The 133,789-nt window shown below is 38.9% G+C and overlaps 1 protein-coding gene across 3 annotated transcripts; it reads left to right on the plus strand.

Moving 5' to 3' along the window:
- Positions 1–23,774: 23,774 nt before the first annotated feature.
- Positions 23,775–118,869, plus strand: RASA2 (RAS p21 protein activator 2). 3 transcript variants are annotated; one of them, XM_023749592.1, is made up of 23 exons: positions 23,776–24,567; positions 28,489–28,592; positions 39,418–39,512; positions 50,758–50,834; positions 67,132–67,215; positions 68,868–68,940; positions 73,407–73,483; positions 74,450–74,551; positions 83,887–84,043; positions 86,267–86,415; positions 87,275–87,389; positions 87,821–87,895; positions 88,599–88,722; positions 91,204–91,310; positions 94,396–94,479; positions 94,902–94,979; positions 103,083–103,156; positions 103,608–103,717; positions 112,378–112,460; positions 113,108–113,316; positions 114,238–114,341; positions 114,697–114,886; positions 116,570–118,869. In XM_023749592.1, exons 1-23 carry the CDS (start codon positions 24,440–24,442, stop codon positions 116,598–116,600), a joined length of 2,430 nt encoding a protein of 809 aa, XP_023605360.1. In that variant the 5' UTR covers positions 23,776–24,439; the 3' UTR covers positions 116,601–118,869. The 3 variants fall into 3 exon arrangements, with proteins under 3 accessions (XP_023605362.1, XP_023605360.1, XP_023605361.1); XM_023749593.1 differs by having other exon boundaries at positions 103,608–103,714; XM_023749594.1 differs by lacking the exon at positions 114,697–114,886 and having other exon boundaries at positions 23,775–24,567.
- Positions 118,870–133,789: the final 14,920 nt, after the last annotated feature.

Raw genomic sequence — 133,789 nt, forward strand, 5'->3', positions numbered from 1 at the left:
AACACGACCGGTGAGGGGGAACACACGGGCGCTCCTGACTTCAAACGATCCGCCCAGAGTAGAAGGAGCTGGGCGGGGGGACCCCGAAGAACTAGGATTTTAAAGAGAATAAAATCGGGTGCCTGAAGGCCTTTTCGGCCCTTTGGAAACCAAGGCTACGGCGGTGCCCGGCCGGGAGGAAGCCACCCCGAGGTGGCAGCGACCGTAATTACCAGGCGCGGCCGGAGGGGAGGAGGAGGGCGGGGGAGCGGGGCCGGCCCGAGGGGAGGGGGCTGCCCGTTTCCTGGGCTCCCGAAAAGGGCGCCCCGACCTGGAGGAGACGGGCCGCCGCGGGGCTCCGGGGGCCGCCGCCCCGGGGGTCGGGGAGGGGCGCGGCCGGACACCTGTGCTCGCCCGGCTCGCGGCGGCGGGACTTGCACCGAGAGACGGCGTGACTGGCGGTGACTCGGGCAGGATGTAGTGGCTTCCTGTGAGCAGGTCTCAAAACACACTCCTCCAGCCGCCACTTAACCCACTTAATTCATTTCCTCCTCGTGCATTTAATTACTTCTGTGAACGAGCCGTGCGAGCTGACTTCATACACATTTTTTGCTTAGAGGCTCTGAGCACTACCATGGACAGACTATTTGAGTCCAGTTATTTGGATTTTTTTGGGGGGGGGAATAAAACGACCCTTTGGCGTCAGATTGCCTTTTTTCCCCCCACAGTATTGTATGCAGAGGAAACACTTTTATTTTTCTATTTGTAATCTATAGCAATAAAACTTACTTTTGCCTTTGTCAAATGTTACATTTTCTTTATTCCGTATCCTCAGACGCAACGTGCTTCGTGGAAATAACTCCGAGTTATGCAGCGTACTTGTGACTTTGTATGAAGGAAATCCAATTACATTAACCTGGCAAACAATGTTAATTTTTCCTCTTTCTGAATGAGTAGTAGTATTGATTGAGCTTGGATTCTCCCGCTTTCCTCTTTTCAAGTTGCTCTCCCGTTCAAGTATTTCTGACTTTATTAAACCTCAGAGGCAGATGTGTTAAACTTTTCCACCTTTTTATTCTCAGAAGTAATCCTCAGGGCCTTAAGAGAGTACAGTTTTTAAAACCTGGGAAATGACGCCAGAAAAGTAGATCTTGTCTGTATCTAACTTCTCCAAATTGAAGTTACCTTCTAGGGTATAAACTCTTATAATTTAATATTTGGGGAAACTATAAGTGGGCCAGGGTTTCCCCCTTGATCTAATTTTCCCAGTTTTTTTACTCCTTTACATTTTATGTATTTACTTATTTTTATATTTTTATTGATTTCAGAGAGGAAGGAAGAGGGAGAGATAGGTAGAAACATCCATAATGAGACAGAATCATGGTGGATCGGCTGCCTCCTGCAAGTCCCCCACTGGGGATCGAGCCCACAACCCGGGCATGTGCCCTTGACTGGAATTGAACCTGGAACCTTTCAGTTCGCAGGCCGACGCTCTACCCACTGAGCCAAACCGGCTAGGGCACTCCTTTACATTTTAGTGTCACTTGGTGCTAGGCATTCTCCATTGGAGCCTCACTGATTTACATGGCTGCAGGTTCCATGGAATTGTGGGTTGGGCTCTTTGCAGAACTTACCTGCCCTGTACTTTCACCTGCTCCATGGCAAAGATATCACAGTAAGAGATACCACTGTAAGTGTACTTGGGCCAACAAATTAAAAAGACACACAAATTTGTTTCTATGGTTTAGACTCGCAGTGGTTCTCAACCTTCCTAATGCCTTGACCCTTTAATACAGTTCCTCATGTTGTGGTGACCCCCAACCATAAAATCATTTTCGTTGCTACTTCATAACTGTAATTTTGCTACTGTTATGAATCGTAATGTAACTATCTGATATGCAGGATGTATTTTCAGGGGTCGCGACCCACAGGTTGAGAACCGCTGGTTTAGAGCAACCCCACTACCCAGATGTGAAGATTGATCATCCAATTGCTAGGAATATTACCGCTTTAACCATAGTCAAAGTATTCTGTTAGCTCAGTCAGTTTCTTGCTTTTTTAATTGCTCAGATCATAGAGTGTCTGCTTCATAGAAAAAAAAAATGTATCAGGACACATACATGAAGTTTCTCCCCACCTCCCTCGCCATTTCTTTGCCCTCCTTTTAGCTGGTGTGATCCAGAGTTGGTCGACCTTCAGAGCACTGTGAAGAGATGCTGTTTTCTGTTTCCCTGAAACTGACATGTGGGTTTTGCATGGTGGGGGGTTGGGGATGGAAGAGTCACTAGCAGGTGCTAAAGTCACAGAAATGGGTCGAGGGTGGTGGTGGCGCTGAAGATATTAAGCAGCTTGGGGAATCATGTCAGCTTCCCTTTTCATCATACTGGGAGCTTGGAGGATAGTGCCCACTAGCCTGGAGATTGCTGGCAGATGCCAAACTGCTGATTGAGAGTCTCTGATCTGGAGAATTAGAGGCCCATAAGGCTGAAAGGGGAGTCTGAGAGGAAATGTCCTTTTTCCTCAATAGGACCCTTCAACTCCAAATCATATCAGCAAAAAAGTGAGGATGGGTTGATGTGTGTATATACCAGTATATATTTGAAGTTCTAGAGCTAACAGTCCATAGCCTTTTCTAGGGGTTTCATTCCATATTTATTAATTTTCCCATATACTTTACAAGGTGAAATACCCAGTTGACAGAAGGAAAAACCATTTTGTGGTGTCAGTTTCAAATAATCAGTCGACATTAGCAAATCCATTGTTGCTGACAATATTTTGATCCCAAATTCCCTGAGGTCCTTTGAGTGCCCTAGGAAACCATGGCTGTTCCAAATGGTCTGCTTGGTTAATATTCAAGAGGCAGGTTTGGTTGCTGGATGTCCTACAGTTGTCATGTGAACCCTTGAAGGAAATTAAGGGTTATTTCAGACTCCATGCTTTGGTCTGAAGTCCTGTGCAGTGAGTGGCAGGTATACTAGTGCAGAGGAAGCAATTTTGCATTGCTCCCAAAAATAACACAAACCCACACACGAGCAAAAGAAGGGAATTGGGGCTTTCTCCTTTATACTGTCAGGCTTCGTGCTGTTATTTTATGTTGTCCTTCTTGTTTGCTGCTTTTTGTTAAGTTTGTTTTTGTCTAATGAAATCGAATTGTAAAACTTTCCTGAAAGAGCCCATGTCACCTCATTCATGGGTTTACCTACTCAAGAGGGACCAGATTTGTAAGGGAGCCAAATTTGAGGATTTGTGTGAACATTGAGACCTGTTGTATGGTATCAAATTTGGGAACATGATGTGTCCCAGAACTTACTTGGTTTCCCTGACATCATCTTTAGAGAAGAATGGCCTAGGCCAGTGGTTCTCAACCTGTAGGTCTCGACCCCTTTGGGGGTTGAACGACCCTTTCACAGGGGTCGCCTAAGACCATCGGAAAACACATATATAATTACATATTGTTTTTGTGATTAATCACTATGCTTTAATTATGTTCCATTTGTAACAATGAAATTAGGGGTCACCACAACATGAGGAACTGTATTAAAGGGTCGTGGCATTAGGAAGGTTGAGAACCACTGGCCTAGGCTATTTGGCCAAGAAGGATCTGTAGGGTATGCTGGAGTATAGACGGATTCTTGGTCAGGTTAGTCACTTAATTTCCAACTTTCGTTAACCTCTGTGTGCCTCTGTATTCTCATGTGTAAAATGGGAACAGTGAAAACATCTCTATCTCACAGGATTGATTTGAGGATTAAATAAATCCTGTCCCTCCAGAATCTGAGACAGACATGAACCATCTCTCAAGAAGGAGTAAAGTAGGAGATAAAAATTAATCTTTATTTGATGTTTTTATCCAACATGCACTGGCATTACTGGTGTGCAAAGCTGATTAAAATCAGAAGAGACCTGTATTCTGTTTCTACATTGTTAATTATTATTCATGTGACGACTTTAGGCAGCTCACTTACGTTTGAGCTTATCTTCCTCATCTTTAAAATGGGAATAATGCTTCATCATGTACATGTTGTTCCCTCTGCCTGGGAGTGCCTTTCTCCTTTTTTCCACCCCATATATTTATGTCAGAGAACTCCTGCTCATCCTTCAAAAACCTGCTCCATGTCATGTCTCTTCTCTGGGGTACTGTCACACCCCTGTCCCTGGAGAGAAGGTCTTAAGACTGTATTGCAGAGGAATCACAATTCCTTGTCCATTTCCTTATTATTTAGCACATTTCTTAAAAATTATTTTCTTTGTTAGACTGTGAGCTCTTCCAAGGTAGAATTTATTCTTACTCGTTAAAAAAAAAAACAAAAAAAAACTATCCCAGTGTCAGCATGGTGCCTAGAACAGAAGAGGCCTTTAGAAAACGCCCTGCCTCTCACTATGTTTTCCTGAGGAGGATTTGAAACACAAGATAGGAAAGTGTTTTGTAAATTTTATAACTAAACAAAAAAAGAAGAGATGGTATTATTAAGAGAAAACTGCATGATCTGTGGCAGAAAGTTCATCCCTTTCAAAATCACAGTGCCAGCTGAGCTTAGGTTTGAACTGTTGCCAAAGTTGCCTCATTAGGAAAAGGATTAAATTTTTCTAAATGCTTTGATTGCTCATTATTAGTGGATTTGAATATTGTTACCTGACTGTATTCCATGATTATTGTTACTCATTGGCCCTGAGTCTGGTAAAGAAAAATCTCATACTCACACCTTACCCATTAAATATTTTTATTTGTCATGGCAGGTTTGAGGGTTTTTTGGTAATAAAATATAAATCGAAACATTTTATTGACCATACAATACAATTGAGAGGGAGAGATTAAAAAGAGTTTTATTCATGCTAAGAATTCATTATTATCAGATATTTGAAACGAGATAAGTTATTTAATAAATTAATAGAGGAAAAGATTTTAAAAGGGTTGGTTCATGCTAAGAATTCATTATTGTCAGAAATTTGAAATGAGATGAGTTATTTAGAATGAAGGAAGAATCCTTCTTTCAGAGGGATAGAAATGAGAGAAAAGGGTTCTTTGTAAAAGTTCACAGAGCAGTCTGCTAATCATTTGCTCTGAGGAAGACAGGAGGTAAACCTCAATGAGTTCATAGATTTTTCTTTGTGTTTTGTTTTGTTTTTTAACTTAGAACTCTGAGTAGACTCTAGGAGACTGTGGAACTAACCTAGCTGAATTAAACTATCGTTTTATCCTTTAATCATAGATGCTAATCTTATTTCCTTGTTAATGTTCTTTATGAAGTTATTTGACAATAATATCAAATTACATATTTTATGTATTAAGTTTTACGCTCTAACAGTTTTATTGTATAGCCATTGATTAATGTAATTTAAGAAACTTTTTATGTATAGTAAGAAATTCCTATCATATATCTTTAATTTTAGATATCAAAAATCTCTAAATACCTTATAAGGTTACACCAGTACACATCAGTGAATAATTGACAAATTTTTATTAAGAGCATGTTTCTAAGAATATCATTAATGACAGAATGACTTTGGAAAAATTCTTTAACTTTGCTGAGTCCCTGTTTTCTTGTAAAATGTGAGGTTTGGATATGGTATTTCAGATCCCTTTTAGCACCTAGTCTTTGATTATTTCTTTTAAACTTGACCTATTTACTTTGAGTGCATCAGATGCTTTTTAATGCTTAAATGTATTTAGTATGCCTTTTTGGCAGAAGATACACTATTTAAAAAATGTTTATCTAAGATTTATTAGATCAGATTGTTTGAATCCTAAAATATTTTTTTCTGTGAGTGTTAATTACTTTATTCAGCAGTACATAGTACATATCTGAGTTGTAGGGCACTAGCTCATTGGACCGTGAATTGGACCTAGGCTGTGAATGGAATGCAAAAGTTCCTTACTAGTTTATCCTAAAGTGTAACTAAGCAATCGTCGTTTTTTAGACCCCTGTATTAGAGGATTATAGAAGTTTAGGGCTGGAAGATAGAGAATGTCTCTTGTTTTTTCCCCTCATTTTACAAATAAAGTCGACAATCAGAGAGTTCAGACAGTTAATGACCTGTGGACACTAGTTCACTAGTATTATCGAAGTTCTTTCTAAAATGCTACGTAGGATGAATTCATTAGTACTAATGTTGCAAATGTACTGCATTTAATATATGAAGATTACACTGCCTATCTAGTGATATATTCAATGGTAATAGATTTTTGTTGTGCTATCAACACACTCTCGTCTGTTCCTTTTTAAGAATTTTGTGAAGTGGTTAGGATTACTGATGAGACGGACTATGATTGTGACTTGAGTGGAGATTGAGCCTGGATGCTTCCCTATTTGTGTCATACTCTAACAGCTGTTTTTAGTCCTGACTGCCCATCAGCATCACCTGTGAATTTAAATTCTGATACCCATGCTCTACTCCAGACGTACTGAATCAGAATTTCTGGGGTGGTACCTGGACATCTGTAGGTTTAAAACCTTCCACAGAGGGAGCTAATGGGCAGCTAGGATGGCAACTCTCTGCTTTTGTCAGTTGAACAGACTAGCCACAAATTACCTGAGTGGCAGCAACCTGCTGTGTGCATGACCATTTAAAGGGGACCAATAGAAAGTTTGGTGTGATCACAAGGAGGTTTTAATTTGTTTATTTTAAAAAAGATTTATTTATTTGATTGATTAGGTAATACAAATACTTGTTATAAGATACAAAAGGGTATACACTGAAAAGTAAGTTTTCTTATTTCTGTTGTCCCCCTAACCATTCCCTCTTCAGAAACAAGCATTACCAGTTTTTTGTGTGATCTTTACAGAGATTATTTAATATTTACACGCATAAATGTATGAGTATCGCACCATACAAGTAATAGCAAAATATACACATTATTTGCATCTTGCTTCTTTTCTTTTTCGTTCTTCCTTTGGTTAATCCTCATCTGAGGATATTTTCTCCATTGCTTTTCAGAGAGTGTGGCATGAGAGAGAGACATCGACTGGCTGCCTCCCACATGTGCCCCGATGGGGCAGGGAGTGAACTGGCAACCCAGGCATGTGCTCTTGACCAGGAATTGAACCCGTGGGCCAATGCTCTAAACACTGAGCATACTGGCAAGGACTTGCTTTTTTATACTTAACAATAGTAGTTTGATGATTTTTCATCTATCTATCTAGGGAGCTGCCTCATTTTTAATAGCTGCATAATATTCCATCATCTGGATATACCCCAGTTGATTTAACCAGTCCCCTATGATGTTCATTTAGGTTGTTTCTATTCTTTGCTATTACAAACATTACTACAATAAATAACCTCATATGTATGTCATTTTTAATATGAGTGTATGTGCCTGTCAGTAGAATAAATTCCTAGATTTTATGAATTTAATTGATGAATTGAATGGTATGTGCATTTTTATTTGGAAGGACAATGCCAAGCTGCTTTTCTTGGAAACTATAGCAATTTATGCTCCTACCAGCAATGTATGAATGCCTATTTCTTTACACCCGCATAATGTGTATTTTCAAACTTCTTGATCTTTACTAGTCTGTAAGATGAAAAGAAATGTCTAGTTTGTAGTTTTAATTTGCACTTCTTCTAAATGAGGTTAAGGATCGATTCTTTTTTTTTTTTGGCTTCATATTTTTAAGAACCATTATTCCATTTTTGTGTGTGTGTGTGAACTTGTCTGTCTATTTCTTTTGTCCTTTTTTCTACTGGCTTATTATTTTTACTGGTTGTGGGAAAGCTTTATGCAACAAGGAAGCTATATATATATATTTTTTTTTTTTTTTTTTAAAGGAAAGCTCTGACTGATGCCTGCATTTATTCTTGAGAACTTGATTGTGAGACCAAGTGAGGGCAATCAGTTGTTGATTTCATCTTTTTATGTAATTTCTGATATTAGAATAGAGATGGAGAAAGAACTGTTTAGGAAAGGTAAGTGAAGACTTATAAACTGGAGTTAAAAGATAAACAATAGCTTGGGAGAAAATACTTGCAGCAAATCCTACAGACAAAAAGAAAACATATAGCACTTATTCTGTGCCAGCCACTTTTAAAACACTTTAAGCATATTAACGTATTTAATCCTCACAGTAATTATAAGTACAGTCATTGTCCACATTTTGCAGATGAAGAAACTGAGGCTCAGAATAGCTAAACTAAGTAACTTGACCAAGATCAGTTAGTGAGTGTTGGAACTGTTATTCAAACTGGGCAGGCTGGCTCTATAGTCCATCCTGTTACTCTGAACATACTGTGCTATACTGCATCTGTCTTTATTAGTGTCTATGATATATAAAAAGTTCTTGCAAACTTTAAAAAGGAAAAGGCCATTAGAAGAATAAAGGATCTGACTAGGCATTTCACAGAAAAGGAGATACAAAGGGTTAGGAAACAAAGGAAAATACTGGTAAGATTTAACAGAATTTAACCAGGGAAATACAAATTTTAAAAAGTCGCAGAATTTGTTAATTTCAGTTTGTGAAAACAGAATTTGTTAATTTCAGTTTTTGGTGAGGATTTATGGACAAGGTACTTTCCTCACTGTTGCTGTAAATTTAAATGGTAAAGCAGTGTTGGAGAGCATTTTTTTAAAAATATATTTTATTGATTTTTTACAGAGAGGAAGGGAGAGAAATAGAGAGTTAGAAATACCGATGAGAGAAACATTGAGCAGCTGCCTCCTGCACACCCCCTACTGGGATTGTGCCCGCAACCAAGGTACATGCCCTTGACCGGAATTGAACCCGGGACCCTTGAGTCTGCAGGCCGACGCTCTATCCACTGAGCCAAACCAGTTAGGGCTGGAGAGCATTTTGACAGTATCTGTTAAAAATTTAAATGTATATACCCTATGCATTTTTATGTCTACATATCTACCTTACAGAAACACTTGTACATTTGCAGAAGAGACATATACAGAGATGTTTAATGTTGCCTTGGTAAAACAAAGCAATTAGAGACAACTTAAGTGTCCATCAGTAGAAAATAGCTAAATAATCTATATAATAAAAGTCTAAGCGACCGTTATGGCAGAACGACCAGACCAACCAGTCGCTATGATGAGCACTGACCACCAGGGGGCAGATGCTCAACGCAGGAGCTGCCCCTTGTCAGTGTGCTCCCACGGGGAGCTCTGCTCAGCCAGAAGCCGGGTTTATGGCTGGTGAGCGCAGCAGCAGTGGCGGGAGCCTCTCCCGCCTCCGTGGCAGTGCTAAGGAGCAGCGAGTCAAGCGGTACAGAGCAGGGAGCAGGCGGGCAGTAAGGAGCAAGGGATCCTGGATTGCGAGGGTGGACATCCCCCAAGGAACCCTGGACTGCAAGAGTGTGCAGGCCGGGCTGAGGGACATCTCCCCCCCCCCACCACACACACACACACACACACACACACACACACACACACAGTGCACAAATTTTGTGCACTGGGCCTCTAGTATATTCATAAGTATCTTTTATAGTAGCTAAAAAAAAATGAGGTGTATCTATAGTATGCAAAGAAACAACTTTGACATATTGTTGAGTTAAAAAAAGCAATTTGTCAGAGTCATATGTATAGTATCATGTGTTTTGTTTTTTCTATATGTATATGAGAAATGCACAGAAAGAGGTTTTAAAAGATGTATGACATTGGTTACCTCAGGGGTGGACAAAGGAAAATTAGCCTTACTTACATGGTTTAATTTTCTATAGTGTATATTTGTGTATTAGCTGTGTTATAAAAAATGACCATTTGTATAAATGAATTTGATAAAATATTAAGCTGTGAGAGCCTCTCGCTCTACTGTTGAAGAATATCCTATCTGCAAAAATAGGGGTAACCAAGTGTTAAGCTTCCTAACATTTTAAGTGCACATAGAAATAAAGTCAACTTCTCTGTCAAGATTTGGGGTAACTTTATTTCCTATATTTTGCCTATTTTCACCATTTGTGTTCAAAAAGTTGACTAAAAAGCCAATGTTTTGTTTCAGAGAAATGAAGTAAAAAGAATAATCTTGATCCTTTAAAATATTAAAACATTTGTGTGAATGTTTTGAATTTGGACAATCTTATTTTAGATAACATTTTCTTAGGATGAGGAAATGAACTAACATTTATTGGGTATTTACTCTTTTCTAGGTACTTGTTAGGCTACTTTTGCAAATTGTTTCTTTAATCCAATTTTGTAAAGAAGAGTGTTATTTTCCTCTTTTAGTGAAGAAGAAGCAGACAGAAAGGTTGTTTGTTCAGGATGTACAGCTGCAGAGCCAGGTTTTCAGAAGGTCTTTAAGTTGCCTATCAGAAGGTATATTGGAAAGAACTGATGAGTACATTTCTCTTGTCAAGAAGTTGACAATTATCCCTAAATTGGTTATGATCTAATGTAATGGATAGTCAATAAAATTAGAATGTTGAAATGCTTTATCTTTAGTCCTGTTTTGGGGATTGACATGCACACAAAAATGTTACTCTTCTTTCTGCCTATTTTCATGTGGGTTTGTCATGCTAGAACACATATACACACAGAGACACGCATTCACCTATACACATTTTTTATATCTAGGTACCACTTTTTTTTTTTTGAAAAGCAGTAGGTCATAATGAGTCCCCATTTGGCTCCCTGGATGCTGTTACCAGGAATAGTGGCCATATTCCATATATGGCCTGTCCATGGAGCCCTTAGTTCTGGCTTTTGTTTGCTTGCCCTATGAGGCCCTCTTGGTCAGCTTAGGAGCCTTGCTAAACTTCATGTAGCTGCAGGAACCTTTGGCCTATCCTAGGAGAGAGTCTTACCATTTGTGCTTCAGAGTTTGGTTTGCTATTTGAGAAGGGGGCTGTAGGAAGCTTAGGGATCAACACACGTTCAAAACCGAAACAGGAAGTGGGCAAGGCAAACCACAGGAAGATCCTGCCTGCATCTTGGTGACGTATCTGTATAACCCATGGACGCTTCCTGGCAATACCTTGTGAAACTTGCCTTTTTATGTACAGTGGTTTCCTAACTTCTTGTTCTGCACTAAGCTTCAGTCAAAGGTGATTAATACAATAGCAATATAGATAACTGTGTAATTATTGTGCACATGACATGTACTAAAGAACTGGCCCCTAACTATGCTCTGTAGACTTTCCCACTGAGGAGTTGCATCTTACCTAGTAGGACATTTTTAAGGAGTTGCTGTAACTTATGCTCTAACTTTGACTTCATGTATTGTCAAGAATTGTACGTATTGTTCAGGTTTTATAGCTATAAAACAGTTCTTTGTTCGCTGAGTTTAGGCCAACCACCTACATTATGCTGGATTCCTAGAGTCCTTTGCCCACTCAGGTGCTTGCTCTGTGGTGTTACCTTGATTTTAGGCACCTTGATGATTGCATGGTACCTATTTCCATGATGGAATAGGGATTGTTATGATTTAGTAAGGGGTGCTTATCTGCAGTTTCTCTCAGAACCATGTTGCCAGGTCTTTGATTATTAAAGAGAAACCAGAAATACTGTATATATATTATTAACTCTCCCAATTTCTAGATGTTGGCTGCATTTTTTTTTTAATACTAAGCAGGCCAAGCAAATCTCTGGCTACCTAACCCCCAATTTGTGTCCTCTAAAATAGTTCAAATCCCTCATTTTAGAGATGTGGAGCCTGAGCTATAGAAAGGCCAGGTGTTTTTCCACATATTTCTTAAAATAGAAATGTATTACTTCTGAAATAAGAATCTAATTTTTTACAAATAAATGAGCTCCTCTGGTGTATCCAGTTGTTAAATAACGGATTATCTTTGGTTAGGACTAAATGGCTTGGGTAAAGGGAATTGTGTGCAGATGCTAACTTTTAGGAATCTCTAACCAAGGAAGGGTACTACTACTACTATTCACTGAGTGCTCACTCTGTTCTAGGCATTGTGGTAAGTGCTTTACCTCAGTTAATGCTCACAGCAACCCTGTAACATAGTTACCCCTTTTTATAGAAGAGTTTGAGATTAAAGACATAAGATGAAGTACAAAGATTATATTGAAACTCAAATCTCTGTCTCCAAAATGAATTCATGTAACTTGCTATACTTTACCAATACTGATATGTTTTCAGAATCATGTGCCCCTTTTATTGCAAACATTTCAATTAAACTTTATAAGAAAATTTGAAAGACCTTATGATGTGTTAACGTTACATAGGATTGTCTTGTTTATGTATAATAAGAGAGCATAACAGCTATTAATTTAATTTAGAATTAAATTTTAATTTTACTCTAAACTTGTCAACACCAAGACTGTATTATATTTTAAGTGTACATTTACTTCATATTTCACTACTTTTGTGTGTGTGAATTTAAATAATAAAGTTTGCATGTTTTTGTATCTTTTCCCCATCTAAAGTTCCATTCCTCCATTTAAGTTGATATTCCTGTTATTAGAACATCATCTCCTGAGTCACTTAAGCCAAGTTATTCTATCTCTGTAGTATCTCTTCCATTTTTCTTTTCCGCCCATTGCCTGTTCATTACTTTAGTTTAGGCCATTTGACTGTCAGAGTGATTTCTCTGAAGCATAGTCCTAACCACACAAACTTTCAGTGTGACCTTTCTTGCTTACTGAATACTGTTAAAACTCTTTAGATTAGCATTTCAGGACCTGTTTGATTCCACCCTTCCTTTACAATCTTATTCCTTCTTAGTCCCCTTTCAGCTCCCTTTATGCTTTAACCCAGTGGTCGGCAAACTGCGGCTCGAGAGCCACATGTGGCTCTTTGGCCCCTTGAGTGTGGCTCTTCCTAAGCCTTAGGAGTACCCTAATTAAGTTCATAACAATGTACCTACCTATATAGTTTAAGTTTAAAAAATTTGGCTCTCAAAAGAAATTTCAATCGTTGTACTGTTGATATTTGGCTCTGTTGACTAATGAGTTTGCCAACCACTGCTTTAACCAATTTGTACTATTCACTGCCTCTTTGAAGGTGCTCCTGCTGTTTCCAACTCCAGACTGTGTCCTCTTACTTCTGGAATATTATCCCTCCATCCTCAGTTTCTATACTTTGGGGGGGAAAACCAGTTGGAAGAAGTTATTGTGAAGATTAAGTGAAGTAACATATATGAAGTCCCTAAAAAAAAAAAATCTATGTGTAGTGTATGTATTAACTTATTCAGTAAAGGGTAGCTATTTTTTACGATTTAGCTTTCCTCCCACGTCAATCTTTGTGTTTACGGTTATCTTGTCCAGGATCCTGGCCTTTTGCAATTTCTCTTGGGGTTTAATCTAATCCTACTGAGATCTGTCTTGGCTCTTATCCCTGTTCTTAAGTTATCCTTTGAATAGACTTGGGCCTACAGGATCTCTTAGGATAATTTCAGAAAGGAATAGCTGTCTGTGCCTCTCAGCACTTCTCTATTCAGAAAGACTAAGCTTTGATTTTTGTCAAATCACCTTACCAGATATGTAAATGAATTTTTAAAATTTTATAAAAAGAAACGGTAATACCTCACAAGATTGTTGTATAGATCTAATGAGATATTTGAGAAAATGTTTAGCATTAATCTTGGAGTATCCAGCTACTTGATAAATATTTATTTTCCTTTCTTACTTATCCCAGTAGTGTCTTTCTCTAGGACACACAGAAACATACATACAAACCTACAGATATAAATGCATGCGTATATTTCCCCCCAAACATACACAAAAGCACATATGTGCATACTAGCACACATGTCCAGAAGCATATATACCAGATCTGTACCCAGTAGCCTAACACTTGAAATTCTAGTCCTAGGTAAAATTTATATGTATTTACTATCTGGCGACCTTTATATACTAGTAGAATCATTGATCTTGTACACAGAAAGTTGGCCATTTTTCAGTTTCTGTTCATCTGTTATCAGTTTTGATTCCCAGTGGTGTTTATCTTCTTAGTTTAAATTGTTTACTTTTTGACAATGACCAAAACCTACTATTTTCTAGAAAATATGTACTTGTCTCCCCTCTTTCTTCAGGTACTTATGCAGAAGTTTCCTTTTCAATGGAGTCTTCCTTGGTTCCCCCTTCCTCTGCCTTTCATGTGGTGTCCATTCCTGCTTAACCCTTAGTAGTAACATACCATTCTTATTTATTTATCTTATTTGTTGTCTGTCTGTCCACTTATGTTAGCTCAATAAAGATACAATTTTGTCTTTTTTTCTCACTGTTGTATCTCTAGCATATTAATAGACCTAACTCAGTAAGTATTTGGATGTGTGGATTTCTGGATTTGCTTGTTTGTTTTCAATATAATAACTCTGTGTTAACATTATGAAGATTATTATAGTTAGTGCTTTAGGTAACTGTATATAGGAAACATTTTTTTTAACCTTTGGAGCAGTGACATAGACCAACTTACATCAACTGGAAAAAAGAAGCTTATATGCAATTTTGTAATTTGTGATATGATAGTAGAACTCTTTTTTTGCCCATGTTAAAGTTCTAAACACATACTCTTATACTTATTCAGTAGATATTTCAATATCTGTTATTAGCTAAGCATGGTTCTAAGAATTGATCCTTTCCCTTAAGAAGTTTATTATTTAGTGAAGAGACACATAGCAGTTCCTTCTCATCTCTACTAACTCAAAATGATGGAAACCTCTGAGAGGCTCCATCTTCAAATCTCTTTACTTTTCTGTCCATATTTACTCTCCTTGTGATCTTGTATAGTCTTATGGTTTTACAAATATTATGTACTTCCTGATGATTTTCAAATTTTATCTCCATCCAGGACTTTTTTGCCCTATTTTTTAATTGCTTGATTTGAGAGAGAGAGAGAGAGAGAGAGAGAGAGAGTGAGCAGATGGGGGGGGGGAGAGAGAGAGAGAGAGAGAGAGAGAGAGAGAAAGAGAGAGAGAAACATTGATTTGTTGTTCCACTTATATATTCATTGGTTGATTTTTGGATGTGACCACAACCTTGGCACATCGGGATAATGCTCCAACCAACTTTGCCCTCTTGACATCTGCACTTGGATAGCTAATAGACATCTCAGATTTAATGTGCAAACTCTTTATAATTTTTTTTTTATTGATTTCAGAGAGGGTGAGGAAGAGAGAGACATAGAAACATCAGTGATGAGAGAGAATCATTGATTGGCTGACTCCTGCACGCCCCGTAATGGGAATCGAGCCTACCACCCAGGCATGTGCCCTGACCTGGACTTCCTGGTTCATAGGTCGATGCTCAACCACTGAGCTATACCAGCCGGGCCCCAGTACAAACTCTTGGTCCCTCTCCTCCAACAGGAGGCTCCTCCCTCTGGAAATGGCATCTCTGTTCATCCAGCTGCTCAGGCTGAAACTCTAGGAAGTCATCCTTGACCCCTCTTTCTCTCACACCTACATCCAAAATAACAAAAATCCTGTTGGCTCTATCTTCAATATGTATACTCAGTTGACCACCTCTCTCCATGTCAGGACTGCCTTCCACCCCAGCTTATATCTAATCATGATTATTACAATAGCCTATCTAGTCTTCTGCCTCCACCTTTTCCCTTCTGCAATGAGTCTTCTAAAACAAAAGTTAGCCCTAACCGGTTTGGCTCAGTGGATAGAGCGTCGGCCTGCGGACTGAAGGGTCCCGGGTTCGATTCCGGTCAAGGGCATGTACCTTAGTTGTGGGCACATCCCCAGTGGGAGGTGTGCAGTAGGCAGCTGATCGATGTTTCTCTCTCATCAATGTTTCTAACTCTATCCCTCTCCCTTCCTCTCTGTAAAAAATCAATAAAATATATTTAAAAAACAAAACAAAAGCAAAAGTTAGATGGTGCCATTCTTCTGTTCAAAATCTTTCAATAGCTTTCCATCTCACTCAAAGGCTTTCTATTGGCCTATAAGACCTATTTAACTTACTTCTTTCCCCACCCCTACCTCATCTCTTACCATTTCCTCCCTCTTTCCACTTGGCTTATTGTTTTAGTCATACTGGCTATTCCTTCAGTGTGCCAAATTATCCTGTCTCAGAGCCTTTACATATTTTATTCTTTTTGCCTATTCATCCCTTTCCTCAGATATCCACGTGGTTCATTAACTTCCTTCAGGTATATGCTCAAATGCCTTAATAGAAAGGCCTTCCCCGATTCCCTGTATAAAATAACAGTGCTCTCCTCCCATTCTCTACCCTCTGGGCCTGGCACTCTCTAACCCTCTTACCCTACTGTATTTCTTCCATGGCAATAAATATTATTTATTTACTTGTTTAAGAGTTTATGATGTTTGTTTCCCCTGCCTAGATTATACAACAGTTCTGTGTGGGCAGAGATCTATTTTTATTCATTGTTATATGCCCAGCATTTAGAAAAGTTCCTGGCATGTTGTAGGCACTTAATAAATATTTGCTGAATGAAATATAACAAGTGCAATACAATATGATTATTATAGTAGAAGTACATATGAGGAAATAACGAAAGAGTGACATGACTACCTAGGAATTGAGGGAAGACTTTATGAGGATGCCCTTAAACATCTTTTTTGGGGGGGAAGCAGGTAACAGCATTCCATGCAATGAAAATAACATTGCAGATGTACGGAGGCATGGGAGAATATAGTTGAGTACTGCTAGAGCATAACTTGTGGAGGTAAAGATTAAGTAAGTAGAAGAGGCCAAATGTGTAGTAGATGGTGTCAGATTATGAAGGGTTCTTATGCCAGACTAAGGAATTTTAGATTTCATTCTGCAAAGTGGGTAGTGTGGCACCATTAAAGATTTTTGAGCAAGGGGTGATACATATGTTTACATATTAAAATGGTAACTGGCAACAGTTCGACAGATGGGGAGCCAAGCTAAACAGGGCATTTTATTTAAGCTATATATGATGTTGCAAGCTATGTATGGTGCAGAGAAACAATTACTATCACATGAGTAGGCAAGAGGCTGTTTCATTTTATGGTTGGACAAAAACCACTGATGTGTAGTGTGAAGGTGTACTTGGTATACTTGCAGTACATCTATGAGGGAGAAGAAATGCCCTGTGGAGATTAGTTTGCTCATCTCTCAAAATCCATGCTTTAGGAATTTTTTAAAAAATTTAGTTAACAATTATATAAGTCATAATGTAGACTAGAAAAGATCTTAAGGAGTACCATTTATGAATTCAACAAGAAAGGATGTTGTTACACAATAAAAGGTATTGAGCTTGAAAGCCAGCTTCCTTTCTTCATAGAGGAACAGTTGTTTTGTCAATAATATACCTCCTGATCTTGATTCACTGTTGAAGGAAATAGTGACATTTGAAAATATAATCAGGTCTATACTATTTGGTGTAGGGCCAATACATCTGCTTTTGTAGACAAATAGCTTCCTTTGCATATTGCAGTACTCTGGCATGTGCAGAATTTTTTAAATGAGGGATAAGCTAAAAACATTTCTTTCATTCAAATGCAATTAAAAACCACTTCCATTATTTCATTTGTCTTGCTTAAGTGTCCTATCTCAGCAATATATTGAATGTCTGGAATACTTTAATCTTATTACTTTAAAACATGATGTGTATAAATTTAAGGATAAGATAGAGGTACCCAGGCCAGATAGCTCATTTGGTCTGATATGCCAAGGTTGTGGTTCGATCTCCAGTCAGGGCACATACAGGAATAAACTAATGAATGCATAAATAAGTGGAACAATAAATCTCTCTCTGTCTCTCTGTCCTTTCCTCTTTCTCTCTCTAAAATCAATCAATGAAAACTTTTATGTTAGAAAAAATAATATTTTTTTAAAAGATGGAGGTACCAAAATGGTGCATATGGTTTGAATGTTGAAAAGTTGATACTCCCAGATTCATGGAAACATGACACTATATTATTGAGCCTATTTTAAAAACCACATCCAAATGCTGCAGTAGGAAATGAAGAAATGTTTGTCAGAGACAGATACAACAGTACAGAGAATTAAGATCCATCTGTCTCCGTTTCCCAGGTTGAAGCATTTACCATTGGATCATGCTGTGCTATTCAACTCACTATCTACTGGAACAATAAAAGTCGTTTTTAGTAAGATATTGCTCTGTCATTTCTGAGTCCAAGTTTGATCCAGATAGCCACATCTAGCTGAAAGATTTCCCAAACTCTGATGACTAGGAATGTAGGATGGAATTTTCTAATTTGTTTAGAAATAAAGGGCAAGAATAGAAACTAGTCTAGGGTTAAGTTTATAGAATCAGCTCTAGCTAGTTTAAGCAGAAAGAGATTTAGTAAAATATTTTAAGTGGCTTATAGAATTGTTGGAAAGACTGTGGAAACGGATTCGATGTTGAATTTTCAGCAATGACATTCAGAAGTCACAATGCAACTGGACCACCAACAGAGTTACTATCTCTTTTAGGATTAGAAAGGTGCCTGCAGAATTGGGAAGCTGTAATTTTTAGCTGTTTGTCTTACAACCTTGCTGCCTCTGCATGATCAGGAATCTGCCACTCTTAGGAAATAACCATCAGCAAGCAGCCATCTTCATCAGTAATCTGTTGTCACTACAGTTGGCTCTAGAACCAAGCTACACCTACTACAACCTGTATGATAGAATGGATGCCTTGTGCCTTTCTTCTTGATACCTATGAAACCTGTAACTAGACACAAGGACTTCTGCAAATGTCACTGCAGAAAATCTGGACATCTTCATGACAGTGCTTGTCAGTAGAAGCAGCCTAAATGCAACTTCCCTTCTCTTCTGTCCTCCAAATTTCTAATGAGTGCATCTGATTGGTAGAATTTAAGTCACATCCACAATCCTAACTGCAAGAGAGGCTGGGAAATGTAGTTTTTAGCTTTCTAGTTTCTGCAGTGCATAAAGTCATACACCAAAGGACATTGGAATGGATGAAGAATACTGATCCACCATATGTACCACAGATATAGATCCTGATTCTCTTTAAGGATAGCCACCATTGAATGGGCTATGGATAAATTGAGATAATACCGTCAAATGTTGAGAAATGTATAAGTATTTGTTTTTGTTTATGTATATATATGTATATGTATGTGTGTGTGTGTGTGTATATGTGTGTGTATATATATATATATATACATAGAGAGAGAGAGAGAGAGAGAGAGAGAGAGAGAGAGACTGACTTAAAAGAGGAAGGGAAAGGGAGAAAAAGATAGAAACATCAATGATGAGAATCATTGATTGGCTGCCTCATGCGTGCCCCACACTGAGGACTGAGCCCGCAACTCGGGCATGTGCCTTGACCAGAAATCGAACCATGACCTTCTGGTTCATAGGTCGATGCTCAACCACTTAGCCACACTGGCTGGGCTATTTGTTTTTTTAGTGTGTGTGTGTGTGTGTGTGTGTGTGTGTGTTATATCTCCTATATAATGAAAGCCAAATATGCAAATCGACCAAACAGTAGAACAACCAGTTGGCGGGGGGGGGGGGGGGAGGGGGGGCAGCGAGCAGGTGGTGCCAGGCCAGCCAAGACGGGTGCCAGGGGGCAGAGGGAGGGGGCGGCGGGGCGGAATGGGGCGGGGCCACTGGCCGGTGCCATTCTCCGATCGCCCCACCGGTTGCTTCCCGCAGAGGGAGGCCACCGGGCGGTGGTGGTGGCAGGGTGATGGTGGGTGGGGCTGGCCAGTGAGCAGGTCACTTCTCACAGAGAGAGACTAGACTGGGGAGTGGGCCTAAGCTGTCAGTCAGACATCCCATGAGGGCTCCCGGTCTGCAAGAGGGTACAGGCTGGGCTGAGAAATTTTCGTGCACTCGGGCCTCTACAATTTGCATAATAGGCTTTTACATACATATATTTTTTTTTAAATTTAATTATAGAGAGGCAGGGAGAGGGGGAGAGAGAGATAGAAACATCAATGATGAGAGAGAATCATTGATTGGCTGCCTGCTGCACACCTCCACTGCATCCCAGGCATGTGCCCTTGACCAGAATTGAACCCCGGACCCTTCAGTCTGAGGCCAATTCTCTACCACTGAGCAAAACTAGATAGGGCTGTTTTTTAGGATATTTTTGTCTTTTTATGGTGAAAAAAATTTTAATATACCTAAAATTGGTGTTCCACCTATATTTAGTGGCTTATGGATGCCAAAAGTTTTCTCACATTTAAGGTGTGGGTAATAGATGAAAAGCCTGAACGAGGGAGTAAGAGAAAATCAGGAGTGGGTTCCCTAACCTGAGGCTAGATCAGTGCTATCAAATACTGAAGCATGGTTAAATAAGGTAGGAACTGAAAAGCAATCATTTGATTTGGTAGTACTTAGTATTATTGTTCTTGAAGGATCTAGTTAAGAAATACCACAAATTGCAGGTTTAGGCTATGAGTAGGAGCAGAGTTTATAGAATAAGTTTTCAAGAAGCTTGCCTTTTAAGGAGCAGTAGTTTTGTTTTGTTGTTTTTTGGTTTAATGCACTTGCTTATTTATATACCATAATTAACTAGAACTAGTGAGGCTCAAAGCAAATGCACATGCAAGACTAGTACAATCTTCCAAATTTCCTTAGTTTTCTCTTTTTGTGTAGCTTGATGTAAAGTGTGTGCTATGAAGATAATCTCCTTTTGCTTAGAGATATAATGGGTACAATATTATTTTTCTAACCTTCACTTTTGATTTTTTTTTTTACAAAGTGGCAGTTAATTATTTCGATTTATGTCTTTTATAAAATGCCAATTAAATACTATATTTTGGAGTTGCAGTTTAAAGTCTTGATAGCTGGCTTAATCAACATATTTGTACTAGAGGCCCAGTGCACAAATTCGTGCATGGCTGGGGTTCCTCAGGGTGGCCTGCAGAGATCAGGCCCCAGCTTGCGCCCCCTAGCCCCGCAGCCCCACCTGGCACCCCACCTTGGCCTGGCGCTGTCCCCTCACCTGCTCCACCATCCCACCTGCGGAGCGATCAGTCGGGGTCAGGCCCCCTGCCTGGCTCCCTCAGCACCTGGGAGCCAGGCGGCCCTGCTCCCGCTGCTGGTCGCTGTCTGCAGGGTGATTGGCAAGACGATCAGGCCCCTGCTTGCACCCGCTTTGGCCTGGCGCCGCTTGCTCACCTGCTTCACCATCCCGCTGGGGTCACGCTCTTGTCAGGGCCCATTGGGGCCAGCAGCGCCTCCACTGCTGCCTGCTGCCAGTGCCACGTCACTGATGCCCGCCATGTTCTGCGGTGCCCCCTGGTGGTCAGCGGACGTCATAGTGAGTGGTCGAATGACCGCCCAAGGGGACAATTTGCATATTAGGCTTTTATTATACAGGATGATTGATTGGTGAGTTGGGCACTGATTAGGTGAATTCACTGTCAGTGTAATTTATTTGGACATTAGTGATAGATACTCAAAGAGTACAGATTATATAACTGCTTTTATAGGAAGTGATATGAGTGCATTTTATATATTATATAGAACTTAAGTTTTTATTCTAAGTAAATATGTGATAATATCAAGGTCATTGGATGCTGCAGACAACATAATCTCCATTGTCTCTCTCTTTAAAAGGTGGGCAGTGGAAATGTGTACATTTAGTATTATAGTTTTCTTAAACTTCACTTTTATGTGAATGAAACAGGAACATATTCAAGGCCAGTGATTTAGTGTTCCAAGTTTTCTCATTAGATATGGAGCATGCCTATTATGATTTAATTCCAAATTTCTTTACATTCCAGGCCCTATAGAGTGACCTAGTTGGATTTTTGGTTAAAAATAAAACAGATTATACAGAGGGGAGATATCAAAGAAGGAGAGACTTAAAGGAGCAGAAGGTTGAAAATAATGAAAACAGAATTGCTGAGTGCTCTGGAGTGAAAGGGAGGAGATGAGGTAGAGAGAGCACAGGTAGATAGATGGATGACTCCAGATGAGCCTTGTTTAAGAGGAGGGACATCTAGGGGAAGAGAATGGATGGATACAAAATCAAATATATATTCTTTTTCCTGTTAAGAAACAGCCCAACCCATGTGAAGCAATTTTAGGGTTATTTAAAAGATTAGATTCCTTGATTCTTACTTGAGATGAACATAAGTATTTTTACATACTCCATTTAAGTGGTAAATTGAATTTTTTCTAGTTTCCCAATGACAAGTTTAGTAACAATGAGTATCTAACTGGTACCTTTTCATTGATTTTTCTCATTTTAATTTTTTAAAAGTATTTGTTTATTGAGTTTTATTCATAGGTGCTTCTTAACTTTCTGATAAACTTCTTTAAAATATATTGGTTTAAGTGGCCTTTAATTTTAAAGTTGATAAATAATAAGAGACTTAAGTTTATCTATTCCAAAATTTCACCGGGAAAGCTGTGCTTCAGTTATTTGTCTGAAGTCATTTAGCCACTTGGTAGCAGAGGTAAGACAGGAACATTGATTTCATGATTGTTAGGGCAAAGCTCTTTTCCTTATGCCAACTGTCTTGCTTTTCTAATTTAGTACTTTGGTGTCTGATTTCAGCACCCACACTTTTGTGTGTCCTTGTGGCCCAAGCACATCTTACAAGAACTTCAAACTAGACTTATTGGTTTTCTTAATATGCATTCAACAAATTCTCTCAAGTGTCTTCCTTACTGTGTGGCAGTCACTATTTTAGACTTGGGGGATCAACAAATTCTCAGGCCTTAAGAGGGAACCAGAAAATAGATACTTAAGTAATATTAACAGAGTTTCAGATAGTTATAAACACTATCATGAAAAGAAACAGAGAAATAAAATGTGGTAACAATAGTCAGAGAAGGTTTCACTGAGGAAGGGACCTTTGAGCTGAGACCTGAGTGATAAGAGCCAGCTATGGGTTAGAGCACTCCAGGCAGAGGCCCTAAGCTTGAGCAAGCTTGACATGGTTCCTGAATGGAAAGAAGGTGAACACAGGGGAAAGTGGGAGGAGAAAAGGTCAGAGAGGAGAAGACAGTTCAGTAGGGCTGTCTAACTCTAGACCATGACAGTGGGAATTTAGAAATGGGATTGTATTAAGTGAAATTAAGTGAAATGGAATGGTATTGGAGCAGGGGAGTGGCTGACCTGAATGATGTATTTAAAAGATCACACTGTGATGCTGAGTAGAGTATAGGGTGCAACCAGTGAAGGTGATTGAGGAGTGGTTGGATTTAGGATTTATTTTGGAGGGTCTGTTGGACTTGTTGATGGACTTGATGTGTGGGTGGGAGGTTTGGGGAGGATGGTGAGAAAAAGAGGAAGGTGGTAGTAGACTGGGGGAAGAGCCTGTTTTAAGATAGGAAGTCAGATGATTTGTCTGGGACTTGTTAAATTTGAGATTTCTACAGATTCCAAGGAGGCACTTGGGTATTCATAGCTAGTGTTGACAAGAGGTATCAGACCTGGAAATGTAGATTTGGGAAGCATCAGCATTAACATCATATACTGAAGGAGTTTGCTTGGGAAAGGAAGAGAAGGTGGTTCACAACAGAGCCCTGAAGCATTGTAAGATTTAGAGGTGAGGAGGAAGAGAAGTCAGGAGAGAGGGCCAGTGATGTAGGAGGAAAGCCAGAGTTGTGGAAGCCAAGAAAAGAGGACAATTTAAGGATGGATGTTAGTATTACTTTTTTTAACTTATTTTAAATTAGAGGCCCGGTGCACGATATTCGTGCACTCGGGGCGAGGGGTGGGGTCCCTCAGCCTGGCCTGCGCCCTCTCGAAGTCCGGGAGCCCTCGGGGGATGTCTGACTGACAGCTTAGGCCTGCTCCCCGCAAAGCCCTCAGTTGGACATCCTTAGCACTACCACACAGGCGGGAGAGGCTCCTGCCACCGCCAATGTGCTCTCCAGCCATGAGCTGTGAGCCTATCTTCTGGCTGAGCGGTGCTCTCCCTGTGGGAGCACACTGACCACCAGGGGGCAGCTCCTGCGTTGAGCGTCTGCCCCCAGGTGGTCAGTGCATGTCAACCAGTCATTTCCGCTGTTCAGTCTATTTGCATATTACCCTTTTATTTATAGGATAGTGCTGCCAGATCAGGTAGGAGGACAGAGAAATGACTGTTGGTCTTGGCAATAGGCGAGACAGTTTCAGTGTCATCATGGAGTTAGAAGCTGATTGGAAAGAGTTGAAGAATGAATGGAAGATGAGAAATTAGAGAATGCCTGGAGATAATTGCTTTCAAGAAGTTTTGCTGTGAAAGGGACTCTAAAGATGGAATGATACCACAAGGGAGGAGGTGGAGTCAAAGGAGATTTTCTTTTTGTGCTTTTTTAAAATTGGGAAATACCAAAGCTTGTTCATGTGCTGATGGGAACGATTTACTAGAAAGGAAAATTACTGATAATATAAGAAAGAAGGATTAATTGTAGAGTCAAGTTCTTGAGCTGGTGCTGGTGGGATGGGATGGACAGCACACGTTGGAGGATTGCCCCTTTCTAATAACAGGGATACAGTGATGTAATATGACCTCACACGCCCCTTTAAACACAGCTCCTCCCTCAGTATCACCAAACCCCTTTACAAGTTAATCTTTTTTTTCTAATCACTAATTTTTTTTTCCTGTGCCACATCTTTTATGTTCTTTTGGATGAATTAATCCTGTATAAGGTTTAGCATGAAGCAGCTGGTGATATTTAACACCAGTTTCAATTTTTATGCCAACAGGTGAAGCAAAAAATTTATTGCCTTATCTTGGACCCAACAAAATGAGAGATTGTTTCTGCACCATAAATTTGGATCAGGAAGAAGTTTATCGTACTCAAGTTGTTGAAAAATCTTTAAGGTTTGTATAAAATTGGTAAATTATAGTTCATATGATATATTTATTAATAAATTGTATACACTTTTCAGACTTCATCAAAAAGACTTTCTTCATATGAAACTTTTATTTTTCTTTTACCTTCTGAATTTAATTTTGGAATTACAGAGTCTCAGAGTTTGAAGGAGCCTTAATAGGCATTGAGCTCGACTGCCTTATGCTTGCTTTCTTCTGACAGTTATCTTTGACAGGTGGTCCCTGGCATTTGCTTGATGATGTACCAGTACCCAAGGAGTTCACTGCCTCCTAATCAGCCTGTCTGGTCTTGGAAATATTTTGACTCTTAGAAAGCTATTATTTTTAGTCAATTAATGTCTAATAAAAGAATTTAATATGTGCTAAAAAAGTGCTGGGAGCTATGTATTAATATATCCATGAGAACAAGTTAGACACAGTGCTTACTTGCTTTCGTGTGGCTTTTCATTGCCTCAAAGTATATCTTCCTCTTAATTGTTCTTAATTATGTCCCTTGGATTACAGGAAAACAAGTTTCACATGACACTCTCAAGTTTTTTAAAACAACTGTCATATACCTCAGTTTACTCTCTAGGCTGAATTTTGTCCATTCATTTGAACTTTTCTCAAACAACGTCATTATTGTATTTCTCTTAAAAATAAATAAATTCTTACAGTTTATACAAGCCACTTATCTTTGAAAATGCAATAGCACTTTGAGAGTATCGTAGTAAATTCTAACTCATAAAATTGAAGTTGCCACCTCTGCCCTGTGGCAGTGTTTGTGGACAGTGCAGTGCAGAGCAGAGCAGAGCTGGAAGGGTGCAGCCTTGTTCAGACAGCAGAGTCAAAACAAGGGCCCTGTGGGAGTTGTTGGAATGAACATGTGGTGGATGAAATATTGAGTATCATGACAGGTAAATTGTATGTCACGTATATATTATTCAGTTTTATATATTTTTCCTTTATACTTGACCTTTTTTTCCTCTGAAGTTTTCCCCATTATGTCTTTATTGTCAATATTTATAATTTTGAATGTCTATTAAATTCTTCATAAGAAAGACATTGTATAAAGCTGAAAATACTTTAGTAACTCAAAAAGATTTGAAATAATACACTTCATATCTTTAGTTATAGATCACCTGTCTGTTATATTAGAATTGTTGTTATTTATATGTTATAAATGATGAAACTAAGTCACCAAAAGGCTTAATAATTTGTGCATATAATAAAGGAAGTTAGAAGCAAAACTAAGATTGGGACCTGAAACTATTAAAATCTCAATTTGTTACTTAATGTATACTGATTCCATATCACACAAAAAATCAGTGATATACAAAACTAGTAATTATTCATAAATTGAATATTTGTGGTAATTTCTAATATGAAACCTTGTAAATGAGCAACTAAAATTAGCTTACTTTTTTTAAACCTGGCCTTTCCATATATTTGTGTAGAGGAAAATGAAATGAGAAAACAATTATTTTTGTCCATCTTCAATTATTTTTCTAGGTCAACTTGGAAGATATTTTAAAGTTAGCAGTGGTTATCTTAGGTCATTCAATACAGATTATGTACTAGTTAGACTAAGTACTTTTTCAATTCTAGGTGTCCCCTAGCATTTTTGCTTGTGGAATAGTGTGAAAGAATCTAAACACTTGTTCACATGGTGCTCATTTCAGTGTTTTTTTTTTCCTTTTGCATATTGTGATAAGCTGTTAAGTTAAAAATCAGTAGATACCACTTAGATCTTTTGTGGATTCTGGATATTACAGTTTTTATAGGTAGTCTGTGTATAGCGTTTTCATGACAGGTAAGTGGGAATTACATATGGAATCTATAGCTCCTAAATCTTTACCTCACTCAAATCCATATATATCAGAGAGGAAGGGAGAGGGAGAGAGAGATAGAAACATCAATGATGACAGAGATCGGCTATCTCCTGCATGCCCCCTACTGGGGATCGAACCTGAAACCTAGGCATGTATCCCTGACCGGAATCAAACCTGGGACCTTTCAGTCCGCAGGCTGACGCTCTATCCACTGGGCCAAACCAGCTAGGGCCAAATCCTTTTTAAAAGTAGGTGATATATAAACAAGCTGAGGGCTGGCAGTACTACTTGTGCCTGGGGCTCCTCTTCTCCACACCAGGAATTTCCTTAGGAGTCATATCCATGATCTAGTCATTGCTTCTTACGAACCTTGTTGAAAAGTTTTCTTCAACTGGATTGATTGATTATTTATTTATAAAATAAAGGTGTGGCCAACCAAATATAGGTATTGTTGAGATTGGGATGATACAGTGACACAGATTACTTGGTAAATAAGTCTCATGTTATTCTTATTCGGCTTTAGAATGTGTTTTAAAAATAATATTCAAGTGTGGATGTATGATATATAAAAGGAAGTCTACATTTTATAATTGTTTGTAAAATGATACAAAGGAGACAATATCTGAACATGCCATGCCTTTGCCTAATAGTTGTTATTATATCAATTTCTATGTGGAGACTAATTAGAAGACAATTATTTTGACAGACCAACTTTTAAGAATTTGGTTACAGTTGATGTGAAACAAGTATTGACAAAAGTTGATGAGGCATTATAACAACTGAAAAGCTGAGTCAACTGTTTTCTGGACAAATTTGGAAATGACTTCTCAAAGAGCATTTTACTTTGCATTTTAGCTTCTCTTTAAGTTGTGACATCCTAAAGAAATTGCATTTAATGGTGACATTTTCAAAGTATCTTTGAACTAAACATTCTCAGGAAAGAGGAATGCTTGACAAGATGTCCACTAGCATTTCAGAGATTTCTGTCTTCACAGAATAATTTAAATATCAAAATAGCATTCTTCAAATGCACTTGTAAAAATAAACTATTGCATAGGAAAAACTCTTAGAAACTTGGGGGTAGGCAAAGATATTTACTTAGGATGCAAAAAATACTCATCATAGAAGAGAAAAATTGATAAACTGGATTTCATAAAAAACTCAGCCTTTTGCTCTTCAACAGACACTATCAAGAAAATGAAATTGCAAGCCTCAAAGGGGTCGCGACCCACAGGTTGAGAACCACTGGTCTATAGTGATAGAAATCAGATCACTTGTTGCCTGTAGCAGGTATGGTAGGGTAACTGCAGAAGAGCATAAGGAAACTGGGGATATAGTTACCATATCCTAATTGAGAAGGAGGCTACACTTTATAAACTTATCAAAAATAATTAATCTTTATACTTTGAATTTTATTATATGTAATTTATATCTCAGTAAAGTTGATTAAAAAATAACTTTGCCCTAACCGGTTTGGCTCAGTGGATAGAGCGTTGGCCTGCGGACTCGAGTCCCAGGTTCGATTCCGGTCAAGGGCATGTACCTTGGTTGCGGGCACATCCCCAGTAGGGAGTGTGTAGGAGGCAGCTGATCAATGTTTCTCTCTCATCGGTGTTTCTAACTCTCTATCCCTTTCCCTTCCTCTCTGTAAAAAAATCAATAAAATATATTTTTTAAAAAATAACTTTTATATTTTAAAATATATTTTAAAGTAGCGTGTTACGTGACATTACCCATTTTAGGTGTTACGTATTATTGTAATTAATATAGCTTTACATATTTCTGAGATGATGATGACACTGTCCTCCGCTCTCATTTGTGTCCACTTTAGGTGAGCGTGACCCTAGACAATTACTGGGTCTTCTGTTCACATGACTCCTGAAAAGCTGTGTGTTCAGAGCTCAACCTCGCAATTGAGGTCCTTTCAGAGTTCAACTTGGTTTGTACAGTATTTGGTTGAAATTTAGCATAGAGAATTATTTTGGAGCTTTTGAAACTTTTCTTACAGTTTTTTAGTGTGTAATTTAATTTTATTGAAAATATTATTTGAGGACACTGTTAAATTTATAATAATGAACTTTCCCCTTTTTCTCTCTAGCCCATTTTTCAGTGAAGAATTTTACTTTGAGATTCCAAGAACTTTCCAGTATTTGTCTTTCTATGTTTATGATAAGAATGTTTTACAAAGAGACCTTCGTATAGGTAAGTAAAGATAATTACTACTCATAATTATCTTTAATCACAACAGTGGTTTTTATGTTCATTCTTTCTCTAAGTATAAAGTGTTGTAAACAACAATAATATATGCTCAGCATTTCTAATCCTTTTCTCTAGTCTTCATGTTCATTTGTTCATCTGATTTTTAATTTGATCCCTCCTGGTCATGGTGTCCTATGTTTCCTTATACTTGATGGGTCCCTCTCCAAAGTACTCATTATGCTTGTTCATCAGTTTGTTGTTTAATATCTTGTTCATCAGTTTGTTGTTTAATATCTAGTTGAATATGATATTTATGGAGCAGAGGCTATTGCTCACAGAGTGTCTTACATTTAGTAAATGTTCAGTACGTATTATGTTAAATGGTTCAAGAATGTTTTTTTTTTTAAAATATATATTTTATTGATTCTTTACAGAGAGAAAGGGAAAGAGATAGAGAGCCAGAAACATCGATGAGAGAGAAACATCGATCAGCTGCCTCCTGCACATCTCCTACTGGGGATGTGCCCGCAACCCATGTACATGCCCTTGACCGGAATCGAACCTGGGACCCCTCAGTCCGCAGGCCGACGCTCTATCCACTGAGCCAAACCGGTTTCGGCTCAAGAATGTTTTATACTAAGATCACAGTATTTGATACCCCAAAGAACTTCTGTTTTTGAAGTTTTTCTAATAGAACTAATTAATTCACTCTAATATGATAATATGTTTTATGTCTGTTTATATTGGTGACCAATAACTCTACTTCTTAAATAATTGTCTGAGCCTCAGTGGACTACATATGTGTCACATTCATGATCTTTGTACCAGTATCTTTGTATTTTAATAACAGGTAGAGGTCTATAATTTACATGTATTATTCTCTTCCCTTTTAGTATCCTGAATTTCATCATTAGCATCTCTCCTTTCTGATTTGAAATATGTTCAAGTCTCCTACAGTTTAAATGATTAAGCTTATTCGACTTAGTTCTCTTAACCACCATTTGTTTCTGCTTTGCTATTGAACTCTTTTTAACAAATGGTCTATATTCTTCCTTTAAGTTTGCAAAAATCATTTAGGGAAAATCAAGTAACCTTAAAAACAACATAGTTTTTCTTAATTTTAAAACTATTACATAATCTTAGTGACTAATAATGACTCTGCACAGGAATAACTATACATAGTTAAGAATTTGTATATTTCTTCCCATTTTGTATTCCATTCTATGTTCAGTTTTTTTCTTTTTCATTTAATAGCAAGGTATGATCTTTTTCCTGTGTTAGTAAATATGTTTTAAAAATATTTGTTATATAATATCTTTTGCATAGGAATGTATTATTTTAACTGCTTCTTTGTTGGTAAACATCTATGATTCCAGATTTTTGGTGCTCTAAATGGTGCTGCTGTGAACATCCTTGTGCATATATTTTTGTATGTCCATTTTTTTAGTATAAATTTTTAGAAGTGAAAATACTGAGGCAAAGGGTATGAATATTTTTAGGATTTCCTCTATATATGTTTTTACATTGGTCCCAGAAATATTGTACTAATTTACATTACCCCCGGACATGCATGGGCATAACCATTTCATATCCTCATCCTTCTGGATATTGTCATTGAAAACATTTTACAATTTGATAGGTGAAAAATTAATATTTAATTTTTTAACTTGTATTTTTCTGATTATTAGTGAATTTGGGGAATTTTTTTGTCTTTCATTTTTCTTTTATGAGTTAGTTGCTCATTTTTTACCCATTTTATATTTGCTGGAGTTATATCTTTTAGTTATTCTTATGTATCTTTATTTGTTAAATATGTTAACTCTTGTCAGCTATATTCATAGCAATACTTTTTCTGTCACAAAAAGCGGTTTTTTAATCCTCATCTGCATCCGTCACATTTCACTCTTTAGATTGCCAAGGAAAAAAACAGTTTAATGACATTGTTTTTTTCTAGTTGTCTTTCTTCTGACTTCTTTTTCCTCCATGCATATTCTCCTCTCTCTAGCAAACCCTTAATTATAGATCACCCCTGAGGCTTCATCCTCAATTAAATTAAATAAACATTTATACACACTTATATGTGGCATACAATGGATGGGAATGTTAAGATGAATAGGACTCAGGCTATCAGAGGCAGACTTGTACTCTAATACTAATATATTATGATAGGTTCAGTGCTAGAGGTATGAACAAAGTATTTGGGGGCAGAGAGGGGAGAACAGTTCATTTTGTTTGGTGGAAGATTAACAGACTACTTAGGTAGGAAGATGTTTCAAGGAAATAGGGATTGACAGAAGCAGAGGAGAAAAGTTGAATCATATTTGTGGTGTATCTGCTGGAGTATATAAATTACTAAGAGGAGGATGGTAGAAGATGGGAATAATAATTGGGGTAAAGTTGTGATGGACCCTAAAAGCTGTGCTAAGGAATTTGAACCTTATTCTATAGACAGTAGTGTTGAGCCTCTTAAGAATAAGGAACCTTTTAAAAATTACATATAGCTGTATATCTGTAATAATAAAAGGGTAATATGCTAATTAGAATGGACATCCTTCTGGACGACCTTCCGGACGAAGCCAGGGCTGCTAGGGAAGCCTGGGTCCTGGGTGCCAGAGGGAAGCTGGTGCCAGCAGCTGGGGGAAGGAAGGCCTACCCTGGCACGAATTTCGTGCATCAGGCCTCTAGTACATATATACTTTTATAGTTTTACAACTTCCTACAACAGTAACTTTCAAACTATAAACTCAGTCTATTGATTACATATTTAAAGTATTATATGTAATTATATATAGCTATATATACACATATTTTTAAATATATATATTAAGTAAATATATATACACATATACTATATAGTTTATAGTTTAGATTAGAGAGATTAGAGGCAGAGAGACCAACCAGAAGGCTGTTACCAAATGAGATGGGTAGGGTGATGGCAGTGGAAATGCAAATGAGGAAATGTACTTCACAGGAGTTGCTTCAAATAGGATTTAGGGACTAAGGGGGCAAAGAGGATGTGAGAAGAGAAAGAGCTGAAAATGTCTTGTTAGTATGGCTACAGTTAACTGGTATAAGGAACCCAGTAGGAGCATTCAGTTTTTGTTTGTTTGTTTGTTTGTTTATCCTCACTCGAGGATATTTTTTCCATTGATTTTTTTAGAGAGTGGAAGGGAGGGAGAGAGGGGGAGAAAAAGAAAAAGAGGGAGGAGAAAGAGAAGCATCAATGTGAGACACATCGATTTGGTTGCCTCCCTCATGCCCCCCAACAAAGATCAGGGATTGAACCTGCAACACAGGTATGTACCCTTGACAGGGAATCGATCCCGTGATTCTTCGATGCGTAGGCTGCTGCTCTAACCACTGACCACACTGGCCAGGACAGGAGCATTCAGTTTTGAGTGGAGAATGGGAAGGGGAGAGGATGCTTTTGGTTTAAGGCAAGTTAAATTTGTATTACCTGGGGAACATCTTGGTGGAACATCTTTGGTTGACTGGAATGCAGATCTGAAGCTTAGAGAAAAGAGCTGGAAATGTGGATTTGAGAGTCATTAGTATTAAGTGATACTTGAAGCCTCTGCTGGAATGAATGAAATTTCCTCAGGAGAAGATAAGGAGTGTGTTTCAGGGAAAATGAGGCTTCAGTAAAGATTGATAAGGTGGCCCTAACTGGTTTGGCTCAGTGGATAGAGTGTCGGCGTGCGGAATGAAGGGTCCCAGGTTCGATTCCGGTCAAGGGCATGTACCTTGGTTGCGGGCACATTCCCAGTAGGGGGTGTGCAGGAGGCAGCTGATCGATGTTTCTCTCTCATCAATGTTTCTAACTCTCTATCCTTCTCCTTTCCTCTCTGTAAAAAACCAATAAAATATATATATTTTAAAAAGATTGATAAGGTATTAGGAAGGTAGAAAGAGATAAGAGAGACTATTATCAGTGGAAGCAAGGAGATTTAATGTCAGCAACTAGAGAGAGGTAGACTAGGATGAGGCTGTTGGTGATTATTAGAGACTATGTCTTAAGAAAATAATTTGTAATTTTCATTGTCTGTTTACACATAATATAGTTATCATATAGTGTTTCTTGAAAAGGCCTTTAGTTGAAGTTCATGATTTTCAAAAGTTGCCTTTGTGTGTGTCTTTTTGCGTGTTTCAAAGTAAAAATTAATTTTAAGTAAAAATCAATTCTTTGTGGGTTGGTATCAGAAAACCATGAACTTGGAATGAGAGCTTTTTTCAAATAAGTTTATTCTTAGTAATAGATAACATTTATACATTTAATGGGAATTTTTTTCCTTTTACACATAGGAATTATTATTAAAGTAAACACAGTACATATGTATACTGTTTTAAACCCTCACCCGAGGATATGTTTATTAATTTTTAGAGAGAGAGAGAGGAAGAGAGAGAAACATTGATCAGTTGCCTCCTGTGTGCTCCCTGATATAGGATTGTACCTGCAACCTGGGTATGTGCCCTGACCTGGAATTGAACCCTCAGTTCCTTTAGTGTATAGGGACAGTGCTCCAACCAAATGAGCCACCCGGCCAGGGCCATATGTACACTTTTAAAGTTGGAAAATGGTCTTGCTATTTTCATTTATAAATATTTACATTTTTATAGTTCGACATATTTTCTTTTGTCATTAGCTCATAAAATTTGGTGATTTATTTTTATTTTGAGTTACTTGAAATTGAGTTCCTTCAATTATTTTATAACTCTGAGTTGTCTAATTATAGATTAAACAGTGCGATACCATTTTCTGGAAATGAAATTTGAATTAGAGATCTGAGAATGTGTACTGATCACATAATTAAGAGCTTGTTTGTTTTTAATTGTATAAGTAACATGGATATTTTTCTTTTTTGTAAAAAAATTTTAGCCCTAACCAGTTTGGCTCAGTGGATAGAGTGCTGGCCTGCGGACTGAAGTGTCCCAGGTTCAATTCTGATCAAGGGCACATGCCTGGGTTTGTGGGCTCGATCCCCAGTAGGGGGCATGCAGGAGGCAGCCAATCAATGATTCTCTCATCATTGATGTTTCTTTCTCTCTCTCTCTCCCTCTCCCTTCCTCTCTGAAATCAATAAAAATATTAAACATTAAAAAAAACACAATTAAAAAATTTTAATTATAGTACTCGAGATAATCCTAATTAATTTTGACCACTGAACCCCCCCGCCTTCTAATACCTTTCCCAGAAGTAATAACTGTTATAAATATGGGGCATAAATTTTTATATTAGGCATTTTATATGCCAGGAACAGTTAGTGTAAAAGATTGATTAGGGATTAATTAAAAACTTGAGTCTTAGGAACCATTTTACACAAAGAAAGGAAATTGTAAAATTGAGGCTTTAAAAGTATGATATATTGTCTTAAGGTATAGTGTCTTCTCTTAAAAACTGAGAAAAAGACAAAAGAAAAACTTTGTGCAAGAATATTATGCAGCTATAAAAAAGAAGGAACTCTTACCATTTGCAACAGCATGGTTGGACCTGACGAGTAATATGCTAAGTGAAATAAGCCAGCCAGAGAAAGACAAGTATCACATGATCTCACTTATATGTGGAATCTAGTAAACAAAATAAACTGACAAAATAGATAAATTTAAAAAGAAAGGAAGCAAGAATGTATTTCCAGTTCCAATGAATATCCTAATAACATTTAAATTAAAACATATTTTACCTCCTAATGTGAATTTTTTAGTTATTTTTGTTTTCAGAGGATTCTAGGCTTAAACAAGTAAACTGCAGTTATCTTAGTAGGCTCTGGTGACTTTTTTTCTTTCCCCTGGATTTGGGATGATATTTGATAAGAGAATTTTACTAGGATATTGGAGATGTGAATTCCATTCCTGACTATCAACTAATTAGCTGTATGACCTTAAGCCACTTTATCTTCTTAGGCCTAGTTCATAAAATAAGGCTGAGATTAAGATAGTTCTTTTCCAGCTCTTTAAATTGTAATTTCTGCTGGCATTTGGCTCTTAAGTCAAACCTACTGTTTAAAATTTGCCTGGGATTGCACTTTGGTGTCTGTTTGCATAGGTACTGTATCAGTTATCTATAGCTAAGTAATAAACCACTCCAATACTTAGTGGCTTGATACAGCAACCATATATTTGCTTATGATCTTGTAGTCTGTCAATTAGGGTGGAGCCGAACTGGGTGGTTCTTCTGCTGGTCTCACCTGGGGTCACTAATGTGCAGATTGACTGGGCTGAACCATCTGACTCATATGTCTCATGGCTAGTACTGGCTATTATCTGGGCCTTCCTCTCCACATCATGTAGGTTCCAAGAGGATAATAAGCCCAAATGCACAGCTGCTTATTAAGCCTCTGTTTGTATCACATTTGCTGATGTTCCTTTGGCAAAAGCAAGTGACATGGTCAAACCCAGGGTTTGTGCTGGAGAGGACTCTACAATGGCATACACCAAGGAGACCATTAACATACAAGTCTACCATGGAGACCAAAGTGTACCCACCTAAACCCTAAAAAATGAGGCATTGTTATATTGCCATTGACTGAATTGCTGCTATTGACTATCTGCCAGAATTTATTCAGTCTTCTGGTCCTATTTCATCTTGTATAGGCAGTCACACTTGTCATTACTTTTATCTACTATTTCAGCCATTTCTCCTGGTGTCCAAATAAGACTGGGACTGTCGAGATTTTGCCAGTTGGTGATCTGTATCAGGATGAAATTTCTAAGAATATGCTTTGTCTAAAAATGGGGCCCAAATATAACATAGTGTTTACAGACGGCGAGAAAGTGCTGCAGAGAAGTGCTGCTGGAAAGCTAAGAATCCTTTTTTGGTTTTACTTAGAGACCAAAAAAAGATGGTTTCTTTGCCCACAGTTCCTTCATTTCTTTTTGTGTTTCCTCTCGTCTTATTTTAAGGAACTAATACAGTACCTAGTGTGTGGGTGTATGTGATCTAAGCTCTTTCTATGAGTTTGTCAGGACAGTGAGGAAATGCAATATTACCTATAAATAATTTGTTGGGTAGTTGCTCCTGTGTGATCATTGTTATTATTTTTGAGGTTGGTGATTTCATGGCCAGTGAAGTAATGAGTTAACTTTGTTTAAAACAGTGAACAGTAAACTAAAACAATCTTTGGGACCATTAGAGGCACAGAACAGGTTTTTAACATCATTAGAGCTAAAAGTTGTTTCTAATACAGAGGAGGTAAATGAGAGGTAACATTTAAATAAATAACCCAAGATCACATAGCTAACAAGTAACAGAACTGACACTATGCTACTAAATGAATGTCTGTGTTGGAAGGAACATGGACAGGGGTACCTTGGTTTTGAATTCTGGCTTAGGACTTGTTAGAATCTAAGGCAGGTTTTTAAATATCATTAAGATTTCCTCATCTGTAAGATGATGATTATACCCTCTACACACAAGATTGTTATGAAGAATAACCAGAAAATATGAAAGAATATCTACTGTCTGGTGAATGTTCAGTAAATGCTGGCTTGTCTTTCTCAGTGCTCTTTCAACTGTATCAGGCTGCCTGCCTTTTACAATCACTACTTGCCATCTAACCAGTTTAATTAAGGGTAGCTCAAAACAAGTAAGAAAGATGAGGGTTTTTTGGGCCTTTTTTGTATTTCAACTTCTCCTTCCCATATCTCTCCCTCTTCCACATTCCCTTGCCCTTTACCCTCCCTCTTTTCTTCCTCCCTCTCTCCTTTCCTCCCTCTCTCTCTCTCCCTCTTTCTCTTTATCTTCCTCTTCCCTTCCCTTTCCTCTCTTGATTCCCTAGAACTAATGACTTTTTCATGTTAAATTGCCTAAGAAAGTGCTGAATATGTTGCAGGTATCCTAATACCTAATGACTTCAAATATTTCCTTTATTTCCCTCTGTCATGTACTTGTGATCATGTACTTGTCACTGCTTCTTCAGGCTGGCTAATGTTGTGCAACTAAACCTTTGCATTTCAGAAACTGACCTCTCTTTAGAAAGGAATTTGATATATAGAATAAGAGCTGGCAATAAAATTGCAGGTTTTTCTCAATTTTTGAATGGCTTATTTATGCGGCTAGTCAGAGAAGGGTTTCTGTCTCAGAACACAAGAACCATTCAACTCTTTCATGACAGTGAGTACCGTGGATACACAAGATATGAAATAGGAGAAAGAGGACACTTGCTTCTGGGATTTTTTTTTTTTTTATCTTGTGAACTAAGAGGATTCTCTTTTGGAAAGGCACCTGTAAGTCAAGATTTATTTCCAGTGATGGAGTTGTGAGTCATAAATAGAACAGGTAGATTCCTACTATAGTTTTTATATGCATTATTGGTTAAGTAGACTTTGGTTAGGAGAGTCTGGAAATCAAATCACCATTTAAATCACAGTGCCACTGTGATTATTTGTTGAATGTGTAAATGAATCAAACCAGTAAATTTCTAAATAAACGTTTTTAAAAGCCCTATTTTAAATTTTGGGGCTTGCTTTAGTGATATTTGTATATATTACACATGGTACACCTACATACATATTCATAAATGATGAAATTAAAAATCCTGGAAATTGTAGAATAGGGATTTAAAAAAATATTTTTATTTATTTTAGAGAGAGGAAGGGAGAGAGAGAAATATCCATGTGAGAGAGAAACATCAATCAGTTGCCTGCTGCACATACCCTGACTGGGGATTGACCCTGGGTATGTGCCTTGACCTGGAATCGAACCCGTAACCTTTCAGAGCACAGGACAACACTCAACCAACTGATCTACACTGGACAGGGCAAGAATAGGGATCTTAACCAGGACTGGACCAGCGAGTTTCTGGATGGTGGGTAAACCCTCTTAAAATTCTATGCCAGATAATATCTGTGCATTTTTCTGGGAAGAGTACACAAAATATTCATAGTTACTAAGATTCTTAAAGACAGAGGTGAGTGGTCCTCAAAATATATGAACTTCAGCTTAGGACATATAAGATCTATTTCTGTATGTATGCGTATATTTACATATATATGTATTAAGCTGTTATATATTGCCTTAATGTTTATATCTGGTGTGAAATCAATGGTAAGTGATCCACTTGATAGAATTGTGATCATCTTTGTCATATGTGATGAAACAATATTGAATACTTTGTCATAATTCTGTATCCTAAACCATTCTTGGTATTATATTAATTTACCAGGAATTTGATAAAATCTATAGGTAAAACATATCAAGAGATTTATATGATTTGGCTCTTAACCTAAACTCCTCAGCAGCATGAAGAAAATTTAGGTGTTCCAGTTAGTGCTTGAATTCTGTACTTGGCTTGTAATCTGTATATTTAGTACTGGAAGAATTTCTTTTTTTTCCATTAATTTATATCTTAAATACAATCCCCCAAAAGGCTGAAATATATTATTTTCCTAGTGTCATTTCCTACAAGATTTGAATGAGTTATATATTTACACGAAGATTTTGGGCTTCACATTAGATTTCATCCAATATATTTAAAAGAAAGTTGGAAAGATTTATGCTTGTTGCGAGAGCTAATTTATTTTTAAATTTTACAAGTGTTAATAAATATAGCTACTGAATTTTCAATAGCTCTCTTTTAGGTTGTCTAATAATACAGTTGCCACTCTCGTGAAAATATATGTGGCTGTGTATTTTAATTATTTTCTTAAAATTATACCTACATATATAGGTAGTCTGTGGCTTGAGTTCCAGTCATGATATGAAGCTAAGCTTATCAAAATTTTTAATACAGTTAAATTTTTAATAACATCTTTATTGAGGTGTAATTCACATACCATAACTCAGTTGTTTTTAGTATATTAACAGAGTTGTGCAACCATCACCACGATCTAATTTCAGAATAAAATTTTAAAGATAGTTTTTCTGTTTGTTTTGTTGTCATGCTTTTCCTTTTCACTTGAAACACAAAAACTGACATACTATTTTCTAAAAATTTTCAAATGTTGAACTAAAAGACCAAGATAGGTCATAAGTGAAAGATACCCTTTAAGTATAATTAGGGCACTTAAAACGAAAATTCTTATTTAAAGAAAAGAAAGTGAACTCTTTTTTACTTTTAGTGCATATACTTTGTTGAAGTTTTGTGTAGAATCTTCGAATAAGTTGTCAGTCATATGCAAAACTATGTCTACTTCTTAAAACTTGAATTGAGGAAGGAAATGCTTTGCACCAACATGGCAAATACTTCATTATAATAAGAACATTTCTGTTTCTTCCTCTTCATGATACTTTATTCATTGTACTGTATCTTTCTCTGAGAGGTAGAAACTCTTTAAGGAGCTGCCTTGATTTTTTTTTATATGCATTTAAGCAGCATAAGCAGTGCTTGCAATATTTTGATAAAAGCAAATTTTTAATATCTTTGCTTTAATCTCCCTTAATTTTCAATATTGTCAGTGATGTATGATGTTTTTCTTTTTCTCTTAGTTTGGGCTTATAAACTCTTATTAAATGTAAATATCAAACATGGTTTATTCATAGCATTAAAGAATTAGAAGGATCAGTTTGTACTATCATTATACATTGCTTTTTGCACTGATTGTACTTTGGGTGAAAACATGAGTGTAATAAGTACTAAAAAATGCAATTGCATGTAAATACAACTGAGTTTTTGTCTAGTCCCCTAATTCAAAATGACCCAGAGAAGGGCTTGCCAAGGGGCAAGGAAAAATTAGCACTTTTCAATCTTTAAAATATAGAAAAATACTTTATAAAAATGTATTTTTAATATTAATAGGTATGAATTATTTTTAAAAAATTTCTACAAAGTATTAAATATAACAGTGCTAAGAATTGCACAAAATGTCTCCTCATTGTTTTACTTATTTCCTATAGGAAAAGTAGCCATCAAAAAAGAAGACTTGTGTAACCACAGTGGTAAAGAAACTTGGTTTTCACTGCAGCCTATTGACTCCAATTCAGAGGTTCAGGTAAATATTAAGACGTAAGTGGTGTAAGAGATTATCACACAAAGAAAATGAATGAAAAACAAATTATACTAATTCATATACATAGAGCTTATACCTTATTTTAAATTCTGGCACCAAATAGTATAGACCTTTGGGTAATATATAGTTAGAAGGAAATTCCTTACCACATGAATTCAGGAATAATACATCTGTGTGTGCATATATGAGTTTGGGAAGGTTATATTAGGGGGGCATTTTCCCCCTTCCTTAGTTTTGTTTCAGTTACAGTGACAAATTATTAAAGCTTTTTCAGATGGGGAAAAGTTTTAAAGGAAGAACATGTTTTATTGACTCTGACTTTGAGGAGAATCCCTAGATGTCTGTGATTTCATCTGTCAGACCTGGATGCTTTACTTTATTCTCTAGTTAACTAGGCTTAGGAAAATGCTATTAATTCAAACCATGCTTGAGCTCACCAGACAGTACCTTTATTTTCACACCCATCCTTCCTATTGTTCACCTTTTATTTTTTTAATTTGAAAGGGGTCCATTACTCTTTTTAAAGCTCTTCTTTCCTCTTGCCAAAATAAGAGGTCTTACAGATTCTATATGTGAGTAAAGATGGATATTTAGCCATGTATCTTTTCTTTTTTAAAAAATCCTCACATAAGGATATGTTTCTATTGATTTTAGAGAGAGAGAAAGGGAGAGGGAGCAAGAGAGAGAAACATCAATGTGAGAGAGAAACATCGATCAGTTGTCTCCTGTACACACCCCAACTGGGGATCGAACCCTCAACCTTTCAGTGTATGGGATAGCGCTCCAACCAACTGAACCATTCTGGCCAGGGTTAGCCATGTATCTTAACTTTCTGTTTGGTTTTGAAAAATCTGAATTTCTCTTAGAAATTGTTATTTCTAGCTAAAAGGAACCCTTTTTTAATAACCTTATTTATTTATAAAATATGGTAAGGATTGTGAAACCATTTCCCGAAGGCATAATTGCAAGCAGAATTCTTCCTCTCTAGAAGAAGCTATAATTTGCTACTGTGACTCAAACAGAAGTTTAAGACAAGAAAAAAGTGCTGCGCACACATCCACAGATATTTGCAAATAAAGTGTTTCCTCATAACCTCTCAAGCATTCTCTTTGGTTAAATTCTTAAAAAATTAAGTATTGGTATACTAAAACCCCTTCTTAAGCACAAAATATAATTAAAACTTTTTCTGTTTTATCCACTGTCCCCCATTTTAATGTTCTTTTCTTTCCTCTTGACAATAACTGTTATTCAGATCCCAATTATACAGTATGGTAAATGATCAAGTGAGAGGCAATGTGGTGAAGTGCAAAGGGTTTTAAAGTAGAAGTCAGAAAATTTAGGTCCTAATTGTCATATGTGATTACTTTACTGACCTTGAATTTTATTTTTATAAAATGGAAATAAAAGTTAACATGTTGACTCATCTGATGTAAGAATTAAGTGAAATACCTTTAAGAATATTTTGAAAGCTGTTACATACTATCCAAATATAAAGTATCTGTTTACCACCAGTTGATCCAGTGGCCATTTCCCTATATACACCTCTATGAAAAGGCAGATATGAAAGTTTTAAAGTACCAGTTTTTAAAAATAGTCTTAACAAAAAGCAAGATAATAGGCTTTGAGAATTTGATCTAAAATGAACTTTGAGTTATTTTAAGATGCAGTTTTTAAAAATCCATTCTTATGACCAATATAAATTTTCTAAAGGATTTAAGAGCCGTAGCTCTCAAAAAGTAGAAATGTCAGCATTTTTTATTTGCTATGAGTTATTTTCATGAACATGAGTTATAATCTTTATAGCTCTTTATTCTTTTTTTAAATATATTTTATTGACTTTTTTTACAGAGAGGAAGGGAGAGGAATAGAGAGTTAGAAACATCGATGAGAGAGAAACATCGATCAGCTGCCTCCTGCACACTCCCTACTGGGGATGTGCCCGCAACTAAGGTACATGCCCTTGACTGGAATCGAACCTGGGACCCTTGAGTCTGCAGGCTGACGCTCTATCCACTGAGCCAAACCAGTTAGGGCAGCTCTTTATTCTTAAATGAAACTTACATAGTAAAAGCTCACTATTTAAAATAAATTTGGAAAGAAGAATACTTTAGGGGGTGGGAAGAATGTATAACATTTTTCAAGTTAATATGGCACCATTGGGAATATTGTTATTTGGCCCCAAAACTGATCTAGGAATAGTTAATTAACTTTGTGAGTCTAGGAAACATAGAAAAGCAGTCTGTGATTCATACAGACCCTACTTGTTAGTGAATTTGTTAATTTGCATAAGTTTTACAAAGTTTTATAAAAGTATGGAAATGAGAGCTATTGATGGAGCCATAGGAAAAAGCTATAAGACAGATTGAATTCAGCAGGAATTCCATCTAATAATTACTATTGGTAATTATGTCAGTCTATACCAACCAAGTACTTAATATACATTATCTCATTTAATCTTCAGAACGGGATTGTGAGGTATAGGTAGCATTACCTCCATTTTACAAATAAAGAAATGGATTCTTAAAGGCTGAATGATGTCTCCAAAGTCACAGCACTATTAAGTGATGGAGCCATGATTACAATAGAGATCTTGGGTGATTCTAAAACTCTAACCACAGTGCTTTACTGCCTTTTACTGTTCTGTAAACAGTAGGAGGATACCTTAGGGAACATCTGAGTATTAGGAACACAAGCCTACTCAAAAAGATCAAAGAAAAAGGAAGGGACATTAGAAAGTTCCTAGGGAACTTCTTGGAGTATAATTACAGGAACTTCAGTTTGGCCAGTAAGAGCTAGAAAGTTGTTAGGCATTTACAGAGGGGCTGTATTTTAAGTAGAGGTCAGGTTCTTACAATAATAGACTAGATACTGTTCAAATAGTCATTTTTTAAGTACTTTAATTTCTCATAAAATACACTAAAATATTGGATAGTCGGTTTGTTTTGGTTGACCTCTACATAAAACAACTGGCTTGCATTTGAGGCCATGGTATAGGTAAAATATATATTGTATCTGTAAACTTCCACTCAGTGAGCAGTAGATATTGCCGGAGGCACATGGGAACTGATACTCACTGATTCATTGCTCCCTACTCTTATGCTCACTGTGCTCATTGAGTGTAAGTGCTCACTGTTTAAATAGTATTTATTTTTTTTTCATATTCATTTTGTAAAGTGAGTAGTTAATTTTTTTCTCTCATTAACTACTCACTTTGCAAAATGAAAGGGAAAGGAAAAACTATGTGATGAGATTCTGTTGTATTCTTTCAAAATTTTTATTTATTGATTGACTTTAGAGAGAGAGGAAGGGAGCGAGAGAAACATTGATTTGTTGTTCCACTTATTTACATATTCATTGGTTGAATCTTATATGTGCCCTGACCGCGGATTGAGCCCGAAGCCTTGACATATCTAATAACACTTTAACCAACTGAGTTACCTGGCCAAGGCTGTATTCTTTTTGTATGTCTGATGAGACTGCATGTCTCTCCTTAGGCTTCTCTTCATAAATACACTCTTAATTTCTTGTTAACAGCTTTATAAAAAAAAAAAAAAAAAGCCCACAACAGCCTTTGAGTCTACATGATCATAAAGCCCCCTCACTCTCTAAGATCTGACTCATTTCTATGGCACAATTTAGAGAGAGAATCTGGCCAAACTTGGGTCAGATGTCCACTGCAGTCTGATTTGATATGACTGTAGGTAGTCACTATAGAGAAATCTGTTTTGGGAGCTTTGGGTAGGCATGTTCCCCAAGAAAGGGATTTGGGTAGAGGAAGTGATTGGTATCTCTACTTCAGAGGTTAAGATGTTTGATTTCCTAGTTCTACCACTAATAGTCATTTGTACCCTAAATAGTTGCTAACCTACAAGTAGTTGCCTGAGGATCTTCATCTGTGAATTGAGAACTTAGGATTCCCTTCAGTTTCAGTAGCAAGATAAAAGTAATTTAGCCCTGAAATGAAAAGATCCCAGTAGTAGTAAGATGGATTTTATACCAAAACAGTTGAAAAATTGCTATAAACTCTAACCTCTTACCTGGACTTGTTTCCCAGATGCTTTATTATTGCGTTTAATCATGTTAATTATTTTAACTCTAAAATCACTCTAATCTGCCTTCATACTCCACAGTGGGTCAGAGAGAGAGCACAACAGCTCTCACTAGTGTTGCCCATGACATTGTGTCACTAAGTCTAATGGACTTGGTCCTTCTCTTACATGGCTTTTCAGCAGCTTTTTGATATCGTTGACCACTCTCTCCTTTTTGAAGCATTCTCTTCTTTAGTTTCTGGTCATCCTCCTACTTCACTTGGAATTATTTGTCCACTAGAGGCCCAGTGCACGGATTTGTGCACCGGTGGGGTTTCTTGCCCTGGCCTGCGGGGATCGGGCCGAAATGGGCTCTCCAACATCCCCCGAGGGTTCCGGATTGCGAGAGGGCAGTTCTCAAGTGACACACCCCAGAATCAGGCTCCCTCCTCTCTGGTTCCAGGTGCATTACCCGAGAACCGCAGCTGCCAAGTCACTGCAGTTTGGCTGCTCCTGTGTTGAGCGTCTGCGCCCTGGTGGTCAGTGCGAATCATAGCTAGCGGTTGTACAGCCGGTTGCTTAGACTTTCATATATATAGATATTCTTTGCTGCATACGTGAAATTAAATTGGATTGAGTTGGTGCCTCTTCCTATAAATCCTCTTTTGGCTTTGGTGATCTGCAGCCATGCTGTTAGCTATTTGGTCCTGGAACTCATAACAAACTAAATATTTCTTTCTTTCTTTATTTCTTAGGTACTATGATAAAGAGCATGCCTTTACATAAGACTGATTAAACCAAATCTCTCATATGTGGAAGTTGGTACTCTCATTAATTAAGGGTGTTTGTCTCACACAACCTGTACAAGCAGTAAATCCAGATATACTGTCAATCACATCCTTTTGATGTAATTGCTTAGTTAATAAGTCTTTACCAACAAGCTGATCTTGAATTTCTGGGTCATGCCATAAGTTATTGTTTTTGTAGTTTTTCTTTTGTATTCTGTCCTCCCTCTTTAAGCATTTAAAAAAAGAAATGCATTGATTATAACTAATAAAATAAATCGGGTTTTTTTTACATGCCCGTTAAGACATTGGAATTTATAGGTTGATTTAAAAAAATTTAGCCCTGGCCAGATGGCTCAGTTGACTGGAGTGTTGTCCCATGCACTAAAGTGTTCTGGGTTCCATTCCCAGCCAGAGCACATCCCTAGGTTGCGGGTTTGATCCTCAGTCTGGGAGCGTGCAGGAGGTAGCCAATCAATGTTTCTCTCTCTCCCCCTGTCTTCCTCTCTAAAATCAATAAAAGCATATTGCCCTGACCAGTGTGTTTCAGTGGTTAGAGCATTGGCCTGGGCAACAAAGGGACTCAGGTTCGATTCCCAGTCAAGGGCACATACCTGGGTTGTGGGTTCGCTCCCTGCCCCTGGTCAGGGTGTGTGGGGGAGGCAACCAGCTGATGTCTCTCTCACATCGATGTTTCTCTCTCCCATTGTCCATCCCTTCCTTCCACTCTTTATGAAAAATCAATGAAAAATATATCCTCAGGTCAGGATTAACAAAACAAAACAAAATAATAATAATAATAATAATAACAACAACAACAATAATAAAAGGCATATTCTTCGGTAAGGATGAATTAATTTAAAAATTAAATTTAAATTTGTAAACATGAAATAACAAAGGAATGAACCTTCTAAATCATAATAAATACTTCTTTAAGGAGAAAAAGAAAACTATCCATACATAAATAAGAGGTAGTAAATAAAACCTTTATTTTGCATCTGACAGGTAGTTGTGTCCAAAATGGTTTACAGATTTAATTACTGTATATGAAAACATCTGCCAGAAGTCTAGAAATTGAGATATTTTCCCCTCATATGTTAAAAAAACTTACCAGTTGAAATATACTGAGTTCTTTTATGTAGAATATTGTTAAAATTTGATATTTTGTGATAAAAACTAAAACTGTTTAGACTCGAGATTTTAAGAGCATGCATTATATTTTACTCAAATATCTATATTCATCTGAGTTTCCCAAACTGTATGCAGAAATTCACATATCTTCTATAGCGTACCAAGAATAACATAATATAAAATTAACATAATATTTTTCTGTGTGAAATTTTTGTAAAACTAATTGAAATAAAGTTAGCATATAAAATATTAAACTTTCAGACAGTACCAGAATAATGTAAGTTCCTAAATATGCTAATACAGATTAAAGTGATAAAGTTGCATATATCAACCTAACATACTCAATGCTATGGAATACATAAAGAATAATACCTTCCAAGAATTTGGTTTCTTTTTCATTAAAAATAGAGAATATAGTGCCAGATATTTGATCATTCCAGTGTTTTCTGACATATATAAAAGGTATGTTATTGTGTTATTGAATCTCCCTTAAATATTGGATAAAAAAGTAGTTGTGGACCAAATCACATTGCATGTTTCTGATCAAACATAATTCCTTGTCAGTCTTATAGTTTCCTCTTTGTAGGCAATGGCTCTGTTTTTCTAGTTGCTTTTAAGATTTTCTCTTTATCTTATGGTTTCATCAGTTTTTACTGTGCTCTGTCTACTTGTTGTTTTCTTTATATTTATCCTACTTGGGTGTTCCTGGGGGCACTTGAATCTTTGCCTTAATGTCATTCTTCAGTTTTAGAAAATTCCAGGCAATTATCTCTTCATCTGTTTGTTTCTTTTCCCTTTCCTATTCTTTCTCCTCTCTTCTGGGACTACAATTACATGAATAATAGACTATTTGCGCTCTCTCTCTCTCTCTCTGCTTCATTTGTGAATATTTTCTACTGACTAATCTATCTCCTATTTTATTAATCCTTTTTTTTAGCTGTGGATAATTTGCTGTTAAATACGTTTTCATTTTGATTATTTTATTGCTTAATTCTAAATTTTTCATTTGATGCATTTAATAGTTTCCACTTATTTGCTAGATTTTTTTTCTATCTTAAACATTTTTTTCCTGTCATTTTTTAAAATTGATTTTCTTGGGTTGACATTGGATTGTTATGAATTAAACAACTATTTTAACCTCTGTCAGTTACTCCAACATCTGCATCTTCTGTAAATCTGCTTCCTTTTGTCAGTTTTTTTGTTTTTGTTTTTGGTGTTTGTCTTGTATTCTGGCATGCTCAGTAATTTTTGATGGAATGCTAGACATGGAAATATGAAATATTTTAGAAATAATTTGAAGCTCTGGATTTTTTTTTTTTCTTCCTCCAGAGATTTACTTTTGCTTTTGGCATGTGGGTAGATTAGAGGTAGTTTATCTTAATCCAGTTAGGGATTTGGCTGATTCTATGCTAGGTTCCAGTCTGTAAGGACTGGTCTATGCTCATTCTTACTCCTCAGGCATAGTCCCTCAGAGATTCTAACAGAAAGCCTAGGTGTTTACTATCTCCAATTTTTTTTTTTTAAATAATTTTTGTTGACTTCAGAGAAGAAGGGAGAGGGAGAAACATCATTGATGAGAGAGAACCATCAATCAGCTGCCTCCTGCACGCCCCATACTGGGGACTGAGCCCACAACCCAGGCATACGCCCCCGACTGGAATTGAACCCGGGACCCTTCAGTCCGCAGGCTGACACTCTATCCACTGGGCTAAACCAGCCAGAGCACTATCTCCAATTTTTATCTGCCCAGCACCATGAGGCTGTGGAACGCTTTGATTAAGATTGGCATCTCTGGCCACTGGGAAGTTAGGAAGACCCATTCAACAAGCTTCCTCAGATACCCCATCAGCAGCTTCTGATTTTTGTGTGTGTTCGGGGGGGGGGGGGGGGTTGGTTAATTCTCACCAGAGGATATTTTTTGTCCGTTGATTTTTAGAGAGAGTGGAAGAGAGGGAGAGAGAGAGATGGAGCGAGAGACATTGATGTGAGACTGACACATAGATTGGTTGACTCCCACACATGCTCTGACCGGAGCCAGGGATCAAACCTGCAACCCAGGTACGTGACCTTGACTGGGAATTGAACCCTCAACCCTTCAGTGCGCAGGCCGATGCTTTGACCACTTAGCAGCACTGGCCAGGGTAGCAGCTTCTGTTTTACATCTCATTGGCCAGAACCGTATCATATGGCTATTGTTTGCCACTATCCCTGGCTTCAAGAGAGACTAGAAAATATTTTGCTGACTCATAACTGCCCTCTAAAAAAACAACTTGTTTTGCTACAATCCAGATATACAAAATGATGACAGGTTTTTGTGTGGCTGTATTAAAGAATACCAAATTTTCTAAAATGTTCAAAAATTTAAGTTTCTGACACTGAAAAGTAGCTTCACATATTTTTTAAAACATTTTTTTTCATTTTTCTTTACTAGACAAAAGCAATACACACTGGTAGTAGAAACTTTAAAGTCTAAATGAGCAAAAAGAAAAAATCTGAAATCCTACCAACAAAAGTTAACTTCTTTCAATGTTTTAGTAGTTGGAGTTGTAGTAATTTTACAGTGATATATGCACAAGTGTATTTTATCAAAATAAAATACAAATTAACATTATATTATACACCCTATTTTGTAACTTGTTTCTTTTACTAAGTATCATGTACATATTTCCATATTAAAGTATACATTGAGGTAGTATTTTACAGTTTAGAAATCATAATTTTTTAAATTTAATTCATAATGCTTTTTAATTTTTTAATGTTCCACACTAATAGTGTGTCTTGTCTCCTATTCTGTACCAACTCTTTTCTTGACCAGGTTAATACACAATTATGTTATTCTTGGCTAATACCAAAGGAATGTTATGTTTAACAGCCAGTGGGAGTAATGAACATGTTAAGTAGGCTCTGACTCAATGATAATGATTCCTGGTAAAATCCCTTTAAATATCTTATTTCTAGGCTCGACTTGATACAGTGCAATGATTTTTAGTTATGAATGAAATTATTATACTTTTTCTCTCCTCCACTTTAAAGGTTTTTTTTATTTTCTTAGAAATAGAGATTCTAGACATTCCTTGGAGACAGTAGGGAGTGCCTTGTCAGCATACAGTTTCTACCATAAAATGCACACATGTTAAAATAGTAAAACTGCTTTGAGATGCAAATATTGGTATAGTTGGCTAGGCTCACTAAGTGACACACACATGCTGACAGGACAGCAGACATGATTTAAAATTCTACTTGAGTAATATTACAGATTACTACAGATCATGGACCTCTTCAAGGTCATGCTTGAATAGCAGGGATTGTGAATATTAAATACAGGACAACAAAAGATGTGTTTTATAAATTATACTAGAGGCCTGATGCACGAAATTCGTGCAAGGAGCTCAGCCCTTGAAACCCCGGCTTCATCTGGAAGTTGGGACAGTCATTAGTCATTCTGCCATTTGGTCTAATTAGCATATTAGCGCTTTATTATATAGGATATGACTTTATAAATATCTGTGCCTAGATTTTTAGTGGAAGATTTGCTTAATTTAATTCTAAATCCATCTAACTGCTAATTTTACTACCACTGGTGCCTTTCTTTAGAGCTTGGCTTTCTCATGCAGTTTTTGTGTTGAGACCAATCAATATTTATTGCTCATCACTAACTATCAATCTAACCCTGAGCTTTGTACTAGTATTTAGTAAATCTCAGATTCACTCTTGTCTAACAAATCCTCATAAAATAGTGAAGCTGATTCAGGTTACATTTCTGTGAAAGAATATCTGAAAGGGTTTGTTTCAAAAAGGAACAGTGAGTAGATAATGAACTTTATTACCTCTAATGAAATTACTTATGTCATCAGCCCGTGGACATCACACCCCTGAAATCTCCACATGGCACCATGGGAATCTGTCTTGTCAGCTGGGTGGAGATAATCCAGCACCAGATTCTTAACCAGTGCAGAATTGCTCATAAACCAGTGCAGAATTGCTTATCATCAGTGGCAGAATAGAAATACTAAGTTCTAGATTATATTGTTCCTAAGCCTTAGCTTCTTTAAAAGTTGATAGTTTGCTTTAAATTTATACTTCTGAATTTTTAAAAATTCATTTATTAATGGCTATTTATAAAAGTGCTCCATTGTTTTTAGTATCCCATTTCTCCATCAGTGCTCTTGGCCATCTTTTGCTATCTTTTGTTTATTGTTTCCCCAACTAGATTGTGAGCTTCTTATATGTCAGTGGTTCTCGACCTTCCTAATGCCTCAACCCTTTAATGCAGTTCCTCATGTTGTGGTGACCCCCAATTTCATTGTTACAAATTAAACATAATTAAAGCATAGTGATTAATCACAAAAACAATATGTAATTATATATGTGTTTTCCCATGGTCTTAGGCAACCCCTGTGAAAGGGTCGTTCGACCACCAAAGGGGTCGCGACCCACAGGTTAAGAACCACTGTTATAAGTAGTAACTATGGCCAAAACCGGTTTGGCTCAGTGGATGGAGTGTCGGCCTGCGGACTGAAGGGTCCCAGGTTCGATTCCGGTCAAGGGCATATACCTTGGTTGCGGGCACATCCCCGGTGGGGGGTGTGCAGGAGGCAGCTGGTCGATGTTTCTCTCTCATCGATGTTTCTAACTCTCTATCCCTCTCCCTTCCTCTCTGTAAAATATCAATAAAAATATATTTAAAAAAAAATAAGTAGTAACTATGTGTTATATACATCTATGCACACCTACCCACTCCCACAGTGCCTCTTAAAATATAGTAGATATCCCATAAATCTATTATTTAAATATTGACAAAATTACATTACTAGTTTTAACTTAGTTTATTCTTTTAGAATTGTATTATTTCTCTGTCTTTAAATGATACTTCCTCTGCCCTTATTGATGGTTTGTCTTTTCTGGGAAAAGCATTCTACGTTTTATAATTAGCTTTTATTTCAAAATTCCCTAAAACATAAGGGTTAACTGTCTTTGTAATCCATGATATTTGAGATACATAAATATTTGTTGAACTGGGCATAAAGTTCTTAGATTTGAATACCTAAGCATTCAAATGTTTGATATAAGCATTTGACTATTTCTTATCTTTCAGATTTTGATCTACATTGCTGGGTATTAGTCATTTAATAGGTACTTAATGTGGGCAAAGCTATGTGTTAGGGATCACTAATATTTAGTGCATAACTAAATATAATGAGTTTCATTTGACAAAATATGTACCTTTAATATTTTGTCAACAAAACAGATTACTCAATTTATAATATTTTTTTGTCATTATAGGGTAAAGTTCACCTTGAATTAAAGCTGAATGAGCTGATAACAGAGAATGGAACTGTGTGCCAGCAGCTTGTTGTACAGTAAGCATATTTCTTTTACTTAAAATCAACTAGAAATAATTGTCCATTTTGTATTCTTTGAATCTTAAGCCAACTCCCTATTTTAAATACTTTAGAAATTTTTTTCAGAAATGAAACTATGCCATTTCCTTATTAAGTTGATTTCCAATTTATTTTCTTATATGTAGTCTACTCAGGTTCTGATAAGCCATTAATTAATTTAATCAATATTTATTACTGCATGTGAGTTTAATGATAGATTTAGGCAATAGGGTAATAGAGTATCACAGGTAAGTGTGTCTAACTAGCTGGCAGGAGGGAAGTGGAAAGGCTTCCTAGTGGAGGGCCCCTAGGAACTCTGATACCACAGAGCAGAGCATAGGGACCTTGGTACTAAAACTAAATGCCTTTCTTGAGATTACCAGTATTAATTTTCACCTACTTTGAATCCTTTCCTCCTCTTTTGCCTTCAAGTCATTTTTTTAATCACCCAGACTCTAACTTTCTAATAGTTCTGGAAACCTGTTCCAGCCCAACCCCCAACCTTTTCCCTCCCACTCAGATTCTTCCTTTATGTTATTAACAAACTACCCAACATCCCTGACTTCCTCTGAATGTTTTCTCTATCTTTGGCTTAACTGGTATCTGACTCTCCCCTGAGATACTGTTTCCTCTACTGCTTTCTCAATCAGAGGTTTGTGTGGTTTTTTTTTACCATACCCGCATACCTTGGAGCCAGGAAGTAGGATAAATGTTACTCTCCTATTGCTGCTCCAGATTATAATTTATTCTGTTAATTGTCAATACCCCAACTCCTTTGAAGTATCCTCTCTCCATATAAATATATATTTTTAACTAGAGGCCCGGTGCACAAAATTCTTGCATGGGTGTGGTCCCTAGGGCCTGGCCGGTGATCGAAGCGTGAGCATCTGGTGTGGAAGGCAGGTACCTTGCTGACCTCTGGGCCCCGCTCACCCCCCTCTGCTTGAGTCATCAGGCCCCTGCCCTCCGCCGCCACCACTGGTAGCCTTCTGCAGGGAAATTGGGCCCCCGCTTGCACCTACCTTGACTTGGTGCCGCCCGCTCACCTGCTCCACCATCCCACCCCAGTGCCCCTCTCATCGGGGCCCATCAAGGCCGGCAGCGCCTCCCACTGCCACCCACTGCCAGCGCTGCGTCGCCAATGCCCACCATGTTCCGCGTCGCACCCTGGTGGTCAGCGCATATCATAGTGAGCGGTTGAACTCTCGGTCAAACTCCCAGTTGAGGGGACAATTTACATATTAGGCTTTCATTATATAGGATATTAATGTATTTTTACAAGTACATTAATTACTATATATCTTTTACTTAATTTTTCTGAACTCTTTCAAAAGAAGGTTACATATTTTATGACCTTTAAGTATTTTAGTGTTTATTTCCTAAGAATAAAGATATTCTCTTAAAATAACTAGTTATCAAACTCAGGAAATTTAACATTGTTCAAGTAAAAGTATAATCTGTAGTTATTATACTTAATACCTTAATCTACAGTTATTATATTTCACTTTCATTAACTGTCCCAATACTGTCCTTTAGGATATTTTATTTCTCTCCATGAAATAATTTAGTCCAAGAGCATGTATTGCATTTAGTTGTTATGTCTCCTTAATCTCCTTAATCTATAATGGTTTTAGCTTTTCTTTGTCATGGTATTAAGATTTTTGAAGCATACACAGACAAGTTACTTTTCAATTTAGATTTATCTACTAAAAACAGTTGAAGATTTGTTTGCAGGTCGTTCCACCTAGACCAGTGATGGCGAACCTTTTGAGCTCGGCGTGTCAGCATTTTGAAAAACCTTAACTTAACTCTGGTGCCATGTCACATATAGAAATTTTTTGATATTTGCAACCATAGTAAAACAAAGACTTATATTTTTGATATTTATTTTATATATTTAAATGCCATTTAACAAAGAAAAATCAACCAAAAAAATGAGTTCGCGTGTCACCTCTGACACGCGTGTCATAGGTTCGCAATCACTGACCTAGACTGACAGCATATAGTGAAGCATACTCCTGTGCTCAGTTTGATTTATGTTATACATTTGAAACACAAGTAGTTGGTTTGGTTTGTTTTTTTGCATTCAGTTTAATGTTGTTTCCCCCCATCCTTGTTGGTTTACTTTTATTTTTTGAATATGTAGAATATTAGCATGATTTCAAGTCAGAACTATACCAAAAAGAATTATTCAGAAATGTATTCAGTCCCTGCTCTCTATACCCTGATTTCTACCGCTGTAGTGTTGTTTTTTAATCCTTACCCAAGGATAAGGATTAATTTTTAGAGAGAAAGGGAGGGAAAGGGGGAGAGAGAGAGAGAGAGAGAGAGGGAGAGAGAAATATTGATATGAGAGAAACATTGATCAGCTGCCTCTCGCATGAGCCCTGACTGGAGATTAAACCTGCAACAATTGGTGTACAGGACGATACTCCAACCAACTGAGCCATCTGGCCAGGGCTCTGTTCTGCGTACTCTGCACTCAATTTCCTTCAGTGGTTACATCTTACATAATTATAATACAATATAGAAACCAGGAAATGGGCATTGTACACTGTGTGGTGTATTCTATATCATTTCATCACATATATAGATCTGTGTAACCACCACCACAGTTGAGATATAGAACTATTCTATCACCATAAAGATCTCCCTCATATGATTCCTTTATAGTCAAATCTATTCCTTTCCCCATCACCATCCCTAACCTTTGATTACCAGAGTTTCTTATGGATAGAATGTAACTGGGTCACTTTTTATATCTACTCTCCTAATCTCTGTCTTTTATTTATGAGTTTACCATTTGCTTTTAATGGAATTATTGATAGATTAGGCTTAAAGCTGTCATCTTATTTTTGTTTTGTTTTCTGTTCCCTCTTTGTTTTCTTTTTCCTGTGGGTTACTTGAACATTTTTTAGAATTTCATTTGGATTTACCTATAGTGTTTTTCAATCTATAGTGTATTTCTTTGTATAGTTTTTTTAGTGGTTGCTTTAGGTATTACATTGTACCTTTTTTTTTTTAACTCCCTTTAACACCCACCATTTGTAATATAATTGTTATAAATGTTTCCTCTAGGTACCTTGAGAACCACATCAAACTGTTATAATTTTTGCTTCACCATTTAAAGTTAACAAAATTTTTAAAAGTTAGAAAATCTATTACCATATTTTGCTCTTTCTGATTCTTTTCTCTGTGTTCAAATCTCTTTTCCTCCTTTTGTCACTATCTTTATGTTTAGAGAATTTCCTCTTTTTCTTTTAGGGTAGGTCTATCTATTGGTGATCCAGTCTCTTAATTTTTCTTCATCTAAAGATATCTTAATTTTTTTCTTCATTCCTGAAGGATATTTTCACTGCATATAGAATTTTTGGTTGACAGTTCTTTAAAAAAAAAAAAAGGACAAGATAAGAAAGAAAAATATACCACTTTCATCTGGCTTCCTGGTTTTTGATGAGAAATCTGTCATTCATATTGTTTTTCCTTTGCAGGTAATGTGCTGTTTCTCTCTGGCTACTCTCAAGATTTTTTTCTTTGTTTTTTAATTTTCTATGTATTTTAGTTTGCTGTGTATCTTGACATAGATTTTTTTTCTTCCAGTTTATCCTGTTTGGTGTTCACTCAACCTCTTGAATATAAAAAATATATATCTGTTTGCCAAATTTGGGGAATTTTCAGCCATTATTTCCTGTAATACTTTATCAGTCCTGCCATCTTTCTCCTCTCCTTTTTGAGACGTCAGTGGCATGAATGTTAGATCTTCTGTTATAGTCCCACAGCTTCCAGAGGCTCTGCTCTTCTCCCCCACCCCAACTCTCTTTTCCCTCTGTTTTTCATTTTGGGTCATTTCTATTGTTCTGTCTTTAGGCTCACTTATTCCTTCCTCTGTCCTCTTCATTCTGATGTTGAGCCCATTTATTGAGTTTTTAATTTTAATTATTATATTTTGAAGTTCTAAAATTTCCATTTTGTTCTCTATATCTTTTATTTCTTTGGTGAAAATTTCTCTTTTTTTGCTGAAACTTTTACTTTTTTTCATTTATTTTAAACATGTTCAGAATTTCTCAATGAATCATTTTTATGATGGCTGCTTTCACATTCTTGCCAGGTAATTTCAACATCTATGTTATCTCAGTGTTGACATCTGCTGACTGTCTTTTCTCATTGAAGTTGAAGATTGTCCTTTTTTTTTGGTATGATGAGTGGTTTTCGGTTCTATCCTGGACATTTTGGGTATTATGTTATGAGACTCTGGATCTCATTTAAATCTTCTATTTTAGCCAAATTCCTCTGACATTCTTCTGGTGGAGGAAGAGGAGTACCTATTCATTACTGTCAGGTAGAGGTAGAAGTCCAGGTTTCTGACTTAACATCTGTTGATTCCCTTGAGAAATGTTCCTTATTATTGCAGATTGGAGTGATAGTAGTTGAGGCTTTCCTTAGTCCTCTCCTGTGACCACTCTCACTGGGGTGGGGAGGAGTGCCTCATTACTGCTCTGTGACCTCTACTGACACCAGGGTTGGGAGGAACTAGTTATCCTTGCTTCCCACTCATCCTTCTCTGACACCTTCCTGGCATGGAAGCACTCCTTATTGCTACTAGGTGGGGATGGAAAGCCAGGTTCCCCATGTGGTCTCTACTGACACTGCTGGGGAAGGGGCTTGTCAGAGGTGGAAGTCTACTAGTAGATTCTCCCCTCGTCCTTTGGCCTCTGTTGATGGGGTAAGGATGGAGCCACGTTGTTCTTCATGGTGTCTGATTGGAATAGGTGGTTATTGTCTAAAAATGATTTCAACTCAGTCTGGGATATATAAAGTACCATAGTGCCCCTTATCAGTGGTTTCATTTTCTGTGGTTTCACTTACCCACAACCAATCACAGTCCAAAAATATTAAAAAGGAAATTTCAGAAATAAACAATTTATAATTTTAAATTGCACACAGATCTGAGTAGCATGGTGAAATTTCACACTGCCCTGCCCCATCCAGCGCAGGATATGAATCATACCTTTGTCCAGTGTAGCCACACTGTACTACCCACCGTTAGTCACTTTGTAGCTGTCTCGGTTATCAGATCGACTGTCACAATATCGCAGTGCTTATGTTCAAGTAACCCTTGTTTTACTTAATGACCCCCAAAGCACAAGAGTAGTGATGCTGGCTGCTGGGAATCCGGATATGCCAGAGAGAAGCTGTAAAGCACTTCCTTTAGGTGAAAAGGTGAAAGTTCTCAACTTAATAAGAAAGAAAAAAATTATATGCTGAGGTTGCTAAGATCCACAATAAGAATGAATCTTCTGTGAAATTATAAAGACGGAAAAAGAAATTCATGCTATTTTAACAAGAGAGAGACTACATTTATATAACTTACTAGAGTATTTGGTTATAATTATTTTATTTTATTAGTTATTGTTGCTAATCTCTTACTATGCCTAATTTATAAGTTAAACTTATCATAGGTATGTATGTGTAATGAAAAACAGTATATATAGGATTCAGTACTATCTGTGGCTTCAGGCATCCACTGGGGGTCTTGGAATGTATCCTCCATGGATCAGGGGTGACTACTGTTTAAAGAAAGCCCAGGGAACTCATTGCTGTATCTTTCCTTGGGTCCCAAGATTTCTACTTGGTTTGTCTTCTCTTCACCTTTAAGATTTTTCTTATGTTTTATATATAATGTCCATGGTGTTTAGTTATATTACTAGGAGGAATAGGGGGGCATGCATCTACTCCATCTTGTCAATGGAACTGGAAACGAGTTGTTGTTTTGTTTTGTTTTTTGTTAATCCTCACCTGAGGATATTTTTTCATTGCTTTTTAGAGAGATTGGAAAGAAGGGAGGGAAGGGGACGTCAGGGGAGTGTGGAGAGAGAAAGAAAAAGATGGATGTCAGAAAGAGACATCGATTGGTTGCCTCCCATACATGCCCCCCAACAGGAGGGCCGGGATGGAACCTGCAACCCTGGTACCTGCCCTTGATCGGGAATCAAACCTGCCACACTTCAGTGCAAGGGCTGACGCTCTAACCACTGAGCAACACTGACGAGGACGGTTGGTTTTTTTCTTTTCGTTTGTTTTTGTGTTGGAGGGGTGGTTCTTTTTGTTAATCCTTACTCGAGGATATTTTTTTCCATTAATTTTTAGAAAGAGTGGAAGGGTGGGAAGAGGAAAGAGAGAGAGAGAGAGAGAGATGTTAAAGTGAGAGACACATCAATTGGTTGCCTCCCCCATGTGTCCTGATGATGCCTGGAAATGAACCCACAACCCAGGTACATGCCCTTGACCCAAATCAAACCTGCAACCCTTTGGTGTGTGGGCCTATGCTCTCACCAGTGACCCACACCGGCCAGGGCCCAGTTTATTTTTTTTATGTTTATGAGTAGTATTCCATTATATGGAATTTGTTTATTCACTCACCAGTTCATTGTTTTCAGTTTGAGGCTATTATAAAGAAAGCTGCTGTAAATGTTCACAAACTGGTTTTTATGTGGACAAAGACCTGTTTGTATTCTTTTTTTTTCTCCTCTTTTTCACTTAAGCCTCCATTGTCTATACTCACTGACTTGCAGCAGCAGAATACCAGTAATAGCCTTATGGAATTCGTTGTCGCTTTCTCAACTTGAGAGGTACTTTGAAGTTTGTGGTATTCTGTTTTTCAGTAATGCTGAAGGTATGGTTTCAAGTGTTGTTTTCTGTGTGCTTCTTGGTTTTGAGGGGTTATGTGTGGAAAGATTCACATCTTAGCAGTAGCTGTTATTCCCCAGACATAGAAGCTCCTCACTGGAGCATTTCTTATACATCAGTAAGACCATTTTCCACTGGTCTTTACCACATTCTTCTTACCTGCTCCTATTTCACTTCCCTTTATGTCTTTCTTTTTTTTAATCTGCCACTATAATTATTTTCTTGCAGGTTCCCTAAATCCTCTGCTCTTCTCTTCATCACTGTTATTTATCTAGAAAAATCTTAATATTAATTAAACTCTTCCTCTGCGTTCAATCTGCACCTGAATATTGCTGGAGAAAAGGCACACAGTCAGACTGATTGTACTTTAAATTCATGACCACAAACCTTACATGGGTACTTATAACTGCCCTGGAGTTTTACTGTGCTTCTCTAATGCACCAATGAGATTTTCCATCACTACAGACTGTATATTGGTCACATCTTCCTGAATATAAATCTGCAAACCTGTATTGGCACCATATTTTTGTCCTTATGTGTAATAATAGAGGAGATGCTCCTTCTCTTATTGGGGGTGAATTTTTCCATCTGAGTTCTGGATTTCTTCTAGTTCCCCTACTCAGAGACTTTCTTTGCTCCTTCAGATATCCCTTCTTCTGTTTCATCCACTTTGCCCTCCCTTTTAGATTGTTCTCGTCATCGTGTAAACATTTTCTAGGGTCTCCCATCCTAAAACACATACCTTTCAAGACCTCATCTCCACCACTCTCATTCCCATTTCTCTGTTCTCCTTTGAAGACAGATTTCTCAAAGTATAGTCCTATATAATAAAAGCCTAATATGCAAATCAATTGAACGGTGGAACAACTGGTTGCTATGATGCCCACTGATCACCAGGGGCAGATGCTCAATGCAGGAGCTGCCCGCAGGCCCCAGGCCAGCCAAGGTGGGTGCCAGCAGGGGCCCCCTGATCGCCCCACCAGTTGCTCCACAGATCGGCCCTGATCGCCAGCCAGGCCTAGGGACCCTACCCGTACATGAATTTTGTGCACTGGACCTCTAGTTGTCTAATAAATGTAAGTGTGTCTACACACTAGCTCAGTTCACTGAGAAGGCTTAGAAACAGTGTCACCGCAGTAGCAATGAGCATACTTAGCACCCATATTTTGGTTTCTAAATAGCATTCTCCAATCAATACTGTCTGGTAGATCTTTCTGTGGTGATGAAAATGTTTTGTATCTTAACTGCCAGTACAGTAGCCACTAGCTATGTGTGTGGCTATTAAAACTTGAAATATGGGTAGTGCTACTAAAAAACTAACTTTTTAGTTTTGTCTAATTTCAATTAAATTTAAGTAACCACAAGTGGCTTATGGTTACAGTATTAGTCAGAGCTGCACCAGTAAAAAGAACTTGGACTTCTTTTTAGCAGTGGCTAATTTCAAGGCTTGGGCAGAGAAAATAGAAGATGAACCCAGAGCATCTGTGAAGTCAGAAAGTAAGGGAGAGCTTAAAAAATAATGAGGGCATGTAGAAAGGACATTGAAGCCAACTTGAAGGAGCTCCAGATAACCAAATCTGAGATGATTTGAGCATCAAAATGAAAAACTATAATGATGGTTTATTCTATAAAACCTGTAGAATAAAATAAATATCAATGAGTCAGTGCTGCTATCCTATATAATAAAAGGGTAATATGCAAATTGACCCTAACAGCAGAACTACTGGGAATGACTGGTCACTATGACACACACTGACCACCAGGGGGCAGATGCTCAATGCAGGAGCTGCCCCCTGGTGGTCAGTGTGCTCCCACATGGGGAGCTCTGCTCAGCCACAAGCCAGGCTGATGGCTGCCAGCACTGCGGTGGTGGCGGGAGCTTCTCACGCCTCCTCAGCAGCGCTAAGGATGTCCAACTGCAGTTTAGGCCTGCTCCCCGCTGGCAAGTGGACATCCCCCGAGGGCTGCCGGGCTGCCAGAGGGATGTCTGACTGCCAGCTTAGGCCCAGTCCCCTAGGAGTGGGCCTAAGCCAGCAGGTGGACCTCCCCAGAGGTGTCCCAGACTGCGAGAGGGCACAGGCCAGGCTGAGGGACCCTCCTGAGTGCACAAACTTTTGTGCACCGGGCCTCTACTAAATTAATAAATACATGGGGGAGAAAGGACTGCTTTTCCTTGTAATAGAATTCTAATTACTGAATGTAGGGCAAATGATAGAAATAGATATCATCATTGGCAAACACTACGATAATAATTAGTGCAGGGACAAATCACCTATAGTTGCTAAAAAAAGTGGGCATAAGTGTGATGACAAATAGCTTATCTGCATAGTCTCAAAGAATATCCACACAAGATGTCTGATTGATGCCACCTTAACTGAGTGATCAAAGTTAATATTATCTGTAATGAGACAGCCAGTACCTCCTTGTATGATGAATTTGTGAAAGATACCAAAATGCATAATCTCAATCTAATCATGAGCAGCAAGCATCAGACAGATAAATTTAAATTAAGGAATATTCTACAAAAGAACTGGCTATACTGGCAAGATCATGGGGCAAAGAAGGAAAACTGTGAACGGTTTTAGAATGGAGGAGACTGAGATGTGACAACTAAATGCAATTGAGATCCTATATTGCATCCTGGACCAGAGAAAGGACATTGGTGAAGTTTGAGTAAGGTCTATAGACTAACATTGTATCAATGTTAGTTTCCTGTTTCTATAAATCTACTTTGGTTACACAAAATCTTAATATTGGATGGTGGGTATACAAGAACTCTATATATTATTTTTATAACTTTTTGAAAGTCAAATTATTTCAAATGATAAGTTTAAAAAATGTGTTTATTACCTTGTGCAATCAACCCATGTCTTTTTTCTAAGTTCCAAACTCATATGTCCACCTGCCTTTTTGGCACCTTCACTTTGATATTTCACAACATCGCAATTTAACACATTTAAAACTGAAGTACTGATTGCCATATCTATCCAGCTCCTCCCCACAGCCTACCAAACGGTATCACCATCCACCTAATTGCTCCAGGCATAATTCTGGGAGGCATTTAAAGTCTCACACATTGGATCCATTTCTTATTGATTCTATACAATAGTTCATGAATTTTCTAATTTTTAATAATATCTACTGATGTCCTTATTTCAAACTACCAATCATTTCCTACCTTGACTATTTCAGTAGTTTCTTTATCAGTCTTCAACTCTGCAATGCATTCTCTTTATAGCAACCCAGAGTAATCTTTTAAGACATAAATTAGATTATGTCATTCCTCTGCTCAAACACGTAGTGATTTCACATTGCATTTAGAATAAAGTGCAAGTCCCTTATCTTGGCCCACAAGATCCAGCATGTTCTGACCCTGCCTGCCTCTTTGATTTCATCTTGCGGCATGCTTTGTCTAGTCCCTATGCTTGCTGGCCTTCTCTCAATTCCTCAAATGTGACATACTCTTCCAGTTTAGAGTTCTACAGAAATTTGCTGTTCTTTTTACCTAGAATGCCCTTTGACCATTCTTTTTTTTTTTAGCTGGTTCCTTCTCACCCTTTAGATTTCAGGTTAAATACCACTTCTTTTAAAATAGGCCATTCTATTCTTTTTCCTTCATAACACTTACCACTATTTGTCATTACTATTTTTTTCTTTATTGCTTATCATCTACTCCTTCAAGTGGACTCTCAGCTCCATGAGGTCAGGGAACATGTTTGTCTTGTTCACCTCATCACCCCATTGCCTGACACTTAATAGGCACTAAATTTTTGAAACAACTAAATGAAAAAAGAAGGTAACATTTGTCTTGAAGAATCAGCATGATGAGTGTTTGTGTGTATGTGTGTATATAATTAAAAGCAGTTTGATATTACTTAGTATGTGTAGTTTGAGTCAAAGATTGGTCCGAAGTTGGTGAAGTAGGCTAGAGCTAAATCTTGAGGCTCTTATGTACCATGTGAACTTATGATGGAGGTTGAGGTCAGTGACTGGAAACCTTTCTGCTTTCCTAATGTAAGTATTTAGCGCTATTCATTTTCTTCTAAGTTAGCTACCTCTCACTAATTTTAATATGAATTTTCATTTTTATTCATTTTAAAATACTTTATAATTTATTTTATTTTTCAACTTATGGATTATTTAGAGGTGAGTTACTTCATTTCCAAATATTTGAGGATTTTTCAGATATCTTTTTGTTGTTGAATTCTAATTTAATTCTGCTGTTGTCAACATATTTTGTATGATGTGAATACTTTTAAATTTACCAAGACTTGTTTTTTGCCCCCAAAGACTATTTTTTATAAATGTTAATTATATCAGGTCTGTTTCCTCCCTGAATTTCTATCAGTTTTTACTTCATTTATTTTGCAGCTCTGATGTTAGGAGCTTAACATTTAGGATTGTTATGTCCCCTTGATAAGCTGAACTCTTCATAATTATAAAACGACCCTCTAACTCTTTGTTGTGAAATCTACTTTGTCTGATGTTAGTATAGCCATTTTGACTGGCTATCTTTCTTCCTTTTTTAATGTTTCTAATTCACATTCTAAATATAACTTTAATTTATATTTGTATCTCTTCCCTCTTAATAAAAATCTTAATTTCTAACATTAACATAATTATGTTCTATATCTTGTGAGACATAAAAAATAAATTTAAAGTAATATTGCCAATATTACCACTGACAGGTAGGTTAGTTACTGAATGAAGTTTAAGAGATCTTTCTGTTATTTGTTCTAAGAATATATGTCACTAAGGATGTAGTCAAATACTGTGTTCTAGTCCCTTGAAATTAATTCTTTCTTGTTTTTCAGTGGTTTCTCAGGTTTTTATTTTTAAGGATTGCTTCTTAAGTTTAATTTTACTTTTGATATGTAAAGGTTTTTATGTTTCCAAAGTCAGAACTTATATAAGATATATTTGGGGAAGTATCACATCCATTCCCAACTCTGTAGCCTCCTTATTCTTATATTTAAAAGTTTTGGACTTTTTCCCCATTATTTTTTAAAATATAAGCAAATACACATACATACATCTACACTAATAAAAGAGAAACATGCAAATTGGTGTCACTCCATTACACCTACCAGCCAATCAGGGCGAGCATGCAAATTAACCCAACAAAGATGGCGGCGGCCACGGAGCTGGAGGCTTGGGTTGCCCTGGCAATGGAGGAAGCCAAGCTTCCCGCCTGCCCTGGCCGCCACTCAAGGGAGAGAACAACACGCAGGCACGGCCAGGAGCCTGAGAGATCAACACAGAGGGGCACCTGATCCAAGCCTCCGCAGTGTGGCTGGGGGCAGGCCCCCAGTGGACACACACACACACACACACACACACACACACACACGGGGCGCCTGCTCTAAGCCTCTGCTGCCAGACTGTGGCTTAGGCCTGCTCCCTGGGTCATCAGTAGGACATCCACTGAGGGCTCCCAGACTGTGAGGCGGGGGCAGGCTGGGCTGAGGGACCCTCCACCCCCCAGTGCACGAATTTCATGCACCGGGCCTCTAGTATATAAATAAAAATACATTTACATTTTCCACTCAATTCTTACACAAAGTGTAGTGTTCTGTAACTTCCTCTTTTTTTACTTAATAATATATCCTGAAAATCACTCCATGTCAGAGTAATTAGTGAATATTTACCTTACTCTTTTTGACAACTGCATAGATTCCAATATAAAGATTTACAATAGCTCATTTGATCAGAGCCCTACTGATGGACATTTGGGTTGCGATTACCCATATACATACTGAGTGTTCTTTTGATTAAGTATTAGCATAGTATGTATTTTTTCATTCTTTTACTTTTAACCTAATTTTATTTTTTTAAAGTGAGTTTCTTATAGGTAGCATATAATTTTCTTTTTTTCTTCAATCTGAAAATCTCTGCTTTTTAATTGGCATGTTTAGACCATTTACACATCTTTTTAATATGTGTTTATTGCTCTGTCTTTGTGTCTAATCTTTTCTTCTGTGGTATTGAATCTTCTGTTACTCCCATTTAGTGTGTTTTTCTTTTCTTTTCTTTTTTTTTTAAATATATTTTATTGATTTTTTTACAGACAGGAAGGGAGAGAGATAGAGAGTTAGAAACATCGATGAGAGAGAAACATCGATCAGCTACCTCCTGCACATCCCCTACTGGGGATGTGCCCGCAACCCAGATACATGCCCCCAACCGGAATCGAACCTGGGACCCTTCAGTCCGCAGGCCGACGCTCTATCCACTGAGCCAAACCGGTTTCGGCTAGTGTGTTTTTCTTGTGAGGCCTGTGTTTTTCATCTCTAGACTTACATTTTTACTTAAATTTTTAATTAAACTTTTACTGTCTTCTGTGTCTATACCAAACATATGAAATGCAGTTATAATAACTGATTTTTAATATCCTTATCTATTAGTTCTATCATCCATGTCATTTTTGGTCCTGTTACTATTGATTTGTTTTTCTTTTTCATTGTGAGTCATATTTTTTTGATTCTTTGTGTTTCTGCTTATTTTCTGTTGGAACTATACTTTGTGAAGTTGCTGGATATTTTTGTATATATTCCCGTGAATATACTTAAGGACTCAGTTAAGTTACCTGGAAATAGTTTAATTCTTTTGTGTTTTGCTTTTAAGCTTTATTAGATGGAACAAGAGTTGGCCTTTTGTCTAGGGCTTATATTCTCCCACTATTTGAGGCAGCACCAGTTTTCTGTGGCTGCTTAGACCTCTTTCTAGCCACTTGAGGGCTTCAGGAATTGTTCCCTTTGCTCTTTTCAAATGGTTCTTTCCCAAGCCTCTGGTAGTTTCCTCATATGTGTATGCTTATCAGCACTCAGCATTCTTGTACCTTTCTGGAGGTTTTTTTTTCTGTGTGGAGTTTTCTTTCCTTCAGCATTCTGCCCTGGAAACTCAAGTCACTTTGGCCTTCCCCAACTGACAATTCTCCCTCCTCTTCCCAGGAAAACTGTATAACTGTAAGCTGGGACATTTGGAGGGCTCACCTTGTTTATTCCCTCCTCAGAAATGACTATCCTGTGCTACTGATTTTGTCCTTTTTTAAATAAAGTTTTTTCTAGTGGGAGGGTAAATCTATTTTCTGTTCTTTCATCTTGGCTATATGAAGAAGTTAACATTTGTCTTTTAGTTAAAAAAAAATCCAAGGAAAAGATTCAAATCACTCTATATTATAAACTAGTTTGGACTAAATTTATTTTCCTTTGTAATTTCTAAAAATAAATGTATTAATATCAAATGTTTTATATCTGATGTATAAACAAGATATAAGATAATGTATACTATGGTGGTCATTTTCAACATTTTCTGCTCATCTATGGTTTATGATATGAAACTACTTGGTTTACTAATTAGAAGAATAGTTGTATCCTATGTATTAGAAACATAGTATTTCATAATATATGTAGCAAATAAAATAATCTGTATTTATAATATTACTTGTTTTTCACAAAACTCAATTTTTAAACTCTTACATTTAAAAATTGAATATTTCTGATGATTTTTATAGACTTATAAATATCATTGTTTTGAGGTATTATAGAAGTCTTTGTATACTGCATTTTTCTCAGTTTTTTATACTTCATAAAATTATAGTAAATTTCTATAATTAAGATTCTCATAATTAGTGTTTACATGAGACACATTTGTATTACAAGGAGAGTAATACAATGTATTCAGGCACCGGGGGAATGTAGAAGGATGCTAGACCTTAGACACAAGTAAGAAAGTAGAAGTTGAGTCTTGGCCCACTTCTTACAAATTTTGTGTTACCTTGTTAGCCTTATTTTGTTACTTTCTGACATAACCTTTTTGGGCCTTCTTTTTTAAAATGGCATGATGGTACTCTTTGATACTCCAAAGCAGTTGTGAGAATTGAATGCTTTTGTGAAAATGCATAGTGAACTGCAAATGCTATATAAAAATCAGGTATCATTCTGAGGTCTAGCCTGAGAAATGTAAGTTTCACACAGTATGTACAGTGGGAAAGTTTGATTGTACCTAAGCCTAACATTAATAACCAGAATCATTATCTTGGCCTGTGCTTTCTTTGGTTAGTTTCAGAAATTTTTAAAATTTGTTTTTGATACCAATTTAATAGAAATGAGTCATATTATCATTTCTTTCTTTACTCGGCAGTACACCATTTGTACTTCACCACATATATGATCTGTGGGTTGTGGAGAGAAATGAGGATGTTGCTCAATAGCCCACATCTTTCAATGAAGAATACTTCTCAGCAGCACTGACGAATTTCTCTTAGGCATTAGGAAATGCAGATAGATATTAAACTGAATTCATGAACTCAATAATATTTTGTGAGAAAATTTGAGGAGCAGGTCATTGAGTCAGATTTTGTGATCTCTCTAAATACCAACTGCTGTTACCCATGGAGTAGATTAGATGCCTTGGTTTTTATGGTTTAAAACATTTTCAACAGAATGATGCAGGAGTTGTTGCTGAGAATCAGAATAAAAGGCTACATACAGACTCATATGGGGCTTGCCCTCCATATATGAATCAGATTTTGTTGTTGTTGTTATTTTGAGTTTTTTATTTTCTATATCTGTTTCTATTTTTATTTACATAACATGATTGTTGAATAACATGCAATTAAATCAGAGCTTTCTGCTTCACAGCCTAGCATATTTTTTAATCAATTTTATAATAAATAACCCTCTGACATCACAGCCAGTTGCTATGAGAATAGAACATTAAAAAATTGGCAGCACAAATTTATTTAACAGGGTAGCTCAGGATAAGTTTGAAGGAAAAGAGGCCAAGCTACATTTCCCATTTTTCAAGTATTGACTTGGCCCCTTTAATTCCTAAAGATATCTAACAAATACGAAATTTGAAAATATGCACCATTAAGAAACATATTCACTGAAACCAATGGAAGGTATTCCTATCACAGGTCTAGTGTACTTGTCAGGAATAGGGTTGTGAAGTCAATGAATCACAGCTCCATGTGATGCACAGGCCTTTCCATCAGGTTCCAATGTGGGTCCTCACGGTACAACCAGCATTAGAGCGGGATGGAAGTTTCCAGAGAAAGGCCAGGATACCCTGGACCACCCAGGAGGTCAAAGGGCCCACAAAGCCAGATTTCTCCCCTCCTGGCAGGTACATGGTGTCGTTCCTTTATGAATCAGATTTTAAGTGGAAACCACAGTTGTTTCCTTGTTTCTCATTCATGCTTTTAGCAGAGGATGTGCTGCCACAGATCTGGCTAAGTTTTGTAGTTTCACCTTTAAGGTTCACACCGCTTTCTTTTCCTTTTTAGAAGCCACAGCAGTTTTAATATATTGTCAAACCACAAAATGTACCTTGTTAGATATTTAGTGAGGATATGTGTGCTAAAAATTATTTGGTAGTCTCAGTACTGATTGTATAATCCTGTTTTGGGATTATAGCATAAATAAATGCAGGCATACATACATATATTTGGGGTAGGTGTTGTATAACACCAAGCATGTGGAAAATAATTTTAACTCTTTGAATATGTTAATTTGTATTTAAAAATAATGTCTTATATTGCCTAACCTGAATATTACATATTAATTTTCTTTTATTCTTCCCTTAGCATCAAGGCATGCCATGGGTTGCCTCTCATAAATGGACAAAGCTGTGACCCTTATGCAACAGTTTCTCTAGTGGGCCCTTCTAGGTAATGTTTATTGAATTATGAGATTTTTAAGTTTTAAAGTTTGATGTAAGAATTATAAAATTAAGGTTCTAAGAGCAAATGCTAAGTAGCTATTTGTGACACAAAATAAGGCTTTGAAAGAAAAATCTTTAGTGAGTTCTATTATATACTTGTAAACAACCGAGTCCTATTTTTATAGAAAGAAAATGGATATCATTTCAAATCTGCCAGACTCTTAGGCTGTGGGGAAGGAACATCAGTTTTATAGTGGTGGAAATGTACTTGAAAACATAAACTTCACTTTCTTTATTCATCATCAGCCTTCCTACTGGCAAATGTCTTAGGTTTTATGCAGGTAAAATTCTGTTTTGATAAAAACCAGTTCAGAATAAGGCAGTTTCCATATTGTTACCTGGAAAGCAGCTCAGGACCAAAACTGCCTTATCTACTCACAGCATCTGTGCTGAGAGAATTCGAGGTGTAGACAAAGTGCTCAAGTACCAGGACATGGAGTGCACCCACTGAATCATTAACTTAATCAGGCTGATTTAAGGGAAACCTGTAGCACTTTGTACTGTTTGGTAGTTTATAACTTCATTATGGTTTTTTTCAGAGCCTGACTAGTCTGAAATTTATCTACAACTGGAAGGTTTAGAATCAGGAAACAGAGCACAATATTCCCCCTACACAAACACAACATTCAGCACACAGACACACATTCCTTCTCCCCAGTCCCAAGCTCTCTAGGTATTCTTATTTTTTAGAAAATCACCAGTGAGTCACTTGAAAAAATTTGTGTATGTGTGTAAAATACCTAGCACCATGCCTGGTATTTATTGGGTACTCAAACAGTGGTATGCTATTAACATATATGGTTTTAAATTTAAAAGGAGATAGATACCCAGTCTTATAACATTCATGCTATCGGAGGAATTTAATTTTGTGTGTTAAAAATATTTAACCTGGTTGAGCTGTTTTTGGTTTTTGTCTTTGTAGTCTATACCTGATAGGCAAATTCTTAAGTGTAATTGTTTAGTGACATACAGATAGAAACTATTTGGCATATGAATTTTTTAATAGAAAATCACTATTTGTTTTGATATTGTAATATAATTGTATATGATGTTAACTTTGGAGGAGGCTGGGGAAAGGCTGTGTGGGACTTCCCTATTTTTTTGTAACCTCCTCTGAATCTATAATTACTTCAAAATAAATAAATAAATAATTTTTTTTATAAAGTCACATTGTAGCTGAAGCCCAGGAAGTAAACTGAGTTAAGAATGCTTTTTGTGTTCCTCAGATATTTTCAACATAGATAAAGGCACTCTGAATCTCATTGTCTTCCTTCTGCCATTTATTCTAAGTTGCTTATATATTAGAATGTGTTATTAAAACCCCTGACATAAGCTTGGCAGTCAATCTGGTATAGCCATAGAGAGAATCATACAGTTTTGCCATATATCAGGTACACAAAACTTGAGTATTCTTTGATTTGAATTTTTAGACACCTCATTTGCTGCCCCCTCCCCCCGCCAAGTAATATTTAAAACTGCAGTCTTCCCTGAGGCATCTTAACAGCTGAACAGAGGTCAGGCTCCTTGGTTGGAAATAGCATGTTTTATAATTGTGTGCTGTTAAGTTCTACAAGGTAAAACTCTACCACATTGGAACAGGAATGACCAAAAGAAGACAAAAGTAAAGAAGAAAACAAGCAATCCACAGTTTAATGAAATCTTTTATTTTGAGGTAACTTTCTGTTTTATATAAATTTTAATATTTAATACTGAATGTTGATTTACTTCTTTTTTTCAAATTACTGCCAGAGTAATCATTTTACCAACTAATGTAACTAAGCAGTCCTCTTCTGAAAGCAGGAGAGCCATGGTGCAATGCAGTTGAGGCTCAATATATAAAACAAATAAAGGCAGAGCTCTGATTGATTTGGGGATGGGGAGTTCTAGGGGCACACCCACTTGCCAGTCATCCTCAATATCACACCCTTCTCTGTGCATCCCCCACCTCAGCCAACCCCACCCCCCCCCCACATCCCCCACCTCAGCCAACCCCACCCCCCCCTGACAGACAGTGGCCACAGGACTCTTCTGCAGAGTAGTGTTTGAATACCACTAGTGAAGTCAGAACAACTTAGTTCTGTTGTTCTACATTTATTAATGGTTGTTACATCTAGCCTAGAGAAAAGGAAGGGGCAACTTGGAGCAAGCATATGGCCCTTTGAAAGTCAAGACCTGACCTGATTGTTATATCCAAGCATACCTATTAGGCCTGAAACGTTCATTCAAAGGGGACTTTGTTGAGCTGATTATAAAGATAAGTTTCAGTGTCTGCTAGTGGAGCAAGAGACACAAACACACATGCAAGTGTACATGCAGCAGTAACATGAAGTAGATATTGAGGACCAGATGAGCTCTGCTCCAGCTGAGTTAGTAAAGTCAGAGGAAAGAGAGTATTACAGAGAAGGAGCATTTTGAGGTAGAACAGAAAGTTGTGTCCAAAGACAGCAAGTAATAATTTGACTGGAAGGTTTATGTAAGGGAATAATGGGAACTAAGCTTAAAAAGATAGAGTAAGACAGCGGTTCTCAACCTATGGGTTGTGACCCCTTTGGCGGTCGAACGACCCTTTCACAGGGTTCGCCTAAGACCATCCTGCATATCAGATATTTACATTACGATTCATAACAGTAGCAACATTACAGTTATGAAGTAGCAACGAAAATAATTTTATGGTTGGGTCACAACATGAGGAACTGTATTTAAAGGGCCAGAAGTTGAGAACCACTGGCCTAGCTGGTTTGGCTCAGTGGACAGGGCGTCGACTTAGAGACTGGAGGGTCCTTGGTTCGATTCCGGTCAAGGGCATGTGCCTCGGTGCAAGCTCGATCCCTGGCCCTGGTCGGGACACATGTGGGAGGCAACTAATCGATGTGTCTCTTTCATATCGAGGTTTCTCTCTCTCTCTCTCTCCCTCCACTTCACTCTCTCTTAAAAACAATGGGAAAATATCCTAATCTATATGTCTCTTTCATATCGAGGTTTCTTTCTCTCTGTCTTCCCCCCTCCACTTCACTCTCTCTAAAAAACAATGGAAAAATATCCTCAGGTGATGATTAACAACAACAACAACAAAAAAGAGTAAGACCACCTAATCAAAGGCCTGGGTGCCTGCCTGAAGTGCTTAAATATTAGCCATTGAATGTTTTTGAGCCTGGAAACTGTAAGAGTAATGCAGTATTTGAGGAAGAATTAACCATGATCTGCAGGCCAAATGGCTGAGGGAGAGAGAACAGAGATCAAGAGACTGTGATTAAAAAAGGTAGGGAGGTGGGGAGGAAGTAGATCTGATCCAAGAGAGTAATATGGAAATAGAGAAGAAGGGACAGATGAAAAGGAATGGCAAAGGCAAGATAGTGAATTAGTTATAGAAGAAAAGACAAAGGGAGGAGTCAACTGTTGTCTTCATGATTTCATATCTGGAGAAATAGAAAAATTAAGAGAAGGAAAACAAGTGGTTCATTTTGGGGAATAATTAGCTTGAGGTCTGACATGTAAAATCCTCCAATAAGCAGTTTATGACTGAAACTTAAGACGGGGGATAGTTGCAAATAAAGACTCAAGACTTGCTTTCAGAGAGTCAAGAAAGGCAGGGAGTAGAGGTAGGTACACAGTGAAGGAGAAAAGTGAAGACAGGCAGTTCTGGCACTCATTCGGTATTCAACTTTGAGCACGTCTCTTCGTTTCTGTACTTGAGCTTCCTCATTTTTGAGATGAGGATAATAAATCTAGCTGCCTGCTTCTGAGCAGTGATCTGATGAACAAAGGAGATAATAGATCTGAAAGCACTTTGTCAACTATGCAGCACTTGCAGCTCTTAGGACAAAATAAGAAATAAAACCTTAGAGAAAACCCATAGTTGTAGGTTCTGTGGAAAAAGAGGTACCAGAGGAAGAGGCAAGAGAGCAGAAGGTTGTCAGGATAGTGCCTGGGCACCGAAAAGAAAAGAATGTTTCTGGAAAAGGAGGTACAGTTGTGTGATTGCTTCTTCAGATAGAGGGGTCAGTGAAGGTGAGAACTAAGAACCCATCATCCGACTTGGTGATTAAGAGCAGGGTTTTAGGCGGGTGACCTGTGAGGAAGCCAGATATGAAGAGTTACTGTAGTGAGTGGGTGGTGAGGAAGTGGAGGCTGTGAAGATGGTTTACAGTTTTCAGATATTTGTCTGAGAAAGGAAGGCGATAAAGGGACTATAGTTTAAGGGGAGAATTTTTCTTAGCCTTGAGTGACATTAACAAACTGGTAAAGAAAGCTGTAATTAAATCAATTAGTAGAGACCACAACCCTAAAAGGACATACCTGGAAAGCTGCTGAATATTCTATTAGGATCTTTCCCCGGAATCTCCCCTAAAATCTCAACCCTTGAAACCCTTAGGAAAGAGGACCCAGTGTGCTCTCCCTCCTGGGAGCAAGCCAGAGCCTTTCCCCTTCCCTTCTCCTTCCCCTTCCTCCCCACCCTCCCAGGTGTCTTACTTTTAGCTTCCTGACTCCCAAACTCCCTGGGCCTGCCCTTTACCTCTATAACAGGTGCCGGGGTTCTTGTCCCGGCATCTAGAAGGGTTCAGGAATCTGGAAAAGGCTGTGCGTAGGTTAAATAGGAGTCCAGAGACGAAGCATAATTTTGAAAGGCATTTGGGGGTCAGAGGAACCCAGTTTAAAGGAAACTAAGATCTAAGTTCTCCTCATCTCAGGATCCCATGATTTTTATTAACACAACTTGTCCTGAGGTTAGGCAGAGATATACACTTCAAAGGGTATACACAGCATTGTCAGAATGGGCGAATTAGCCTACGGCTGTTCAGGTGTTTGGCCAATAGGAGGCAATAACATGTAGATTAAGATACCCTGAGCTGTCTGGCAGCCAACAATCAATTTAATGTATCCTATTCAGGTTTGGGGAAATGCCCTCAGCCATTCCCAACAGGTGACTACATGTGTGACTCAACCCTGTTGAGTCCCCAAATTCCATCAACCTTTTGATGAAACTCTTGCAATTATGACATGCTAGAATTGGCTTCTGGCAACAGGGATGGGGACCGTCCTGCCTGTGGGATTTGGCCTGGCCCTGCCAAGGCAACCACAGGCTGGACTCGAAATTCAATAACTCTAGGAGCTTTTTTCAGAGCAACATAAGTTTATATTAAGTCAATTATATTAACAATCCTATATAATAAAGAGCTAATATGCTAATTAGACCAAATAGGAGAATGACCGTCTGGACGAAGCTGGGGCTGTGAGGGCTGAGGCAGTTGCACAAATTTCGTGCATCGGGCCTCTAGTTATGTTATAACTATCCAAATGGCCCTTGGCAGAAAAAAGGTTCCCCACCCTTGCTCTATAACTTGTTTCCTAAGCCCATTTCTTCTAGGAATTACTTTTTCTACCTCTGTGATTTACCAAATAAATATTCTCTTAAAAAAAAAAGTGAATGCTTACTGTGTATTACGTGTGGGTGGAGTAGTTTAAGAAAAGAGGAGGATCATATTATCTTGTTGAGAAGAGGAGGGAGAAAACTCACAAGTAGAAAGGACTTTATGGGAATGGACATGTTCAGGTGGATTGTAGTTGAGGAAGTTCCTGCCAATGGCCTTGATATTTTCAGTAAAAATGTGAGAAGGAAGTATAAGGGTGGCGTTGGTATCTTGAGAAATACGGGACAATGCAGCTTCACTGAAATACAACACTCATTGAGTCACCAACAGATTACAGATGAGCCAGAGAACCTGATGTTGCTTTATATTGAGTTGATAAGGAAGGGTATGGAGGCAAGGTTGCTTTTGGTAATTTTTAATCCTCATATACTTACTGATTTGAGAGAGAGGATGGGAGGGAGGAAACAAACATCCATCAGTTGCCTCCTGTACAGTATGTGCCCAACAGGGGATCAAACCCACAGCCTTTTGGTGTATGGGATGATGCTTCAACCTATTGAGTCACCCTGCCAGAGCTACTTTTGCTATTTTTACACCACCTTATTCTTCCATGGCTATTTTTGAAATTAGCTTTTGGGTAAAATATTACTAGGCATTTTCCTCTGTTTATAATAAACAAAATTGAAGATTTTAAAGGTGATTGATTTAAGTTCATGTAGGAAAAAGATATTTCAAAAATTTTTTTTTTACTAGAATATTCTGTTTACAGGTAACCAGATCCAGTAGTTACACCAGAAAATCCCAGTTCCAGGTAGAAGAGGAGGACATTGAAAAGCTAGAAATTAGGTATGTGTCTTGGAGTTTTACAGAATTTCTATTTTCTGTGCCAAAAAAATCCTAAATTTAACTGGAAAAGGTGACCCAATCTTAATAGAATTCTCTTTAGCAAGTTGGTTGATGAAACTTAGAGGAACATGCATCGAACTTAAATCCAAATTATCTTTCCAAAATATGATTCTTGACAGAACAGTCTTTATAATAGAAATAGTCTTTATAAACAAAGATGAACTAATTTTCACCTATTTTATTATATTTTAAAAATTTTCTCAAATTTATTTGCTCCTTAAATTTCTGAATCATAGCATAATGGATGCAAAAAAATATAGAAAAGTAATTACATATTAGCCTATTTAGAAATAATGTTTTTATTCTTCTTAACATATCTGCTGTCTAACAGAAATTTCAGTGAGGTAAGAAGTCTTGTAAGATAATTCAACAGGTGCATGTGTTTGAAGTTTGTGCCATTTCCTAGATCTTAAATATCTGTGCTGTTTGGAAGGGGAAAGTTTTTGTAAATGCATGTATAGGTGTGGTGTTAACAGTGTGTTCATCTAAAGGATGTGTTAATCACATGTTTGGAATGATCAGGTAGTATGTTTTTCTAAATTGCCTATCTTTACACATTAACTGATTCTAATTGAGAAACTGTAGTTTCTTTTCTCCAATTCAACAAAGTAACTCTATAGTCCTTATTGTTACAGATTAAAATAAAACCTAGACTTTGAAACTAAGAAACTTAAGTTCTTTCTTTTAGACTATTTAAAATGGTTACTTTCTGTGCTTATAAATAAAAGCTACTGCAATATTTTGCTTTCTTAGTTTAGATAGTGAGGTATATGACAATGCTAACATCTCTTTTAAGCATGTAAAATTAATGCTATAATCCAAATCAAAGTAATTTGAAGCTATTTGGTGGTGTGTGTTCTCTTAAGCATTGTTTGCAAACAAATAAAGCCAGTTTTAAATTTTCAGGATTGACTTGTGGAACAATGGAAACCTGGTCCAAGATATTTTCCTAGGGGAGATTAAGGTTCCTGTGAACGTGTTAAGAAATGATACCTCTCATCAAGCCTGGTAAGAAAACAAACATTCTAGTGAACTCTCTGTATTATACTGTACATGCAAATAAATGCTTACAATAATCATAATGAAATAAGCCGAAATCATTAACATTAATTGATCTGGTCAGTAATTTATTGTTGCAGAAATGTAAGTACATTGACCTCTGGTACTGAGACAAAAGTACTGAATTGTCTAGGGATATTTTTCTGTTTAAAAACTAAATCCTATCTCTAAGGGGATATGGAAAACATTTTAAACATCACATAAGAGTTGCCCACATAAGACGATGCTTGGTCACAAATTAACATCTGCAGTTGAGAAGCTTCGTTAATGGTCATGAAAACTATGGATGTTTGAAGGCAAAGGGTTTGTTGTAGGGAATCAGCTGTTTATGGGATCTAACCAGTGGTTCTTCACCACACCCCATTGAAACGCACTATAGATGGCCCTGATGTTATTTTCTAAATGTCTAGGGTCTGGGTATTGTTGAGCTGATTCAGTTAATACACTTTCAGGACTCTGGTGGTCACAACATTATTTTACCTTTTATGACTCTTAATAGTGACATTAAACTGATGTTAAACTAAACTTAATGCTTAGGCATTAAATTGGTGTTAGCTTCCTTAGCAGAATTGGTGTACAGCTATTATTTGTTCTGTTTATGGTACTTGGAAGCTCTGTATCCAGTCCTTCCCAATTGGTTGCCCCGCAGCCCTCATGCTAGACTTGGGTTTCAGCTGAGTGTGAAAGAACATGCTTTTCTCATTTACTAAACTTTTAAGGCCCACTTTTTAGAACTTGGTTTCAGTTGCCTGAAAGAGGAGTTGAAACTGAGTGTTTAGATGTTTCTTACCATGGGCACCAGTCTCGTTTGTCTTTAGAAGAGCCTGCCTCTCCTGATTGGCCATCAGACATTCTTCCCTGTGGACTCTGTTGTCCTCAAGCAGTTATCCCTTGAAGACTGATTTTTAGACTCTCAAAATTTTTATTTTTTAGCTCTTGCTAATACAAATCTAAGATTTATTGGCCTTTATGGTGGCATTTTGTATGTTATAATTTCTAAAATGCATTCACAGAAGAGGGAAAAATTAAACTTAGTCACTGTGAAAAATTAATAAACATTTGTCACCTTCCCACCCGCCCCCATCTCCACATGTCTTCTTTCACCTTCCATAAAGTTCTGTACATTTTAAAATGAAAATTTTGAACTCAATATTTTTAGTCTTTAAAATAATATGCCAAACTACTCATTCCAAAATAAAAAGTAAGTTGTGCCTCCCAGAGCCCCTCAAAGTGAAATGTGCCACTTAGCCTGTATATTAAGTAAGACTATCTCCAGGCAGGCCCTCCCAATGTGGCAAAACTTTGTCCAACTACCTTGGCAGGATGGAAGAACACTGACAAACAGAAATTAAATTTATTCCTATAGATTTTTTTTTTTTTGCCAATAGTATTTTAAAATAACTTGCCAAAGTATAAGTGCTAAATTTTGTCTAGTATGAAATAGGGACATCTGCTAATTTATTTATGCTCCCATAGATGTAATGTAGAAATTAAATTCCTTTTAAGTAGAAATTATTAAACTCTTAGCCTCCTTTGTCAGTTGTAGAGCTATAGCATCCCCTTGTGGAATTGATGGCAACTGCAGGAACACTCAAGAAAAGCTTCATTTACCTTATAAGTCTTCAGGCATATTCTTTCTAATCTTGATATTAAGAAAGATATAGAATAATGATCAGTAATGTTTTAAAAGCATCAATTTGATTTTTCATAGAATTTCTACTTAGTATTTATCTATTATAATCCTTGTCTGAAAACTGATTTTTGATGGTTCCAATTTGATTTTATCCTCAAATTAAACATGATTCAGTCATTTCCCATTCCTTTCTTGGCTCTTCAGTTCCATAGTAATTTTTGATGGTTCCAATTTGATTTTATCCTCAAATTAAACATGATTCAGTCATTTCCCATTCCTTTCTTTAACTTGAACCTATGTAGGTACTAGAATTTTATTTTGACTTTTTGAATAAGTAATATACTTACATGGTTCACAGTTCAAAAAGTAGAATATGTCACCTGCTTTTGTCCTCCAGCTAAACAGTTTCCTTCTTCTGAGGCAGCCACTGTTTTTGAGTTTTGAACAGTTCAAAAAGTAGAATATGTCACCTGCTTTTGTCCTCCAGCTAAACAGTTTCCTTCTTCTGAGGCAGCCACTGTTTTTGAGTTTTGAAAATATTTTATGTATATACAGGCAAATACACATATATTCTTCTTTCCCTTTCTTTACACAAAGGGACATATTCTGTACCTTGTTTTTTTCACTTATCAATTTAGTAGAATCTCAGTAAGTATTTGGTGTCTCTCTGACCATGGTTAAGACTCTGGCCCTAGCTAGTTTGGCTCAGTGGATAGAGCGCCGGCCTGTGGACTGAAGGGTCCCAGCTTTGATTCTGGTCAAGAGCACATGCCCAGGTTGCGGGCTCAGTCCCCAGTAGGGGGTGTGCAGGGGACAGCTGATCAGTGATTCTCTCTCATCATTGATGTTTCTATCTCTCTCTTCCCCTTCCTTACTCTCTGAAATCAATCTATATATATATACACACACAGTGGGGCCTTGACTTACGAGTTTAATTCGTTCGGAGACCGAGCTCGTTAAGGAGCTCGTTAACTCAAATTACTGTCAACTCAATGCAAAAAATCGGCGAGAAACAGCTGGTATCTCAAAAAACTCGTTAGTTGGGACACTCGTAAGTCAAGGCCCCACTGTATATGTGTGTGTGTGTGTGTGTGTGTGTGTATTTTAAAGCCTATTTCTCTAAAAGAAAAAAAAAGAATATAGACTCTGGAACCAAATGCTTTGGTCCAAATCCATCTCTGCCATTAACTACCGGTGTGACCTTGGATAAATTACTTCACCTCTTTGCCTTGCTTTCTTTGGCTATAAAATAGGGGTAACACAATTAATATCTCCACCCCAAAGTTGTTAAAGGGTGAAATTAGTTCAAATAAAGTGAGCTGCAAGTACTATGACCATGGGCATAGCTCATGTTCTTACCATTGTAGTTATTGCTGCTATCATTACCATTATTCTGCATCAGTACATATAGAATTTCTATATCCTTTTTTTTTTCTTTTTTTGGTACCAGTATTCCTTTGTTTGGAATACTATAAATAAAAAGGATGTAGTTTAATCACATTTCACCAGTTACCTCAATGTCAGAGAACTTAATGTGTGTAAAACTATTGTATAATTATACAGATTGGTACAACAATTTGCACCCAGATGATTTAAAAGTGTACATTAAGAAAAGAAAATAGATATAAATATATTTTCATGTTATATTTTTTAATTTTGAAAGTAAGATTCAAATAGTGAAACAAATGGTTGGGGATTTTTTTTCAACATACAATAAATATGTACTTATACATACTTGAAAGTAGATTAATATTTAATTTGAGATGAGTTGGTTTCCTACTTTGCCAGTTTGAGCACCTAACCTTTAATCTCCTATTTTAGTAAAAATCAATTGATAAGGGTTATCTTTATGGAATCAGAAATATTCAAATATTATTGAGCTGCCTTTGAGCAGTTATTTTCTAGCTTATATAGCATTATGAATGAATAATTATAGTTTTTGCCTGCCTACCTCAATTTCAATTATACAGACCTTATGGTTAAACTTTCCAAATGCTGATATTTACTAGTAATTCTATTAAGGGGCTGTCAAAACTACCTGAGAGCATAAGGATTACTTTTATGCCTCTCTAGTTGTGAATGAAAAAAAAATATGTGTAGAACAACTCACTGACACTTTCATGTAATAATTTATCTTTATTTCCTGTTTCTTATTCTTTTAAACTGAAAAACTTTATTCAAAAACTAGGAAAAATGTATTTCAGATCTTCTTTTTTTTTTTTTTAGCCCTAGTCCTTAGGCATGCCAGATAGCCTCTATTTAATAAATCTTAAGGTTTTTCCCTTTAGCTCTAGTTTATACAAAATTTAATTTACGAGGTATCCTTCAGGTGATTTAAATTGAGCCTTTTGTAACAAAGTTTTAAAATAATCACATTTATATAGATAATATAACTAACTACATTTATCTATAGTTATTTATATATTTAAGTGGTAACAGTTATATGTATACAAATAACATTTACATAGTGTTTACTGTGTACCAGGCATTATTCTAAGTGCTTTACTTATGTAACTTCTTTAGAGTTGTTGTAAGGATTAAATCATTTAGACACTATTATTATCCATTTATTTAACAACAGATAAGAAAACAAGCACAGAAAGATTGAACAGTTTGCTCAAGGTCACACAGTTTGGGATTTGAACCACACTCTCTGACCCCAGAGTTTGTGCTCTTAACTAATCCTATCTAATAATAGAGAAACATGGTAATTAACTGTAACTTTGCTACCCTTCCCATTGGCTAATCAGTGAGATATGTAAATTAACTGCCAACCAAGATGGCGGCCGGCAGCCAGGCAGCTGAAGCGAACAGGAGGCTTGCTTGCTCCAGTGAAGGAGGAAGCCAAGGTTCCCCGCCTGCCGCTGCTGGGCTCTGAGCTTGCACTCTAAGAAACAATGTTGCAATTATAGAAGCTAAACAAACCCCAGAAACCTGCTTTCAGCCATCAGAGCTGGAGCTGCAACAGTGTTTCAATTATAGAAGCCAAACAAACCCAGATACCTGCTTTCAGCAGCCAAGGTCTCAGAGCTGGAGCTGAGCCTCAGAGCTAAAGCTGGCTCTCAGCTCCAGTGACAGCCATAGAAGGTAAATAAATCCCAGAATAAAAGAAAAAAAGGAGAGGTTGGGAGCTTCAGTCACCCGCCAGCCTGAAAATGGCCCTCAGCCCCTCACCCAGACTGGCCAGGCACCCCAGTGGGGACCCCCACCCTGAAGGGGGTGCGACCAGCTGCAAACAGCCATCATCCCCTCATCCAGGCTGGCCAGGCACCCAAGCGGGACCCCCACCCTGATCTGGGACACCCTTCAGGGCAAACCAGCCAGCCCCCACCCGTGCACCAGGCCTCTATCCTATATAGTAAAAGGGTAATATGCAAACTGACCCTAACAGCAGAAAGACTGGGAATGACTGGTCACTATGACACACACTGACCACCAGGGGGCAGAAGCTCAATGCAGGAGCTGCCCCCTGGTGGTCAGGGCGCTCTCACATGGGAGGAGCTCTGCTCAGCCACAAGCCAGGCTGATGGCTGCCAGTACAGCGGTGGTGGTGGTAGCCCCTCCTGCCTCCTCAGCAGCGCTAAGGATGTCAAACTGCAGTTTAGGCCTGCTCCCCGCTGGCAAGTGGACATCCCCCGAGGGCTGCCGGGCTGCCAGAGGGATGTCTGATTGCCATCTTAGGCCCAATTCCCCGGGGAGCAGGCCTAAGCCAGCAGGTGGTCATCCCCTGAGGGGTCCCAGACTGCGAGAGGGCACAGGCCGGGCTGAGGAACCCCCCTCCCCCCCACCCCCGAGTGCACAAATTTTTGTGCACCGGGCCTCTAGTCTATACTAATAAAAGAGTAATATGCTAATTAGACCAGACGTCTTCTGGATGACCATCCAGACGTCCTTCCTGACAAAGCCACCAGGCAAAGCCGCCCGCCAGCGTTCTCAGGCGCCAGCGCCTGCTGCTGGCTGCTGCCTGGAGACGGAGAAGCCGCCCGCCCCAAGGTCCCAGGCTGCAGCCAGCTGGAAAAGCCGCCTGCCCCGTGGTCCCGGGCACCAGTGCCTGTGGCTGGCTGTGACTGGCTGCGGCTGGCTGTGGCTGGGAAACGGAGAAGCCACCTACCCCGAGGTCCCAGGCTGCAGCCAGCTGGAGAAGCCGGCTGCCCATGGTCCCAGGCACCAGCGCCTGTGGTCCGGGAGATAGGTTCCCTCTTCTCCCACTGCAGTCATTACTCCAATATTCCCCTTCTCTCTGCTGCCCCGACCCAACTCCACTTTTCATCTGAAGGATAGGGAACAGAGAGAGCAATGTTAAAAGCTTACATTTTTAAGCAGGTAATGTTGGTACTTAAACATAGAAATGGAAAACTAGAGTCCTTAAGGTAACAAAGCCTAGAACGGGAGGTGACAGGGACAGGGCAAGACATATATCCATCAATCCATGTGGGGACTGAAAACTTTGCAGTGATGATAATCAGTGAAGATACGAATCAACTAAAATAGTTGACAGGGACAATTCTTCCATCTTTGAAAATATCTATATCAAGTCTGTTTAAATAGATTTTCATCTGCATAATATAACACATTCTGACAAGACCACCGCCACCAATGTGGCCAGTGTTGTGCTGCTAAATGTTTAACAACTGGCTCGCAAAGAAAACAAAACCCTGATTTATAGTATCGGCCAGTTTCTTTGTCATAAATTCTCTATCTATGGCTGATTTCGGCTGCTAATGTGATGCCACTAAATGCAGAGCTGAGGAGAAACGTGCAGTAATACACTATTATATTCCACCGGAATGACCCAAAAGATATAAATAATGTCAAGAGTCAGAAAAGTAAAGTGTAGTAAATTGAGGAGTGATGAATTTAGAGTATGTATTACCTTTGGCTTTAATGTAATGTATTCACTTTTAAGATTATATAATTTAATTTTTAATACTGACCATGTTTAACAACCAGCTTTCAAAATTCCTGAAAATTTGTTAGCCAGTAAAAGCAGGCTCCAGCACAATACTGAGTGGAGTATAATGGTTAAAGGGCATGGCTCATGGATTTGAAACAAGACTCAGCCACTTTCAGGTTTTACTGGTCAAGTTACCTGATCTCTCTATACCTCAGTGTTCCCATCTGTGTAATTATACTACCTACTGTATAGAGTTGTTGCAAAGATAAAATGAGATCTGTGTATGACACAGCACAGTACCTGAAACAATAATTCACTCAATTTGTTACAAACTGTTACTACCTCAATATGTTGTTGACAAAATTACTCTACTCATGCTGAAAGAATGAAATTTTATTGATGAGAAAAATATCTTATTTTGCGATCTACATGGAGAAAGTCAATTTTGCTTCCTAGGCAGTAGATGGTAATCTACTACTAGAAACTGAAAGGGGGAAAATGACCTCAATCAACATGATTGAGGCAATGTATTATTAGCTGGATCATAAAGCAGAGAGGATGCCATACATTCTGGGATACATCTGCAGTAAGAGGCTTCACCTCAGGTATTAATTCTGATCAACTAAGCATCAGACTTAAGATGAATAGTGAGAAGGATTCTGAGGCTGCTTCTAGACTTAGCAGGAATAGAACTTTAATACATAAGCAACAGTTACTTTGGTTAATATGGCAAGAAAAAAGCACACCATGATCTATACTAATAAAAGGGTAATATGCTAATTAGGCCGGACGTCTTCTGGATGACCATCCGCATGTCCTTCCTGACAAAGCTGGGCCCTGGGCGAAGCTGCCTCCCGGAGGTTCCGGGGCACCAGCACCTGTGGGCTGGCTGTGGCCTGGGAGACGGAGAAAGCCCCCCTGCCCCGTGGTCCCCGGGCCCCAGCCAGCCAGAGAAAGCCCCCCCCCCCTATGGTTCCCAGGGGCCTGCGGCTGCGGCCCAGGCGAAGCCACCTGCCCACCGTCCCCTGCAGCTGCAGCTGGCCCGGGCAGAGCCAGCCCAGGTCCTGGGTGCCTGTGGCCGGCCAGCGGAGGGAAGCCCAGGTCCCAGGGGCCTGCGGCCGGCTGGAGGAGGGAATCCTGGGTCCCGGGTGCGGGGCCGAGGTGGTTAGGGGCGATCAAGCCAGCAGGGGAGCAGTTAGGGGCGATCAGGCTGGCAGGCAGAAGTGGTTAGGGGCAATCAGGCAGGCAGGCCGGCGAGCGGTTAGTAGCCAGCAGTCAGGGATTGTGAGAGGAATGTCCGACTGTGGGATCAGGCCTAAACCAGCAATCGGACATCCCCCCAAGGGGTCCCAGATTGGAGAGGGTGCAGACCAGGCTGAGAGACACCCCCCCCCCCCACCGCCCATGCATGAATTTCATGCACCGGGCCACTAGTCTATATATATAAAAGCCTAAGCGACTGTTAACGACTGAACAACCAACACAACTGGTCAACCAGTCACTGTGATGCGCACTGACCACCAGGGGACAGATGCTCAATGCAGGAGCTGCCCCCTGGTGGTCAGTGCACTCCCACAACCAACTTCCCACAGCCCGCCCCCCAGCAGGCCAACCTCCTGCGGCCCCTTCCCCCGGCCAGCCGGCCAACCTCCTGGGGTCCCTCCTCCTGCCAGCTGGCCCCCCACAGACCTCGATCTCCAGGGCCAGGCCAAGGGACCCCACTCGTGCACAGATTCGTGCACCGGGCCTCTATTGTACTATAATAAATTTGTACTTCGGCATACATATTTTCGAATATGTTTAAAACTAAAAAATACTGTTTTAAGCTGTCATCAAAGATTTGAGTGGCCTTTGCCTATAAAATATTATTTAAAAGAAAATTGAAGTGCTTTCTGCTCATTGAAAAAAATGATTTTTTTTTTCAAGGAATAGATAGGACAATAAAATATTTTGAAAGTACCTATTAGATTTCAGGTTTTGGTCCTACAAGTGTCTTGATTTCTAAACATTTTTCTTCCCATGGATACTTAAGCTGTCTCTATTTTTACTTTTTATTTTTTTTTGCCTTTTAACTGAAAAAAAATCACATAAATCTGATTTTTACAAATAAACATTTTCAGTAGTTACATGGTTACTCTAATAAAATAAAAATCTATTTATAAACTTTTAAAAATTAATTTTCTTTAAAAAATAAGTTCAAATTTTTGCATAAAGAATTTCCAACAAAAAAAAAAAAAAGAATTTCCAACAAGCCTGCAAGAGGGTCAATGGGAAAATAAATAAACAAACTACCAAAGGGGCATCTATAATACTTTTAACAATAAAGATAAATTTTTAAAAAAGAATTTACAGCAAGATCATGTATGCCTTTTTGTGTAGTGTGTCTATTTCAACTAAATGCATCTTTCTTAAATTTAGTTGGTAAAAAAATAATCATTTTGATAATAATTGAATTTAAAAAAAATTTTCTAAACCCGCAAGCTTATCAAACTCTTATTCAACTCTTTGAGATCTTAATTTTTGTATTATCTATATTTTTTGTTTTTGTATAAAAATCTATTGATAGCTTTCTAGTTCAATATATAACCAATATTAAGCCTCTGAAAATTAATAGTCTGCTACTTATGAATTGTCCTCACCTTAAATATTAAGATGACTTTTGGTTTAGTTTTTTATAGCTTAGCTGTTTTTGTACCTCACCAACTTGGATGCTCAGCTCATTACCATCACATGGAATTGACTGTATTTTTATTTTAGGTACTTGCTACAACCAAGAGACAATGGAAACAAGTCATCTAAAACTGATGACCTGGGGTCTCTTCGATTGAATATATGTTATACAGAAGATTATGTGCTTCCTTCAGAGTACTATGGTCCTTTGAAAACTTTGCTGCTAAAATCACCAGATGTTCAGGTACTTTAAAAATTTGAAGTGTATGATTTAATACTAAAAAGCTATAGTAGTTATGTAAATGAGGAGGAAAAGATTTCAGAGTGTCAAGTCTTATCTACACTAATAAAAGACAAACATGCAAATTGACCATACCTTTGCTCCGCCTTAAGCCATGCCCACCAGCCAATCAGAGCAACTATATGCAGATTAACCCAACCAAGATGGAGGCCGGCAGCCACGGAGCTGGAGCAAGCAGGAGGCTTGGTTGCTCCAGTGATGGAGGAAGCCAAGCTTCCCGCCTGCCACGGCTGGCTCTGAGCTGCACTCAAGGCAACAAAGTTTCAATTATAGAAGGTAAATAAATCCCAGAATAAAAAAAGAAAAAGAAAAAAAGGAGAGGCTGGGAGCTTCCGTTGCTGGGGGGCTTGGCCAGCCTGAAAACAGCCCTCAGCCCCTCACCCAGACTGGCCAGGCACCCCAGTGGGGATCCCCCACCCTAAAGGGGGTGTGCCCAGCCTGAAAACAGCCATCAGCCCCTCACCAAGGCTGGCCAAACCTCCATGGGGTGAGGGTCCCCACTGGGGGGGGCTTGACCAGCCTGCAAACAGCCATCAGCCCCTCACCCAGGCTGGCCAGGCATCCCAGTGGGGACCCCCACCCTGAAGGGGTGTGACCAGCCTGCAAAGAGCCATCAGCCCCTCACCCAGGCTGGCCAGGCACCCCAATTGGGACCACCACCCTGAAGGGGGTGTGACCAGCTTGCAAACACTCATCAGCCTCTCACCCAGGCTGGCCAGGCACCCCAGCGGAACCCCCACCCTGATCCAGGACACCCTTCAGGGCAAACCAGCCGGCCCCCACCCGTGCACCAGGCCTCTATCCTATATAATGAAAGGGTAATATGCAAATTGACCCTAACAGCAGAATGACTGGGAATGACTGGTCACTATGACACACACTGACCACCAGGGGGCAGATGCTCAATGCAGGAGCTGTCCCCTGGTGGTCAGGGCGCTCCCACATGGGGAGCTATGCTCAGCCACAAGCCAGGCTGATGGCTGCCAGCACAGCAGTGGTGGCGGGAGCCTCTCCTGCCTCCTCAGCAGCGCTAAGGATGTCCGACTGCAGCTTAGGTCTGCTCCCTGCTGGTAAGTGGACATCCCCCGAGGGCTGCCGGGCTGCCAGAGGGATGTCTGACTGCCAGCTTGGGCCCGATCCCCCAGGGAGCAGGCCTAAGCCAGCAGGTGGACATCCTACGAGGGGTCCCAGACTGCAAGAGGGCATAGGACGGGCTGAGGGACCCCCCCAAGTGCACAAATTTTTGTGCACTGGGCCTCTATTTAAGACAATAAAAATTATATTTATATATATATATATATATATATATATATATATACACACACACACACACACACACACACACACACACACACACATACACACACACACACACACAGAGGGATGGGGAAAAGTGGTTTAACAGGTGTGAGTACAAGAAACACAGAGTTTATTCTTGTATTATTAATTTATTAATTATTGTAAACCCACTTTATTAATTACCTTCAACCTACTTTTGCCCATCCCTGTACACATATATGTATATTTAGTTCATCTGAATGACAGTATCGTGATTCCAATATGTGTTCTAATTTATCTCTTATAGTTAACTCGTGGTCCAGTGCACGAAATTCCTGTATGGGGGGGCGGGGGGGACCCTTCAGCCTGGCCTGCACCCTCTGGCAATCCAGGACCCCTCGAGGAATGTCCGACTGCCAGTTTAGGCCTGATCGCTGCAGTTGGACATCCAGCAGTCGGACATTCCTCTTGCAATCCAGGACTCCTCACTCTTAACCGCCTGCCTTCTTGCTCCTTACCGCCCGCCTGCTCACTCCTTACCACCACTTGGTTTGCTGCTCCTTAGCACTGCCGCGGAGGTGGGAGAAGCTGCCGCAGAGGCGGGAGAGGCTCCCACCACCGCCTCTGCACTCGCCAGCCGTGAGCCCGGCTTCTGGCTGAGTGGCGCTCCCACCATGGGAGCACACTGACCAGGGGCAGCTCCTGTGTTGAGCATCTGCCCCCTGGTGATCAGTGTGCATCATAGCACCCGGTCATTCCGGCCGTAACGGTCACTTAGGCTTTTATATATATAGATGAACATATTTGAATTACTTTTACAGGCTAGTGATTGAATATTTAGTTACATTTCCTTGATTTTGTGCTGTTTTCTACCTTTCTATATTCCAGCCAATATCTGCCTCAGCTGCTTACATTTTGGGTGAAATATGTCGAGATAAAAATGATGCTGTTTTGCCCCTTGTACGACTGTTGCTGCACCATGATAAACTTGTTCCTTTTGCCACTGCAGTGGCTGAATTAGACTTGAAGGATACACAGTAAGAGTTATATTAAATGTTAATTATTTGCTATTGAATTTAAACTTTAGTTTGTCAAACTGTTTCTGTAATCTTTCTTCTTTTGTATTGACCAGCTTTACTGTATCATAGTCTAAAAAGAACTGCTTAGCATTAATAAAAGGGAATTCTTTATATTTACAAACAGTATCCACCAACAGTAAAATTAACAATTAATAATAGGTGTTTTTTGGTGTTTTTTTTAACTCAGTGTCAAAATTTTCTGTTTCTAGTCTTTGCTTCTTATTATAATGATTCACATGCTGCAAATAAAATAGTAGGTCAGAAGTTTCTTTTTCCTTGTCCATTTGTATCACCCTTATGTGCACAGGTGTGGCATTATAAAAACAACAATCTGGTGGCCTCCTGTGCCTGTCACAGTCTTACACTGTTGTTATAAACACAAATATGGTTTGCTTTTTTTTTTTAATTCTTATCTGAGGATATCCTTAGAAAAAGAGAGTGGTGGGGAGAGAGAGGGGGAGAGAGAGAGAGAGAGAGAGAGAGAGGAGAGAGAGACAATTATCAATGTGAGAGAGAAACATTGATCTGTTACCCTCTGTACCCCACCCCGACTGGGGATCAAACCGGCAACCTTTCAGTGCACAGAACATTCAACCAACCGAGTTCCTCCATCCGATGCTTTTTTTAAAAAATTGTTTTCTTATATTTTCATTAAATGGTTTTTCTAAGTTTGAAAATCCTAATGGCAGCAAGCTTTTAAATGGATGGTAAAAATTACTAAGATTGTATATATGACCAAGTCAGATATCTCATATTATTGATTTGACAGCCATTGTTTAGTACACTTGTTTTCACCTTATTTCTACTTGTATTTCAGAGATGCAAACACAATTTTTAGAGGAAATTCCTTGGCTACCCGATGTCTAGATGAGATGATGAAAATAGTGGGAGGGCACTACCTGAAAGTAACGTTAAAACCTATTCTAGATGAGGTACGGAATGAATATACATACTCGGATAACAATAGTTTGCGTGGCCTTATAGCACCTGTTTCATTTAGTGATCTATTGATGGGAATGATATGATATATCCATTCATGTATTACTGAAAGAATAAGGCTGAGCACTTTAGAAGTAAAATAAGTTATTTACTGTTTCATCAGTGGAATTTTACTCAAAAGACACATTGTACTATAATCTACATAGTTTTTTGTTATTGAATTTCTGTTTAGCTAGAGTTTTATATATATGAAAATTTTTTCTATGTAGTTCTTCAGGAATATTGTATATATTATCTCTGGATGGGAGTTTTAAACTTTGTTTATTGTTTTAATTTTTACAATTAATTTGTATTATCAGAAAAGTATTTTCATTTTGCCAAATATTTTAAAAAGCATTAAATGAAACATTAATCTATTCTTCAGATATGTGAATCGTCAAAATCTTGTGAAATTGATCCTATTAGATTGAAAGAGGGAGATAATGTAGAAAATAATAAGGTAAGTCCTTGTTATTTTTATAAGTCCACTAAAATTGGCCTTAAAAGTATACCTATCTCCCATTTATGTTGTAGTAATGTTATATGGAGGAAAATAGTGCTTTTTATTCTGTACATAATGCCTATGCCATTAGCAGCATTTCCTGTGTCTAGTTTTTAGAATGTTGTTATCTCCTCATCAAGTTTCACTTTATTTTTGTTCTTGATTGTCTCTTTTTGGCTCGAGTTATAGTAGTGGAATAAGGCTACATCTAGTTTCAGCCTCATTCTGGTCGGTCCTTTAGGTTCAAACTGATCAAACTAAGTAGCACAATGACTTGGTCAGCCAACACTTAAAGTTGCCTCTGGGAAGAGTCACAGGTTTTCATTGCAGTCGATAACAGTGCCACAATGTCTGTGTGCCTGGATATCTGAGTTGTTTTCCTAATTTCCCCGGGATCATTATACTTTCTGTCGCTTCTTGTGTGGTTTAGTCCATACATTTACTTATGTCTACCTATGTCCACATCTGATATATTATCAGTAAATGAGGTCAAGATGTAAATTGTCCTTTCACTGAATGAGTTTAGAGAAGGGAAGCAGAGCTCTAGAATACTAGATAGTGACTGCCTAATTGAGCTTTTTTTCATTGCATTTTTTCCATGAAGGCTGTTGAAGATGTGTAAAAGTCAAAATCTTCATGTTTACCTTTTTAAAACCTATAGGAAAATCTGCGCTACTATGTAGACAAGTTATTCAGTACAATTATAAAGTCAAGCATGAGCTGCCCCACTGTGATGTGTGATGTCTTCTACTCTCTACGGCAAATGGCTGCGCAAAGATTTCCTAGTAAGTGCCTGTGTTACTACATCATGCCATTTCTTTTCCAGTATTTGATTTTTTGTAGATTTACTGTGTATTTGGTTTATGTGAAATGGTTTATAGGTACAGTCTTATTTAGTTTTCCAAAATAGTTCTTGCTTTTTAATGAAACATCTGATTTAATTTTCTTACAATCTCAAAACATATATTAAGTTTTATTTTAATATAATGACAACTTTATACAAATCAAAATCAGCATTCTTTTTAAGAAAGGCAAAATTTAGAACTATAACATTATATAAATAAACCTTTATACCAGGTGCTTATGAGATTGTTAAATATAATAAACAAAAACACCTTTGTTATTTGTACTAAATCCCTTTTCTACTTGCATACATTCAGATGGTGAGAATTTTTAGTTCCATAAAAATGACTAGATCTGACAGCTTGAGAATTACAGGTTTTGGGGGTGATAAATTTTTACAGAAATGGTTTTAGACATTAAAAACATCTCTGTTGTAATATACATAGAATTTTGAGGTACATATGTCAGTAACTGGCGTGTTTTAATTTTGCACAGTAGCATTGTCAAGGCTTTGCTTAGTAGAAACATTTTATAAAATTAAGAGTTGCTATCTCTGATTGTCAATACTTGGAAGTATTCTAATTATATGCATCTCTGATAAGTAAGTAAACTTGCTATAGCTGTCTTTCCAGATCTACCTGTAGTAGGGCAAAGGGAGGAGGGGGAAGATAAGGCAGCTACTTAAATTATCAATCTTACCCAGCTGTGTGAAACCTTAAATTTATTTCTATAACCATCTGAAGAGATTTTGTTATTTTTATTGATTTTAGAAAGAGAGGAAGGGAGAGAGAGATGGAGAGGGAGACAGACAGAGACATCAATTTGAGAGTGAAACATTGATCAGTTGCCTCCTGTGTGTGCCCTGACTGGAGATTGAACCTGAAATCTTTCGGTGTACGGGAAGACACGCCAACCAACTGAGCCACACCGGCTAAGGCATATCACGTTCTTTTAAGTATGAATGTGTACACGTGTGTGCAGTTATCTGACCCTCCACTAAATTTACCCAGTGCTAAGGTGGTGGGGCTGAATTGTCCAACTAGCATATAGATAAATTAAGATCTAGATGACTTTACTAATTATAGTGAAGCGTAAACACTTAACCTCACATAAGTATACTAAATCTGCTCTTTGAAACAAAAATAAGGGGAGCAGAGACACTAACATATGGAAAGATGAAATGCTGACTGAAATTATATTTTGGTGAGTTAGATCATGGTAACTACATTGAATGCTTAGTGACTGAACAGACACATGCTAGCCTATATTATCTCCTACTCTCATCTATACAGTACCACATGAGGCAGGTATTGCTCCCCTTAGGTAGATAATGAAACAGGTTTAGAGAAGTTTAAGTAACTTGCACAAGATTCATGACATGGCCAGTGGGCAAGCAGGTTCTCCAGCCTGGGTCTGGTCTGTTCCAAAGTGTGCACTAGGCACAGAACTCTACCCAGTTATCTTGGCCTAAAATATGCTTTATCTGTTTAATTCTTGTTTATGTAAATAATCTAAAACACATTTTTTATTTTTCATAAGTGCAAAAGTATCTCCTTGACTGACTTGTTGTTGACTTAAATATTAATGTCTTCATATCCTCAGTTGATTACAGTGGTGATATTTTTATTACCAAGAATTTTTATAGTTTCTCATTTGTCCTTATCACTCTGGGAAGAAGATGGGTTGGGAAGCGGGGAGGCAATGAGTGGGGAGCAGGTAGTATTGAAGAATTACAAATAAATGACTTGTCCGTGACTGCCTTTTGAGTGACTTACAAGAATTAGAACTCAAACCAAATCCAGACATTCGTGCTCTCCCCACCTGCTTCTTTCCCGTCTGATTGTTGGGTTAAGTATAGGCTCCAGTCTGAAATGAAAGCTGTAGGTTAATGATCAGAGCCCAAGTTGTCTCCATTTCATTTGTGGTTTTGATGGAATATGGATAGTTTTTTAAAAGTAAAGGTTTTAGCCTAATTGTTTTAATGGCATAGTCTTTGATATAATCAAGATTTCTGAGGGGAAAATTAAAACAATATCGTAAAACTGAAAATCTCCTATCCAAGTCTTCAGGGATTCAGTATTGCCACTAGGTAGTGCTAGATACTACTTTTATTTTTGTTGTAATTTCAGGAGTCTCTTCTTGCAGATTGAGGAAAGAAGTATGTTTCCAAATTAAAATATTTCTGAAAATCTAGCGGCTTTGCCTTTCATTTTATGAGTGATTTTAGATTTTTTTTTTAGTCATAGGATTTTTTCTTTTAATTTAGTCATAATCATCACTATCATCTCATCAATTCAGTCCTAACTAGGCAAATTATATTGATCTCCTATTTAGTTTACATGTTTTCTCAATATTTTTTACTTTGTCATCTTTGTTTTTTAATTAGTTTTTGTGCATGACATTTCACCATTTTTTTCCTGCAGATGACCCTCATGTTCAGTATTCTGCAGTGAGCAGCTTTGTATTTCTTCGTTTCTTTGCTGTAGCCGTAGTATCACCTCATACTTTTCATTTGCGACCTCACCATCCAGTAAGTGTTGTTCTTCTCAAAGCTTTATTCCATTTTTATTTATTTTTATTAAAATGAAGAAAAGGTAAAATAGGCCACTTACACTTAGCTATGTTTTCTTATACTTAAATTCACTGGGCATTTTTCTTGGCCATTTTAATCTTTTAGAGAAGGCTGAAAATTCTATTTTTTGTTATTGCTGTTAAAACATATTACACAGAATAATAAAATATTGATAATTGTTGAAGCTTGGTGATGGATACAAAGAAGATTCATTACATTTTCCATATGCTATTGTGTATATTTGTAAATTTCCATAATATAAGGGTAATTTTTTAAATTAGTTATATGTTTAGTTTAACCTTGCAGATGTTTTTAAATCTTACAGAAGTTAAAAGAGGCTCATTTCTAAAAGGTTTAGAAACTTTTATTGGAACATAATTTGTTTCATATCTCCATATTTTTGCTTTTTATTCACCTGAGATGCTATTATAACTATGAAACTTAAAACTCTTTTAAAGCATATAATCTTTTTGTTGTGAAGTCCTACTTAATTACTTAAACAGGAGTCTACACCACATAGATTTACATTTCTTAACACTTTAAAACTCCTTATTTTTCCTGTTTGTGTTTCATTCTCATACAGTGTATTTCTGCTGATTCTTTAACCTTTTATGTCCCAAATATTTTATAATCTTATCTAATTGCTTTTGTTGCTGATTTGTATAACAAATAATAATAACCAAAATTTATTTAGTTCTTACTTTGTACTAGGCTTTGTTCTAGGTACTTTATATGTTTTAACTTAGTCCTCCCAATAACCCTGTGAGGTAAATTCTGTTATCATCCCCATTTGCAGAGAAGCAAATCACAATTCAGTAATATCTCCAAGGTCAAACAACTAATAAAATATTATTTGATCTCACTCAGTTTGAATGGAATTAAACCAAATTCTGACTCAGTCAGTCTTCCCAGTGTGTGAGCTTACTTACCCCTCTTAGGCAGTCAGGTGTTGGAACACCTATACTGTGTCAAACACTGCTCAGCACTGGGGAGGCCGTGATGAGAAAGACCTCCCTGCCCTTAAGAAACTCACCGAGCCCTAACCAGTTTAGCACAGTGGCTAGAGCAGGGGTGGGCAAACTTTTTGACTCGAGGGCCACAATGGGTTCTTAAACTGGACCGGAGGGCCGGAACAAAAGCATGGATGGAGTGTTTGTGTGAACTAATATAAATTCAAAGTAAACATCATTACATAAAAGGGTACGGTCTTTTTTTTTTTTTAGTTTTATTCATTTCAAACGGGCCAGATCCGGCCCGCGGGCTGTAGTTTGCCCACTGCTGGGCTAGAGCGTCGGCCTGCGGACTGAAAGGTCCCAGGTTTGATTCCGGTCAAGGGCATGTACCTTGGTTTCGGGCACATCCCCAGTGGAGGGTGTGCAGGAGGCAGCTGACCGATGTTTCTCTCTCATCGATGTTTCTAACTCTCTATCCCTTCCCCTTCCTCTCTGTAAAAAATCAATTAAAATATATTAAAAAAAAAAAAAAGAAAGAAAGAAACTCACCAACTGATACAGTGTATAGAGGACCCATGGTTTTGGGGGTTAAACTGGGCTCTGAGGGCCACTCCTCCTCTTGACATTGGCCACTCATTTAACTTTGAGAACTGAATGGACCATGCTGCTTTGGCAGCAACATATCCTTTCTTGTGCAAAGAACAAACGGTCTGTGAGTAACTGCAGCAGTGAGAGGGCCAGTGTCCTTTTGTCCACATGCTGTTCTGTCTATGACTCTGTCGCTGAAGCTGTACTGAACTCGGGAAGCAAAAGCTTCGCAGCAGTACTCTGGACATAAATGGAACTCCTACCTCTGAGCTTGTGACCCTGCCATATATTCAGACTTTAGTTTGCATATTCCTGTAACAGATGTTGCAGTAAAGTCCTTCTAAGCATAAACTCTTGTTATTTTAGATCACTTTTCACATGCCAGAAGGTCTGCTTCATACTGGCATATATTGTTTACTTTAAAGTATAACCTTATCCCTTCTTCTTAAGAAGCTCTCATTCTAATTGGGGAAATAGGGAAAATATATAAGGTATGTAATCTAAAGCTACATGTATAAATCTAAACCTAACACCTGATTAGCACCAGGTAAGAAGTATAGACAGTTCCTACTATACAAATTCAGAGCCAGTGAGGATCCCAGGAACCTGGGGTGATGACATTGTCAAGGCCAGTGATGAAATTTATAGAGTGATTGGGGAGGAAAACCAATGAAAGTTCACAGGATTTTACATTTAGAAGTTCTGTGAATTTTGAGAAGCCAGTTTTAGTATAGTAAAAGAGAAGAAGAAAATCAGATTGCAGAAGATTAAAGACTAAATAGGTGAGTGTAGTTTTACTAAGAAATATATCAAAAGTGAGCTAGGCCTGCTGCTAAAACATGGGCACTCAGGCATGTACACATGTGTGTATATACACACATGAATGAATAATTTCTAAAAAACACTAATTTTAAAACATGGGTTGCATTAACATTGACACAGTAGGTCACGAAACCTTGGATAATGAACCCAATAGTTACCCTCTGCTTAGATCCGATATGAAGTAGGTGACTTCTCATTGCCTAATTTGAATTTAGGTCTTTGCTTCCAGGTGGAAAGTCTTGATTGCATAAACCATATAAATTATTGAATATGTTTAGAAGTGGATTGGGAACTACCATTTTAAGTTATAAGGTAGAAAAAAGTAGATGCCATTGACATTTCAAAAGTGAATACAATTTATTAGGTAATTCAAGCTGCCATACTATACAAAACAACATATATATGATATTGATTAAATTATAGCTTTCAAAAGTGACACATCATAAATATAATTACTTTTGGAGGAATTATCAATTATATGTGGCTTCTTTAGTCTCTTTATTCCTTAGTCCAATGAATTATGCCCATCCTTAGCTAGATTTTAACTACATTGCTTTGAATGAACATTTTTAGTCATTGTTTGTAGAGCAATGTAGCCCATTCACTCTGTTCTACATTTTTATACAAATTCTGGTTTTTTAAAACTTAACAGGAGTTTTGTGTCTTTTTACATTCTTTAGGATGCACCAACAATTAGAACATTAACTCTCATCTCAAAAACCATTCAGACTTTGGGAAGCTGGGGGAGTTTGTCCAAAAGCAAGGTAAGTCTTTGCATCCTTGCTTTGTATTCACACTTCTAAATGTTGTCCTACCCTGTGCCCCCTTCTCTCTCAACTCATTCCCTTCTAAATTAAAAGCAGAGCAAAACCCAAAATGCATAGATTGCACAGATGCAGTAGCTGTCTTTTAGATAGATTCTGTGTCTTAGTCACCTGTTACAGACAGATTCTAGGAAGGGGAGCAGGTCTGGTAAATAGATGCTAGAGCCTCCTGTTTATTCGTGGGCACTATAATCATCTAACACTATTGAGGCAATCTTCAGCTCCAAGCCCTAGAACTCTCTTAAGATATATGATTGACTCCTTTTAGGGCTTAATCCTCAGCTTTATTAAAGATATAGTCCACTGTATTCAGTTCTCTACTTAATATATTATATAAATCCTGTGGTTTTTTTTTTCTTTAGTCAAGTTTCAAGGAGACATTCATGTGTGAATTTTTTAAAATGTTTCAAGAGGAAGGATACATTCTAGCAGTTAAAAAGGTATGATTGTTTTACTCTGAAAATATTAACATTTCTTATCATAGAGCATTGGGGAAATAACATTTCATAATATTCCTAAGAGTTAATCTTTAGTTTAAAAAAATAATGTAAAACTATCCATCAACTATAACAAGGCTGTCGTCCCCCCCCGCCCCCCCCGCCATTTCTCCTCCCACTCAAAACTATGGGTTTTTTAGCTTTGGAAACACTAAATGAGTGTTGGCAATAGCTACTATTACCAGTGTCTTAATAACACAAATTATAAGTGTCCGGAGTTAGGGCTTTTCAACAGTGGCACTATTGGCAATTTACTACAGGTAATTCTAGATTGTGAAGGGCTATCTTGTACATTTTAGGATGTTTAGCAGCATCCCTGACCTCCACAATTAGACACCAGTAACATGCCTCTAATTTGACAACCAAAAATGTCTTTAAACAGCCAAATGACCCTGAAAGACAAAAATTGCCTCTGATTGAGAACCTCTGGTCTTAGGGGTAAAGGCTTAGTATGTGCCTGATATATAGTAGTAAAAAATATATGAATTACTGGATATTTTATAAACAGTATAGGCTTATGATAGCAATATACAAAAATTGTTATACTTAGAAACTGAAAATGTTTTGAAAGGATCTAAAATTTCTCAAGTCTTTAGTTTTGAATCATTCTAAACAAAATGTAGCATTACTATAATACCCTAAAAATTTGTTAAGAAAAATTGTTTTGAAGTATATATCTAAACTTGCCTTGAAGAAAGTACTATATCTTATTTATCACAGTTTTAACTTAGTTAATTCAAATTAGCAAAGCCAAATTTTAAAGATTTCATTCAATTTCTGCAACATGATTCACAGCTGATTGCCAAGAGTATATTTTGTAGAAGTCTGTTTGTACTTTTTTTGTACTTTTAAAATTTATACAGGGACTCAGTAAATGAAAATGATAATTTAAAAAATTAAAGCCTGTTGTAATCTTTTCATCTAGAATAGTGCGAGCTCAATAGGATTCAGAGTTATAACCTATTTTCTCCTGAAGCAGTGGCCAACGTCACTAGTGAGAATAATACAAGTGAGAAGTTTGGGTTTATAAGCTTTTGCACTTTATAGTGCAAAATATAGTAAAATAACTCAAAATTATTTTAAGCAACCATTGAAGGCTTTTGAGGAGAAAGTCTTTCAAAAGAGTAGGCAGAGAAAAAGCTGCCCTTTTTTTTATGGGACATTGTTTAAACATTTGTGGGACAGTGTAGGCAGACTTTTGTTTATGATCTACTGTTGTTGTTTTGTTTTATAGTTGTTTTTCTATTTTTTTTATGACTTAGGCCATAGCAGCATCTGATTTTATTTTCCCTGGTATAATCAGAATATGTTGAGTTTATAAGGTCAGTGGAGAAAGTATGTAAGGGTGCCAGGTGTCTAGTCTGTTCTTCATCTGCCCTCAGTCACCCACTCACATTCTCATGGTGCTATCACCATAGCCTGTCTTATGCCAGATTTGGTTCCAGGCTCCTAAGCTAGCATAGGCTATTTTGCCCTGATATAAGAGTTTTCTTTATTATTCACTAGCTTGCAAAAGCTTATAAACCCAAACTTCTCACTTGTATTATTCTCGCTAGTGACGTTGGCCACTGCTTCAGGAGAAAATAGGTTATAACTCTGAATCCTATGCTAGTCCCACAGTGTTTAGGAAGTGAACCTGGATAGGTCTATAAACAAATGACCATATAATTTCATGTCCAAACCTGGATACTTTCAAGAATAAAAAAGGAATCCTATTTGACTATGTTGGGACCACATTTATAGACAAGGATAGCCCTGAGCACACTGGAACCTATAGTCCATCTTAATTATTGTTTTCTTTCACTTTGTCTAACTGTATTTACCCCATAGTTTCTTTGTATATAACAAATAAATGTAATAATTATCGTAAATATTTGTCAAATAAATCAGTGCCTTCAGGCAAAATTAAGAAATGAAACCTTCAGATAAGTCTGTTACCTCCATTAGCGGGTGGTCCACAGTGAGAACTAAAGATGTGATAGGTCACGTCTTTAGTTCCCTTAGATACTCCTTCTATATCACCCTCACACGTGTAATGCAGGAGAAACTCTGCCCTCATTCTTTCACTTGCCAAGATTTCCTTCCAGCAAACTAGAAGTGAACATCCCATTGAAAAATGTGGGTTCTGGCAGGTAATTCACAGCCAGTTTTAGGAGAAAATGGCTGTTCCCATAAATTCTATTTACATTAGGCACTGGTGCCTCAATATCATCCTTATTGGAATGTACTTTGTTTTTGTTTGTTTGTTTTTTAAGTTCTAAATGGGACAACATAGAAAAGTACAAAGGAAAAAGTAAGGACTGCTCTGGTTGGTGTAGTTCAGTGGTTAGAGCATTGGCCCCTAAGGGTCTCAGGTACAATTCCCAGCCAAGGACATGTACCTGGGTTGCAGGTTCATTCCCCAGCCCAGGCGGGACACCATGTGGGAGGCAACCAATCGCTGTTTTGCACGCGCTCTCTCTCTCTCACTTTCTCGCTCTCGCTCTCTCTTTCCCTCTCCCCCTCTCCCCCCTCCCTCCATCCTTCTCTCCCTTTCACTCTCTCTAAAAATCAATAAAAAAATCTTTTTTTTTAAAAAAGAAGTGAAAAGGCAAGGACTAAACATATAGTTCATTTATGGAACACAATAGGATTCCTCTCTAAGAACAAGAATTATTTCTTGAACTACTGATTTGCCTTCCCATGAAAGCCACATGCCAAGAAGCTCTTAACAAGGCGAGGTGACATATTTACAAAGCTACATGCTCTTCACTGGGTGGCTTGCCAGTGCTAGAGATGGGTACTTTAAATTTTCCTGAGCCACCGCATTCCCACATTTTTCACAGGAAGTTTTTAAATTGTGATTAGATTCAGTTTATTCCAGAGAACTCAGCTGTACTTCAGTCACTCCTGTGAAGTACTGTCAGGGCTAAAGTCAATTATATATAGAAGTCAACAAACTCTTCTCTGAAAAAAACTGGAGAGGAGTATTTTAGGCTTTGCTGGACACGAAAGGGCTCTGCCACATATTCTTCATTTTTGTCTTTGTTTTTACAGCTCTCTAAAAATATTTTAAAAATTCTTAACTCACGGACCTTACAAATACAGGCTGCAGGTTAAATCTGGCCCGAAGAGCCATACTTTGGAGATCCCTTACCTATAATATAGGTTTACAATCCTATATCTAAAATCATTGGGACCAGAAGTATTTCAGAATTCAGTTTTCATAGTTTTAAAAGTTATATGCTATATTTTATTTTATTTTTTATTTTTTTCTTTATTAAGTAAGATATTACATATGTGTACTTATCCCCCCATTGTCCCCCTCCCACTCATCCCCTCACCCCCCTGGTGTCTGTCCATTGGTTAGGCCTATATGCATGCATACAAGTCCTTTGGTTGATCTCTCCCCCTTACCCCCACCCTCCCCTACCTTCCCTCTGAGGTTTGACGGTCTGATGGATGCTTCTCTGTCTCAGGATCTGTTTCTGTTCATCATATGTTGTTCATTATATTACGTTGTTCATTATATTCCATAAATGAGTGAGATCATGTGATATTTATCTTTCTCTGACTGGCTTATTTCACTTAGCATAATGCTCTCCAGTTCTATCCATGCTGTTGCAAATGGTAAGAATTCCTTCTTTTTTACCGCAGTGTAGTATTCCACTGTGTAGATGTACCACCGTTTTTTAATCCACTCATCTGCTGATGGGCACTTAGGCTGTTTCCAAATCTTAGCTGTTGTAAATTGTGCTGCTATGAACATAGGGGTGCATATATCCTTTCTGGTTGGTGTTTCTAGTCTCTTGGGATATATTCCTAGAAGTGGGATCACTGGGTCAAATGGGAGTTCCATTTTTAGTTTTTTGAGGAAACTCCATACTGTTCTCCACAGTGGCTGCACCAGTCTGCATTCCCACCAGCAGTGCACAAGGGTTCCTTTTTCTCCACATCCTCGCCAGCACTTGTCATTTGTTGATTTGTTGATGATAGCCATTCTGACAAGTGTGAGATGGTACCACATTGTCATTTTGATTTGCATCTCTCGCATGATTAGTGACTTTGAACATGTTTTCATATGTCTTTTGGCCTTCCTTATGTCCTCTTTCGAAAAGTATCTACTTAATGGTAGGTCCATTGCCTATTTTTTTTATTGGGTTGTTTATCTTTTGTTAAGTTGTATGAGTTCCCTGTAAATGTTGGAGATTAAACCCTTATCAGTGATAACATTGGCAAATATGTTCTCCCATGCAGTGGGCTTTCTTGTTGTTTTGTTGATGGTTTCTTTTGCTGTACAGAAGCTTTTTATTTTGATGTAGTCCCATTTGTTTATTTTCTCTTTAGTTTCCATTGCCCTAGGCGCTGTATCGGTGAAGATATTGCTTCGGCATATGTCTGAGATTTTGCTGCCTATGGATTCCTCTAATATTTTTATGGTTTCCTGTCTTATGTTCAAGTCCTTTATCCATTTTGAGTTTATTTTTGTGTATGGGATATGCTATATTTTATATAGTACCCCCACCCCCAGTGGGGTCTGGGGTTGCACCATTGATATCAAACACATCAATGTTTGGGGTTTTTTTTACATGTCTTTAAATGGTATATTTATACATACATACATACATAGGGTTATTACACAAATACATATATATTCATAAGATATATATATAAACACAAAATTATATTTAGGTCACTTGATGGGTAGTTAGAGGGTTGCTCAAGGATTAATTTGACAAGTTAATTACTGTCTTTTTTTTAAAATCTTTATTGTTCAGATTATTACAGTTGTTCCTCTTTTTTCCCCCCATAGCTCCCCTCCACCCGGTTCCCACCCACCCTCTACCCTTACCCCCCACCCCCACTGTCCTCATCCATAGGAGTACGATTTTTATCCAGTCTCTTCCCCACCCCTTTCCCCCCGAGAATTGTCAGTCCACTCCCTTTCTATGCCCCTGATTCTATTATATTCACCAGTTTATTCTATTCATCAGATTTTTTATTCACTTGACTTTTAGATTCACTTGTTGATAGATATGTATTTGTTGTTCATAATTTTTACCTTTACCTTTTTCTTCTTCTGCTTCTTAAAGAATACCTTTCAGCATTTCATATAATACTGGTTTGGTGGTGATGAACTCCTTTAGCTTTTTCTTATCTGTGAAGCTCTTTATCTGGCCTTCACTTCTGAATGATAGCTTTGCTGGGTAAAGTAATCTAGGTTGTAGATTCTTGCTATCGATCACTTTGAATATTTCTTGCCACTCCCTTCTGTCCTGCATAGTTTTTATTGAGAAATCAGCTGACAATCGTATGGGTACTCCCTTGTAGGTAACTGTTTTTCTCTTGCTGCTTTTAAGATTCTCTCTTTGTCTTTTGCTCTTGGCATTTTAATTATGATGTGTCTTGGTGTAGTCCTCTTTGGATTCCTTTTGTTTGGGGTTCTCTTCGCTTCCTGGACTTGTAAGTCTATGTCTTTCACCAGGTAGGGGAAGTTTTCTCTCATTATTTCTTCAAATAGGTTTTCAATATCTTGCTCTTTCTCTTCTTCTGGCACCCCCATAATTCGGATGTTGGTTCGCTTGAAGTTGTCCCAGAAGCTCCTTACACTATCTTCATATTTTTGGATTCTTTTTCCTTTTTGTTTTTCTGGTTGGGTGTTTTTTGCTTCTTCGTATTTCAAATCTTTGACTTGATTCTTGCGATCCTCTAGTCTGCTGTTGGATCTCTGTATAATATTCTTTATTTCAGTCAGTGTATGCTTAATTTCTAGTTGGTCCTTTTTCATATCCTCAGGGGTCTCACTAGACTTATTGAGGGTTTTACTAAATTTATCGGCGGTTTCTAGAAAATTCTTGAAAAACCTTAGAAGTGTGGTTTTGAACTCTATATCCAGTAGTTTGCTTTCCTCTATTTCTGTCATTTGTGACCTGTTTCTTTGTCTCTGCATTTTGGCTGCTTCCCTGTGTTGATAGAGTGGCTTTCTGTGCTAGGTGTCCTCTAGGGCCCAGTGGCTCAGCCTCCCCAATTACCCGAGGTGGACACTCTTGCTGCACCCCTTTGTGGGCTTTGTGCACAGTCTTGTTGTAGTTATGCCTTGATTGTAGTTGGTATCACTGGGAGGAATTGACTCCAGGCCAGTTGGCTGTGAGAATCAGCTTTGTCTACAGTGGGAGAACTTCTGTGCTGGAGACCCCCTTATGGGGCAAGACTTGCTTCAGTGGGGCTTTGGTGCTCACTGAGTCTGCCCCCTGAGTGTGTCCCTTATGGATCTGAGGAGTTGTAATCTGGATGGTCCCACTCTGACCACTGGGTACACTGGCTCTTGGATCTCTAAGGAGGTGCTAATTTAGCCTCTTCCTGAGGCTACCCAGCAGGAGCTACAGAGAGATCTGCAGATTCTTCTTCTTTGTTTGGGATTTGGCAGTGCCCACATGAGGCCCAGCTGTGAAGCAATGCAAGCTGCTGTGGGGCCTTGGGCCTTCTGTTGGATGTTCTGGGTCTCTTTGACCCAGCTGCAGTTTGTTAGGTAATTTTAGATTGCAAAAGGCCAGGCCATTCATATGCAAAAGCCTCTGCACACAGCTTGGGTGGGGTGGGGTCTCAGGGAATCAACAGGGCGGAGCAAACAGCTATGGCTGATCCTCAGCCCTGCCCTAAGAGGCCTCAGGTCTCAGTGTCCCTCGGCAATCAGTAATAGCTGCAAGCACCTCTGAGAGAAAGTCTCCCTCGAGTTCCGCCCAATGCCAGACAGTCCAGTTTCTCCCTGTATGAGTCTGGGTCCCCAGAGACTCGCCCGGAACTGGAGTTCAGGGCTGTCGGGAGCTTGTGTCTCCCTCCTGATTGAAAAAGACAACCATGTCCTCAGTTGCCAGCCCTTTCTGCCGCGCCTCCGTACCTCTGCACTTTACTTCCGCACCTCCTCTGAGTCTCAGTGTGCTTTTCTCTTTCTTTCTAGTTGTAGAATTTCCACTCAGCCAGCCTTCCTGTGGTTCTGGATGATGTCCTTTTTGTCTTTTAGTTGTATTTTTGAAGTGGTTGTGCGAGGCAGCAATTTCAGGTGTTTACCTATGGCGCCATCTTGGTTTCTCCCCACATCAATGTTTATATAGCACAAAGTATGAATATTCACACTAAGTAGATAAATACAGATTATAAATAGCCTTACTCCAGTTCAGGTTAAGTTATACCCCCAAATGAGTTTAAAATGAGAAGTAAAACAAAAAATCTCTTTGTATTCAGAGCTTTAGAGATATCAGAATTGCAGTTAAGAGATTATAGATTGAATTCTTTCTACAGGGAAATATATTGTGGTTTTTATTTATTTTATTTTTTACTAGAGGCCCATTTACTATAGGCCTTCCCTTCCCCTGGCTGCGTGCATCGGTTTTCCTCCAGCACCCGGGACCCAGGCCTTTGCTCCGGCCACTCGCTCGGGCCGCAGCGGAGAAGCCAAGCTTCTTCAGTCATAGCTCCACCAGAGTCTTCAGTCTGCATATGCAAATTAACCGCCATCTTTGTTGGGTTAATTTGCATACTCATCCGATTGGCTGGTGGGCATAGCGGAGTGATACCAATTTGCATGTTTCTCTTTTATTAGTGTAGATTTTTTTAATTCTCACCCGAGGATATTGTTCCATTAATTTTTAGGGAGAGTGGAAGAGAGAGGGAAAGACAGAAACATCGATGTGAGAGAAACATATCAATTGGTTGCCTCCTGCACATGCCCTGACCAGAGCCCAGGATGGGAAGGAGCCTGCAACTGAGGTTCAAGCCCTTGACCAGAATTGAACCTGGGACCCTTCAGTCCATAGGCCAGTGCTCTATCCACTGAGCCAAACTAGCTGGGGCTTACTCTGGTTTTTAAATAACTTAAGAATAACCTTTTTAGAATACCTATCATTTATTAATTACTCTACAATTAAATATGTGTTTTGCTTTATAAATTACAATTATGTACATTTCTTAATATTGAAGAACTTTACAGTATTATCCATGACATTTAAAATAAGCTGAATTTATGATGTATCATATCACAAAGTAATATTTGCCTGTTTGCCCATTTAGTTCTTGGATGAAATTTCATCTACTGAAACTAAAGAGTCCAGTGGTACGAGTGAGCCTGTGCAACTGAAAGAAGGGTAATTCAATGAAATTAGACATTAAAGTCACATTTTAGTATAGACGTTAAGTAAGTACAAAGGGTATGGGTTTGGGAGTGAGGAAATAGGGGTGGGGGTGTGGTTTCTGTGCTACAACTGCCTAAGTAACATCCATCAGGTAAGTCACCCACTGTCCTATAAACTTTGTCAGATGGGCATGACTCCTTGTCTATACAGTCCTAGAATTGTTTTGCAAATATAATAAGATTGTGGGTATTAAGCAAATTAGAATTACTATTTGGAAAAGTAACAGTACTATTCAGTCTTAAAGTAGTAGTATTGAAAGTTTGGGGGGTGGAAATCACTCATTTGGCATTTTTAATTCTGGATGGCACAGTTATAAATATCATTTAAAATGAAAGGACAGTTTTTTGTTTTGGATTAACTTTTAGTATTTGTAACTAAATGTTTACATCTGTTGTTTTGGCAGTGAGATGTATAAAAGAGCTCAGGGAAGAACTCGGATTGGAAAAAAGAATTTCAAGAAACGGTGGTTCTGCTTAACAAGCAGAGAGCTCACCTACCACAAACAGCCAGGTAGTTGTGTTTATGCTTTATTGTGGGATCTTTTCCTGGTTCTCAGTGAAGGTTTCTTTTTGCTGCTTATTGTGACTCTAGTGAACCTTTTCACTAATACTATAGTGTATAGTTTCTCACAGTGATGCACACACACTAAGAATGCAATAAATATTTGACAAGTGACACCATGTAAGTTACATTTTTCTCTCACATGCTCTGTCTTTTTAAAATTCCTGCTGTTATAATTAATAAGAAACGACATTAAGACTTCTTAGGACTTGGAAGTTTCTTTAACTATCAAAGCCAAATTGGTAAGAATCAGTATCTAATAAATGAGACTATTTCACTGGTTTGCTGGTTAATGTCAGTCAAAAATTCTCAGTCATACCATAGGTAGTGATTCCTATAAAGTTATCAGATTCATTGTAGACTGATTCAAAGATCTTTTCTTTGAATATGGTTCCACAGATTGAATTTCCCCTTTGTCTTTCTTGTGCAAATATACCTCTAATGCATCAGTTTTCAGGTTGATTTCTCCAAACTGGAGCTAAAACTTAAATACTTGAAAAGTAATCCAAGTACAGAATACTTTTTTTTTTAATTATCTTTATTGTTGAAAGTATTGACAACAGGGGGGTGAGGACATGAGTGGGGAGGTGGGGGGGGGGGCAATGGGGCAATAAGGACACATATGTAATAACTTAATCAATAAAGAAAAAAAAGAAAGTATTACATATGTCCCTTCTTTTTCCTCATTGACCTCCCCCCTCCCATCACACACCCCCTCAGGCCTTCACCACACTACTGTCTGTGTCCATGAATTATGCATATATGCATATAAGTTATTTTAGATTTTCAGGATAGTCACCCAAATCTTTTACAGCTGTCTCAACCCCATATAAATCAACCTTATTTGTGTAGGTATGGTTTCCTTTTTTGAAGCTTTTGAAAGCACTTGCCTAATTTTCAAATAAATAGTAAATGTATTAGTAGGAGACAGACACTTTAAGTATATTTCAGTAAATTATAATTACAACATGGAAAATGGCATAAATAGGTTTGGGAACAAACCCAACAGACTTGGTAAGCAAAAAAGCTGAACCAGTGGAACAGAAGGATACAGGCTTAATAGATAGTTGCCTAGCAACCACAAGCATTCAGCATCCCATGAGTATCATCATTTAGTATGTTTTACAGAGGAAATGGGGAGTCTCAGTCAATCCATCAAATCTGTTAGGTAAAGTAAGAGAGCTTCTGCTATAAATTCTGAAATGATAAAACAAACACCAAACATAGGCTACTTTTAAGAGAATGTAGAGTGCCAAATAGAGTGTTTTTTGAAGAATAGAGTAATAAGAAAAATTTTTTGTTTCATAATTTCTTTGAATGGCCTAGTCAGAAGACTATATATGTCCAAATATATTAATAAGACAAAAGAAACCAAGTGCATTTTATTTTTAGGCATCCAGATAATTTTTATGGCTGAAGATCAATAGGCTATATACTGCCCTTCCAGACAGCATTTTTTATGCTAAGCATACTTCAAGGGATTTAGAAGTTATAGTTTATGTTGAATACTATATATATGTCCTCACATACATAGCAGCATTCTTTTTTTTTTTAATATATTTTATTGATTTTTTACAGAGAGGAAGGGAGAGGGATAGAGAATTAGAACATCGATGAGAGAGAAACATCCATCAGCTGCCTCCTGCACACCCCCACTGGGGATGTGCCCGCAACCAAGGTACATGCCCTTGACCGGAATCGAACCCGGGACCTTTCAGTCCGCAGGCCGACGCTCTATCCACTGAGCCAAACCGGTTAGGGCCATAGCAGCATTCTTAAAATAGTTGTCACAATGTGCCAATTATGTTTACATTTCAATTTTATTGAAATAAAATGTAAGGTGAGTCATTCTCCATGAATAAATTAGCTATTTTTTTTCTCATTTAAAGTATTTTCTAATCCAAGCCAGTATTGTAAAGTCTTTTTTGGTTTTAGAATTTAAGAATCAGATGAGAGCTTTGGACCCTTCCCTCCAAAAAAAATGCACATACAAACTAGACACAAACTTTGCATGTAATTTCAGGGAGTTCGTAGACCCAAAGTCTATTCACAGTTCTCAAGAACCTCTGTTCTATCCCGTGATCTTATAAGCATAAAATTGTGTAGAATGATTAGTTGCTCTAGGTATAAAATAGACATTAGAAGTTACATTGTTTTCAGGCCTTAAGAAATTTAACATGTTGGAATGACATTGGAGGAGTGAGCTCTATTATATGAAGTTTACCAAAGGCTACAGTTTTAAGCATCCATGCTTGCTGCTTTAACTATTTTGATGGATTTTTCCAAAATGTATTACATGCTTTCCTGCCTTCTAAAAAAGAGTTCATTGAACGTAAGTTAACGTTTTCTGGATGACTTGGGTCTGTCATTGGTAATATTAATTATTACATAATGCTCTGATTTAGTGATGTTTTCAGGGCTGTTATGGGTGTGTGCAGCTGTTTACTCCCCAGCTAAATGCCTTGGACTGCTGTTGCTTTTTGTGTTCCTGTGTTTGCTTAATATAGTTTTTCTCTATTCTCTTTATGTTTAGGCTGTCACTTAATTTCTTGTGCTGTCAGTGAACCATAACGTAACATCTCACTTGCACCTCCATCACCCACCTCCATTTTTTACTGCTAATATACTAGGAGTGAGGATATAGGTTCTGTGTTTGTTAAAATTATGCATAAGATTAAAAGTCTTTGATGAAAGACTTCAGGAATTTTTTCTAAAATAAAATACATGGGCTTTGGATTCTCTGGTTGTTGAGCAAATGTTTTGTTTACTTCCTGTTTCCTTGCTGCTTTCTGGATAGCCACAGCTGCTAGTTAAGTCTCTTGCTGCACTTCCTACGTGACTTTGGTGTCTGAAAGAGTGCCTCCCAAATTTCCTATCACATAGCTCTGAATCATTGAGTCTCACTCTATCCTCTTACTGGAAACTAGTATTCTGAATTTTTCTGCCACTTAGAATCAAACAATATAGTCTTTTCCCAAATTATTGGGAAAGGAATTAATAGAATTTTCTCATTATTAAGGGTATTTCTCAAATAAGTTATTAAAAATTTGGTGCCTGCTTAGAGAATTACTAACAAGCAATAGTAAGCAACAGAACTTCAATACAACTAAAGTAATATGTGGCAAGTGAATATTATGGGTCACTCAATCAGTTATCAGTCATGCTTACATTGACAATTTTTTATGGGCCTGTCTGCTTGGATTATGGTTTTATATTGCTGCATTGTGATGCAGTCATCTACACCTGGAAGTTCTCCTGGTTGTGTGCTGGGACCAAGGGAGTTACTGGTATTCCAGCCTCTTCCTTTCTCACCCAGCCTCTCCTTTTGCATTCTCCTTATGTCGCTTCACCAGACTACTCTTGCAATTCTTTAACTTGTACTCTTTTACATTCGTGCTTTTGCATATGCTCTACCTAGAAATCCCCTTCTTTCCTTCTTCACCTGTGTAATTTGTTGTCCTTTAAGCCTCAAATCCACTGTTAGCTCTTTACAGAAGTTATTTATAAGCTTCCAGCCACCTGAGTTGAGCTCTTCCTTTACTATGTTTCTTTAAGGCTTTAGTGATAACTTCTGTGACATAGGTGGTCCTTACTTTTCTCTCTCTCTTCCCCTAGTCTTTAAAATCCTTAGTGGTTAGGGGCCATGTTTTACTACCTTTATTAATACATTAGTAAATGTTTTTAATAAATGGTGTTTTTCAAAGAAGGCCATATCTTCTGGATATGTTGTCATCTGAATTATTTTAAGAACCACCACTCTAGGCTTCTAAACTGTTCACCAAGCATACTAATAATAGATTATTAACAAATTAATCTCTGAAATTTTATCCTGTGTTCTCCAAATTTGATTAGATATTGTCTACTTTTGGGAGACCTGGCATATTCAGATACATACATATAGCCTACAGAACTTCCATATGATAGCAAATGTTCTAGCTCATATAGCTTGTGGACAATGTAAAAGAAACTTCCATGAAGCTTTAAACAGAAATCTTAATACATTTGGGTTGACTTGATTTTCACCTGCTTTTTTTTTTTTTTAAATCTTCACACTTAATCTTCACTACTTGGAGAACACAGTAGTGAATAAAACATACCAAAACCCTTGCCCTTGTGGATCTTGCCGTTTAGTAGTAATAGACAATCCATACAAAAAAGTATGTACCTGTGCACCGAAAGGTTGCCAGTTCAATTCCCAGTCAGGGCAGGTATGGAAGGCAGCCAATCTCTCTCTCTCCTTCTCTCAGCATGTCTTTGGGTGAGGATTTAAAAAGAAAGTATGTCATATTGGGTGATTATAAATGAGATGGACAAAAAGAAGAAGGGGAATATAGAATGATGGGCTTATTGAGTAGAGTTGCGATATTAAAAATTTTTTAAATGTCACTAAGAAAGTGACGTTTCAGCAAAGACCTAAAGGTGATGAGGGAATGTGCCATGTGGATATTTGAGGTAGTAATAATGCAGACATAACTAATGGCAGCCAGTACAAACACCCTGGAACAGAAGCTTGCCTGGAGTATTCAAGAAACATGAGAAAGCTCTTGCAGCTAAGGAAAAAGAAAAGAGCAAGGGTTAATCATAGAAACTGATGTCAAAAGATCATGGAGAAGTTAGACTTTATAGGGCTTATGGACCATTGGAAGTCTTTTACTCTAAGATGGAAAGGCATTGGAGAGTTTTAAGCAGAGGAATAACATTTTAATGGGATTAATCACTCATGCCATGTGGAGTGCTGTGAGAAGAATAGAATGCAGGGATCAAGGAGAACAATTAAGAGGCTGTTGCAGTAACTCAGAGAGCAAGGGGGCCAGTTGGTAACAATGGAGGTGGTAAAAATAGATCACGTTCCAAGTCTGTTTTGAAGATAGTACTCACAGGATTTGCTAAAGGATCAGATATCAAGAGTGAGAGAAAAAGGCAGGATCCTCCCACCCCACGCTGCCCAGCACACTATTTCTTCTATAACATACTTCTCTTTTCTGGATTCGTTATTTATTTTGTAGGAATTATTTCAGATAGGCTTTATGGCTGATAAATTGTCTGAGTCCTTGCATATTTTTTAAAAAGTGTTCATTTTACCCTTACTCTTAAATGATAGTTAGACTGAATTTAACATTATATTTCCTCAGAACTTTTAAGATATTACTCCCTGGAGTCCTAGCTGGTGGCTCAGTGGATATAGTGTCAGCCTGGGGACTGAAGGGTCCCAGGTTCAGTTCCAGTCAAGGGCACATGCCCAAGTTGCTGCCTCGATCCCCAGTAGGGGGTGTGCAGGAGGCAGCCAATCAGTGATTCTCTCTCACCATTGATGTTTCTATCTCTCTCACTTTCTCTCTGAAATCAATAAAAATACATATATATTTTTTAAAAAGGTAATACTCCATGGTTTGCTAGTTTCCGTTGTTGCTGATGAGAATTTTTATGTCAGTCCTCTAATTCTCAGTCTTGATTCTTCTTCCTAAAAACTTAAGACTACCTTTAGCTTTCAAGCTTTGATATTTTACAGTCACCTGTATAGGTATTGCCTTTTTGTTTCTATGTGCTCAGTACTTGTTGGATCCTTTTTGTCTGAAGATTTCTCCCTTTATCTCTTGGACATTTTCATTGGTAATTTTCTCCTGAACACTATTTCTCTTCTGTTTCTGGAATTCTTTTTTTTTTTTAATATATTTCATTGAATTTTTTACGAGAGGAAGGGAGAGGGATAGAGAGTTAGAAACATCAATGAGAGAGAAACATTGATCAGCTGCCTCCTGCACACCCCTACTGGGGATGTGCCCACAACCAAAGTCCATGCCCTTGACCAGAATCGAACCTGGCACCCTTCAGTCCCCAGGCCGACGCTCTATCCACTGAGCCAAACCGACTAGGGCTGTTTCTGGAATTCTTATTAGACAGCTATTGAAACTTCTAAATCCATCACTGCGGCTCTTAACGTTTTTACTTAGCAGTTTCTTTCTCTTTTTTGTACGTATTTTTTAGAAAGTCCTCAGTAAAGTCTTCTGTTTTAATAATTTATTTTGCAATTCATTCTATTTACTGTGAATTAACTCTGATGACATGATAATATATGTGCCTGGGAGCAGTGTGCTTTCTCTATGTATGCCAAATTATAATTTGTCCAGAAATTAACAAATATAGCAATCCTAGGGTATGTGCATGCTTTGTATATTCAACAAATCTAAAAATAGAAATTTCCTGCAAAATTTGTAAATTCTCTGTAACCTCTGTGGGTGCCCCCTGTAGTGTAGATTGGCACCCAAAGACATGTCTTCTGCCCCATAATTTGTCACACAGTTTTCCTCAGATTTCCTCTCTTTGTTGTGTTATGTGTGTCTCTCCTTTAGAGTTTGGTGATTTCCTCATCTCTTTGGTGATTTTGTGTTGTGTGTGTGATTTGCTCATATTTGTTCATCTTTTTTGCAGTTTTTTTGCGATTTGCTCATATTTGTGTTTTACAGTTTGATTACTGCTCGAGTGTTCGGTGGCTTACAGCCCTTGATTGAGGGAGGGGCAAGGGTGCTAGTGCTTGTTTTCTGGTGTGGGTGCTCTTCTTCCCTCCTGAGGGCCAGCAGCTACCTGTGACATGGCACTGCTCTACAGCCCAGTATGCATCCTTGCTGCTTTAGCCCAGGATATATGCCTCTGTTGACTGATGCTTAGCACAAGCTGGAGGGGTGGGAGGAGGAGAGATGAAGACCTAATTGGCCCAGCTGTTCCAGATGCAGCTCGCCGACTAATCATGCTGATGTGTCTGAGTGTGTCCATTGACTCTGGCTTAAGCTGTCTTCTAACCAGTCCTACTTGTGCAGATGTCTTCTATGCTACATGTAGCTCTGCCTGTGGCTTTCTTGAGTTTACTCCCTCCCCATTTCCCCTGCCGTAAATTTGACCTTGTCTGCTTTCAGGAGACCGCTGTTAGTCTTTTCTTCTTATCCTGTGCATTTACAATTTATATTTGTTAAAGTTAAATGTCATTTCCTTAGAAAAGTTTCCCCTAACCACCCAATTTAAAATAACTTCCCAATTACTTTCTATAACATCACCTCAGGTAATTTTCATTATAGCATTCATCTCCACCTAATATATATTTGTCTATGTCAGTCTTTCCAGACCTAAACATCAACTTCATTAGGGGCCTATTATGTTCTGCTTACTGCTTAGTCCCAAGTGAGATACAGTGTCTGGTATATAGTACACATTCAATACAATAGTTGAATTAAGCGATTTTATGTGTTTTTTTAATTATATATCAGATCTGCTTGAATTACACAAATTTTAGATTTTATGATAGGAACCAGACTTAGCAAATAGTCTGTGTTAACCTCTCTAAGACAGAAAGCCTTTATTAAACAAATAACTGTCTTTGACCAAAAAGCTGTACATTACATGGACTAATGTAAAATGTAAAGGTCTTAACCTCCAGCACTTCAATCTACGTGTCATTAAAACAAAGTTTGGGGAAAGAAAACAAAGCTTTGACTTTCTAAGAACAATATTACAAAATGACCAGAAAAAGTCATAATCCTATTTGTTTATAGTTCCTATGATTATATGAGATCAAGTCTGTTCTCACGTAAATTGTAAGTTGAAGTGCATCATATTCTTCATGCCATATTATTATGGAGCTTCTTTTTTAATTGATTTTTTTTAGAGGGAGAGGGAGAGAGAAACATCGATGTGAGAACAAAACATCTATTGGCTGGCTCCTAAGCGTGCCACCTCTCTTCCCACTCCCCAGGATTGAGCCTGTAATGTAACCCAGGCTTGTGCCCTGACTGGGAATCAAACCCATAACCTTTCGCTACACAGGATGATGCCGACCCAACTGAGCTACCCCAGCCAGGACTGGAGCTTTTTTAGCAAACTCAAATTTCCAAATTCTTAAATTGGGTTAAAGATTCACTGTACCAAATAAAATTTTTACTTTTGTTCCCTGTATCTCTTAGAGTAAATTTGGTAGCTCTAGTCAGCTGACCAGCCAACATGTGATAGTAATGAACAATTTTTCAATGAAAATCATTATTTTGAGGGTTACCCCTTAATTATATTGGAAAACCAGAAAAAATTACCTAGATACAGATTCACTGCTCATGTAATAACTCCATGAATGAAAATTAAGCAAGTTTCGAATAGGCCTCTGTCGCTAAGTATTTTTTTTAGGTCTCCATTTAATATTACAAATTATTATAACATTTTACCAAATTATATTGAATGTTAAGAAAAGATTTATGAGAATTTGTTCTAATCAACTGAAAAATGCTTTTGAGTATGATCTCACAGTAAAATAAAAATAATGCTAGATATATAAAAAATAATTACAACACTTTTATTTTCTACATAGAGATCAAATTTATTTCCACATTTTTCCTTGAAAATGTTTTAATTTTATACTGAAAAAAAGTAAAGAGGAAGTCACTTTATAGAAAACAATCAAAAGTTATCTGTTCCATAAAATAAAGAATATTTATATGTGTGCAGTTTGGAAATCTGTAGTTACTTATACTCCTACCATCAAGAAGATGAACTGAAACCTTACAGAATTAGCCTCTTAGCGTTATAATTGTCAGGAAATTATTTTAATTTTGTTGTACTTCTTTTCTTTTTAGGGAAAGATGCACTTTACACAATTCCAGTGAAAAACATTCTTGCTGTGGAAAAACTGGAAGATAGCTCTTTCAACAAGAAAAATGTAAGTTACAGAAATAATTAAAGCTTTTTAAAGTGCATATAATTACTTAGTTGAAAATTTTCCAGAGGTTGGTCATTTTAGTGTTTGCCATTAATCATTAATATTTTATAATTGCTGTTTAGAACTGTCTTAAAATTGTTCGTTATTGTTGATGCCTTGTAGAGTCTGCCTAGCCTATTCAGTTAACAGCACTTTTCTCAATATTACCCTATTAAACTTCTCAGCTTGACATTTAAATCTTTAGTGATATATTCTCAACCAATCTGTGCAATCCCATCTTCTGCTGCCATTCAGGACATACCATTATACTCCAGCCAACCAAGGCGATTTCCTTGTTTTGCTCTATTTCCCACTGCTTTGCCGTTACTTATACTTTTTCTTCCATCTGAAATTCCCTCCCTTTATTCCTATTTATATGATAGTCCATTCCTTTGGCCATGTATGGCTTCTAAAAATTATATAGTGATGATCAGTTTAGTATCATGTGACTCAGATTGTCCTTGCTTGTAAAGTAACAGTTCATAAGCTACTTCAGCAACAGTTATCTAGCCAAGCAAACTATATTTCTGTGATATACCTTTTTCTGTTTTGTGCTATGTCTTGGTTTTTAGACTGTCACTAACTTTTTATCTTAATTGCCTATAAAGATGTTCCAAGTAATTCATACGGAGAAACCACTCTACGTCCAGGCAAATAATTGTGTAGAAGCTAATGAATGGATAGACGTACTCTGCAGGGTGAGCCGGTGCAATCAGAACAGGCTCAGCTCTTACCATCCCTCTGCATATCTCAATGGCAGCTGGCTCTGCTGTCAGGAGACCAGTGAAAGTGCTCTCGGCTGCAAGCCATGTACTGCGTAAGTTTCTTTCCAATTGAAAAAGCAGTGTTTCAGATGTGGTCTCTCTATGCAATGGAATATTTCCAGCCATAAAATGAAATGACGTACTTTCATATGCTACAACACACATGAGCCTTGGAAACATGCTAAATGAAGGAAGCCAGACAAGAAGACCATATACCTTACAATAATATTTATATAGTGTCCAGAATAGGTTAGTTCATAGAGACAGAAAGTAGATTAGCAGTACATGGGGTGGGAGGGCAGGAGGGATGGAGAGTGCTAATGGGTAAAGTGTTTCTTTTTAGAGTGATAGAAATGTTCTCAAATTAATAGTGGCTGGCACAAGTCAGAAAAAAGCGCAATATAAACTTGAGCCAAGATATCAAGGAAGAAGGGCTAAGCATTCTCTTTTTTAAAATTTTATGTTTTTATTGATTTCAGAGAGAGGAAGGGGGAGAGGGAGAGAGAGAGAGAAATATCAATGATGAGAGAGAATCATTGATCAGCTGCCTCCTGCATGCCCCCCACCAGAGGTCAAGACTGCAAACCAGGCATGTGCCCTGACTGGGAATCAAACCATGACCCCCTGATTCATAGGTCAGTGCTCAGCCACTGAGCCACACTGGCTGGGCTAAGCACTCCCTTTTATGATTGTATAGAACAGCTATTGAATGAAGAAATAACGTGTTACTATTGAGATGAAGCATAGGTTATGAAAATGATTTCACTTTTAAATTCCTCTCCTTTTGATTTGAGTTGCATAATAACCAAGCCTCTGTTGGCCCTGTTTAATTTAATTACCAAATGTGACTAGATTTCTTAGGTTCCTTCTACAAAATTCTGTGGTTTTGTTTTTTAGTCTCAAACTGTCAAAAATGTTTGGCATGTTAACAAAGTGAAATTTTCTCAATGTCTTTAATTTCATTTTTACCATAGAGGTGTCCCTGCAGACATCCAGATAGATATTGATGAAGACAGAGAAACAGAAAGAATTTATTCCCTTTTTACCCTCAGTTTACTTAAGCTACAGAAAATGGAAGGTAATGTATGATTAAAATATTTTTATTTAACCATGTTCCTTAATTACCAGTTCCTGAAGTATTGCTTTGGCATTATCTTAAAGTTGAAAATAATCATATTTACCAAAATGTTACTTATGTGACAGTTGACAAACTGTCAAAGGGGGGAGAATTTCTCATAGATTTTTATGAAGTAAAAATGCTATTTTTGCATAAATGTGAGGATCATAATTAATAAAATGAATGTATTTTGGTTATCTGTGCATTCCCAGGGGAAATCTCCCCAGCTTGAGACACTGGAAAAGTTCTTATTTCTACTACTAATTACATTTATGGGACATAGTTGTCTGATCAGAGATTTTGCTGCTCCTTGTAGAGGCTTGTGGAACTATAGCAGTGTATCAAGGACCACAGAAAGAGCCTGATGATTATTCTAACTTTGTAATCGAGGATTCTGTAACAACCTTTAAGACAATTCAGCAAATAAAAAGCATCATAGAGAAGCTAGATGAACCTCATGAAAAGTATAGGAAGAAAAGATCAAGTAGTGCAAAATATGGGAGCAAGTAAGTATTTTTAAGGTACTTTTTAAACATAGTTTGAGATTGCTCTGTACTCACACCTGAAATGCAGGCCTCCTACCTTCATTATTCAAGACCCAGCTCAGAACCTTCCTCTTGTGTGAGAATCTCCCTGGCCAGTGATCTTTGTCTTTTCAGTTCTGGTATCATTTCCTCATGTTGGTGCTGTACATCATCTCTACTTTTAATGTTACATCCCAACGTCATCCATTAAATTGAATACTCGGTAGCCTGTTATTCGTTTTGTTTTGACTGACCCTCTTCCTCCTTAGTATCTCCCACAGTGCCTTATACATACTACGTACCAAAAAAAAATAAAATAAAATCTGATGTCAAAGTGCCAGAGTACTTTATAGTAGATTTTCAGATCCATCTCAGCTGTAGATGGATACTACAGTGGATAACAACACAGCTAACATTTATTAGGAGCTTATTCTAGCACCAGGTACTGTGGCCAGTACTTTAGATCAGATCACTTAGATTATTTTTAGCATCAAGTAACAGAAAATCCCAGTTGAAGTCCTAACCAATAAGAAATCTTTTAATCTCACAAATTGAGTCCTAACTTCTACAGTTGTTTAGCTCACCAGCTCAGCGCTCTCATCAAAGTCCATCCAGCCACTCAGCCTCCTCAACAGGTGATTTCTGTCCTCAGCTGTCCCCTCGTGCTCACAGATGGGCTACAATAGTTCAGAGTCTCACATTTTTATATAATAGTGTCCAGAGGTAGAAGGAGCTGTTTTATCCTCACTGAGAGAAAAGAACCTTATCTAATGGTAACTCCAGTTTCCCCTAGGCTGCAGGACTGTCCCGGACTAGCACTAGAATCTTTTTTCTGTTTACACAGAAGTCAATAGGGAGGGGACAGTCCTTAGACCAGCAAGTAAGTGTGTGCCACAAGGTACACTCTCTCATTGATCCTCACGTCAGCCAACATCGTTACATTCCCGTTTTCAGCTAGAGTCACTGAGGCTCAGGCAAGAGAAGCGCCTTGCCCAACGTCACACAGCTGATGTGTGAGGGGACTTTGAATCCAGGCCCCATCCCTTTAGGTGTGTGTGTTTTAAATTATGCAGATTAATAATTATTTTTGTGCTTTTTGAGCAATAAAAATCAGTTTGACAGGTATAAATGTTTATGTTCTCCCTGGATCGAAGGCTCAGTATATTGTAAACATCCTAATCCTGTCTCTTCTACATTAGTGTAGTCGGTTCTCTTCCCACAGTATCATACGGTTTTGGAGCCCCAGGAAATTTCCCTATGAGCCCTAGCCAGTGTTGGCCATCCTTACGTAGTAGGTCCTCCTTGTACACACACACTGTGCCCCTCTCCAGCTTTATTTTTCTCGATCAAGAAATACCAATCCCTCTTGTACTAAATATTTTACTTGTTCGTTTTATTTTCCTTATCCCATAATGTAAGCTCCAGGAGGACAAAAGGTTTTGTCTATTCTGTTCACTGTTGTAGCTGTAGCTTCTGAAATAGTGCCTGACATTTAATAGGTGGTTAGGTGGTCAGCAAATACTTGCTGAGTTAATGAAATAAGACTTGGCATGAGAGATTACCAAGGGAAAATTATAAATACTTAATAGATACTATGCGGTGTGTGTCACTTTTTAAAATGTTATATTTTTAACTTTTGAAAAAATATTTTCTCTTTTTTTCTAGGGAAAATCCAATTGGTGGGAAAGCATCTTAGAGTTTGACCAATTGATTCAGAACTGGAAAATATTTTTGTTGGAGTTTTTCAATTCATCATATGTTTTGTTTATAATATTTAAGAATGAACATTGGCTTCGGTGTCATCTGCATTCACTTTGTATTTAATATTTAATAATTGGAATTAACTGTTTGGGAATCCCATATTGATGTATTGCTATAGAATTTGAAATCCAAGATTCCCTTCATATCTGTGTGTCGAAAGCCATGTTTCTGCAACTTTTTTTAAATAGAAAGAATCTTCCTAAAGAAGCTTTGTAACAAAAGGAGAACTCCTCCGTACCATCTCTTTTTGTAACACACTCCGTGTTCTGTGGACTTTTCACTACCATTAGTGCCTGCTCTATACTGCCAACATTGTGTTGTTTTTCTAGAAAATCCCAGCCCATAACTCAGAGCTTTCCATTTATTTAGTTCACCTAGACCCTCTGCCTCCAAAAAAAAAGAAAAAAATACAAGATTTTTCTTTGGTCCATTAGTCATTACAGATTACATTAAGAGCAGTGACCGAAACTTTAGAAAACTGCCTGATTAAAGATGTAAACAGAACTCAGATAGGAGGAACCAGGGAACATGCACTGTTGGGTGCATCTTGTTTACATTTGGGATGAATGGTGGCAAATGAAATAAAATAAGACCACTAAATTTTTTTCATTGTTTTAAATATCAGGTACTCATTTTCTTGATTTGAGAGTTCAGGTTAACATGACTTCTAAGGACATTTCTTCTGAAAAAGGAGAGAGTAAACAGTGAACGAAGGTGGTGGGAAAATCACTCGACTTCACCTGCTATTCCATGTTGTGTTATATAAGGGCCACCATCAGGACGCCCTCTCCTAGTGTGACTGTTACCAAGTTGAGAGCCAACTCCAGAACAGTCGCCCAGCGCACTTTAATAATCTGGGCTCCCAGCCCCAGATTATGCTTTAGATACTCCATGGTATCTAATCCTTATGATCAGTTCAATGATCGGTGTTTAAGTCTAGAAATAGTGCTTTCCTGAAAATGTTTATATTTCATTGCTATTTCCTTATTGCCTGCTAGCCAAATGGAATTTGGGCAAGCAACTGTTTGAATCCTGTTTTATCCTAATAATTTACTTTTATCCTAAAAACCGTAACTGTAAATAAGCAATCGAAGCAAGTTGCCAACTTGAAGTCAAGAGGGACATACTTTGCTTCATCAGTATTAAAAACCACGGTACTTTTATTTTGTCTTTTTAAACTTAAACATTTTCTAAATGTGGTACTTTGAACCTTGGAGTATTTACACGTTTCGGTTTAAAACTGTGACTTATTAATGTAAGTCTGGCTAGTAGTGCTTTTTTGTTTGGCTCCCCAGGGCCTCATTCCTCTGCCGTTACCTATGAGTACTTTGATTTTTACTACCTGATCTGCTTTCTCTGCCTTTTCCACACTTGAAAACATATATGGCAGCTCACTTCACCCTAAAAACCTGGAAACCCCAAGAAGGAAAGAAAAAAACGATACAGACTACTCTTGCCATAAAAACCAGTTCTGGTTCTTAGATTAGCCACTTCCATCAGTTGAAATTGAGGTGATCTCTTACTTGTTTTGTTATTGTTTGTTTTGTTTTTTGTTCAACTTTGTGTTTTAATATTCATTTAATAAGATGATGGGCACTAGCAAAGTTTTCACTCCCAGGAATATAATTTATCAAATTGAATGATTTTATTTGCCAAAGAAATATGTTTATAATATAACAGGTAACGGTTAAGTGTCAAATGAGGCTTTCCTTATTATTCAAAAAAATGACAAATGCTGTGGCTTTTGTCTCTGATTTTGAAGCCTAATTTCATGCATTTATCAGAAAGGTTCATTCATACCAGGTTTTAGAAAACAGATTGTTTTAAAAGTAAAAGCACCTTTAATTTGTTCTAACGGTACATACTGTAAAGACAGAATGCAACAGAGCTTTTCAGGTGTGCTTGCTGATGTGAAAAATACAACTTATTCTCAAGTTAAACTACCAGCCTTGATTGGTATTATTTGCTTCCATTTTTATAACTTGGAAATTAATATGTTGCTAGTAAATATCGGTTTTTACAGTGTCCAGTTTTAAAATGTAAGTTATCAAAACTTAATGTAGTGCATTTGTGTAACCATATTGTATTATTGAGAATGTATTTTTATTTAAATTTTATTTTCTTATCAAGAGTATTATAAAAATTAAAAACTTTTGTAACTGTTGCTTGGAAATAACTCAAATAAATTACAAGAAGCCCGTCTATTCTTTGTGAGACCTTACTTTCTTACCGATTTAGGAATTCTTGTTTAAAATTATTGTACCTGGCTTATTAGTAAGGGAATGACAGAAGTGAGGAATCCTCAGTTACAAAAAAAACGAAGCAGTTTGGAAAGGGCTCTGTGTTCTTACATGTAACCAGGCTGGTGTTTGATGGACTCTGGTCATTTTTTGTTATTCATTCAACAGACTTGTTTTGAGGGCCTACCGTGTGCCATGCAGGGCCCTGTCGTTCCTCGGAGCCATGCACGCCTGGTGTTCAGGAATATATTTCACTCCTGTCTGGGTAAATAATTTAGAGCTGAGTGTTCAGCCTATGTTAGACTTTTTGAAGAATCTCACGTTCTGTTCTCAGAAAGGTTGACACCATAGTCTCTGGTGACTCAGGTGCCGCACCGACTCTGCAGGTGAGCCTGCAACGGAGCTCGACTTTCAGTGCATCCTTCTGAGTTTTGGGATTCGATCACATCATGCCATTTTGCTGATTTGTCTAGAGAACACAGAGTGACAGCCCCAAACGCCGGTCAGTCAGTATCTTGTACCCCCAAGGAGAGGGGCAAGAATCCTTCCCAGTAGAACCTCAATAGCCCTTTGAGTATCTCTAAATCAATCTTCATAAAACAGCCCGCATGACTCCAGAAGAGGTTAAGCTTAACAAGGAGGAAGGAATAAGGTTCTGAATCTCTAAGGATCTTATTTGTATTGAAATACCAGATCCCAGCTCAGACTGGCCCATGTTATTAGAATAGAACTTGTCAGAAACATTTAAGAATTGGGGTTCCACTCCACGATGTAAATAAGCTATTTCTTTGAAGAGAAAGGGGGTCATACTTTACTAGTAGTTGGGTTTCCTTTTCCAAATTGCGTGATTCCAAAATGAGAGAGAACTGAGGCTAAGCAGGGTCCCTTTATGTATACACAGAGCCTGGCATTGCTGTGTGCTGGTCCCTGCTGTTTCTCTTCTACTCTAGGCCAATGACCAGTGCTGACCCTTCAGAGAATAACCTGTCTTGGGTAGACATGACATGCTCCAAAATAAACTGACCGGTCTTTAGAGAGTTGATTTCTCATACACATTCTCACCTGAGGTTCGGTCTTTTCTGGACAAAAGGTTCATTCTTTGGCATGTCATTTTGCATTTGACTTCTTAGTTTGGTGACACCACTTGCTACCATTTTTTTAGCTTATGCCTATATTTTATATTAACAGCAGAGAAGGTGTAACCCAAGCATGTCAAACTCGCAGCCCGCAGGCCATATGTGGCCCACAGCGAATATTTTTGCGGCCCAGCCAATATAACGGTATGTAAGAAATGTTTTAATAAAAATTTCGTAACTTAATTTTTACAGTATCCTGTTACACATAATTATTAATGAACTGCAACATTCGCTAATGACTGATTACTATCATTGTGTTGCATTCATTTCCCTTATGCGCCTTATGTGCAGGCACACCATTTCTCTCCACTAATACTAGCAGCGAATATTTTAGCAGCCGATTGCCATGTCATTAGTCTTCGACTGACTTGTTTGGTGTGCAGGAAATATTTCACTTTTGGAGAACAAGAAAAATAGGTTTATTTGCATTATGCTTATTCATTTGTGCAGTTATTCAGTGTCTGGTAATGTTCAAGAAAAAATATTAATTTTTATTAAAATGTATTATTTTATGTTAATGATTACTCATTTATTTCAGCCCTTTGTATTCAGCATGTCTCTATCGAAATAAACCTACATTTCTATGAAAATTGAAGCTTTTGTGTTTTTTTTGGCCCACATAAACTTAAACCTTGTTTATTTGGCCCGTGTTAGCCTTTGAGTTTGACATGATTGCTGTATGTAACCTGTTTAATTACTAAAGTCCTATTACAATTTGTTTAGTTTTTTGCCTTGTGTTTCAGACCCTCTTTGTACCATACTATCAAAACCTTTGTACTTTCCTTGTATTGATCTACTTCTGACATGGAATTCAGTCTTAGACACAAAGAATTCTTTTGTCTGGAGTGAACAATATTAAATGTTTTCCAAATTTAACATACTCCTCAATTACTCCCAGAACTGAGAAGGCCACACTGCCTGCACTGTCTTTAAAAAAAGAAAAAAGCCTGGTCTTCTAGGTTGGTTGGTTGGAGCATCATCCCGTCAGGGCACTTGCAGGTTCCGTCCCCGGTGGGGGCACGTACGGGAGCAACTGATCAATGCTTCTCACATCAATGTTTCTTTCACACACTCTCTCCCTTCCTCTCTTTCTAAAATCAATTTTTAAAAAATACACATATCCTTGGGTGTGGATTTTTAAAAAAAGAAAAAATACCCACCATTTTAGACAGATTCTCAGTGCAGGATGGGTAAGTGACCCCTGGAGAGGCATATCAGAATCTCCTGAGGAGATGGCGGGCTCAGGGGTGGGAAGGTATACAGTTTAAAAACTCATCGTCAATATTACGATTTTACACTTAAAAATTCAAACCAACACCTAATTTTGTAATTCAAACAACAAAAAAGCTCAACACAATCTTGATTCATGCAAATGTATAGGTGAAACCTTAATTTTTACCTGGAGGCCTTTTCCAGTAGGGAGCCTGGGATATTTGTGTTATTGTGGGACAGTTGTTTTTAAAGTTTGGGAAATACCGACCCCAAGTCTCAGTCCTAAACTCAACACCAAATTATGTGTCAGTCCTAAGCATACAGCCCAAATCACTGAGGCTGGTTATACTAGTATTCTGGGGGGAGAAGGAAAACTAAATGAACAAGTATTGTGTCAGATGGTAATGAGTACAGTGGAGCAAAGCTAAGCAGGGAAAGGAGCGTGGAAGTGCTGTGTACGGGACTAGAAGAGGTGGGGATGGACTTTTAAACTTGGTGGTTAGGGAAGGCCTCACTAGTAAGGAGATTCTTGAACCAAGATCTGAAGAAGTGAGGAAAGGGAGTCATAAGGGTATATAGATGAAACTCTTTTTAAGCAGAAGAAAAATGTATGGTGTGCTCAAAACAGCACGATGTGTGTGGCCAGATAGGAGATTGAGGTGAAGGTTTTGAGCAGTAGAGTTACAAGATCCACTTACCTTCTGGGTTGCTCTGCCTGCTCTGGGAGAAGTGTCAGAGGGCATAGGAGGACGAGTGAGACCGGGTGGGCTGGCATCCTGACGGGGTGAGCGCAGTGGCTGGTCCCGGAGTGATTGCACAGCAGGAGATGAGGCCAGTGAGACTCTGGTTATATTTGATGGTAGAACTAACAGGACTCGTTGCCAGATGGAATGTGGGAGAAGGAAAGTCGAGGGAGATCCAGTGGCCCAAGCAACTGGAAGAAAGGAGGGCACATTGCAACGAGGGAGGCGTGTGTCCATATTGGTGACTCCCGGAGACCAGGCCCATCTAAATCCCTGAGTAAGTACCAGCACATCCTTCATCTAGTTTTACACATTTCTCATCTCTCCTTTACTAGATTGTAAATGGCTGCAGGGGCAGGGAGGGACTTTATTATACCCAGAGCCCCTGGCCCTTAGACGAGGAAGACGGTCCTGTTCCGTGAATTAATGACATACTGCGGCTAATGGAGGAGCAGCAAGGCCTTGGCTGAAAGTCCCGACTCCACTAGAAATTACCTTAATGATCTTGGTCAGGTAACCCCTTAGGGTTTTGGTTTCCTGTCTTCAAGAACAAGATATTGGGCCCTTGCTCTTCACTAAGTACCCTGCTGAGCCCAGGAGCCCTGGGATGCTGCCCTCCACTTGCTCATGGTGAAGCTGGAGACTGGACCAGAGTGGCCTGAGGGTTCTTCTACGACTTCAATACTGGGGTCCCTCCCACTCCCCCTCCGCCCCAGTTCTGTGTGTAGATAACTCAGTTCCTTCAGGGGGCCCTCCCTGGCAGAATGTCCCCAGCTCTCCTCCGAAGCTCCACAACTCTGTGGACCAGTTTAGAAGCATTGACCCAGTCAGGCCCTGTACAATCGTATTCTCCTCCTCCTCCTGTAATCCTTAGGGGAATCAATAGAGTCCCGGTCATTAATGAAACAATGAAACAGCCTGCTGTGGGAAAAGAGCCCAGCACCCGTTCTGCCAAGGTGGTGGTAAATTAATTGAGCAAGGAGGTGACTCTAGTGCCGTGGTGGTCTGCAAAAAAACACAATCTGTAAATGTCTCAAGGATATGAAATCAAACGCTAAGGACCACCAGTCGCAGTCAGCCAAGTAGGCTGTAAGCTCTAGCCAACCAATTTCCGTCCTTTACTTCTGCGCCTTCTCTGTATGTCTCCCTGGCTTGTGTGGGCGAAGAGCTCCTACTCACTCTGGCTTGACACTGCCTGACTGATTTTTGCTTAAATCAACTCTCCAATGTGTTTATATGCCTCCGTTTATCCTTTAACAGTTCATAGACAAAAAGCTGCCTTAAAACAGCAAAGCTGGCACTGACCTGTGAAGGTGATTTTTATTTGGACTCTGATAAGGAGTTGAAGGGACTGACAGCACATTCTAATGTCACAGAGGACATTTGGGGTGATCATTGGCCCTTTCAGTGACCAAAGGAGATGAGGTACAGATTCAGGCACTTCCCCTCCTCACGCTGGCTTTGTTTCTTACAGGAAGCCCCTCGTTACTTATGGGGAACATGCAGGAGAGTAAAACTGTTAGCGTGACCGAAGGAGGAACGCACGAGACAAAAAGTGGTAAAGAATTTTAACTTTATTAGGTCACCTGGGAAACCAGGTGGGCTGAGCCCCAAAATGGCGCCAGCACCCAGGGACAGGAGTCAGGGGTTTTAAAGGACTCCAGGTGGGCTTTTCTGGCGGGGAATCCTCTGGGCGGGTCCAGATCCTGGGAAGGTCCGGAGGGGAAGGATAATGGTCTCAGCAAATGGAATGTGGCCTAAGCAAAAGGAAATGTTGGTTGTGAAGTGGCCTAAAGGTCAATTCCCAGAGGAGGAAGGGATATCGATTCAATTATCTGATCAGACCTAACAGGGTAGTGTGTGCGTGTGTGTGTGTGTGTGTGTGTGTTAGTTTAAAACAGCTAAAAATGCTAGATTTGTAGCAAGAAAATGAAGCAAATCATTCAATCTCTAAATTTCACAATTAAATGCCCTATTTGTATCTTGGAAATTTTTGATACCTTTTATTTTACTTAAATGCTTGAGGAAATAAAGAGACTTGTTCAGTTAAGAGCTTGAAATGCTTAAACCCAATCACTGTTTGAAAGTATTTTATCCACATGTTGCAAAATACGTGAAAACCTTTACACACTGACCACTAAAATGTGGTAGGTAAGTAATCGTATAACCTGCATGTCTTAAGTCCTATACAGCAGTATTTGTAAAAGTGCCCAAATTCAGGTAACTTGTTCAGCCATCCTAGCCACGGGAAGTGGGGAGCGCAGTGGGATTCAAGTGTCCACTACAGTTGAAGGGTGTTTTCTCAAACCCAGGCCCCGTTTTCCTGAAGTTTCCTGCAATTCCAGTTCAACCAACCGCAGCGGGTGGGGTGAAGAAGCGCTTTTCCTGTAGCAGCCTCTCCACTGGAGCCTTTGCTTGTCATCTTAAGATGACAGGAGGCCTATCTCAGCCTCAGACTCGGCTACCCCTTCATGGCAGAGCCCCTCGGAGGGCCACACAGGTAGGCTCCTGCCGCCCGTACTGCCGAGCCCTGTGCTGTACTCATGCACACAGATGTTCTAAATAAGTGCCGTTGTGGGGGAGGGAGGAACATTTCTCTATCCTCGGGGTCCTTTGAGCTGGTCTAATCAAATAGGCATGAGGCAGATGAGCAGGAGAGAATGCCCAAATTTAATTACATGTGTATATATGGAACCCTGCATACATAGGAGGGCCAGAGACCCCACGTACATGAGCGATTCAGAGATGGAGAGGGAAGCTAAGGTACAGAAGACATTCTGAGCTCTAGGGAGGAGGTTAGGCACCTTGGGGCTTCAAAGGGTCAAGCAGAGAGAGCACCTGTTCAGTAATTACTGGAGAGATCTCCTACGTGGGCTCGGCTCCTAATTTGCATTCTTCTGGTTAAGGGGGTAGGGAGTAGGGGAAGCAGAAGTTTCTTGTGAGCCCACGGGGTCTCAGTTGCCTTAAGCTCAAAATAATCTGCTTACGGCTAGGGCACATCTTGGGGCAGCTTGTTCTGAACCTCTACATGATCATTATTACTATGAGGCCACCCATTCTCAAAAGATGAGCCCAAAACACTGGGGTGCCTCCAGCCCTGCGACAACAACTCAACCTGGGGGTTCTCTCCGACGAGGACCCCACTTTGCTCAGCCAGAGGTAGGGACCTCATTTTAAAAGATCAGGGCCTCGGGGATGCCAGGTCCTCCTCACCTTGGCTCTGGCTGCGACCTCTCCTCTCTAGGACCTTTGGTCAATGGTAGGGACAGTCATGCACGGCATGAGAAGGAGACCCTTAGGGGTGAGATGTCCATGCAGGAATCTCCACTGTGCTGAGCAGAACCACGTTGGCACCATCCAAAGGCCACAGAGAAACTCCTCCTTTCCCGGTAGCTGCTGCTGTCACCAGAAAGGGGCTGGGCCGGAGCGGATCTGCCTCAGGCGGGCGGCCTGCAGTGTGTGGTTCTTGACTCTGTGCAGGAAAGATTTCACAACACGAGTCCAGGTGATTACAAGAGGATGTTTATTAAAGCTGGGAACAGTGAAACGAGGGGTTTAGGAGAGAAGCAGCAACAGGAGAGAGATGAGGCGGGACTGTTTTGGCTCACTGGGAAGTCAGAGAAAAGGCCTTAGACCAGTGGTTCTCAACCTTGGCTGCACATTAGAATCACCTGGGAATCTTTTTAAAATCCTGATTTCTGGGCCTCGAAGTTGAGAACCACTGCCTTAGACACAGGTTCAGGGCATTAGGTCGGGACCAGCTACCGCTGCTCTTTGCTCTCCGTGTGGCAAGTCCGTGGGGACCCTTAGCGTTTAGGAGATGCACACCTGTGGGGAAAGAAGGGGCGGGAGGCGAAGGCGTGCTCCTGGGAGGGAGAGCGGGAGGGAGAGTGTGCCTTGGGCCCTTCATTTTGATGGTTTTTAAAGGCTGGGAGTTTAGAGGCGGTCTTAGGGGAGATCGCGATAGAATATTCATCAGCTTTTCCAGGTGAGTCCTTTCAGGATCGAGGTCTACCAGTTGGCCGGTGCCAGGTGCAGGGTCATGAGTCCAGCACAGCTGGTCCTGCCTTGTTTGCTGGTCTCCCTGGACCTGGAACTGAAATGCAGCGGAGGCCTGGATTTTATCTTTATGGGGAAAGGGTCGGGGGGTTTAACCTGCATGAGCAAAAATGTGTGTGGGGGGGGGGGCGGGGGGGGGAGGCCACCTGGGGGCGAGGTCTGGCACCAGCTTTGCCTGTTGCTAGGCAAAGCTGGTGCTTTCCACCCTGGGGACCTTCTATATCTGGCTGGAAATTGCTCAGCCGGTTTGTTCAGCTATCTGTCCTGGTTTCCCCATTCCTCTTGCCAAGGAATTTTCCTAGCGTCTTGCTCTCTGTGTCACTTCCTCAGCACAGCAAAGGTGACTTTCTGCTGGGTGAACTGGCCTTGACTGAAATACCAGGAGCTGTGCGGGTCACCCAGCAGGAGGGCTGAGGACCAACCTGAGACCTCCACACCATCCCCAGGAAGAACTTCGGCTGCAAGTGTGACGGTGGCTCCAGGCCAGGAGGAAATTTCTTACTTTGCAAGCCTTTCTCGTCTCTCAGTTTCTTCCTCTTCCTCCCTCAACCCTCTGCCCCTGGACTCTGCCTCTTTAAGTCAGTCCCACTTGCATGGGGGGTCCAACAGTATGTGGTCAACAGGAAAAAAACGATACCTGTGTTAGGTGTGGTTACTATTCCCTGGGTCCTTAAATCTAAGTTCGTGCAAGGGACCACCCACTCTTGTTATCTACTCTTCCCCATTTGACATAGAATGGATAAAGAATGGTGTCACCCTGGCCAGTGTGCTCAATGGTTAGAGCGTCAGCCCATGCAGCGAAGGGTCATGAGTTCGATTCTCAGTCAAGGGCATGTACCTGGGTTGCAGGTTCAATCCCCCACCCTAGTCAGGGCATGTGTGGGAAGCAAAAAAAAAAAAAAAAAAATCAATGAAAAAAATATCCTCAGGTGAGAATTAACAACAACAAAGAATGGTGTTGTTTAGATTTGCTGAGGAGAGAGGCTCCAAGGCCCCTTTCTATTCTTCTAACAGAAAAGATGACCTGCCTGGGGTACACCAGAATCAGCTCAACTCAGAGTAGGAAAATGCCCCTCAGTTCCTTCCAGTCCCAGGGCCCTCGCTGTTGAATCTTTTCACATCCCAAGAATGTCATCTGAGAACATCTACCCTTTTTCAATCCCCCTGTCATCTGAGCTTTCCTGACTGGACGGAGTGGTGGGGGAGCACAGACCACCCTTCTGGCCTCACCCAGCTCTGCCTCAATGCACACCTCCACCCCCCTACCCCCGCCCCCTACCCCCACATTCAGTCCAAGCTGCAGATCTCCGGGTGGAGGGCAGGCTCTGGTGCTAGACACTGGGGTCAAGGTGGACCACAGTTCTGGAAGAGGGAAGGGGGCTGACGGGGCACATGTATATTCATTTTATGAGCATTTTCTTAACGTGATCCTCACAACAGTCCTGACACAAAGGGAGACTCTGCTGCCCACAGAGGCTCAGTGACCTTCCCAAGGAGGAGACTGTAGCCCCAGACCTGCCCCGCTTGGCAGGCCAGTGGGTGGGAGCCAGAGTGTGCAGCTTGGAAAGACTTGAAAGCAGGCCAGGGAGTCCCAGACACAGGGTGCAGCCTCCGGATGGGAGGGGCCCAGAGGGGGCATCAAGGACCAGGGATGGGGAAACTGGTTGAGGAAATGGGAAGCAGTGGACAAGGCCCCTGGGAGGTGTGACACCAAACAATCCAGGAATGTGTTCAAATGGGGTCTGCGTGGGCCTGGGGAGGTGGGGTGTGTGTGGAAGATAACCACTGAAAGGAGCTTCAGACGTCACAGCCGGGGCCCAGGACAGAAGCCAGGGAGCCAGGAGGGCAGCCCGTGGGTGAGCCCTGTGAGGGCCTGAGAGCTGCACAGGGCCTCATTTGCGGGGCCCGAGCCCTCAAGCCCTCTCCACCTTCATTTCCCCACACTCTGCTCAGCTCCTGACAAATGCACTCGTCCCCTGTCCTCCAGGCCCAGGTCTCAGGCTCACTGGACTCACCAACGCGTCACTTGCTCCCAGTGCCTGGTTCTCCGACAGCTTTGCACCCAGCCTGCGGCCACTTCTCAGGCAGCCCTCAGACTGACAGAGTCCTTCTCAGGGAGGAAACAAACCTAGGTACCTTCTGGGAAGTTGTCAGGTACCAGGCAGACTCCTGAGCCCTTGAGCCTAAACCCAGGCCTAGATAACCAACAAAATGGCCTTTCCTACTCTGACTAATCCCATATTCAGCGCAAACTCCCAGTAGGAGAGGCTCTGGCCTCTGCAGGGAGTCCCCCAGCTGCGAGCTAACATGCCAGGCAGCTTTGGAAAGAAAGAGGAGCATTCGGTTAGTGGTTCTCAAAGTGAGGTCCCAGGACCAGCAGGGGCAACATCACCTGGGAACCTGATGACAAGCAAATGCTCAGGCCCAGCCCAGCCCTCCTGAGTGACAGCTCTGGGGGCGGGGCCCAGCCTGCAGGTCCATGTGCCTGCAGGGGACTCTGCCAGTCACTCAAGTTGGAGAGCCCTGCCTTAGCCCTCAGTGAGCAGGTCTGCAAAGGTCTCCGGGGGCTGTGGATTCTGGGTGTCTCCCCAACACTGCTGAAGAGCAGAAACCAGCCACCAGGTTCCGGGGCAGAAGGTGATTCCTGGAAGCCCTAAACCTCTCTGACTTCCCCTCGATGTTAACACTAGGGGGAGAAGCCCGAAGCTGAATCAAAGTGGCATTGAGCCATCAGAGATTAAAAAAAAAAATTAAAGTTCCCAAAATATTATTGTTGGGAGTACTTGGGAAGGCTCTAGTGTGGTGCCTTTTCCACAAATATTATGAGTCACAATAACTGTGTTTACCTTCTTTTCCCTTCGGCAAATAAGGAAACATCTGTGGGGGTGCTGATATTTATTTATTTTGGGGTGAGCATCATGATAGTGGAAATATTTTGTACGTGATTATAGAACCCTGGGGCGAAAGCACTGCCCCTGAGGAGGAGGGAGGAGTTAGCTGGTAAATCATGTGGACATGCCCTTCCAGGTAAGAAGACCCCAATGTGTCAATCCTTGTTTTTAGGTGACATCACTCCAGGCATCTTGCTTCTCAATAAAAGGCAAGGTCAGGCCAGTGGGAAAGGGAAGGCAGTCCTGGCAGAGGGTGCCTGGCCCAGCAACCTCAAATGATACAGCTTTTTTCTGGGCCTCAGTTTCCCCTGGTTTCTCTGCCTCGTGGGGGAGCTGCAGGCTCAGGCCTCGGATCTGATCTGGAGCCAGGCCCTTGGGAGGGATCCTTACCGGCAGATCCCTTCAGCGGCTGCCGTAAACCTCCTGCCTCAAAATCCTAGTGACCTAAGTGACTTCAAGAGAGAGGACGAGGGGCACCCTCTGTCCTGTGATGACAGAGTACAGAGAACAGCCCTGCTCCAAGCCGAACTGGCAAGAGTCTGACCGAAGGCAGGGTGCATCCCGACGCTACGTTCTTGAGAATAAGGCTGGACACGACCAGCATTTGGAGAAAATACTGGTTTTTAACACTGGATTGGGAGAAACAGAAGCATGTATCCACACAAAGACGTATACAGGAGGGTTATAGCAGCTTTACTTGTAAAAAGCCAAGAAATGGAAACTACCCAAATGTCCGCTAGCAGGTGAATGGATCATCGATCCTAGTCTGTCTGTCCATTGGTCCCAACAGTGAACGCTCACTGCTGAGCAATCAGGAGCTGAACTACCCACGTGTCCAACAGCAGGTGGCTCTTGGAGTCACTATTCTGAGTGAAAGAAACTGGGCAAAAAAGACTGCCTGCTGTGTGGTTCGTTTGTGTAAAATTCTAGAAAGTGCAAACTAATCCCTAGTGACAGAAAGGAGATCAGAGGTCATCTGTGTGTGTGTGGGGGGGGGGGGGGGCTACGGGGCACAAGGAAATGTTGGGGGTTCTGACTATGCTCACCCTCTTGATTGTGGCAATGGTTTCAGGAGAAGTTACACAGGTCAAAACTTACCAGATTATACACGTGAAGATGTTTATTATTATGACATCGGTAATACGTCAGGGAAGTTTTTAAAAATACGGGCTGAGGAAATATGGGTTGGCAATTCTCACTGCTTCTTGGAGAAACGAGTCACATTTCTGCTAGAGCCCCTACTTTTCCCGGGGAACTGTTTTGTGTGAAGAATTGTTGACACCCAGAAAGAGATAACGGATATTCCAGGGCAAACAATGCATGAGATTGTGAGTTTAGGAACAAGGAATGAAGAACTACAGCTCTTTCATAGTGACAGTGATATTACAAATAGTCAACAAACTGAGCATTTCTTATCCACCAGGCTCATCATTTTACAAACATTCTGTTATTTAATGCTCACACAGCCTTATTTGTAGACGTTACTGGACCCATTTTACAGAACAGGAAACTAAGGGAAATGAAAAGTAACTTCCCAAGGAGTGGCAGGCAGATCCAGGATTGGACATGGTCTGTAGCACTGAACTCTCAGATTTTAAACTGTGGCCATCTCTGGCTGGTATGATTACAACTGATTTTGGTTTACATTTTTAAAATTTTCACATAGCCTAAGCTTTCTACAATGAACATGTACTATTATTAACCGGGGTACTTTTATTGCGTTAAAATTATTATAACCACTCTAATTTTTTTATTACAGTTGACATTCAAGATTATTTCATCTTAATTTCAGGTGTTCAGCTTGGTGGTTAGACAATCCTATAAAGTGATCCCCGATATTTAAAGTACCCACCTCACACCATCCTTAGTTATTACAATATTACAGACTCTATCCCGTCTGCTGTACTTCATATCCACTGAGCATTTATCAACCACCAACTTGTATTCCTTAATCCCTTCACCTTTTGCACCCAGTCCTCCGACCCCCCTCCTCTCTGGCAACCCTGTTTGTTTTAGGTCTCGATGAGTCTGTTTCAGTTCTGTTTGTTCGTTTCTTTTAGTCTGTAGATTCCGCGGACAAGTGAAATCACATGGTCATTGCCTTTGTCTGACCTGCAGCGAGCTCACCAGGAGTTCTCAAAGCCAGAGCCCCACGAACCCTGGATAGATATTTCCTGCGGCTGCTCTTCCTCCTCCTCCTCCAGCCCCTCCCGGGCCGCTGCCCCCTGCAGCCTCCCTCTCCCCCGCCCCTCCCCGGGCTGCTGTCTCCAGGCGCTGGACCCACGCGGGAAGGCGGACGGGCCAGGACGCAGACAGTGCCCCTGGGTAAGTGCCGAGCGCAGGCCGGGGCGGGCGCCTGCACCTGAACTGTGCGGCCCCTGGTCAGCTGCTCGGGACAGGGTGGACCTGAGCTCCAGGGAGACGGTAACACCCACACCTCCCATTCCCACCCCAGGTGCCCAACCAGGTCCGCCCGAACTTGCTCGGGGCAAAGCGCCCGCGCCCCGCAGCTAGGAGTGTCCTTAGTCAGGATTCTCTCCCGAATGTATTGAAATTGGGGGTGCGTCAAGAGCCCTAGAGAAGGGAGCGGCAAGCAGCCCCTTCTTGCCCTCCCCCTCGACTCCGAGGTGAGCCAGCAGCTGTGGGAGGTGGACAAGCAGGGCACCCAGGCGAGCTTTCCTCCCTCTCCCCTCCCCCCTCCCTCCTCCTCCTTCCCCTCTCTCCCTCTCCTTACCCTATGCCGCCCCCCCCCCCACCCACACACCGTTCCACCTCCAGGAGGGAGAGTCAGATGAGAGAAGAAACCCTAGCATAGGTTGGGGCCTCTACTCCTTAAACCTCCATAAGTGTTCATTAATGAATCAGCCAGTCAGTGCGGGCCTTGAGCACCTAGGTAGCTGCGAACCTGGGCCACACATTACGGAATAGGGAAATGACATCAAGAAATGCTCCTGAGAAAATATTAAGTGAAAAACTCAATATTTAAGAGGGTCTTAATAGACTTTTTATAGAAGGTATGTGTGTATACTCTGTGCTTCTGTAAATGCCCAGAAAAGGCTGGAGAGAAATATTTTATATGGTGGACAGTAATATTGTGGACAGTTCCTATCTTAGTCTGTTTTGGCCCCCATAACAAAATAATACCATAGCCTGGGTGGCCTAACCAACAGAAATCTATTTCTCACAGTTCTGGAGACTAGAAATCCAAGATCAAGATGCCAGTAAGATGGGTTTCATTTTGGAGCCTTTTCTCTTGGTGGTCATCTCAACAGCTTGGGGGCGAGAAGAGGAAGAGGGGGGAGGGGAGAAGGAAGGGGGTAAGAGAAAAGGAGGTGAAGGATGGAGAAGAGAGAAGGAATAGGCTCTCTGATGTCTCTTTTTATAAGGGCACTAATCCTAACATGAGGGCCCCACCCTCATGACCTCACCCAATTCTAATGGCCTCCCACAGGTCCCATCTCCAAACACCACCACAATGGGGTTAGGGCTCCAACAGATGAATTTGGGTGGATGCAAACATTCAGTCCATAACTACCTTACAGGTGGTACCTCAGAATGGTTAAGAATTTGGGTTCTGGAGCCAGACTGGCGGCACCACTTACCAGTGTCTATCCTTAGGCAAATCTCTTAACCTTGCTATGCCTCAGGTTTCCCACCAGTGCATTTCCTATTTACTACGTGCCTGGCTCTGTTCTGAGCATCTGTCATTCTAACTCATTATTCTTCTCAATGATTCTTGACCATCGTCATCCCCATGTTACTGATGAAAAAGCTTTACATATGTCATTTAATCCTCACAAATGCCAAAGAGGTAATATTCCCACCCTTTTTACAGATGAAGAAAATGATTCGAGGAAGTGAATTTGATTACCCATAATCACCCTACCAATAATTGACAGACACAGGGTTTAAACAGGTTCCTTTCGACCCAAAGTCTCCACCAGCTCCCCACCTGTTTGGTCTCCCAGGATGCCTTGCCAGTGTTTGCCAATTGCCTGATGATAGCATCACCTAGGGTGCTTACTAAAAGCAATCCGGGAGTCAGCAGGCCCAGTTCTGTTCTCAACCAGAGTAAGTCCCTTCTTTGCCTTCTGGGGGCTCATTTTTGTTATGTGTCAAACAAAAAGCTAGACAAGTGCCCCTGAGATGGCAGATAGGTTTTAGGTCGCTGCCAAGTTTGGTTGCTCTGCAGCAGCTTCCTGGAGCACAGCAGTGAGCAGGTTCTGAGGCCACAGCTGGGTGATGGCCATGGGGAGGGGGCGTAGGGTGAGTAACCATCCTGGTTGCCCAGTACTTTCCTAGTGTTAGCGCTCAAAGTCCTGGGACAGTGGTTATCCTAACGATGGCTTCCTGGGGTTAGACAATCTGTAAAGTCCCAACCAGAGCTATACTTATGTGATTTCTCCCTTGCCCCAGGTCCCTGGGTGTCTGCATTCTGCTGGGTTCATTCTCTCTTTTTAAAATGTTTTTCACTATGATGGGGTAATTTATTATGCAGCAATAGGATACTAATACAAGTGTGATCCAAGTTGCAACTGTGAACTACCCCCATGTAGCTCATATGGCATCTAACAGATGTTGCTATTTTCCCTTGAAAATTTCAAATGTCCCTGGTGATGGAAGGAGACTTGACTTGGGGTGGAACTCGCTATACAATATACAGATGATATATTATAGAATTGTGTACCTGAAACCTATATAATTTTACTAACCAATGTCACCACAATAAATTCAGTAAAAAAAAAAAAAAGAAAAGAAAATGTCAAATATCCCTGTAAGTTTGCAACACCTCCCAGCACCTTAGTACACAGTCTGGGAGCTGTGGCTCTAAGACACGAAGCAT

The sequence above is a fragment of the Myotis lucifugus genome, unplaced genomic scaffold (assembly GCF_000147115.1).
Source record: "Myotis lucifugus unplaced genomic scaffold, Myoluc2.0 scaffold_8, whole genome shotgun sequence".
Classification (NCBI taxonomy): Eukaryota; Metazoa; Chordata; class Mammalia; order Chiroptera; family Vespertilionidae; genus Myotis; species Myotis lucifugus.

Bases quoted from the DNA above. Each gene is read 5' to 3' on its own strand.
- RASA2 (XM_023749592.1), top strand. From the start codon at position 24,440: ATGCCAACAGGTGAAGCAAAAAATTTATTGCCTTATCTTGGACCCAAC. The intron at 68,941-73,406 runs GTAACTTTCTGT...TTCTGTTTACAG, and splicing joins ATGAAATCTTTTATTTTGAG to GTAACCAGATCCAGTAGTTA. The intron at 84,044-86,266 runs GTACTTTAAAAA...TCTATATTCCAG, and splicing joins TAAAATCACCAGATGTTCAG to CCAATATCTGCCTCAGCTGC.